The 139908-nt window shown below is 40.3% G+C and overlaps 11 protein-coding genes and 4 non-coding genes across 28 annotated transcripts in view; 10 read left to right on the plus strand and 5 right to left on the minus strand.

The window, feature by feature from the left end:
- Positions 1 to 493: 493 nt before the first annotated feature.
- Positions 494 to 70728, plus strand: garnl3 (GTPase activating Rap/RanGAP domain like 3). Of its 11 annotated transcripts, XM_058616980.1 has the most exons (32): positions 494 to 737; positions 852 to 1015; positions 25145 to 25214; positions 36899 to 36973; positions 38093 to 38195; positions 40981 to 41099; positions 42010 to 42074; positions 43290 to 43353; positions 43520 to 43546; positions 43792 to 43867; positions 44200 to 44298; positions 44419 to 44522; positions 48333 to 48441; positions 48584 to 48629; positions 49252 to 49358; positions 49456 to 49571; positions 50017 to 50139; positions 53112 to 53186; positions 53354 to 53468; positions 53610 to 53636; positions 53738 to 53842; positions 54559 to 54675; positions 55691 to 55857; positions 56748 to 56906; positions 57910 to 57976; positions 58176 to 58283; positions 59531 to 59649; positions 60336 to 60471; positions 61969 to 62028; positions 65061 to 65279; positions 66975 to 67095; positions 67183 to 70728. In XM_058616980.1, the coding sequence occupies exons 2-32, from the start codon at positions 918 to 920 to the stop codon at positions 67349 to 67351; spliced, it is 3165 nt and encodes a 1054-aa protein (XP_058472963.1). In that variant the 5' UTR covers positions 494 to 737; positions 852 to 917; the 3' UTR covers positions 67352 to 70728. The 11 variants fall into 11 exon arrangements, with proteins under 11 accessions (XP_058472963.1, XP_058472962.1, XP_058472965.1 ...); XM_058616979.1 differs by having other exon boundaries at positions 494 to 1015; XM_058616982.1 differs by having other exon boundaries at positions 494 to 1015; positions 67186 to 70728.
- Positions 70729 to 72198: 1470 nt separating this feature from the next.
- On the minus strand, positions 72199 to 76590 carry ptges (prostaglandin E synthase). The gene is made up of 3 exons (XM_058617363.1): positions 76410 to 76590; positions 76214 to 76296; positions 72199 to 74474 (listed from the first exon to the last, which is right to left on the minus strand). Exons 1-3 carry the CDS (start codon positions 76521 to 76523, stop codon positions 74225 to 74227), a joined length of 447 nt encoding a protein of 148 aa, XP_058473346.1. The 5' UTR covers positions 76524 to 76590; the 3' UTR covers positions 72199 to 74224.
- A 7443-nt stretch (positions 76591 to 84033) lies between these two features.
- Positions 84034 to 99957, minus strand: usp20 (ubiquitin specific peptidase 20). 2 transcript variants are annotated; one of them, XM_058617791.1, is made up of 25 exons: positions 99772 to 99957; positions 99278 to 99382; positions 97990 to 98043; positions 97582 to 97644; positions 97329 to 97469; positions 96767 to 96869; positions 96494 to 96563; positions 96260 to 96373; positions 96040 to 96118; positions 94543 to 95062; positions 94278 to 94427; positions 93160 to 93272; positions 92782 to 92954; positions 91134 to 91228; positions 90976 to 91009; positions 90855 to 90900; positions 90574 to 90754; positions 90376 to 90502; positions 90115 to 90284; positions 88680 to 88761; positions 88262 to 88370; positions 87792 to 87894; positions 87639 to 87707; positions 87363 to 87537; positions 84034 to 87008 (listed from the first exon to the last, which is right to left on the minus strand). In XM_058617791.1, exons 2-24 carry the CDS (start codon positions 99353 to 99355, stop codon positions 87380 to 87382), a joined length of 2832 nt encoding a protein of 943 aa, XP_058473774.1. In that variant the 5' UTR covers positions 99356 to 99382; positions 99772 to 99957; the 3' UTR covers positions 84034 to 87008; positions 87363 to 87379. The 2 variants fall into 2 exon arrangements, with proteins under 2 accessions (XP_058473774.1, XP_058473773.1); XM_058617790.1 differs by having other exon boundaries at positions 96019 to 96118.
- A 1366-nt stretch (positions 99958 to 101323) lies between these two features.
- Positions 101324 to 104364, plus strand: rpl7a (ribosomal protein L7a). 2 transcript variants are annotated; one of them, XM_058617566.1, is made up of 8 exons: positions 101324 to 101348; positions 102319 to 102439; positions 102635 to 102784; positions 103026 to 103166; positions 103376 to 103455; positions 103693 to 103823; positions 104062 to 104131; positions 104230 to 104364. In XM_058617566.1, exons 1-8 carry the CDS (start codon positions 101346 to 101348, stop codon positions 104332 to 104334), a joined length of 801 nt encoding a protein of 266 aa, XP_058473549.1. In that variant the 5' UTR covers positions 101324 to 101345; the 3' UTR covers positions 104335 to 104364. The 2 variants fall into 2 exon arrangements, with proteins under 2 accessions (XP_058473549.1, XP_058473548.1); XM_058617565.1 differs by lacking the exon at positions 101324 to 101348 and adding an exon at positions 101808 to 101834.
- On the plus strand, positions 102489 to 102562 carry LOC131446825 (small nucleolar RNA SNORD24). The gene has a single exon (XR_009233976.1). It is a non-coding gene; the product is annotated as a small nucleolar RNA SNORD24 (small nucleolar RNA).
- Positions 102873 to 102942, plus strand: LOC131446826 (small nucleolar RNA SNORD24). The gene has a single exon (XR_009233977.1). It is a non-coding gene; the product is annotated as a small nucleolar RNA SNORD24 (small nucleolar RNA).
- LOC131446823 (small nucleolar RNA SNORD36) lies at positions 103232 to 103301 on the plus strand. Its single transcript, XR_009233974.1, has one exon. It is a non-coding gene; the product is annotated as a small nucleolar RNA SNORD36 (small nucleolar RNA).
- On the plus strand, positions 103540 to 103609 carry LOC131446824 (small nucleolar RNA SNORD36). Its single transcript, XR_009233975.1, has one exon. It is a non-coding gene; the product is annotated as a small nucleolar RNA SNORD36 (small nucleolar RNA).
- A 491-nt stretch (positions 104365 to 104855) lies between the features above and the next one.
- Positions 104856 to 108170, minus strand: LOC131446379 (surfeit locus protein 1). Its single transcript, XM_058617564.1, has 9 exons — positions 107798 to 108170; positions 107618 to 107684; positions 106817 to 106941; positions 106632 to 106714; positions 106048 to 106239; positions 105836 to 105908; positions 105344 to 105506; positions 105150 to 105231; positions 104856 to 105066 (listed from the first exon to the last, which is right to left on the minus strand). Exons 1-9 carry the CDS (start codon positions 107858 to 107860, stop codon positions 105000 to 105002), a joined length of 915 nt encoding a protein of 304 aa, XP_058473547.1. The 5' UTR covers positions 107861 to 108170; the 3' UTR covers positions 104856 to 104999.
- A 62-nt stretch (positions 108171 to 108232) lies between these two features.
- Positions 108233 to 112384, plus strand: surf6 (surfeit 6). The gene is made up of 4 exons (XM_058617563.1): positions 108233 to 108465; positions 110362 to 110550; positions 110688 to 110770; positions 111498 to 112384. Exons 1-4 carry the CDS (start codon positions 108375 to 108377, stop codon positions 112188 to 112190), a joined length of 1056 nt encoding a protein of 351 aa, XP_058473546.1. The 5' UTR covers positions 108233 to 108374; the 3' UTR covers positions 112191 to 112384.
- A 982-nt stretch (positions 112385 to 113366) lies between these two features.
- kyat1 (kynurenine aminotransferase 1) lies at positions 113367 to 118986 on the plus strand. 2 transcript variants are annotated; one of them, XM_058617284.1, is made up of 14 exons: positions 113434 to 113451; positions 113572 to 113595; positions 113673 to 113731; positions 114706 to 114853; positions 115012 to 115161; positions 115256 to 115342; positions 115950 to 116075; positions 116656 to 116776; positions 116866 to 116942; positions 117025 to 117114; positions 117721 to 117907; positions 118128 to 118204; positions 118488 to 118574; positions 118671 to 118986. In XM_058617284.1, exons 3-14 carry the CDS (start codon positions 113679 to 113681, stop codon positions 118728 to 118730), a joined length of 1263 nt encoding a protein of 420 aa, XP_058473267.1. In that variant the 5' UTR covers positions 113434 to 113451; positions 113572 to 113595; positions 113673 to 113678; the 3' UTR covers positions 118731 to 118986. The 2 variants fall into 2 exon arrangements, with proteins under 2 accessions (XP_058473266.1, XP_058473267.1); XM_058617283.1 differs by having other exon boundaries at positions 113367 to 113595.
- A 606-nt stretch (positions 118987 to 119592) lies between these two features.
- Positions 119593 to 125183, plus strand: LOC131446193 (kynurenine--oxoglutarate transaminase 1-like). The gene is made up of 14 exons (XM_058617285.1): positions 119593 to 119926; positions 120380 to 120403; positions 120481 to 120539; positions 121199 to 121346; positions 121915 to 122064; positions 122159 to 122245; positions 122539 to 122664; positions 122973 to 123093; positions 123183 to 123259; positions 123342 to 123431; positions 124029 to 124215; positions 124471 to 124547; positions 124649 to 124735; positions 124835 to 125183. Exons 3-14 carry the CDS (start codon positions 120487 to 120489, stop codon positions 124889 to 124891), a joined length of 1260 nt encoding a protein of 419 aa, XP_058473268.1. The 5' UTR covers positions 119593 to 119926; positions 120380 to 120403; positions 120481 to 120486; the 3' UTR covers positions 124892 to 125183.
- Positions 125184 to 125770: 587 nt separating this feature from the next.
- On the plus strand, positions 125771 to 130371 carry spout1 (SPOUT domain containing methyltransferase 1). Its single transcript, XM_058617286.1, has 12 exons — positions 125771 to 125871; positions 125956 to 125995; positions 126893 to 127006; positions 127099 to 127258; positions 127346 to 127435; positions 127624 to 127673; positions 128195 to 128325; positions 128509 to 128581; positions 128670 to 128768; positions 129406 to 129508; positions 129837 to 129984; positions 130118 to 130371. The coding sequence occupies exons 1-12, from the start codon at positions 125830 to 125832 to the stop codon at positions 130193 to 130195; spliced, it is 1128 nt and encodes a 375-aa protein (XP_058473269.1). The 5' UTR covers positions 125771 to 125829; the 3' UTR covers positions 130196 to 130371.
- A 1322-nt stretch (positions 130372 to 131693) lies between these two features.
- st6galnac6 (ST6 (alpha-N-acetyl-neuraminyl-2,3-beta-galactosyl-1,3)-N-acetylgalactosaminide alpha-2,6-sialyltransferase 6) lies at positions 131694 to 137499 on the minus strand. The gene is made up of 6 exons (XM_058616517.1): positions 137294 to 137499; positions 136848 to 136913; positions 134871 to 135068; positions 133153 to 133550; positions 132959 to 133066; positions 131694 to 132536 (listed from the first exon to the last, which is right to left on the minus strand). Exons 2-6 carry the CDS (start codon positions 136869 to 136871, stop codon positions 132350 to 132352), a joined length of 915 nt encoding a protein of 304 aa, XP_058472500.1. The 5' UTR covers positions 136872 to 136913; positions 137294 to 137499; the 3' UTR covers positions 131694 to 132349.
- A 2380-nt stretch (positions 137500 to 139879) lies between these two features.
- st6galnac4 (ST6 (alpha-N-acetyl-neuraminyl-2,3-beta-galactosyl-1,3)-N-acetylgalactosaminide alpha-2,6-sialyltransferase 4) overlaps positions 139880 to 139908 on the minus strand; it is a 3580-nt gene continuing 3551 nt past the window's right edge. The window contains exon 5 of the mRNA XM_058616461.1: positions 139880 to 139908. This exon is cut by the window's right edge and continues 1333 nt beyond it. The gene's annotated coding sequence lies outside the window, so the exon portion shown is untranslated.

Raw genomic sequence — 139908 nt, forward strand, 5'->3', positions numbered from 1 at the left:
CAAGGATTCATTGATTGTTATTGGATAATACAGGACTATTTTGATAAGCGATTCATTGTTTGAGAGTTTGTTTGTTTTGGGAATATTTCCTGTTTTTTGGAAAAAACTGAGTATCTTTGGTTGGTTGGGATGCAAGACATCGTTTTCTGGGGATGTTGTCTGATCTGCTACCTCCTTGACTTCTATGCTAGCGCCCCCTACAGTGATTATGTTTTATGCCTATTTATTTTGCACAATAAAGATCATTTATATCCACATCTGCTGCCACATTAGTATGAAAAACGTTACTTAGATTTCACTACAGAAGCGACTAAATGACCTCTGTCCTTGGGCATAGAAAGATTAGATATATCGGCATATCGGCAAAAAGTCCAATATCGTGCATCCCTAATTGCTTGTAACAAGTCTCCTCTCTCTCTCTCCCTCTGTCTCTCTCTGTCTCTCTCTCCCTCTCTGTCTCTCTCTGTCTCTCTCTGTCTCAGTGTCGGGCTGAAGCACACTCGTAGAGCTGTGGGCTCCAGCACAGTTGAGGATCAGAGCAGGATCAGTGGGGCGGCAGAGACTCCTGAGCTCAGCTGCTGCAGTCCCGTTTCTTCCTCCTCCTGCTGCCGCTGCTGCTGCTGCCGCTGCTGCATGGAGAAACCACTAAATCCCGGCAGCATGCACCACTGAAAGCTTTTGTTTCGAACTGAATTGAGGAGACGAAGAAAGTCTGCGAGATCACTTTCCCCGCTGAGGTGAGCTGTGCGTAAAAGGATTTTTTTCTTCCTCTTCTTTTTCAGCTACACTGCCTCTTCTTTTCTTCCGCCTCTCACAGCCCTCTGCTCGCTGTTTTTTTTTTTTTTTGGTAGACTTTTTTGGAACATTGGAAAGGAAGCTCTGCTGTTCGCTTCAGTCTATCTGCTCGTCCAGCACCCATGAATTCAGATAAAAATGTGTACCTCGGCAGGGACAAAGGCATCATGCGGAAGAGAGCCTTGCTTCTTCGGAAAGGCTGCAGCTTTGAGATCACCAGGTATGTCCTTCTCTTTATGATCTTTGTCTGGGACAATAAGGGGGATGAAAAATGGCTGGACTATCCCATAAACGCTACACTCTCTTGCATTGAAGTGGCACTTCATATGGTGCCAAACACTGGCTTTAACGTGGGTATGTTTCACCTTGTGGTTTGGTCATTTATCTAGTGTGCACTAATTTGGAGAAAGGGGGGGGATACCTAAAAAATATATATATATATCGCGCATCCATAACCGTGTGTGATTCCCACATCAGTGGATTAACATTAATGCGTTCACATATCCTATGTCGGACTGTGTGTGTGTGTGTGTGTTTGTGTGATGCATTACGCACGGATACATGTCGTCTGCACCTGACTCTGCAACATTGACAGTGCTCCTCAGTGGCGGGACACCGTCAATCACCACTCTATAGCCAAGACTAGGTGTTGATTGGGCAGTCCTGCAACCTCAGCGCCTCAGTGTTGTCCAATCTTGGGCCACAGAGGGCTGAGAATATGCGCGTTGTAATCCCCCCTCGGCCTAAAAATAGCTCAGAGGCAACGGTTTGAAGGATCGGATCACCTACTGCTGTGTGAGGTACACGCACCTGTGAGTTCACATAAATACACCTGCACCCTGGGGCCCCAGACATATGACATATGAAGACACGGGGGTCTTTCTTGTTGGCAGGTTCGCATAAAATGTGCAGCTCAGATGACCTCTCCGCATGGTGCAATTGCTTTTTGGTGTGTAATACCCCGCTAAGGTTTCTGTGATAGACATCTTCCTGTGGCCACAGTGACTGTGTGTGTGGGTATGATGCAGTTCTCTGTGTGGTCCACTCCCACTCTCATCCATCAGAAGTGTGTGCACTGTGGTTTGTTCCTTTTAAATATTTGGTTAAACTCTGATGTCACACCAGTTCACTCAGTCACTCAGCGTCCTCAAGGCTTGACAAGGGCGTCGTTTATGAAGTCACTTGTGGTGAAAGGAATTCAGTCTGAGTGTTGTCTTGAAGGCATTCAATAAACTTAAAAGTTACCATAAAAAACATAATAAATTTAGGTCATGTGACCCTGGGTGTGACTGGAAAACACCTCATCATTGTGTCATAGTCAGTGGGACATATACAAATGTCATGTTTTATCTGTCCTATAGACCCAAATCCGCAGTTACTCAATGTACTTTATTCAAACCAGAGAAATGTAATCATGCTTTTCTCATTTGAGAGCACAAAACTATCAAATGTTTGGCATTTTCATGGAAAAACAATTAGAGTATGTAAAAGAGAGAGAGAGAGAGTTTGAGATCTCTCCATCTACACTGCCAGGTCTCCCTTTCCAAATAGGAGCATTTACTCTAATCAGGGTGTATGATGCATGTGGGGGTGAGATTTGGTCGTCCGTGTGCCAAGTTTAAATTACACATCTCTTCTAATTAGCTTGATTTTGCTTTCCCGTGTGGAGTGCAAGGGTTGCTGCCTCTCTGTTTGCTCTGGGCTCAGTCACACTGTAAGACTTCCTGGCGGACTGTCTCTGAGACACTAGCAGTGTAACAGACAATCAATCAGAGCCGAGCCTGGAGTGCTACTGCATGGGAAAATAGATTCTCCACTGTACTGAGGAGATATGAAACACATTCAAGTAAAGGGGCCGCTGCTACTTCAACTGCTGCTGGGGAGTGTCTGCGTGTAAGTCGTTTTGCTGCAGCTTTCCAGGTAAAAAGCGTGTGAAACGGCTTGTAATGTCCACAGTGTGCAGACACACATGCAGATGTTTTCCCACATGTTTGCCTCTGGACGTATGTCATGAGGGAGTTTCATGTAGGTATTGATTCGTCCTCTTTTTTCTCTTCTCCAGGCTAAAGACACGGACACAGTGTGAGAGACGTCTTACACGTCAATTTTTATTATCCGTTAACCTGACGATTACCATCTGGATCAAATGCTTTGTTTACAAAATGACAGAAAACAATGATAAATGCTCATTGTAGGTGACTTTTCTATCTTTAAAAGTCTTGTTTTGTCTGACCAACCACCTCAAATGTAGTGATTGATATTCAGTTGACTATCATGTAAGACTAAAGTAATAAATGTTAATTTAACACTGGAATAGACAACCGTTTGGCGTAAACTTTGACGTTAAAAGTGATTGCACAGTGTACTGGTCATGGAAAAATGACATCATCCACATTTGTTTTTCATCATTCATTTTTGTGACATCTATGAGCGATGAGGTTTCTGTAGACAATAGACAACACACGGAGCAATTTCATTTAAAAGTGTTCAGGTCTTTTTAATGCAGCACGTCCTACTATTACACAACACAATGCCTTCTCTGAGGAAAAGTACCTGTGTCCTTACTGGTGTATTGCTACTGCTGCGTCTCTGTGCCAGTGACCACAAATTAACCATTAGGGACTGGAAAGTTTTCTGTTGCCTCTAAATTTAATTATCTTTTTTTTCCAGCAATAACCTAATCTATTTATTGACACAATTCACTCCAGTCCCTCCGTGACCAACAAATGATAAGCAGTATAGATAATAGATGGTTATATTTGTTACACCTAGAACTGTGTATCAAATATTTAAATATTTCAAAAGAAAAAAAAAAAGGGAAGCTTGACAACCTGTCATTAAATCTGCTGTGGCCCCAGAATTAATCTGCTGCGACACACGTCATATCACATTATTATTTCTCCGAGTCTGTTTTGGACACGGTTTCACTAAGCCTTATCTCACAAAGTCAGCAGCAGGCCACCAGTTGGCAGATATGCTGAGTGACAACAGGAGCTATAGAGGAAAAATTGAAATGACCACTGGGACCAGTCGTTTAGTCATTTTCCTCTGCTGTGGTGGTTTCAGGTGACTAAATGTCGGTCCCTTTTTTCACATGCGGTAACTTATGTATATGTATGTAGCCTGCTCCCTGTCTTTGCCTGAGGCTTCTACAAGCACTGAAAACCTCAACCTCAACATTTGAGTTTAAATATGCCATGGCATAAGTAAGCACGGAACTTCTGGACAAGCTCTTTGGCCTGGAGTCTTGAGCTTGAGCGAGGGAAGTCTGTACGTCTTACAAGAACAACAAATCCCAATTTATTAAAGTGTAGTGGGTTTTTTTTTTTCCCCTCCAACGGTTTTCCATAACAATCAGGTCATGAGTCTTTGTCAACTTTTCCTGTCGCTGACTTTTTGGCTCGGGACTGTTTCAAAGCATTCCCAGTCAACACCGACTAGTTTTGTGCGAATGAGATTAGACAGATTAGATTAGTGCTGTGACACTTGAAGGAGCCTCGAAAGCACCGTCTCCACTCTGACCACGAGTCTGCAGCTGCAAGACGCAGAGCCATAGAGACAGACAGACAAACCAGCAAACACACAAACCCTGACCTCAGGAGGAGGAGGAGGAGGAGGAGGAGGATGTTTTCTGATGGAGCCGCTATCAAAGGCAGTTTGCTTTCTATGAACACAGCATCAGCAGATTCTGCTGCGGTGGAAACTAACCTCATTGTGTGGAATCTTCCAGGCTCGCTCATCAATCCATAACAGAACATTTGTAGTTCAAGGAAATTTAAGTAATTTAAGGAAAGGCATGCACTGGCAGAGAGCATCACCGTGAGGGAAGAAAAGCCCATTTATCACTGAGCTAAAGCAGGTCCATGTGTGATTAGAGCATGTTACTATGGTTCGACTTTGGAGCACGGGATGAACAAATATGTTAAGATAAGGAGTCTGTTTACAGTGTAGGATGGAACGAGAGGCTTTGACGGCGTCGGATTAATGGGTTTTGAAATGTGCGCTAATCAATCTACTCGGCTTGTCATCCAGCCGCTCCCTGCTGTCAGCTGTCCACGCATGCCTCCATTCAGCCACTTCACAAAAGAAGAGACAATGACGACTCCGTCGTGCAAACCTCAGGCACAGTCAGAGAGCAAAAAGACTGTCGATCGTTGATGTGCTCTTTCACTCGCTCGGGCCTCTGTTTCTGCCCACTCCCTGAACTTCTCACTTCAGGGGTTGTTTGAGTGCATTTGCTTTGAAACGCTATCAGTGTCTTCATTAACCTTGCCTTTTGCCAAACCGCCAGTGTTTTGTGACTACAGTTGCCAGGGCCTTTGCTGCAGCTTGCTGCTTTTGCTGGATTGGCACGAGACTGGTTCCAGATGTAGCCGAAGTGCACCACGCTCTGTTCACGCGTGCACTGTAAGCAGATGGGTTCGAGAGTTTTTGAGACTGTGTGTCTTTAAAAAGAAAAAAAAAGGAGAAGGAAATATGTATTAGGGTTTGTCCTTATGTGGTTTGCTGGTGGAGCTTTTACAGGGCACTTCAAAGCAGTGTGTGAATGCAGAACATATGTTTCCGGTGTCAGACATGTTTGGTTTGCGTGCTCTTAGATCAGACTGTGCATGGATGGGACCATGTTTATGTGCTCCTCAACAGACTGGGTGAAAGTAGTGGTGAAAGACTTGAGCTGCCTGGGTCTCCCTCTGTGTTACAGTCTGTCATAAAGCACCCAGCTGGGAGCTGAAATGACCGACATTTTTGCTGACTCGAGGCACTTGACTGCTTTGCTTACTGGGAATGTTGTTTAGCTCTCACTCTTTCTCTCTCTCCCTCTCATACAACACATGCACACACGTGCACACACACACACATTAAACATAGATGTGTTGTTACTCTTGCATCAATAGATCTGCAATTCTTAGTCAACTGACAGATAAATAGTTGGTAAAATCACTATTTTGATCGTTTTCTTTTAAAGAATAATATCTTGGGCAGTTGGAGAGACAAACAAGGCATTTTAAAGGGTCATCTAAAACTCCTCTGATAGACTCATTTGAAAAGAAAACAATGGTTAATTGCAAATATGACATTACATTACCCATAATGCAATATGATTTGCAACAGATACAGTTATCTGTGTGTGTTAATGCTTGTCTATGGGCTAATGTAGCTTTCAAGCAGAAGTGGGTCAAAGTCTGATGCTCAGCCCAAGTTTACATTACTTTTAACCCAGAGAGAGAGACTTGTAAACTCGACACTCCTTGAACAAACCATGAATTGACTCTTATTGATTTAATCAAATGGCTTCATCTCAAGAAAGTCGCCGCATCCAGGACGTTTGTTGTGCGTGCACAGTGTTGCTGCAACCCCGTCTCACTTGTCTGACTTCCATAGAAGGTTGTAGCTGGGGAAATTGAAATGGCTGTGCACAAGGCTGGTTCTGCTCTGCTCAGCCGTACAGTCGGTCCCTCAGTGAGGTCTGATAAACACTGGACTGTAATCGCTCCCATATGTGGCTGCATAGCTCAGCACAACGCGACACAGTTCAGCCATGTGCACAATGCAGTGCACCAGACTCATTTAGACAGAAAAATAGACTCAAATTACGAGAAGAAAAAAAATCCTTCACTTGATTACAGCCCTATGCAAACTCTTCCTCTTTGGCGGGAACATCTGCTTCCATTTACGGCTTTAGGACGCATACCTACATATTAAAATACACTGCGCTCTGCTTTGGGAAAACTTGGAGGCTGGAAAAATATTCCCCATTATAGTTGGCTGGATCAGAGCCAGTGTACTTAACTGGGTATTGGCCGAGATGTGGCCATCTTGAGCATGGCCACAAGCCACATGCAAGGAGACCCATATTGGCCAAGTGAAAGTGAATGTGTGTTGACATGCCAGAGGAACATAGAGCAGAATAAGAACGCTCAAAAGGAGTCTGTGTGTACTGTACACTGCGAGTTGCCTCACACCAGCCCGCTGGCCTCGTCGTAACCTTTAGAGAGAGATCCTTCAGAGAGGAAGTGAGTGTGGAGCCTGTGACTGTTGCACATTTTTACCCTGTGGTTTCAAGGGCGTTTGGCAAAAAGCCTTGCGTTGGTTTGAGAGCGAGCAAAACAGAAACCAATCATGAAAGAGTTCGAGAGATGGCAGTGCGGATTGAAAGTACCTGAAGAAACATCTACTGGAATCCTTTTAGTTGAGGTTGGTAAGATGTGGTTTCAGCAACTGTAGACGCACGGCTGTCGTAGTAGAGGAATTATACTGTTCAGAAAGAAGATTGTCTTCATTTACTTTTATATGCAAATAGTGCACATAATACAGATGTATAGTACACACACACAAAGGACCATTTCGCTTTCCTTTCTCTGTTATTTCTCTGAGACACAGAAAGTCTTACCTCAGTGTGGGATTGCTCTTTCAGAAAGCAGCGTCTCGTGCCATGAAAGTGTGAATAATGTGACAATCAGCCCTTTAGAATGAACTAACTTGATGAAGTTTACACCCTCTTACCCAAACTATGAAACTGTGGCACAGTGGTGCCTTTTATTCTTTTGAAAAGCCATTTAATTCCATAGTTCCTGAAACAGTTGAGGCTCTTGTCAGTGTTTTAATTTTTGACTTCACTCTACATTGTAACTTTATCACAGTGAATGTGGCTGACGTTCATTTATATTTAAAAGTAACTTAAAGTTACAGCTTCAAGTTGTCAGGACAGTGTGACAGTGAGGCAGCAAAATGAAACTTATAAGTTTGATTGTAACACCACAATCATTTATATGCACATACTTTTTTATTTTCTGAGACGATGAAACTGTAATCTTTGCTTCATGAAGACGTCTACCTGCTTCCCAGGGTTCTCTTTTTTATTTTATTTTATTTATTTATTTATTTATTTTTTATTTCTTATTCAATTGTGATAGAATATCTAACCACAAGAGGGCAGACTCTCACTGTGTAAACACTGATGTGACCATCTGGTGATGTGAACCGTGGGTGTACACATTGATTATTTGACATGAGAAAAGACATTGAAGACAAGACGTTGGACCTTTATCCATCTGTTTGTTTGAGCTTTTTATTGCATTTAATTGAAGCAGTTAAAATGTAGTGATGACATGGCTGCTGCATCGGTTATTCATACTTATTCATAGTCGGTGACATTCAGGTGGAGAGCAGCTGGACTGAGCTGAAGGTTTTCATTCAGACACAGACAATCAGCTCACTGTATTTGTGTCATTGTTGACGAAAACAAAACCTTCATCGACAAACACATTCAGCAGTATTCAGGACATATAAAGTGCATTCGCCCAGAAACACTGAGCAAAAGCACGTCCAGGTCGCCGCCAGGCAAAGGGCAGAGTGATGACCAGGTTCACTCTGATCGCTGCAGACAAGAGCTTAATGCACCTGATCACATTTAATGAAAGCGTCGTCATAAACTACTGCAACCTGTCACGGTGGCATTTCACAGAGGTCACATGGTGACCTGCTGGCATTTAGGGGCGTACAAGAGACAAGGGGGGGAACGAGGTCTGCATCCAAATGTTGTGTGTGTGTGTGTGTCTGGTATTCCTTATGTTGTGGGGACCTAAATCTGTCGGCATAATGTAAATTAATGCATTTTATGGTGAAGACATGTTAAGATGAAGTCAGCATTAGGTTAAGATTAAGGTAGGGTTAGGTTTAGGCCAGTAGTAATTATGGTTAAGGTTAGAGTAAGTCTCCAGGAAATTAATGTAAGCCAATACAATGCATACAGTGTGTGTGTGTGTGTGTGTGTGTGTAATCTGCGCTGTAATCCTTAACTCCTTAAGTAAAAGCACCCATGCAGGAATGTAAACGGCCGCAGCCAATACTTTTACTACTGGTCTTAAATTTGCAGATAATTGCCTTTGTCTAAATTAAAAATGAAATATTTTAGCATGCTTGTTTTAACACCTCACATTTGTTGAGAAGCTTTAACTTATTGTCATTTTAGACTTATCACTTAAATAATAACATATTTGTACATGTCAGGTTTAGTTTTATATTAACGTTTTGTAACTCCATTCAAAATCCTATAAGTTAGGCCATAGTGCAGTGTAGATAAAAAAAACCCAGAGGAGTCTTACTTTTAATTCAGACATTAACATCGGGTACAAACTTTGGGTTTGGAAGGTTAAACAGGAAATCAAGTCACCCAGACATCTCACATCTGAAGCTAGTATAAATATATAAGTTATAAGCCTGTTTTGTAAGTAGTAACTGCAAATGAAGTATAGTGGAGTGAAAGTACATTGCAACGTATTCTAGAGAGAAAATACAGTATATTGTCATGGAAAAATTGAAATGTGCTTCTACTGGTTAAATACGTTAGTGCGAGAGAATAAACAATGGTTGAACTATTCTGTAATCAAATGAACCCATGTATCTTTTCTGCTTCCTCCCACACGGCGTAGATTATCCACGGACAAAACCTAATCAAAAAGAAAGTGACGTCATGTGCAAATCTTTTCATTTGCATGCTGCACTTAGATGAGTGTGACGGATAAAAACCCAAACTCTGTTGACACGTGTAGGTGAATCTAGTGTATTTTTTAAATGACACTGTAAACGTGTTTTTGCACATTTTCATACATCTCTATTTATAGAATTGACTTGTAGTGTGATCCAGTGCCAGGAGCTGCACAGCTAATCACACTGTACGCTTAGACACACACACACACACACACAGTAACAGAGGCCTTGTTTATCCTGCGCGTGGGAAAGTTGCCATGGTCTGACATGGCTTACTCGGTGAGACTAAAGGGCCGGAGCAGCAGCTGACCAGAGAGAAAGCGGTGTAGCGCCGTGGGATTAGCACACTATTGACCTGAGAGCTCCTGATCCCCATCATGCAGCTTCACGGGCTTCACTTCTTGATGATAACCCTGCGCATGCTCATGCATATATATATATATATAATACTGGCATGGGCACATGGATTGTAATCCCACACACTATAATGCTTACACCCACATCTATACCCTGAACTTTGAAGTTGCATATGTCTGGGGAGCACAGGGCCTGGGATAGTCCACCTGTGTCAGGTCCCACGCACACAGGAATATAGTTTTTATTCCACTTCCCAGCTAATGATGAAGCAGGTCCAAAGAACAATAATAGTATAATAGTAAATCACCTTTGAGTGTGTTTAAACTAGGACTATCAATAGATTTAAAATTAATCTCACATTTTGAAATTCGTTCATCTAGATTAATTGCTTTTCTTCTTATCACTAAATTAATGAGTAATCAGACAGTGTGTATTGTGTAATTGTATCTTACTTTTCAAACACAGAACTACACATAGAACTGTGTGATTTCAAAGAGACAAAGAGAAGTCTCCAGGCAGCTGCCAGCATATTACGGGCACTATCAGTGCCTCAAGTGATTAGTTTGCCACTTACTTTCCACTCGTCTGCGATGTCGAGGAATTCCTCTGCGCAGGTCTGAGCAATTAGTCGTGCATCTGTTTTTTTGACAGTCAAGGCAAAGGATCGCAACATCCAGTCATTGTCAATAAAACATGCCGTGACACCCAGGTTCCGTCGCTCAGCTTCTTAAAATGAAACCTTCCGTCCAACAATCTCTCACCTCTCTCCATCTTCGGCTACTATCTCGGTCTCTCAGACAAGTGACTCTTTCGTGCGTATAATTCCTGGCTTTCATGACTTGCATTAACTGCGTTAATTCATTTTAATGCGTTAATCTCGGCTGTATTAATCACAACGATTAACGCGTTAACTTTGACAGCCCTAAACACTTCCAATACTGAATAGCCACTAGGGGGCGACTCCATCTGAATGCAAGTCTATGGGAAAATGAGTTTCTACTTCTTGATTTACAACGTGAGTAAATATTTTTCCCAAGGCGTTAACAGTGTCCGTTATACTTCAATATCACATGACATCAGTTTTGTCACTCATAGGAGTGGACGCCGGTGTGACTGACAGCTGGTATCATTCAACATGTGATTAATTATTGATCATTAATTCCATAATAACCTTATAGCATCATGTGAATCAAGTTATGTGAGGGAGAACTAGACTCGTGAGCCTCCTCTCGGCTCTGTTTACAGCTGGAGGAGAATCTGATGGGAGACTTTAATCAATCACTGCTGTTTTACCAGGCAGCTGAAGTCCCTTCAGTATAAAATTGCGACTCCGGCATAGTTAACAATGAGATACACTGCAAAGAACTATAAAAAAAGAGAAAAGAAAAGAGTCGGGCAGTAAATGCAATCAAATACGTGTCGATATCAGGGAAGCATTTTACAAGACGGAGAGATTCCCGTGGGTTATCTCTCTGGTATGAAGCACGTGCATCTGTTAAATTTGTTTTCAAATCCAGGGTCACATTAAAATATGTCTCCTCCCTCCCTCCCTCCTTCCTTCCTTCCCTCACTCACAATCCCAAACCTCCTGCAGCATTGTCTTGTTGTAGAGCAGTGCATATTTCACTGAAGACATCAGAAAACAGACTAAACTGTTCTTGTGTATTCATGGAAGCAGAGGCTGTTTTTCATCTCACAATCAGGGGATTATATTCATCACCTGGAGCAGACTGTTGTCACAATACACTTGGTCTTTCTCCAATAATAGTTTTGTTACGGTTGATACTAGCTCCGAGGCCTCATTAACAGATGGATCTTTGAGGAACATAATGTAGGATTTGCTCTCAGTTGCTCCTCCCCACAGGGGGGGAACGTGTATTTGTTGACAAGCCAACAATACTGTGGAGCAGGACTTTTACAGTAGGTAATGTTATAGCATTTCATACAAATACCATTGCATTGTTTTATTTTTCAAGATATTAGAAAACTAACCATGACAAAACGACAAAAGCTTTTTTAGTTTAATTGGAGACGTTCTCTCTCCAATTATTTTTATTATTTTTATTTTTTTATGTAGCACTTTGAGATTGTTTGTTCGATATAAAGTGCATTACAAATACAATTCATCATCATCATTATTATTATTATTATTATTATTATCATTATTAATAAAAGACAGTGCCTTAAGGCCCTAGTATACTTTCACGCACAGTGCACATGACGTGAATTGTGTCATCAACTGTTGATGTGTGTGCAGCCCCGATTTTGGAACTGCGTGCATAGAGTACGTTGGGTGCGCGTGGACGTGGTGGAGTATTAAGCCCTGCTCACCAAACAGAATAAACATTTCGACAACAGAAAAAGTAGTCGCCAACGATAGTAATCCGAGCGTCAACCTGGCGACCCTCGAACCGGCTGACACCCCGAGTCCCCTGCCCTTTCGGCTGTGAGCCGTTCGTACCAGAAGTGTCCGAGGGAGCTGTCGCATCATTCTATTCTTCTTTGGTAGGAACGTGTCCAGACTTGTACCGCCACCTGATGGTGAAGTGAGACACTATAGGACCCTGCCACGTGAGTATACCAGGGTCCGCGTTATGTGACGCACAAAACTTTGGTGTATACCAGGTCCTTTAGTTTAAATAACTTGCATTCTCAACCCGGCTTATATAACCTATTGCTCATTGTATGCACATTGTTTGAATCACTTGATTTGACGAGATGACTTCAATAACATGACCCGACGCACAGCAACCTCAAACGCTCATTTTTAGTGGCACTGACCCAAAACCAAAAGTCGCATAGAATAGAATAGAATAGCCTTTATTGTCGTTATTTTGTGGACAACGAAATTTGGGTGCCACTCCCTTGGTGCAAAATACAATATATAAATAACAATTTTAAAAAGAGAAAATAAAAAAAATAAAAAATAGTGTCAATGCAGGTGATGCAGAGTCAGACCTGAACGGACAATGGTGACATTCACCCTGCTGTGCCATCAAAATAATCTCAGAGACATTATTTGACGGTTGAAATTCTACAGTGTGTCACTTTAAGTTCCCTTGTTACAGACTGACTATGCAAGACACTGTATGAAAATGAAAAAAATAGAAGCCCTTATGCAAAGGGCAACTTGATGCATATCACAATGTGGCAACAGGAAGGTGTTTATATTACAAGTGAGTGTGGGTGTGTGTGTGAGATCACCCTCGGGGCTCTAATTTGTGGTGGGGGTGTTCAGGTGTCTCAGGCTGGATGTTTGTAACTTGATCCTGACGTGAGAAAAGCCAGGCTTTATTTTCAGTGGTCTCTTAAAAAAAAGAGAGGAAAAAAAAAAAGAAAATGAACTGTTTCTCCCTTCAGGCGGTTACAGATTATTGCTGCATTTCAACATCAGCTACTTTTAAAGGAAACCACATTAGGAGAGTAGAAGAGGGAGAATGTCATGTGTGTCAAGAGCTCTAGGTGTTTTCCTGTGGTGTGGCGTGCCACAGAGGGGGGTTTCTACTGATTAAAAATTGATGAACAGCTGAGTGTCATGTAGCCTGAGCCGAGCATTCCTGCACTCTTTTGTGTGTGTGTGTGTGTGTCTGTGGGCTAAGCTACAGACATCGGCCGTGGCTGGACTATTGTGCAGGTATCAGATTTACCTAAGCTCATATTTCACCCACTATTCTTTGGGTCTGAGCAGACGATTAAGAAAAAGAATCCCTCCTCACATGGTTTTAGCACATTCCTTTGTTTCCTACACACATGTTCAATATTACTATTTACACATGCACATGACAAGTAGGCAATTTATTTTTTGGGGGTGTGTTTCATTGCTCTTCTCATCCTGTAGCATTACTGCGTATTTAAGACCTTCAAAGGTCCACTATGTAAGGCCAGGCCCTCACTGGATACAGAGACAGCTGTGTCACTGATCTGCCCAAGAGAGCACACCACGGTTATTTGTACAATGAACAAAGCTGCTGCAAGAGTTTGCCATTGTAAATAAATTCTCATCTATACTCAGGACTCTCTATACTCAGGAAGCTGCACATTCCACAATAAAGCTTGAATGAGTAGTAGAATAAGTGCTTTAACTTTGAAATAGGAACAGTTGTGTTTGTGACACATGTGACAGTTATAGATGTGGAATCTTTGGCGAATTACGTGGGAGCCAATGGGAGTTGAATTCCCATAAAAAGGTGTTGGGCTCCCGTGAAGGTAGTAAAATTGTACATCTGTGGGGGTGGGCCGTTGAAATATAACCACAAACAATCACTTTAATCACAAACGATGCAATTTTCAATGTAAAGACTATTGTTTGTGACAGAATAAGGACAGAAACATGTTTTACAACAAAACTACAATATCGCCCGTGAGTTACAGTGACATTGACTGCACTTTCATGGCAATCTACGCGTTATAATGTGTGCTGCTCTTTGTTTAATGTCAGTTATTACAGACCACCCTCAAAGATCAGGTTATAATTTGAACCCTGTTTGCACAGTCTCTTTTACCATGAAATGTAAATTGCCAATGGAAAAAAATAGGCAAGACTTGTCCTATTCTTAAAAAGAGACGTGCGTCAGTGCGGCTGCTCTCATCATGTGTGCACACAGACACATCGCACACGTATCCAGGATGGACCCGGGATGGTTGTTTTGGTACCATTCTTAATGCAAATGCAAAGAAATACATACTGTACTGCAATGAACCAAGCAATTCCGCTCTCTGGAAACACGGCTTTTGTCTCTACAGTGGCTCCAAAAGACTCCTTTGAAGTAGGAGTATATAATACAGGCCTTTCTGCATGGAGTTTGCATGTTCTCCCTGTGTGTGCATGGGTTTTCTCCGGGTTCTCCAGTTTCCTCCCACAGTTCAAAAACATGCAGATTTGTGGATTAGGTAAATTGGACACTGTAAATTGACCGTAGGTGTGAGTGTGAGACTGAATGGTTGTTCGTAGTCCGCTTTTCACCCTATGTCAGCTGAGCTTGGCGCCAGCGACCCCCATATAGAGGGTATAGTGGTAGAAGATGAGTGAGTGAGTGTACAATACAAACACAGCCAATGCATAAACCAACAAAGACGAAAGAGGACATGGCAGGGAGATTGAATAGAGATTTTGAAAGAGAGTTGACATACTTTGTGGTGTGTGAAGGCCACTGTAGTTCTCTGACCCGCAACAGGCAGGCAACAGTGACTCGCAGAGCAGTTACTGCACTCTGCATTCTCTTATTTAGATATCACAAATTCTTTCTCCCTGGACCATGAAGGACAGATTTAGATCTTCGATCAATCTTACATCAATATTCACATGCCAATCCTTTTGAAACGGTCAAAATGTTCTCCCTTATAAACTTTTTTATTTGTTTTTTAAGCTAAACATTCTCTTTCTGAACCTAAGCAGTCCAAGTTAGACAAGTGAGTAGTTTTTCTTCGGACCAAATTGTTCTTTTCCAAGCTATTCCTGGAGCACTCACTCCTCAGCAAGGAAACACTTTCCAACTAATAAAAAGATGGAAAGTTATTTTGGAAAACTCCCACTGTGAGACTGAAACAGACTGTGATGCATATGACGGTAGTTTTTATCCACTAATCACTTACACTTTCTTTTCTTTGGGAAGGGATTTTTTTTCCCAGCCATGGGAAAGAACATCATTTACTACATGTAAGATTGAGAGTGACTTTATTTTTTAACTTCCAAAAATCTGATCTGATCCTTCTGTACTGTTTTTGGATCCTACGAACTTCAAAAAAAACAAAAAACGTAAAAACAACACATGTATCATTGTTTTCTCCCCTTGATTCTTTTTGATGGTTTATGGGAGATTTTTAACTGAGTCACCACAAATAAAGAAGCATTACATGTGTTTATAATTAGGGATGTAAAACATCAGTTGTCTGATCTTGTTAATAATTGTTGATGATGATGATGACATTTGTTCTATTTTTCCTTTTGTGACTACACTTTAGTCCTACCTTTTTCAAAATGAATTAGTATTTGTGGGTCGTTGTTTTGATCTGTGGGATCTGAAACAATGTGGCGTGTATTAAATACCAGTGTCAGTTCTCTGTGATGTCCAGTGTTTGATGCGATGTAATCATTAGAAGGTACAGAAAAGTGCATTTTAAGGACATAATATATAGACCAGGAAGACGGAGGTTGCATGAATCAATGACCTCATCACTGCCTGCACCTGCTGTTGAGTGGAATTATGGGTAGACCCCAGAGAGCACATAAGAGTGATTGATCTGTGAGGGCCTAAGAGGCCAAAGAAGAGCAAATGTACCTTTTTCCTTGAACAGAAATGTTAGAACATTGGCAACACAAGATGAAATTCTTTGACTTACCAAAAGTATTTTGCAATTATTAATATTTATACTTGCAGGTGCAATTCCACATTTATTTATTGTTTTGATTTATTCAAGCATTTTGCCAGTGTATGGATGAAGGTGGTATCTTAATTCATGAAAATGATTGACTATTTTGCAACTCTACTTTTCTTATTTACTAAAGTCTAGAGGATAATTGGCCACAAATCGTGGGTATCTTCTGATTTTAGGCTGATTTGAACAGATTATCAGATTAACAGACGGACGCATCAGAGTCTTCCTCGTGTCAAATCATGGAATCAAACATGTTTGATATTTGACCAGGAAACCCAGGTTTGAGACCTGGTTGGAACAAGGGCTTCACTGCATGGAGTTTGCATGTTCTCCCCATGTGTGTGTGGGTTTTCTCCGGGATCTCCCACAGTTTCTCCCACAGTCCAAAATGCAGATTTGGGTAATTAGGCAAAGTGAGCAGGTGTACCATGCCCACATCTCCCTATGTCAGCACCAGCACCCCATTCAACCCCCATGTGGGGGATAAAGTGGTTGATGGTCATAGTAGGCTCCCCATTGTGGCACATTAAAAGATAAATCACAGGGACTGTATGTTAGGGAGGTAGAAAGGATTTTCCAAATACACAGTGTGTTTATCTCCATTCAGTGCTTTTTATCACATATTATTGTGCCTTCACTAACTACATTTTCTGTATTTTCTGTTCACATTAAGAATCACATTTTACGCGCAAAAAAATGGAAAACGCATGTTTGGGCTTCCGTTGTATTTAATTACATTTTTTTGTATGTTTTGAGCTCACTCGATGAGATGTGAACCTGCTGCTGCTGCTGCATCCTGACATCACTTTGCGCTCCAGGACACTGTTAAACTGACGGTGATGTAAGAGCAACTTAAAGTGGAAATAAACACAAACATCAGGGATGAGCCGCTCTGAATGCTTTGCCTTTTGCTCTGCAGAGCCTGGAGCAAAAAAATGTGACGTGACGTGTGGTGTGTGTGTGTGTGTGAGGTTGGGGGGGAGGTGGAGAGAGAGAGAGAGAGAGACAGAGAGAGACAGAGAGAGAGAGAGGGACCACACAGTAAATACACACAGCTCATCTGGCAGAGAGACGTTGCGCTTCACCACCATGCAGTGACCAGTTGCGCACAGAGTCCTCGCGTCAGCGGCAGAGAACAGAACACGCAGCGGTGTGGGGTCCTTGTTTTGTTTTTGTTTAGTTTTTTTGCGATCAGCTGTTTGTCAGAGTTTGCGCTGCAGTGATGAGTCTGCGCTGTTAGCGGGAGGAGGAGGATCACACAGCGGGAGGAGAGACAGGACTCCGGTGTGTTGTCGCCTTGTCCGCTGGACTGACATCGCATGGGGACATGAACAGTGTGGATCCAGCGTCAAACAAACTGTTGACTTTCAATCAGCGGTAATAACAAGAAAAACACAACCTGTGTACATGCATGTCACCTCTCTCATCTGTTGAATCTAACGGGTAGCTCTCTCTCTCTCTCTCTCTTTCTCTGTAGTCGCTCTGTCGTACTCGCGTCATATTCTCAGCCAACACACCAACACTGTTTTTGTTGGTGCGTAAAGTGCGTTATACCACCCGCTTGCATCGGCTAATAATGTTTCCAAAGATTGTCTCTGGTGTGTGTGTGTGTGTGTGTGTGTGAGTGAGTGTCATATTTGCCCAGATATGCATCAAGTGCATGATTTATTGATTGCTTTTCCATTTACTGTGAGGTGGTTGGCAAACTGAGCACCACTGAATCCACAAGTCTTCAGTCTGAAAGTACTGAGCACACTTTTTTTATCCACAACAGCTTTTTAATCAAACCGCAGCTCTGGTTTATCAACAGCTTTGTCTGTAATTTAAACAGAAATAGTGAATGTGGACTCATCCCTCGCCTGTTTGTCAATAAGCTGCCTCTTCTTTTTTTTTCCTGGGAAAGCAGACATTACAGTAGCCTATGGAAAATGATGAATTATTCATGACATGCGTTTCAGTTCAAGGTAGGACTGCGAGAGTGAGTGCAGCTCTGGCTGGGCTATGACACAATGTGGCCAGCATCGTGGCTTTAACTGTGCAGCTGAGTTTAGTTGTACTCCAAGGTTACTCTGCTGTAGCTCATTTCCAGCCTCTTACTGTTGATGGATCCGAAAATGCCACCACTGCAGCAGCACCAGCAGCAGCAGCGGCAGCAGCACCAGCAGCAGCAGCGGCAGCAGCAGTGGCAGCAGCAGCAGCTCTTTCCCAGTTTTATAGACACCAGTACAGAGAGCACAGGGGCTGCAGTGACACTGGTACACAGCGAGAGCCTTGATGCACTCATGCCACAGTGATAGCAAAGGTGTTTACTTTCATACTGGAAAGAGATGAGCTAAAGAGAATGATGGAGCTTTTTGTTCTTTTTATGCATGAATGTCTTTATTTGTCACCACAGCAGAATATATCTGTGACTTATTATTGGGTGTAACAGAAAAGTGGATAATGGGTTAGTGTCTCTTTTAAAATAAAGATGTAAAAACAATCATCCAAATGATTGTTTTTTGTTTTACAAAAAAGAATTGAAACCGTTTGAATCTCACGTGGCTGCAGTTGGAACTGCAGCAGAGACACTGACATTTACATTATTTAGACTGTCAGATGCAGTTGCCAGTTGTGTGTGTGTTGCATTTACGAGGTAGACAATGTGGGAGCAGATGGAGGGCTTTTTATGTTTTTCATAGTCACCCTTGATAGGCTTGTGTTTGTTTGTTGGTCGGTTTGGCTTTTCTTTATAACACAATCTTACAAAGAGCCACTTTAACGACCCAAGAGTTCAAACCAATAAAAAAATGGCTTTTTCTTGAGCAGCACAAAGAGGTTTAGTGTGATGGTTGGCAGTGTGATTTACTCCGTACTTCACTTTTCACTATATGGAGCCTTTCAGTGGCCACTGTCCATTGCCTTGTCACAGAAACCACAATTTGTAACCTTTCCCGTACTCCATTACTGAATATGCCTTTTACCTCTTTCTGGTTCAGCACTATTTATCTTTAGTCCAAAGCTTTTAAAGTCAATTCTGCTGGTAACAGCCATTATTATGCTGCTGGAGAGTAGGTATCTGAATTTGTCTGGTGCAAAGTTCAAGTTATGATTTCCAGAAGTTAGGGCAGCTTCGAGTGCAACATCAAATATCTCAAATAAAATGTCACGCTGCGTGTCGAGAGGAAACCAGACGAGCCTTTTATACGTATTATCAGAAGATGAAGAGCTAACAGCAATAATGTATGTGGCTTTATTATTGTAAAACTATAAAAATAAGAAATACAGAATCATCTGTGATGATATCTGGCGTTTGTCTGCAGTTAGAATGAACACATTCGACATTCACTTCTGGGTCACACCAGTCGTGTCGGCTCTAGCTCCGATTGGTAGTTATGTAAGCGTGACACCCGGGTGAATGTGCTAATTTCATCCTCCGCTCCTTTACTTTGGCAGTCTAGTAAACTCTGCACCTTTTACTGTGCACTGTTACAGCGTGTCATCTGAATTATTCAGTCCTTGGCTCGCTCGTTGAGTTTGAAAGAGGAACTTAAGTGAGAGATATAATGTGTGACCACCATCACGTCACCACTGGTCTCCATGGTACTTTGCTCTTGTTGTGTTTTGTGCTCTCTGATTCCTCCCCGCCATGGTGGTTGTTGTTTATGGTGCATTCCAAAGAACAGAAATGTAAACTCAAAGTACCTTTACAAGCTTACCTGTGTTAAAAAAAAAAACAGCATATTTATTCTGTTGTGTTGTAAAAGAGGTATAATTGAATATATAGTTGGTGCAAAAACATGACTGGGAATATAACATGAAATCCTAACACAGATAACTCTGATGAGGTTAGGAAATCCGGAAACTGAATAATATGTCGTCTTAGCTGCGCTGCAGTGCTGGAGTTCTGTTGACAGGTACATTTTCCTCATCACACTCACGGCTGTGTACTCCTCCGCCTCATCCCACCTCTTAAATGGGTGTCTTTTGGTTCACCGCAGACTGCGCACCTTCTGCATGTGTTAAAATACCTCTCATCTTAAACAGTGAGAAGCTAAAATGGAACATTTCCCCAACTAAACAAAGCAATATTCTCATTCAGGCAAAAACACTTCTCCTGGGAGCTTGACACAGCCAAGTGTTGAAGAGAAAAATAATTGTTGACTGAATCAGTCTTTGGGGTAATGGGCATATTAATCATGTGCGCCTTTAAAATTCACCAAAAGTCCAAGAATCATTAGACCTTTTCCTGAATTACATGAACCTTACTGGGAGATTAAGTGGTTTTTGTTGCAAAGAGGGGTGAGGTGGTGCCATTTAATTATCCCCCTCGAATGTAGAATTCCTTCTATGACCCACCTCTCTAGGGAAAGGCAGGAAGGGAAGGAAAGATAGCGACATACTGAGAAGACAGAGTGGGATCACGTAGAGGTAGAAGCTAGTGATGGAGTGCATGTTGTTATGGAGCTCCAGCAGACCCTACCCTTTTTTTTTTAAAGGCAAGCGAGAGGATGCAGTGATGATGCAGCCTGTAGTACAGGCGCACTTTTAGATGGAGCGTACATTATGTATTAACAGCCACACTCTGCCTTCATCCCCCTCTTCCCACAGAGATAGATATAGAGAAAGAGAGATGGAGAGAAACCTGACCACAGAGGGAAGAGTCAGGGGGAAATAGAGGAGGAGTTGGAGATGTAGAGACACTGAAGCAAAAAGCATCTAGGTCATATCACCACTCAGACAACAATACAAAGCCTATTCTATATAGATTCAATACCTAATATGCATAAAAACGAAAATAACCCTCAAAACACACAGTCTGCATTTTGAATTCCATTCATCTATTAGTCTGTTCGGCAGCAAAAATAGATGCATTAAGCAACACTCCGTACCTTTACTTGATGTTAGAAGAAGACAGTTATTGTGTTAGTCTAACTACATTTTCTCAAAGTCACACCCAGATAATGCAATTGGCAGAGGAGTTACTGTTGCATGTATACGTTAAAGCTCCCAACCCCCGGCTTTGACCTGGAAATAATAGAAGAAAACAAAATCTAGACCGGTGCATTTCTGGACTGACAATGAGACCACACGCCAGGTTAAAGAAAAATATTTTGTCCAAGTTTATGGTAGAAAGACATGGATTGGTACTCCTCATGCTACCAATGAAACCAACCTGAAAACACCCAATTCCAACAGGCTGAAAGGGTGAAAATCACCGCCTAGTGTCACAGGAGCAGACACACTTCATTTAATAAATTGATTTCCTGCTTGTGCTTGTATTCTGGGACAAGGACAGTAGTCCAATATTAAACAGCCTAGCAGAGCTGCAACTGTTGCTCAAATGAACTGTGCAAGGAAATGTACTGACTGTTTCCTCCCCTGTGGTCTGTTACATTGTCGGGTATCAGAACACGACATGCAATATTTATTTTGTAAGACAAACTCTACCTGTAGTCTATCGTGTTGTCCATAGAGTTGTGGACATGCCACAATAAAAAGCTTTTAACAGTTTTAACGCTGCGGCAGATCGATGTTTGTCCAATGGTGTGTGTGTGTGTGAGGAGCCAGTGTCTCTGTTTGCCATGATGAGAATCAATGCTGAGGATACAGCTGTTTGTTTGTGTGGGTGTTTCTGTCTTTCTTTCTTTGTCTGATGCTTAGCAAAGAACCGTGGGCTGGAGCCATTACTTGTGGGTGGAGCTGTGAGGTAGTCACACTAGTTTTCTGAAGTGTGTGTGTGTGTGTGTGTGTGTAATTTGGCACAGGTGTGGTGCACAGCGAGGGGAATGGTTGTTGATGGTAAGGTCCAGCAAATTTTGATTTAGTTTTAGTGATAGTCTTATGACAAAAAGTCATATTTTAGTCATCAGAGATGTTTTAGTTTTAGTCGACTAAATCTACAGTAGATTACAGTAGACACCCAGTGTGTGTGTGTGTGGGATTAAGTAAATTGGACACTCTAAATTAACTAAAATGTAGGTGAGAGTGAGTGGTTGTTTGTCTATGTCCCTGTGATGGTATAGCAATCTGTCCAGGGTGTGACCCCGCCTATCACCCTAAGTCAGCTAAGATTGCCACAGCTCCCCCTCATGTGGAGGATAAAGTGGTAGAAAATGGATGGATGGATGGATCCATAATTATCAGTGTTTGGTGGTTTGTTTCAGTTTGAACAGCTGCGCTGATAAAATAGTGTTTGCGTGGATTTCTGGACGACTCGCCTCAAAATGTGTCTCCAGGCTTTGTTTCCTTTGAGTTTGTCTCCACATGGTTTACAAAGAGTTTTTTTCTTCTGGACAATCATGCGTGAAATTCCACCATATGTTGTCACTCCTCTTTCTTCCTAACGCCGTCACTCCTCGCGTGTCCTCCTCTGTGTTGACATCTAGACTGATCCACCTAACCCCCGTAGTCTGATCGGATCACTTCTTCTGATTGGTTCTCTCCCCAGTTTGCCTAACATTTTGGCCTTGTTTTTTATTGGTTGACGAAAGTGTCAGTAGATTTCATCATAGCTTTTTTCACATCGACTTTATTTTCATTTACATAAAGTCTCGTTTTCGTCGATGAAAAATAACCTTTTTCATCATACAGTAGTTTTCGCTAACGAAATTAACACTGGTAAGGTCATGGTGTGAATTGTTTTTTCACAGTATGTTTGTTTTTGTTTATTCTATTGTTGTATTTGCTCTCTCATCATCATCATCCTCTTCCTGACATATTGTTATATCATTTTCTATGCACTATGGTCAAAATTCCACTCCGGTCACATACTGTGGTATATACAGTAGAACTGTCGTTCGGATTTTCATTGTGACATATTCATTTCAGTGGAAAACAATTAGCAAAAAAAAAATAGTTTCTGACATTTTAAGAAATGCACATTCCACTTGATGCTTTAAAGTGCTCAGCAATGAGGAGTGCGATGCTCTGCCAAAAGCCCATCAAATCTGCATATCTTACTTATAATGTCAGAATGGGGGAAACAAAAGTTGTTGTTTATTGTTTTTTTTTTACAGAGCTAAGTGGTTGCTAGTTGTAGCTTCAGAAAGAGGTGTAGCCCTTTGATTTTCTCATTTAACTCAGGGAGAGAACGTAAATAAATCAATAAAAACATACACACATTAAACTTACATGACTGGATTGCATGCAGCACAGCATGGGCTGCCACACTGATCGAGATATTTCTGCTGCGTCCTTTGCAAAGTGAGCTCTGGTGCTTGTGAAGAAAAAGATATTTGCATTTTAACACATATGTGAAGTGTTACATACAGTAGACTAGTAGCATACTACACTTTCTTTTCGAGTGGCATTCTCACCGTGTGAGATCATTTTAATGATCAATTATCATTTAACCAGATTCATATAATATTTATTGCAAATTAAACAATGGATGCTTTATTGGTGTTATCCCAGACTATGTAGACACTGATTATTTAATATCCAAGTGTGTGCTCACTCTTAAGATTTTCTGCTTTTTGAAGTGCTATCAAATGATAAACCTACGAGGGCGACGCTTTTCTGACGCCCAATCGGCCGACTGTCATGGGTCTATCTCCACCCGTACAGTGCCATACCATTACTCTGGTACCCTGGGAGAAAGGTACGAAATGATTGGGGATGGTTATTTTGGCACTATTCATAATTGAAATGCTAACAAATGCGTACAGAATCATTCCACTCACTGGACACACGTCTAAAGAGTAATACTCCTACTGAGTGTTGGGCAAACATCTAGTCGGGTCCTGTTGTCTTGATCACATCATGGAGGATATGTTCAAAGAAAAGGAATAACTGCTGTTCCCTTTGTACTGCTTTGTACTGAATTCCTGCTGTACCCTAGTCAAACATCATGTTTATAACCTCACTTTCACGGGGGTTTAAAGAAACATGATCTAAACTCACTTCATAGTTTCCAGACGAGTAGGTTAGTGCCACGCTAATGTCTGCGCTGTAAACATTGTGATAGAAAAATGTGCATTCATTAGTCTAGCCTAGCAAAAGGAATGGTGTGATTAACCAGGAACAGAAACAGAAATTTAAAGCAACAAGTTGTTTTACAGAAGGATGGCACAGTGGTGTAGTGTGTGGGTTTTTGCTGACATGCTGGTTTTCATTTTGGGTTAAATGGAGACTTTCTGTGAATGGTGCAAAACCTCCTTTTTGCTCAATGTCCAGCTCCCACTGCGACCCTCAGAAAGATTCAGAGGGCAGTATAGGTGATGGATGGATGGATGGATGAATGAATGGATTGCAGCGAGTTGCTTTTACTATTTTTAGCAGCAATGGTGCACATTTGCGCATATTTGAGCAGCATGTGAGCTTTGTGGTCTGCTGTAGACGGATTTGAAAGTGTGCACTGAGTTAGTGTTGTGGTTTCTCCATGTTTTCAGCCCCGAGTCCTGTGTCCTGATCTTAAAAATTCAAATTACAGACAAAAAACAAAACAAAAACAAAGAAAATACCAAACTGTTCCTTTTATTATGAAAAGCAGATTTTATTTGATCCTATATTATCTTCTGTTATTGGTTTAATGCCAGAGAAAAGCAGTCTTGATTTTATGAGATTGTGTGTCTAATTTATGACCGTACAATTTGAACCCTAAATATTGAAATACTGCTGATATTCATTGTAAAAGAAAAGCCTAAAACATCTTTAACTGCCTTCCTTGTGTTATTGTTCTGCATTTCTGTCTGATGTGTGTGTGTGTCACTTTTATATTTAATAGCAATCGTATTAACTCTGTGTGTGTGTGCATTTTACTATTTGACCAGCAGTCAGCTCTCCCAGCCAGTCGCCATCTATCACTTGGGTTTAATTTAATCAGGAACCGCATCTCAATCAGAACTGGGTTGGCCGCCACTCCCATCCAGTCACCATGCCTCTGCTGTCCCTGCCAAACAGAGACGCAGACAGTCGCAGAGGAAAGAAAGACAGAAAGAAAAGGAGTGAGAAAGAAAGAAAGAAAGTGCATAGTATGAAGTAGTATGTGTCCATGAACAAGAAGACAACGTCAGATAAAGGGACTTGAGAAAAGCAGATGCTGCAGCTGCCCCTTATGTATGAGTAATGTTACAGTTGATGTATGTTTATGTGGTATGTTGCAGGATGAGTAGACCATGTGTCTGACCATGTGTGTGTTTAACAGCTCTGCCTCGGAGGACCTGGGCTGCAGACGTGGAGACTTCAGCAGGAAACACTATGGTTCGGTCGAGCTGGTGAGTCCCACCCACAATGCTCTCATCTGTTTGTTGCTCCTTTTGTGTCTCAGCGTCTTTGTCTCCTCATCCCTTCGCTCTCTTTCCTCATCCTCCTCCTTCTGTCCGTGTGCTGCCTTGCTACTCTGGCTACTCTCACTGTCTTCCCATCTTTTTTTTCTGTTGGCACGGGTGGTCAGCAGCGGGGGGCTGATGAGTTGTGACGTACTGGGTGTGGTCCAATGATGTGGATCACAGTGAGCGGTCCACTCACAGTGACGCCTGTTCATCCTCCAGAATTAGTTTTGTTTTGATACTGCTGATGAAACAACTGCTGCACACTGTGTGTCTTTGGTTGGTGGCCAAGCTGTTGAGTCATTGTTGCTTTGGGGGGGAGCGTGTATGAGTGAATGTCCCTCCACTGTGAGCTGTGTCTGTACATCCTGATAGCCCAGAGGGACAGGAAGTCCCAAGAGATTCGCACTGAGATCGTACTTCCTTCCAGAGACATATTATGGTTTTGTCCACGAGGGCTGCACACGACATGTCTGACAGATTAGGTTGGAGGAGAAACCGCATGCCACGTATCAGCACGAGCAGACTGACAGGCACAGAACTGCTGTGTGTGTGCCTGTGTGTGTGTGTGTGTGTGTGAGGGACATTTTTTAGATAGAAAGAGAGAAACAGCAGCAGCACCCAAACATTGAGGGTGTGAGCGGGTTGTTCCTTTAAAGCTTGATGTTATGACTTGTTGTGAAGAAAACATGTGTGGATTCATATTGTACATGAAAAGAGAGTAAAGTGTGATGAGACACTGATCCGGTTGTTGAACTAATGTGCAACATAACTTTGGCAAATGAATCGGAGCACAGTGTCACTGGTGGGCACGTAACAAAGAAAAGAATGAAGATATTTGGGAAGCAACATTTTTCAAAGATACTACACCCATTCTAGTAATACAAAGCTAAATGCAAATTGGTCTTTATACTGTCTTTATAAGAAAAGTGGCACTAGTCAAATGCCTTAAATGAACAATGGTAAGTTAACATAACATTTATCTGACAATGAGAGGATGATGAAATGAACTAATGAAACTTGAGTGAGTATAATTTATGTACAGTTTGAATAAATATGAATAAGGAGAATAGGGTTTGCTGATTCTGTCTAGCTGACCTTTATTTCACCAAATATTTGATCCTTTTTAATTGTTTGCCTCCTGTTATAATCATTAATTGATTAAAGGATTTGTAGGGTGGCATGAAGGACTGAATTTCTCAATCTCATGTCAGTAGCTGGTGTCACACTGACATATCATTAATTGAAAATCCTTAAAACATGTACTTTATGACATAATTGCTTTTAGAATTTTAGCTACAAAAGCTTTTTATGTCTGATTTTGTTCAATATTTCTGACATTTAGCAGCTCTCTGCTCACTCTGCTAGTATCCCATGTGTTATTGTGTGGATGGTGATGGGTGGCGCTGCGGCCTTGGTGATCTTTTATCAGTCTTTTGGTGCCAGCGTACTGTTCTGTGCCGCTGTTTGTTGAGGCAGCAGCATCGGAGCCAGCGACACAAACCTACTCTAGAAGCTGATTAAGAAGCCTGGCTCTGGTTCTGTGATGGGCTACAAGCCGGAAACATTTGAGTCTGTGGTGGAGAGGGAGGACACTGCACAAACTGTTATCCATCATGGATAATCCTGACCACCCTCTTCACCACACATGTAGACACACTCATGGATCTACATTGTAATATTCCTAACCCTAACCATTTTATCAGCATTCAGTTTATAATTGTAATTCATAATTCAATTAATTCAATAATTAATTGAATATATCTATCTATCTATCTATCTATCTATCTATCTATCTAGCACCATTAAATGTGAACTCCTCACCAACTCAGGATGCTGTGGAATATTAATGTACTCATTAGCTCACAACACGTTGTATCACAAGGTTAGTTCTCCTGAATGAAAGTGTGGAGTGGAGAATCAGTGATAATGTGTTTGCTCACGTGTGTGACTTTGCCCTACTGTAGCCAGAGAAGGATACTTAATTTACTAAATACACCAAGGCCTAAGAAAAATTAAAAATCAATACCTCGCCGCTGCTGCTGATGCACACACACATACACAGTGCTCCTCTGCATTCATAGAGATAAACAAATCTATCCCCCCACTCGGTCTTGTCTTCTTGACTCAGTGACAACTCCACAGTTCACTTTCGGCGACTCAAGTGTGCGTCGTGCAGTCGGAGCTGAAGCTGACGACAATTAAACTCATTTAATCCTGACACAGCCGCTGAGAGTCTGGTGCTGTGGTTTCATTCCCCCACGTGAATTGAATTGTCTTCTCTTGATGAAGGCGGTGACAGGTATTAAAGTGATGTGTGCTCACTGTTTCTGAGGCTGTGTTGTTGTGCCACACAGGAAAATAAGAAAAAAACACTATTATGCTGCTGCTGTGTGTGTGTGTGTGTGTGTTCACTGCGCTTCGGTCTCAGCTTTGTGTTGTTTGGTGTGCAATAGTTCACAGCAATGACTGCGACTGTCACACTGTGTGTGTGTGTGTGTGTGTGTGTGCATGCGTGTGGGTGTTAATGGGTTAGCTGTCAGTTTGCACAGGGGCTGGTGAGCAGACGGCTCCACTCCCACCTGCTCACCAGTGTTACTGTCACTGCCTCAGAGGCTTTTGACTGCACCATCACACTGAGTTTATTCCCACTCTCAGCGTGGGTGCATCTCATTGTGTGTGTGTGTGTCACTGTGTGTTCCCTTTTCTTTTTTTTTGGACGTTAAAGCCAGACTATGTATCTTTTGGTCAAGCGTGGTCAATATGGCAACAAGTGCACATTATAAGACAATGACAACCCTTCAACCCAGCGTCATTTTTCGGACAGCGCGGCAACCACAAGAGCCATGCTCGATCTAACTTCACGATTAACTTCATCTCATCGTCCAGCTCGTCCTCCGCTGTTTGATTTTCTTTGTCGAAAGGCCAACAGGAAACTGATTCAATATGCACTAGCTTATAGAAAGATTGGCGCCACCTACAGAGAGGCAGAGTCAACGTACACGGCCAATAAATTGATCTTCTCCTTAGTCAGACTACGGCCATAGCTCGATTTAACTGTGCATTAAACTGAATCACTAGCTTCAGGTCTTCAGTAAACAAGTGATCACCAGTGTGATTGACAGCTGGTGTCACACAGTGGGTGCCGTTTGTGAATTTCTTGAGCGTTACTACTTGTGAATTCATCTTTTTTTCATTTCGAATGATTGCACCATTTCTTTTTTTCACAAATGATATAGCTGCCCTTTAATTCATTAAACCAATCATGACTCTTGCTCACTTTGATTGCGCTTGGAATGCTTTATCATGCATTATCTCTCGGTATGATCTCTTGGTATGCAGGATCATGTCTGGGCGGGAGACGTTAATGCCCTATAAATTCTTTGTCATATACCGCCTAGATTAGAAGAATCGCTGCATTTGTAATTGTAACGCATGTCACGTACACCCTAATAATACCAGTGTGGAGCACCAATCTCTGTTAAAGTAATCAAAACAGCTCAAAGTGGGTGCTTATCCAAACATCCTGATAGATTAAACTCTGTCCCTCTGTCGTCTCTCAGTCTGTCCCCCCTGCGCGTCTCTCTGATACACGGCTAATCACCTAATGAGACAGCAGATGCTTTTTGCCCTGCTGCTGTGTTCTGGTATCCCAGGCTTCACTGCAGCATTTGCCCCTGTCTTGGGGGCCTTCCTGTAGCTGCTGCACCAGACCAGCACGTCTCTGTGGCCCCGTGCCTTCAGTCCCACTCATTAGATTAGTCATAGGCAGCATTGCTGTTGTACAAATGGGCAGATATTGATGTGGAGCCATTGTCTCTGTGGCTGGATTTGTCTTAGTAACAGGCAGCGTTAATGCTAATCAGGTGCAGTCAATGACTGAATGGCAAAACAGGCGTGTTACAGATGTCGGTCGCTGATTTACATATTTACCTCTGATGTTCCCCTTGACAAGTAGTTGGTTGTTTCTTGTCAACGACGATATATCATGCATTAAACATTGCTATTAGTGTTGCAGCAATTTTCCCACGACATGAAAGAGCTTTTCCCAGAGATGTTGTGCAGTTATTCGTGTGTTTAATCACAGTTTCACACACATACTGTATATATTTATCTTATCATATTTCGATTAGTCATCCAAATGTTTACACTATATCTGACTGATTCATCAGACTCATTAATGTGTATTAAGAAGATAAGGCTGTTGAATAAAATCCCCCAGGAATAAAATGATCCCACAAACAAGAACAGTCTTTCATCCAAACCCTGATATAGCCCGTGCCAAAGAACCAAATTTATTATGATTAAAAACATGAGGGGGTGGCTTGGTATTAGGCGTTTCAATTGTGCACATTTTTAGGTTTCTATGCAGTGTGGAATGTTTTTGAAGGTACTACAGCAACAGGGAGGACCTGAATGAAGAATAGGTGTAGTGACACAGCCAATAGGAACACCCCATCTCTCTCTGCACTGCTGATTGGTCCGAGCCTCCTTCTCCAGTTACAGATTGAGTTGTGAAACCGAGCCCAGAGAAGCTGTACAAATGTCACTACTAAAACATGAACTTGTTATGACACTATTGATCAGTAATTCCCAAACATTCCCACCTACATGTGCTGTACCCCACTCCTGCCCCTTCCTTTTTTTTTTATTCCTCTGCATTTCCTGTCTCCTTTTTCCCCCTCTCTTCATCTCCTTAATTCTTCCATGTCTCACTTCTCATCCTTCTTTCATATCTTCTCTCTCGCTGTGCACCTGCCTCTCTTCACCCCCTCTGCTCCTCATGATTTCCCCCCCTCCTCATCCTCTGCCACTTCCTCTCCTGCTTTGCCGCCCACGCCTCCGTGTGCTCTGCCCTCCTGCAGGATCGTGAGTGTGCATTAACAGGCCCACTGATGAGATCAATTATCTATCAGCATTCACTAAAGTATTGATTTAATACCTCAAAACACACACACACACACACACACACACACACACACATTTTCTCTGCACTGCAGTGCTCCTTTGTCTTGTGGGCCTTGGGGAAATGGGACGCTCTCTGGGTACGCAGTGAGCTTGATTGTGTTTGTAGAATGTTCAAGTCATGCCCTTAAACTGGAGCTGTTTAAGTGTTGCATTGGGAGAGACAGAGTGTGTGTGTGTGTGTGTGTGTGTGTGTGTGTGTGTGTGTGTGTGTGTTCCATCTATAAAGCTTACCTCTCTTCCCAGGGGCTTACGCAACGTGGAGATGGCTATTATTCTTTTATCATTTGGCTTTTTGTTGACATTACATTGCTCTTTGCCTCTTCTCCCCGTCAGCCTCATCCGTCATTCTTTCCCTCTCTCTCTTTACATCGTGCATGCCCTTTTCTTTCTTTTTTTTTCTATGCCCCGTCCCTCCGCTGCTCTTCACTGGCAGTGCCGAGACGCTTTATGGGTTGTTTGTTAAAGAGTCGAAGCGTAACAGGCTCCCCCTTCTCCCCTGTTTCCTCTCATCTGCCTCGCCACAGCCCGCAGGGAATGGTCGGAGTGCAGCGTTCACTTCTTTGCACCTCTTCTGTTATATGATTTATAAGCAGCTGCTGTGTAATGCATATGTGTGTGTGTGTATGCCCTCACACGCACACACACACACACACACACACACACACACTCAGTCTTTCCTGTCTCCTGACAGTTTTCTTAACAAAATACAGCAGAAAGCCTATTCTCAGACCGTCGCATAAACACTTACCTAAACGTGCATTTAGCACCAAATGTCATGCATCGTTTTCTCACATGCAGACAATGAAGAGGTGCTGCATCAGTCTGTCTGAACACTGCACTGGTTTCCCCTCAATTATCCAGCGATTGGACAGTTAATGTTGCAGGAGGCGAGAGAAACAGAGGGAGAAGGAGGCCTGTCGCACCCTGCATTGACTTTACATTTTCTGCACGTGCACACATGGATCTTGACGGGATCGCAGAGCTCATTCGCTCACACTTAAACACATGCAAACACAAGCACTTACCGCCACATCAGGAAGCATGCACAAGATATATGTTTGTTTTTTCGGCGTCGTTAATATGCATATGAAAGGAGGGGAGGCCGTATTTTCTGCAGCTTCTTCGAAGACGCCAATTACTGCACAGAAACCCTGTCGTTTATCAGAGCTTCACACCTGCAGTAAACACGCTTGGCTCTCAACCTCTGGATTGTATTGTCTCATTATATATAGATATACATCTCAGGGAGGGAAAACACAGCCCATGGATTATTTGTGTGCATGTAAGGAGTGGGTGAAATCAATATGACAATAATAGGAATGTTTTTACAATATTGTTTTGGTTTTTTTGGCAGTAGCATGACCTGTGTTAACATTGTTATGACAATTTTTAATGTATAAAGTATTCTGTTTTACATCGTACTGAACAGCACATTTAACATTAATCCTTTCCTTTATTTTCATAACATATTCTCTCTTATCACTTTGTCTCAAGAGTGTCCAGTAGAAGTCAACTTAGTGATCTTATGGAATTGATTGAGTTGATTAATAATCAGTTTTAATCAATTAATGGTTGTTTTTGAAGCCAACATTAGCCAAAATATCAGCTTTCTCTTTCTGAGCATTGGTCAGAAGAAGCTTGGAGAATTAGAAATAAAAATACATATACATGGCTGACTTTTTGACTTCACATTGGAAACTGTATCTTGTTATTAAATAGATAATGAGTGCTCTTCTCATAATGGTGATTAATATGCCGGTTAATAAACTGGTTATTACTTTATTAAAATGCCAGTTATGTTAGCCAATAAATTATGAAGCCTATGAACATCAGAACAAAATTGTGTCTCATGTCTTATTTTGTCCATGGACTGTACTGCACAGCACAGAGACACCAAGTTTAAAACAGCCACCTTTATTAAAAAAACACCCAGATAAGGTCAGGCCAAAGACAAGGTTGTGGGGGCGTGGTAGGCAGAACGTCAGGATAACCAGGCTTATTGTAAATCCAAGTTGGTCAAAAACAAGCACGGTGGAAAGCAAAGTAGACCTTCTGACAGAGACAGAGAAATACAGTATATACCTGATATTGAATGTGGAATTATAAAGAGTAGTGAGAAGGCTGAGGTGACTGAAAGAGTTGGAGCTCCTGCAGGAGGGGAAGGAGTGAAGGCAAGCAATAAATGAATGAATTAATGGATAATTTGTGGGGGAAAAACAGTGAATCTTTTCACGTGAGAAGTAAGAACTAGATAATGACTGAACCGTTGGATATTTAGTATGATATCATTTGAATATGGTATGAAGAATTGTGCTGTTTAATTCATCTAAGAAGCAAAGATATTTAGGTCTGTTTCAGATGTAGTATTTTGATCCATGCTCCTAATAAGTGCAGCAGTGAGTATTGCATATCACATTTAATTCCGCATCAGTAATAAAGTCAATGGGACAGTAATTAATCATTTTAGACAGAGAGTAAAGCTGTTGCCGTTTATCCTCACTTACACACAGGATTGTTTTAAATGGACTTTAACCCTCTCTCTCATCATCACTACCACTCTGCGATGTGATCTAATGAGGATCTGAAGCAGGGCACGCACCCACTTCACAAACTGATAAACACTGAGCTCTGTTCAGTCAGCCATTCCCAGTATGATTTTATTTACCTGTTGTGTATAGTCTGCACTAAGTCAATGTCACAAGTTTTGTCTGGGATGACGAGTGTGTGGCTCATGGCGAGCATATTTGTGATGCAGCATTTATCTGGCCGATATATCAGGAGTCCCTGGGCATTAACCGATATCGATATATATGCTTTTCTTGTCCCCAACTGCAGAGGTAATTTAGTCTCTTCTGTCGTGAAATGAACATAATATTTTTCATCCATCCGTCTTCTACCCACTTTATCTTCCACATGGTGGTCGCGGGGGTGCTGTGCCAATTTCAGCTGACATATGGGGCGATAGGCGGTTTACGGTCTGGAAAGATCGCCAGTCCACCATCACAGAGTCACATATAGAGACAAACAACCATTCACTCTCACACCTACAGTCAATTTAGAGTGTCCAATTAACCTAATCCTCATATTGCATGTTTTTGGACTGTGGGAAGAAACCGGAGACCCGAGAGAAAACCCACACACACACAGGGAGAACATGCAAACTAAAATAAATAAATAAATAAATAAACATACAAAAGTCATGGAGGTAGCTGCCACTTTTTGTAGTCAGTAGCCATATCGACAGATCTTGGTGTGTTTGCTGATATCTGAAAATACATTGTAAAGCCAATATCTGCCCGATACTGATATCAGGGCGATAAGATCGTGCATACCTAGTATCAATGTAGCCCATATTCACAAGTCACAATTTGCCTCATAGAGTTTAACATGATGAAATGATCTGTCCATAGCCCTCAAAACTCTGAATTACAGCAGAAATGCCAGCGTGTCTCAAGTCACAAGTGCACAATCTACATGTACTGTGCAACAATGTAGCTACAGTAAATGGATAAACATACTATATTTGTTTACAGCCGTGTCATTTTTGTACAATGAATACATAAAAATGAAACAGCAGGTTGATTAATAATGAATATAATCCTTTTTGTCTTGTTTGTTTGTTTTATTGTATCTGTGTACATCACAGAGGTCAGTAATGTAGGCTTTGTCTCCGTGAACCCTCCTGTCCTTATTTGGCTCCTTTAGAAGCATCTGAATATTTTAAGGGCGTGTGCAGGATTACGCAGCCGTGACAGCACTCTTGAACTTAACATGTCGACCCGACAGAGAGCGAGGAGCAACATAGAGCAACAGCAGTCAAGTAGGTCAGAGAGCAGAGGGCAAAGATACAGAGACAAGAGGCAAAAAGCAAAAGATCATCCTGGGAGGGCAGACTCTGTTTGGTTGCCTGGCAACAAAACATCACATCATGCTCCAGTGTTGACAGTGTTGAACAGGAAATGAGGATGTGAATAGTAATATAGTGGAGTGGGTGTTACAGGCATGTCAATGAGGCTAAGAAGAACAATAGCAGCAACATGGACTGACTGAACTCTTGAATCATCTTTGTGTTGAGAGACGAGAACTTCAAACTTCTGAGACATCAGCTTTTCTAAAAAAAAAAACAACCTTCTTGACTCAAGTTTTCTCTGACTCAACATCTGTGTGATTACATTTGCGGTGTGTATCTGCTGCATAAGAGAAGAAGGTTAAAGAAATAGGTAAGCATGTGGGTAAAGTAAGTGGGCTTCCATGACAGACATGAGAACATTTCTCATGTCTGTTACATAAACCAGATAATTGTTCTAGCCGTAGACCACAAAGACTGGAAACGGTTACTTGTCTCTGTTCAAAGGTTAAACATAATGAAGAGATCCTCGCGTCTTAATGAGGCCTCAGTTTGTGTTAAATGTTAAAGAGGCAACAGACAGCTGTTCCTGTTCGGTAACAGTCGTAAAGACGCAGCCATTAAGGGCGCAGGTACTTCTTTTGTCGGAGCAGGTGTTGTGTTGTGTTGTGTTGTGTTGTGTCAAAGAAACTACAAAAGTCAAACAAACACACAGTGAAAACAAGGCTCAATGCAGATGGGGTTTATTTATCACCATTACACTGTGCAATTAGTTTTAACATGATTTTAAGTAGAGATGCACGACATTGGACTTTTTATCCATATGCCGAAAAATCGGGAGTGCTTTTTTGTTGATAACCGACACCGATAAATACGTCTTTCCTTTTCCCTAACTGCAGAGGTCATTTAGTCACTTCTGTTGTGAAAATAACATATTATTTTTCATACTTGTGCCACAGCAGATGTGGATATAAAATGTGTTTAATTTGCAAAATCAATAAGCATCAAAGAAATAATAGCTGTAGGGGACGGTAGCATAGACGTCATGGTGGTAGCAGCTTATTCAGACCTACTGTTGAAGTCATTAGTCAAATCAGCAGACTTTGGCGTGTTTGCCGCTATCCGACAATACATTTTAAAGCCAATATCTGCTGATACCAATATTGTGCGTCCCCAATTTGAAGGTTGTCTAGCAACTTGTCTAGCTTTTTTTGGGCAGGGCTCCTGTCAAACCTGACTTGTGCCAACAGTGCCTCACACACTGCACCAACAGGCAGTCATCGAGAGGGTGTGTGTGTGTGTGTGTGTGTGTGTGTGTGTTCTGTGGCTTAAGGCAAGCACGGCACACAGCGTTCAGCTGAGGCTTGTTAGATGGGGAATTAAATTTAGTCCTCATGGTGATGGATGTTACAGATTTGTTGCTGCCCTTGCAGTATATTGAAAACAATCTTTCATTCGCCCAAAAAAGTTGTTAAATCAAATGAATTTAATAAAAATTCAATGTTGATTAGCTGGAAACAATGTAGGAGAATATTCTCTGGTCTGATGAGATCAGGTCCATGTTCATGGACAGAGAAATGAGGCCCTCAAAGAAAAACACACCTTACCTACGGTGAGACACACTTGGTTATGTTTTGAGGCTGCTCTGCTACATCTGGCATGTGGTTCCTTGGAGTCTGTGCAGGGCACAATCATAAGATTATCCTGGAGCAGAGAACACTGTGTGTGCAGTGTCAGAAAGCTCAGCCAGGAAACAGGAAAATGACCCAAAACATCCCAGCTAAAAGGCCACTCAAAAACTGGACTTTTCAGACAGGATCCTCTATTAGTTCTGATCTTAATCATGTTGAACTTCGACGAAAAGACCTGAAAATGACAGTGTGGAGACGTCACCATTCAAACATAAGACGACTAGAGCAGTTTGCACGGGAAGAGTGGGCCTAACTACCTGTTGGCAGAAGCAGAAGTGTCATTTTGGAGTTACAGAGGTCGTTTGTTTGGCAGTGATTGTGCAATAAAATGTGTTAAATCATTTTTGTACATTCCGTTTTATTTTATTTAAAATATGTAGTTGTGTGTTGATGGGAGGCCAATAGCTTTTGACAGTTTCTAGATATTTTAAGTAATCCTGAGGGAGACTTTAATGGTTTGACTAAATCAGTCTAATAGTTTTGAAGATATCTCCGTCTCAGTGCCTCAAGGCAAAATGATAGTTTTGACTTTGTTTCTGTTACATGGGGAATGATTTGTAAAGCGACGGAGAAACATGTGACACCTGTTCTGATCACACTCTTTGTGAGGCAGCCAGAGAGAATACAGCCAAAAATGTGGGCCGTTTAAGTTGTTGTACCGATTCATCTTAGTTGTATATAATCGCACAGACTACATTCTGTTTTCCCTGCTCTCTGGCTCTCACACTATCATTAACTGTCCCATTTTGCCCTCATAATGTCTCCTCTCCAATGCTGTACCAGGGAGACGTGAGTCAGCAAGAGACAGGTAATTGGAGTGATAAGTAGAGGGTGGCAGACGTGAGGGAATAAGGAACATTAAAAGAAAAAACATCTTTCAAGCAAAGGGGAATTGGACAAATCATTTCACAGACTGAGTAATTATTGTTCATCAAAGAGTGGAGACTCTGATAATCCAAAGTAAAAATGACAAAAAAAAAAGGACTCAGGCCACTGTTGTCACATGCAGGTGCTGTGTCTGCCACATTTCTTTCTCCCTGCTTATTATTGTCTGACACAAGTCATGATTTGTCATCATTTCAAACATGTCTGTGTCTTTCTCTGTCTCTCTCTCTCTCTCTCAGCTGATTTCCAGTGACGCAGATGGGGCTATTCAGAGGGCAGGACGCTTCAGGGTGGAGAATGGCTCATCAGATGAGGTACACAATATAGAATAATACACTTTTGTGCACACGTGCTCATGCCCATTCACGCTGCCCTATCACGTCCTTGCCAACCTCAGTGAATTATAATTAGCCCAATTTGGGTAGTATAGGACGCATGGGTTTTTAAAAGCTTTTTTTTTTTTACTTGAAATATCTTCATTTTAATTGATAAATCAAACAAAATTTATGAAAAGATTTATAAAACTTTTATCATGTTGTTTTACTTGCATCTTTTTACCGATTCAACGTTAGGGGGGTTTGTTCTATTTTTGTTCAGAATATACACTTAAATGTGATTTTTACAAGAAGTATTGTAAATTATTGTCAAAACACAGTGTAGACCATTGTTTCTCAATCCTGCTCCTCGGGGCCCCACTGCCCTGCATGTTTTAGATGTCTCCCTGCTCCAGCACACCTGATTCTAATCTTCAGCTCGTCAACAAGCGCTGCAGAAACCTGGTAATGAGCCATTCATTTGAATCAGGTGTGTTGGAGCAGGGAAACATCTAAAACATGCAGGGCAGTGGGTTCCAAGGACCAGGATTAAGAAGTCTCCCACTAAACAAAACAAGAAAAATGAGGAAAGAAAAGAAACTTTAGTTTGAAAAAATAAAACAGATTTTAAAACGTAAAGCGCTCTGTGCCTACAGAAAGGGTAAGTCCATGTGATATAGTGCTGTTATTTTACTCAAAGAAAGTGATGTGTATGCACTGCATAGTTATTGCATATTGTATTATACTGCTGAACTGAACAAAGGATTAACTGATGATGTAGTATGGCTTAAAGGATGAAGACTCAATAGTTTCTCACATCATCATGTTGCATGTCTATTGCAATCCTCTTTCTGAATGTGATTAAGTTCCTACTTTTTGTCTTGGAATTTACTATAGCTGAGGTCTCACATTATAAAAGATTGAGTGTTCTGTCACAAAATCTTCCCGGATTATTTATATCATGACACAACACTGGGGGAAAAAAAAAAATGCTGCCTCGCTGTGTATTGTAATCAGTGCTGCTGCATTGTGGCATTCCAAAGAGAGGACTGCTGCGACTCGAGCTGTGACCGCGACGATGACAATGTGGGGTTTTTGTGTTTGTGTGTGCGTGACAAGCAGACTTCAGACTACACTCCAGGAACCTGGAGGAGAACTGATGTCCATCTGGAGAATCCCGAGTACCACACCAGATGGTTCTTTAAATACTTCCTGGGAAAAGGTCAGTGCTGCTGCTGTGTTGTGCAAAGTTAGTGTGAGATAGAAAAACACATTCAGGTGGTGAGGGACCGTTAGAGCATATACGCTGACAGTCAGATGTTGCAGGAAAGAGAAAGAACACCCTCTGAATGTACTCCCAGGTTTGAGGGATGCGACTTATCTTGTGATGTCAGCCTCGTCCTCCTGCAGCACTGCTCTTCATTCAAGGCCAAAACTAGTTAGCATCCATCCATATTCCCACCGAGAGTCTCGACTACACTATAATCCCATACAGTACCGAAGGGAGGAAGCCTGTGGAGGATGCAGCCTCAACAGACTGAGCTGAGGCAGATAACAAATTTAGGCTCAATCACATTTCAACCCCTGTCCCGGCACTTTTACGTGAAGGTGTAAGGTGTCTCGATGCTTGATGAGGTAGAGGAGTAGGGTGAAGTGTATGAGATTAGTAGCACTCCAAACTGAGTTTCTTTGAGATAACACTTCAAATGGAGGGGTATGAGATTAGTCCCAGATTAACCATTTTCCACAGAAACTAATGGTACATTCCAGTCAGTATTTCCAAAATGCTTTCATTGACATTGCTTCAACTGGACTCCTCATGTCAGATTTCCGCTCCTACTTTTACTGTTACATTTTTATCCATGGACATGATGCCAGTTCTGACTTCAACTTCTGACTAAATGAAATGCATCATAATTACCGTCATAAAGCTCACATTGGTAAGCATTTTGTGACGCCACGCAAACCACAACAATCCTTGTTTGTATTCATGTACATACAGTACCATAAAACTGGTCTCCCAGTTTTAGGGTAAAAGGAGAAACAGGATTGGGCCTCTTAAGACCACAGAAGCCATTGTTTAAGACCTTGTTTGAAGATGTCGGGAAGTAGTGTGGCATCATGATGTTTGTTGCTGTTGTGTTGTCTCCTTTGGTCGCTTTGTGAGTTAGTGTGTTTTCCGGGGGGGGGGAGAGATTAGGCAGCAGCACGCACAGCAAATGGCGTCATGCCGTTGTGATCCATTGGTGCACGTAATAAATGCACACAATGAAATGAGCAAACAAAAGACAACACTTTGGATAACTTTAGTATTTACAAATATTTCCTTCCTCCCTCCAAGGCAGCGACAGTAAAGCATATGATGTCATTAAAAGGTGACCAAAGGTTACTTTGAGTAGAAGTACAGATGCCAATGGATTTATGTTGGAATCCTTTAGCACAGTTCTAAAACTGTGGTACATGTACCACAAGTGGTACTTGGAGGAAAATCAGAAATACTATATCAGGGTATGTGATCGGAGTAGAGCTGAGGAATTGTGCATAGAAAATAGAATTTAAAAAATATATAATAAATAAAATAATAATAATCTTATCTCTTGTCCCATCTAATTTCACTATACCAGTGTGAGGAAGAGGAGGAGGAGCAAATTATCCCATTGGTACTAAATCTGCATCTGTATTGTATCGTAGGTGATAATAATGTTATTTCAAGAGCTCAATATTTTCTCAGCTGGCGCTTGATGTAAAAAGTTCTAGCTAATATAAATTAATATATAAACATTTGTCTCTTCTCTTTTTCCATATTTTAATGTAGAAATGATCTAACAGATGCCAGAGATTGCTTAGAAAGATATTGGTCACCTGTTCCTGTACCTTTCTCACCTTCATTATTGCATCGCAGCCAGTTCTCTGAGTAGGTGGCAGAGCAAGTCGTGCGTTCGAAGCTCATTGTTCGTGTTTCCTTACTGTGACATAAATCAAGGAAGAATGCCTTCACCTGAAAGCCTGAGATAAAGTTTGTCAGCAACAAGTCGGCGAGGGTAAGAAAAGGAATGCTTCTTAGGCCAGGGGTCACTTTCTAATCACACTATACAGCACGGGCAGTTTAAAGTGAACTGTGCCTCCAGAAATTTGGCTCAACCTGTTTTGGACTGCAGCTGAGCCATCTGTGTCTCACAGCCGGAGCAGAGCTGACTGCATCACGCAACACAATACATAGTGAAATAGAGGCCAATTACTCCAACATGAAAATGTGCTGACTAACGAACACAAAGACTTTCAATCGGAATTTCGTCATGGAACAAAACTTGTGTCCCTGTTGTCTTGCATTAGCAGCATAAAGAATTGTTTTCGTTGTGGACACTTGACTTGAGCTCAAGCTGGCTAAACTAATATATACGTAAATGCATCCCAGCCTTGCAAAGTCATTGGCTTCCTGAGGCGTAAACAATAGCTAATGGAGAATAAACAGAGCTGCAAAGCACATGGAGGAGAAAGAAGGTGAGAATGTGGAATCACGAAGGAGGAATAAATAAAGAGGACAAGGAAAAAGAATCTGACAAAGGAAGAAACAGCAATACCAGAAGAGATCCTGCACGTAATTGGGTTGGCGGATTTCTGCATTGTTTCCCAAACATGTTACCCTGTCAACCAGAGAGGCAGAGGCATGAATGTGTGACTCTGCTGTGGTTCTGTCTGAAGATCTTTGTCTGTACCAGTGTCACACAGGAAAAAGAAGAATGGTGATGGGGATGAATAAAAGAGAGGCAGAAAATAGTGAATGGAAGAGTAGGAAGGAGGACATAATGGCAGAGGACGACAGGAAAAGCCAGTGAGGGGATCAAAGACAGTGTTCAAGGGAAAGGAAATCAACAAAAACAGCTGTTATCTAAAATAAGCAACAATTATTATTGTCATCCTTCATTTATTCATCAAAACGTTCAGCTCATTCGGGACATTCTCACGACTGTTAATGAATAATTCTTTGTTTTCTCTCTCTCTCTCAGTTCATCAGAACTATGTTGGTACAGATGCAGAGAAGAATCCCTTCTACCTGTCAGTCGTCCTCTCAGACCAGAATAACCAGCGGGTTCCTCAGTACAGAGCCATCCTCTGGAGAAAGACGGTGAGTTTACCATCTGTTTACCATCTGTCTTTTTAAATGGAAATAGTGCTCCAGCCTCTTTGTTCCTCAGTCTTTGAAATCACACCACCTTTGGTGGAGTCGCTGACAACCTGCATCAATTTGGGATTGTTTTATTTCTGCACAATCTGTAAAACAATCAAAGCAGTAGTCGAGAAGTTCAATATCGGAATTGTGGAGTAGAATTTACAAAAAAAAAAGGAAGCCACAAATATTCTTCCCTCAATCAAAGTGGGAACGCAATGAAACTTTTTGTACACTGTGGAACAGATTCTTCTTGAGTATGAACACCGTTCAGTCGTAGGTGGCAGTATTTCTAAATATAAGAAAGAACAAACTGGCATCTTGAGGGACCTTAATACTAGTTTTGAGTCACAGCGTGTGTAGGTGTGTGTCTGTGCATGTGTTAGAGGAACGCATGTTCACGATTGTGTGTTTGTCGTGTGGTGACTCAGCTTCATAGCTTGGATCTAATTTTGGCCACCAGACTCATCTGGAACCTGATTAGGGTGGTGCACCTCCACAGCCTGATCACATTGATTTGTCTTGTCTCTGTCAGACTCTAACTGGTACAGGATGTTGTCGTCGTGGAACAGAACAACTTTATTTGGCTCCACTGTCTCTGGTTAATTTGGCTCCCTCTAATCATTGTATGACTAATTGGAAAATATGTTAGTTGCCTGAATGTCCTTAAGGGTAGCACTGATTTTACATGGTATTCTTTGGACAAAGAACACTAGTGCAGCTGTTATGTGGCAGACGATTTCCTGTTTTTCCTTCAGTCGCTTCCCAAATATATTCTAAGACATTCCCAGAAATACATGTTGTTTTAGTGACTCATCACTGTGTTAAACAGTTTGTAAAACCCCGATGTGTGTCATTCTTGGCTCAGGGAACTCTGAAGATCAGCCTCCCGTACAGTCCGACCAAAACACTATCAGTCAAGTCCATCCTCAGGTGAGAAGTGCAGCCTGCGGCTCGACACCAATTCACTCCCCACAGTACATGTGTAATTATTTATGTTTGCTGTTAGCTTGTGATGTCTCTGACAAATTGCTTTGTGCATAACTTACTAAATTCTGTTTGTTCTTTGTCCACAGTCACACACAGATTTACTTGCTTTCCTTACCAATAATCACCATTGTTGTGTGCAAACCAACAATGGTTTATTTCATTTGAATCCATTCCCAAAATCCACTCCCACCATATCCAAGTCCTTTCAAATCCCTCGCCATTTATTCTTAGGTTTGTTTGTTGGGTGCAAAAATAAGACAATTAGCTCTTTTATAACAGAGAAATACACAGTATCATGCTGTGGTGACAACAAGCCGTAACTGTTTTGTTTAACTAATGTCATGCCATAATAATTAAAGGTCCATTGTGTGAGTTTTAGTAGGGTTTATTCACAGAAATTGAACATTACTACATAACATTACATTACATGTCATTTAGCGACTTACAATAAGTGCATTTCAACATTTGGGTACAAACAAGAGCTAGAAGTAAGTAAGTTCTTCAAGTAAGCCAAACCATAAAGTGCCTTTTTTTTTCATTACTACACATGAGTATGTTTGTAAGTGTATTATAACTGCTTTAAAATAACGAAAGTTTTCGTACGTTTAACAATTTGAAGCTGAAACTGACAACGCAACTGAAGAAGAACAACAATCCTTTCTGATATACGTGGGTTACTGTAGTTCCCTGAACTTGGAAAAGGGAGAGGCGAGTGAAGGAGTGAAGATACACTCTGCAGTCTTACCATTAGATGTCACAAATTCTTACACACTGGGCCTTTAATATTTGTAAGATTAACTCTATGGTAAAAAACTATGGTAATGATATAATGCATGAGCTCACATATGTTGCAGTGTGTTTACCGTCGAAAAGAAGATTACACCGTAACAACATATAATCGGATACATGAAAGAGGAAAGTGGAGATCATACATTGCTGCAGCAGAGCAGCATCACTGAAACTCTGAATGAGTACAAGTGGTACAAGCAGGATGAGAAATCCCCTTTATTAGGTGTCATCTTTGTGTGTGGCCCTTCAGGCTCTTTCGTCTTCCATTGATAAACACTCTGGTATCTTTTTCATCACTGATTTCCCCACTCCTCCTCCTCCTCCTCCTCCACTTTCTCCGTCTCCTCCTGCTTCTGTTCTTATTCCCAGTGCAATGAACATGGACAGGTTTGAGAAAGGCCCCAGGGAGATCCTCAACCCGGAGATTCAGAAGGTGAGAGTAACACCGAGGCACCAACCCCTTCCAAGTGAAATGTTCACACTGATCCATTTATGTCGTGCCCGTTCAGCACACCTTAAATGATCCGTATGGTATCCTCAGGCTGTGTCATCTCCACCGAGAGATGAGTGTAAATAATAATAACGTTCTCTTTCCTCAGGACCTGCTGGTGCTGGAGGAACAGGAGGTATGGGATGAAACTACTTTCATGGGTCAGGTTATTTATGCAGAGACGATTTCTTTTGTGCCCATTTTGTTAGGTTTTCTTCATGTAGGTTTCCAGTCACCGTCACAAACCTGTTTTGTATGCAATCGTTAATGTTGTTTCACTTTATAATATTATGACTTTGCATTATAATGACCTTATATAGTCACAAATGTCATTATGTTGTGAAATACGTCATTATCTCATCTCATCTCACTATCTTTCAGGGATCTGTCAACTTTAAATTTGGTGTCCTGTATGCCAAAGATGGACAGCTCACAGATGACGAGATGTTTAGCAATGGTAATTCTCTCGACACTCAAATTAATACCACTTTGATAGCTGTCAACAGGAGACAGTGTTTTCGAACTTCGTAAGCCTGTGGTATACTTCTGCGCACATGCTGACCCTGATATACTCTTAATAGTCCACCTACAGGTGGGGCAGATGCATGCAAGTCCACTGTCCACTCGCACCCAATGTGCTCTTTGCACACGGTTATAAAATCTGGGCTGCACTCGCGGAAGTATACCAGGACCTGTAGTCCTCTTCATGTTTTTGTACTCACAGAAATAAGCACATAAATGTATTTCCAAAATGTTGAACTACCCCTTTAACAAAAGTGTGTGTTTCAGAGACGGGGAGCGAGAGCTTTGATAAGTTTCTCAATCTGCTGGGTGACTCCATTACACTGCAGGGATGGGCAGGATACCGAGGAGGGCTAGACACCAAGAGTGAATGAATCATATTATATTTGCATGACATCATTTGGCAAACAAAAAAAAATAACACAGGCTTTTGGATTTGCAAATGTTAACTCGTCATCGTCTTTTGTTTATGTTTCTTTTCTGCAGATGACACTACAGGAATTAAGTCCATCTACACAGTGTATCAGGGCCATGAGCTCATGTTCCACGTGTCCACCATGTTACCCTACTCCAAAGAGAACAAACAGCAGGTGAGTGACTGTGTGGCTGTGCATCGTTCAATTCTGTCACTTTGTAGTAAGTTTTCAGTCTTTCTTTCTTTTTCTTTTTTATTGATTTATTTATTGGAGTTTATGTTCAGATTATATGTTGACGCACGCACGCATTGATCCGTTCCACCACTAATGAAATATCCAAACAATTACTGGAAGAAGGATTGATTAAGATTCAAAACCCAACTTTCAACTGTGATTTTAATTTCTTATGACCATCACTATATTCAGGCTGTCTGGATTTATATTGATTTTATGGCTGTAGAGTTGTGAAAAAATGTTCAATGAGTGAGTGCTTCTGCCCCTTCTTCCAAGATAACGTTCACTTTCGATAACCGTTTAGGAATTACAATACTGAGAAACTATCTTGTCTGTGATTGGACGGTCCTGAGGGCTACCGTAATGACAAGTATATTTGCGCAAAGCTCTATTTCTCTGCTTACCAGTATCCATCTTCTACTGCTTTATATATTTATCCTATTTCCAGATGAATTGTTTGGGAGATCACCTCTCATCAAGTATCAGCCTCCAGCCAAAATATTTATTTGTTAAATACTTGCTGGTTTAAAAATAAGTCCCTTCTGCCTCTGCTGTACTTTGTGTTTTGTGCAAATGAGCAAATATTAACATGTTAATACAATAACAAAGATGCTGAAGTTGATCAATATTACATGACTAATCTAGAAGAGACTGAACAGACTGAGCTTCGTTTACTTGAAGCTCTTACTTACTTCTAGCTCTTATTTGTACCCAAATGTTTAAATGCACTTATTGTAAGTCGCTTTGGATAAAAGCGTCTGCTAAATGACATGTAACATGTAACATGAACACATCTTTTGGCACTTTTCCGTGCGTGCAGGGACATAATTTTGCCTGCACTCTGTACATGCATGCATGCGTTGTCCTTTAATGCACAGAAAGAGCTATGAAATGATTATCAATTGCCAAAACAAACATCTTTAAAACACACTGGTAACATTAGTTGACACACTGCATCCTCACTCCGGCATTTATTAAACATGCGTACACCAAAAAAGTGGGTGTGCACCCAAGATCGGCATCTCATCGACATCTCACACCTGCTCAGACCAGGTGTACGCAGGTGTAACTGTGTGGATAAATTGTTATTAAGACCGTTAAATTATATACTGCATGCACAAATGCTGAATGTTGTTATTGTTAACAATCTACAGCAACACATTACTGGAGTCACACAACTATCTGACACTGAATTTCAACGTCCTCCTTACAAAGTGTGTTTATGGTAAAAAAAAATGCCTGAGATTCAATACATCAAGCCTTCAAAATAAAACACCGTGTCTCTGAGTGCACATTTGAAATTACATTTTTGAATGGGAAAAATAATGAAAATCCTCACAGCTGTGTTTCAGAGACCTAATAGCTGGATTTTGAGCAGCTGTATAAAGAGAGTTCTCCAAAGGTTCTGAATAAGAATGAAAAAGTTGTGTTCAGCACATTTTTTATCTAATGCACTGTACTGGATATAAGACATTTTTACAGTACAGTTTAAGGAGAAATTGAATTGAAAGTCCCATATTCACACTTTTTAATTGAAAAATGATCAATTTGAGATCCTTTTCCATAAGTTGTGGACTCACTAGGTTGTGTACAGACAATTCATGCTGCAGCACCCTCAACACCCTCTTTCCCGAGCCCCTGCACTGTTCCATTATACACTTCTAGCATGACTCAGCTCGACTCTACTTGACTCTGCTTTTTTTAGTACCTGCTCTGGCAAAGTTCCAAGCGAGCAGAGCCGATACTAAAAATGTGACGTCAACAGACAGCTGGCAACTGATTGGTCACAGAGTGTCGTCACTGGAAGAGTCATAAGTGCGACGTCCGACACACGGTACGGCATGTCGACCCTGCCCACACTGAGGCGTTAGTGCTAGACCTGTATAATAGAAAAGCGCCATTTGTGCTATTAAAACACTGGCGTTTAAGACATTTAAATTCTCATCAGTCACCGGCAGCAAGTTCAGTGCAATCGCAGTCACTCGCTTTAAGGAGAGGAAAGAAAGAAGGATCATCACTTTCCTCCAGGGTTTCATTTTGTTTTGTCAATATTATTGAGTACGATTTTAAAAGAGCTGACATTTACCAGATCTGGCACTTAAGTGGATTTTTACTTAAAATATCAAAAAATTCAAAGATGTATTTTAGCTGTCAATAATACAGAGCAGGTGCTCTGTTTCATGCTGTTTCTTTCTTGAGTGACAAGAGCTACAATCATATGGTGGAATCTGACTATAATATTTCACACCTGAAGACAGAAATGTCTGCTTTGACAGTTCAATTTAATCGATCGAGCTCTGTTACTTTTATTAAAAGAGTGGGGTGGAAGGGAAATAATGAATTCTATACTCTTACCAGTGGTGCGGCTAAATGAAACAATGTTCTGGTTTAAAATGAAACACCTTTGGGGTGTGATTTTGCTGAGGTTTTTGTGCACAAATTTGAAATTCAAGCCTGTGTTACGACTGTCGTCGTTATTTTGCAGTCGAACTGCTGTGTGTGTGCTTATCACGTTATGTCCTCGGCCCCCTAGACTGGGCCATAACACCTGATTGTAACCATAGAAGAGTAGTGGCGAGCACTGTTGCCTGTTGACGAGGGCCTTTCAACATGGAGTTTCCATCTTCTCACAGACCAAAAACTCTTTTTGACAATGTTAAAGAAATCTCAAAAATTGTTATGATTCATCTAGTGGTACCATTAATATCAGTTTTGCATCATGACAATCTGACCAGTAGTATTTTAAATTTTTTTTAAATGTCCATGTCTGGAAGAAAAAAAACACCACTGGATTCAAGTCAAGTCAAAATGTAACACTGAAAATATGAACTCATTGTAAAATAATAATAATAAATAGAAATGATTTAGAAATTGAATCGAACACTTTATTTCTAACTGTATATAGAATACAACAAGATACATTTGTGCAGCCCTGGTTAGTACATAGTAAAAAGAAAAACTATAAAAGCTGTAAAAAACATTTAAATTTTAAGTGTTAAGTGTAATTGACAGGGAGAGGATGAGTGACAGTATAATAAAAAGAGCTTGGTCAGTGTTTGCCGTTTGAAGGACTGTTAACACTTTGTCCTCTTCATTGTGGCCCCTACTCGACTTGCTGCCTCCAACTTTGCTGTTTTGGTTCATTCACGCTCACTGTCATCAATGTCACTCCCAGTGATGGAGCACAGTTAATGCTCCGTCACAGTTCAACCCAATTAACGCTATATTCTCTAAATAAACAAAGGTCGAGCAACAAACAAGCTGGAACACTGAGTAACTAAATAGGCAGATATTTAGTTTAAAGCATAAAAGATGTGAGGAAGAGATGATGTGAAAGCGACAGGTGAACCCATGTGTTGTGTAGCTTTTACCTCATTTGTTCCACAGTTAACAGTTCAGCAGATGCTCTAACGCTCACCTGATTGAGGACATTTTGGTGCTTAAAAGCTACATTGTAGCCCTGACTGCCGTCATTTGCATAAAACATTGTAATCCTTCTTGGAGTCATAATTCCGTTTCATTGTAACGTACAATATCTGGTGGTATTTATTTTGAAAATGCTCCAGGACTTAGATTTCTTGTAACTGCTTTTTGAGGTAGGATATTAGTATTGTGTTTTAAAGATTGCTCCTATGTCCCCTGCGTGACCGTAAAATCAGTTACAGTGTTGGGACAATTCCTGTCACACATAAGTTGTTGAGCGCTAACATTGCTGTGTGTCCCCCATTTTTTCTCTGTCCTCTCTGGCAGGTGGAAAGAAAGAGGCATATTGGGAATGACATTGTTACCATAGTTTTCCAGGAAGGGGATGACACATCGTCGTCCTTCAAACCATCAATGATCCGATCACACTTCACCCGTATCCTTCACGCGGACAGTGTCTGTCAGAGAAATGAAGTGGTTATCAAAGACGTGAGATATGCACGGATGATGACACCACAGCTGTGGGCTAACGTTGCTTCTCCTCCATTATCGGTGTTTTCCTTTACCTTCACTCACAGATATTTTTGCATTAGTTAGGTATAATAGCCAGAATGACAGTTACAGGTGAGTGTTTGTGTTCCATGCTGATGTATTTTGAATGTGCTTAACCATAAAAGTCACTTTTTATAGTATGTACATCAGTAGTATGATGACAGTATTATCACGATGTAACATCAGTGATTGTTCATTGTAGAAAAAGTTTATTAATACTATCATTAATGTGTATTCTTATAATATTATTAGGGATGGGATGATGGCACTTTTTTGTGCTGAGTCATTTCAAAGACACAATTCTCCAACTTTGTAACAAATATTGTTTTCCCCAAAAAAAAGAAGAAATAAACCCAAACATGACTCAGCTAAAATGCTTTGGCTGATTATTATTTACATTTTTACAGTCATATAGGATTTTTGTATTGTATTGTATTTTACATTTTTATCGGTCTGATACTGATTCCCTTCCTTAATTATTGTTTGAACATACTCATCAATATGACTATATTTGTATGTAATGTAATGTCATTATTGTTATTATAGGCCTATTATTTATGTATTCCCACACATTTCTTGTTTTTATTCTGTAGAGTGTTATTGTTACTCCTGATTTTCCCCCATGGGGATCAATGAATATCATTTTTATTATTATATATTTATCATCGTATCAAAACCACGCTGTCTCTCACAGGTTGAAGATTTTCTCAGAGGAGAGTGTTCCACTGTTTGGGCCCCCTCTCCCTCCTCCGCCTGTATTTACTGATCACCACGAATTCAGGGACTTTTTATTAGTCAAATGTGAGAAGAAACAACTGCATCATGACATAATATGATCTATAAGTTGTTGCAGTCTAGGCTTTTCCTAAATAAACTCTTCTGTCTGCATCTGTGGCAGTAATCAATGGAGAGAAAGCCACACTGGAGACACCAACGTTTGCCCAGAAGCGTCAGCGGACCCTTGATATGTTGATCCGCTCGCTCTACCAAGACCTCATGCCTGACCTGCACAAGGTACAACACTTAGTCCATTCCTGAGCGGATGTCATTGTTTTTTTCTTGTCTTCTACAAGTAAAGACACACTGCAGCTCTCCTCTGTCTCCACCTTGTCACTTCACAAACTGGCAGCGACTGTAGCCACCGCTGAGCTGTGTGCTGCTGTATTCCACTGCAGCCCCCTGCACACTGCACCACTCCGACCGGATACTACTGCAGTGCTGACTTTCTCGTCAGGGCTCTCTCTCTCCTCACATCACCGTTGTTCTTACTTCTCTTGTTTTCACTGTTGCCCCTAACACAATTTAACCCTCCCCATGTTTCACTCCTGCTGTATTGCTCCCTGCTAGGGTCAAGCTCTAAAGAGTCCTCTCTGTTTTCTTTTTCCTTCATGCGTGTGCGTGTGCATGTGTGTGTGCGTGTGTGTGTACAAAATGATGGCTGTTCATGTTCCACCTTTAGGTTCCTTTTTCTCCCCAGAACATGTTAAACCGGCGATCGTTCAGCGACGTGTTGCCAGAGTCTCCAAAATCGGCACGGAAGAAGGAGGAGGCGCGGCAAGCTGAATTTGTCAGAATAGGGCAGGTACAAAAGAACCCACACATACACACACACACACGCACACATACGCACAATCCCAACACCATACAACCAGTGTTTTATATTATTAAACAGTGTAAACACCTTTAAATGACCATGAGCAGGTTATATAGGAATATTAAAGTGTGTATTGATCCTGTGTTTTGAATTAAAACCAGCATATTGACCGTGATGGACAGCCCTGAGTTGTATTCACTTCAAAAACTTGTGGCAGAGTGACTCTAGTCTCTATCACATTTGCCAGGGCAAAAAAAAAAAAATACAAAATCATTCACTGCACCACTCACTGCTGCTCCTTAAGGTTTTTTTGCTTTGCACACTCAGCAATAACTGAAGGTGACCCAGAGGATTGTGTCAACACTTTTAGAAAACTCAGAGTCTCTCTCTCGTCTACATTAAGGTGCCTGGATTCAAAGATCTAATTCACAAAATGGGGACGGAAGTTTGACGTAAAAAAAATGTAGAGGCACATGTGCGAAATTTGATGAAAGAAGAGGAAAGAGAGCAGTGTCTGTGTAAACTCTCTATGATACAATATCCACTTAAAAGTACATATCCAGCAGTTACTTAGGACAAATGTCAGTAATGGCTGTTACTTAGTAAAGTTATGAAAATGATATCATTCCTAAGCATTGTTTTTATTCTGGAAAACATTTCCCTACTTTATAGCACAACACACAGACGACTGGGTTTAGTGTACAATGTAGAAATGACCTCACAGTCCGAGTGGGTCATATAATTCCATGTATTTTATGGGTGGTGATTTTATGTGTGTGGGGAAAAGTCTCAGTGGTTTTGATCAGCTACTGTTGTGAAGAGACGTTACAGAGATTTCCTGTCCATGCTGAAATACAATGCATTTTTTTTTTTGGTATATATACACTTATCTATTGGCATGTGCATACTTAAAGGGCCACTTCACCCCAAAAATATACAGGGTTTTTGTTTTTTTTTACTAATTTCCAGAGATAAATGTGTTATTTATTTAAACTTTGACTCAAACATTGTAAAAATACAGATCTGTGACTCTCCTGTGATGACTGAACGTTATGTTAAGAACAGACCTTTGACCCACCATCACACCTCTGCTGGGGCTGCTGCTATAACGCTTATGCAAGGAAGGACAAAGTCTGGAAAATATGTCTTTTCTAAACATCTGCCTTCCATCAATCTAGAAATATCCCAACAGTGCTCCAAACAAACAGGGAGGCAGATTGTGGCCTGTAATTTGGGCCTAAATTGATTGAACGAAGGCTGATGAACATGAAATAAAGAACAACTAGATAAGAATTTCTCTTTGCAAACCACTCACGTTCTGTCTGCACCTTTTTACAAAAAAGGCAGTCCTAGAGAAACCGTGTGTGTTTATGCCACTGAAGTAATTCTGTCTCTCTTGTTGTCTGCCACCTTCATTTTGTGTCTCTGTTTGTGTTTTTCTACCTTGTTTCTGTCGCTCTCTGCTCATTAACACAAAGCCGAGGCATCGACACATTGTGCTGAAAGCAAAGGAAGGTAGACATGTGGAGTCTTTGATTCTCCAGATCTGTAGATGGACGGCGTCCTCCTTCAACCTAACAAACCGCTCATTCATCGTCTGATGCACGTTATACATGATAAGTCGGTAGAATAATATTTTGATGGAGATTCATTTTTGAAGAATGTAAATGACACAGTGCTCGGGTGAAGCCACTGTACTGTTGGTTGGTTTTGATTTCATTATCCACAGATTGGCTGTTTATGCGGATATGTAAATTGAAATGTCTGTCTGTGTAACTTGGATTGGAAATGACCAGTCTGATCAGATGGTTGCTGATTGAACATTTGTGCAAACCGTATTTTTTGATTATTTTGGGGGGGGTTAACTGTTGCTAGTTTGCTTGTCCTGCTCTTTTCTACTTCAGTGACAATTCCCAGTACCTAAATTAACATGGAAAAGCTAATGTCTGGCAAGTTAAAGATTAGTAATAGAATGAAATGTGCATATAATTCACCAAGCTTAATACATAAGTGATTCATCCTGTGCAGAGGTAAAGATTTGAAAGGCCTGTCCAGATGTTATTACAGTATGTTACATGATTCATTAAGATGGGGCAAGAGATAATTGTTATTATTTAATTTCTTGTTATTTGTTTAATTTTCTACACACTTCAGGTCAATATTTCTCAGCTCCACCCTGATCACGGTACCACCAGAAGGTCATGTACCACAGTTTGAGAACCATGGTACTAGAGTGTCGATTAAAATATTATGCTTGTATTCCACAACAGGAAAACATCCGTAGTTAGACATTTTTACTTTATTTGCCTTGTGACACAGACAATCCATGTCTTGTCGGCACCTCATGTCATGTTGTTAGGCTCATTTCTGCGAAAACATAACATTTCACAGATCATCACATTTCCTGAAATAGCTGGTTAAACAAAATTCCCAGAAAGGGTTGGAGCCAGATTTATGAAATGCCTGTCAGATATTTTAGATTAAAAGATAGAGGTAGTAAAATGAAGAAAAGGGAAAAAATAGACTAAACAGTCTAGAGATTGACTGCTTATTTGTGTTGTGCAGAATTTACTTCTTCTTCTTTTCCTCACATGAATCATCTTATGACTCCTCAGATGTATCTTGTGACACCTATGAGGGAAACAACCTCTAAATTAGGAACCTTTCAACTAAAATATTTATAAATACACGATTTATAAAGGAGGTAAAAAAAAAACCCTCCACATTAACCAGCTACAACAGTAAAATACTACTTGCACGGGTTTATCAGTATTTACACTTTATAATACGACACATACTGATATTGATGTACACTAAACCATACAAGGGTCATTTTTGACACTTGTAACAGATTATTTCTCCAAGTTTGCTGTTGCTTAATTACGTCTTTGGACATTTAAACCATTAAAAAAAAACCTATAGAAGTGACAGATGACCACGTTGTGTCATTTCCTCCTCAGGCTCTGAAGCTGAAGACAATTGTGCGAGGAGATGCTCCGACCAGTCTTGTCACCACAGGCCTGTGCAGAAAAGAGGTAAAGTTTCTGTTCTGGGACATTTCTTTGACTTCACAACACAGTTAATCTTTTTATTTTTCTTGTTTATCTACCTCCACACTCTAAGAATAGAGATGAATGTACTCCCTGTGAAGTGAAGTCATGATAAATGTGTATGTGTGACTCCATGCTGTTGTTTGCCGCAGCCATGGGAGTCCCAGTCGTTCTGCAGCACTTTCCCCTATGACATTGTGTGCGCCGACTCCTGGGGTCAGTCTCTGCTGGCTGCCACTGACACAGCGGGGATCATGCTGCTGGATGGTGAGGTTATCCTAATCAATATCGCTCTGTGTTCTCTAAAATAAAGGCACCCGTCCATATCCATTCAATACTGTGCTCAGCAGAAAGCCATGGCCAACAACACTAACGATGACGATAATAATGGCGTTGTCTTTGTTTCAGGCCCTGATCCAGCTTCCTCCAACACTGGTGAGTGTGCAATCAATCAATATCCCCCCAGCTCTTTTTTTCTTAAACACAGGATTAAGATTAGGTTTTGGATGAACCCATCTTTATATTCTGTGTTTCAGAGACGCAGTCTCTGCCTCCAGTGCAGGTGTTTGACAAAACCATGGTGGTGAAGCAGATGCATGTTCTCGAGCCTCAGGACCTGCTGATCACCAGAGCTGACAAAGGTAGGGTTGGACCACGAGGTACGAGGTGAAGACTGCTCGGCTGTCTCCTCGCTGTATATGAGATTATTACCTCTCCTGGCTCAATCCGTCGTCATCTCCTCATTTTGCTGCAGAATATAGACACATCATTTTACAGCAGCCCTTTCTCTCTCTCATCTCTGTGTGTTGTTGAGTTGCTACTTACCCTTTCCACCTCCGTTGGTCCAGCGAACACATTGATTGCTTGCTGTGATCTAAGAAAGCTGACCTATAGAGAACCAATCCTTGTCGAGGTGGTACGTGTGAGTGTGTGTAATCACTGGGCTTTAAAGGACCGACAGAAACGCAGCCCAACAGATGGATGTAAGGAAACCTGCCGAGTCATAAAGCATGAAGAGGACACAAATAGCATATGTACAAATGTTCATGCTCCAACAAAAAGAGCATATAATCAATTACTCCACAGATGATTAGCCAGGTCTAATAGCGAGAAACAGGAGTGACTGGGTTTTGACAATGATTATGTGATAGTGGCTGGAACATTTGACACAAATGTGTGTGTGTGTGTGTGTGTCCTTTCCGAGCGAGAGCCTAAGAAGCTTTCTGTTCATTTGAATATTAAGCAGCACAGCCCTATTGTCTGGCCGTGGGAGGATGCTATTATAAAGTACGCAATAGCAAATCTTGAGTAACGTTAATGCAAAACAGAAGGGTCCTTTTGTTTTATTTTGTTCTAGGGAAGGATGCTCGGCTCTATGTGTTCAGACTCGGCGCTCTCAAGAGGAGCCTGGAGGAGCGGCAGCTCGTCAGGACCAAGTGTGACAGCCGGGAAAATAAGCTGGAGAAAACGAAAGGTATTTTTGACCGTTTCATCTCATCAATCAGTTGAAAATATCAATTTAATTTCAGATAAATAACATATTTAGACTTTAGCTTTTGTCCTTGATTGCTTTCATTAGAAACACACTGGAAGGAGATATTTCCTCAACCTGTATGAACAGGAGTTAAGACTGCAGCAAGCAAAAGCTGTTTCAAATTTAAATTGGGCATCTGATGATATTACCAGAAAAAAGACGCAGATGAGAATTACATCGTAGTATTACGAGAATAAAGTCTATATTATATTATTTTTATAGTAATTTAATTGTAAATGTATTATAATTATTATTATTATTATTATTATTATTATTATTATTATTAAATAGCAACAGAACGCAGATGTAAATAGTGGTAGCCTTGCAGTCGACCACTACCAGTCTGTGTGATTCTCTCTTCAAAACCAACTCGGTTTCTTCCACAATCTTTTCAAAGTCATTGATGCTGAAGTGCCAAAATGATTAAGTATTTCTTTATTTGGGAAGCCCATTCCAAAATATAACGTCACTCATCTTGACGCAGGTTGCAGCTGATCGTTTTGCTTGAATAGTTTTGCAGATTTTGCTTGAATAATAATTACGAAAACAATTTTCTTCAGTTTGGCCCTAATACTCGTAGCAAAGTCGTATTTCCCCATTGTTGCTGCAACCTATTTGATTTTGAAGAAACTGAGGACAAGTGTCAGTTATTAGACAATCAAAGTGCAATTTAAAAAATTTAAATAAAGCTTTTATCAAACAAACATTTATCAAAGTTCAGTTCAAAAAGTTAAATAATCCAACGCAAATGTTGCTTAAAAAACGGAGCCCTATGTTTAAAAAATGAGTGTGTAAGTAATTACTACTTTTGTTTCCTGCTTTTCCAAACACAAAACCTTCGACCTGCTGCTGGTGTGATGCCAGCTGTGTGTTAATGCATTGATCTGTGGGACGATGGAAACAACACGTGTCCAATATACTTCCTGTCTCTCGCCCTCTCTCCTCTTTGTCCCAGGCTGTCATTTGTACTCCATCAACACCCACCACGGCTCAGAGCTGAGGATAGTAGCAGCCATCAGGAACAAACTCCTCCTCATCACCCGGAAACAGCCACGGTGCGAGGGTTTCAGTGCCGTCTCCACAGGAGCAGACTCGCCAGTGGAGGAGTTTCAGTACATACGGGTACGACCGACTGGACATCAATAAAGAAAAGGATAAATAAATTGTTGTAGCTGCTTTGTCATAAAACTTCCTACAAAAAAAATCGCACATTTTCATATGTGCGATTTTCAAAGTGTGATGCCACCAATGTGATTATCTATTGAAGCTGCAGCAGAAGTCGTGTAGGAACACCTCAAGGAGGCAATTCAAGTTGTATTAATGTACTATAACTGACCTAATGTGTATTGAACATTGTATTACCTCTTTAGGATATAGAATGTGTATAACAATGGATGTAGTCTTCTGGTTTGAAAAGAAAAGTATGATAGCACTTAAAGAACTCACTTTAAATGGTAGTCTATGAGCCTAATTTTCACTGGATTCATATTCAGTAAATATTTTCTGAGGGGTTAATGGGCTCAGTTCCTAGTTTCAGGTCTTCTGCAAAAGAAAATGTTAGTTTTGTTAATTATGCTCCCATTTAGAGAAACAATAACGCATAGATACCAGTGTCACTGACAGCTGGCATTGTCTACTAAGAGCCTTGTTGCAGGAGACATCTGTGAAATTCTGCTTACAAAACTTGTCACAGCACCGGTCAAATTACGAGGATCAAAGCTTCAAAATAGGAGTTTGTTTTGCAACCAGAAGACTATGGACTATGTCCATTCAGGATACAGTATCAAAAAACACACCTAACAAATCCACGTAGAAATTAGACACTAAACAACTTCAGAATTGTCCTAATTCACAAAAGAGAATATGGCTAATGGCAAGTTTAGCATACTTTTAATGGTGCCACTGTGACGGAATGTAAACAAGAATTGAAAAAGAGAGCAGAATATTGTTTGTGTGTGTGTGTGTGTGTGTGTGTGCACTGACTGTTTCTTCTTGTGCCGTCCCCCCATCAGGAGATCTGTCTGTGTGACCCGCCGGTGGTGATGGCGCTGGTGGACGGGCCGACGGGGGAAAACGACAACATGATATGTGTGGCCTACAAACACCAGTTTGACCTGATCAATGAGAGCACTGGAGATGCCTATAGGCTACATCACGTAGACGCCAACAGGGTGAGGCACACGTTCACACACACACACTCATGCAAATTAGAATGGCTTTTCATCTTCCATTTATTTGTTGTTATGTGGTGTCTGCTGAAGTTGAGCAGAACTGAGACCGTGAGCTGACCCAGTTAGTCGCTTTATTTACCCGTCTGATCACCAGACTGCTCTGGTGAATCAACACGTCGTCATTTACAGCAACCAGCTGGAGAGGAGAGGGAAGAGAAGTGAGAAATGAGCCTGCTGGGAGAGGAACAGCTGTTCTAATAAACCATCTTATTCCGCTTTAACCATTTTTCTTAGAGGAAAGTAACTACAATAAATAAATTGCAGCAGACGCGTGGACGCCAATCAGCCACAACATTTTGATTTTTAAGGCCCTTGCACACCAACGGCAGCGCAAATAAACAGCGTGAGATTGGGAATTATTTGGATACACCCTCACTATTCACATCTAACACGACACAACTAGTAACGGGGTAGCATCATCAAATAGCCACAATGCTGATGCTCAGTCATTCTATTGACATTCAGTCCATGTTCATATTGGTTAAGGAGACTTTTTAAACTTTATAAAATTCAACCTGGGATGGAAAAATCAAAGTTGCATTCAGTTGTTCAGTGTAATGATGTCACTGGTTTATTTGTGACCACATTTTTGTCCTCTTTTTCCCTTTACATTCACCGTGGAGGATGTTACCAGCCAAACAGTAACGGATATAAAATATTAATAATAAAAGTACAGATATACGACATATCCATTTTTTTATCCCATTAAGCTGCATTGACTTGATAAAGGTTCAAAAATGATCATTAACACATTAACACATATCACATAAAAAATGCGTCTGTTGTGCAAAGGCCTTTAGTCGAGCTGTGGGACCTTAAGTACCTTAAAGGCTACCTTAAGGCTGTGTGACCTGACATTACCTGACATTACAGTTACTCATATCAGACCTTTGGAATCTTGTCGAAACGATTTCACTAAACCACCTCGTCTCTTTGCCTGCAGGTAAATTTTGTAGCAGCCATCGATGTGTATGAAGACGGGGAGGCTGGTCTGCTGTTGTGTTACAACTGTGAGTCGTCCTTTGACCTTTGACCCTCTACATTTACTTCTCTGTCAAAGCAGAACCTTTCTCTGCTGTATTATTATTATTTATTATTTCTTTGAGTTATAATAAGACACTCTTGGTCTTTGTTCAAAGTGCTGATGGATGAAGAAATAATAAACTGTAGAAGTGTTTTCTTTATTGGACTTGCTCTTTCTGTTCACAGATATTTGTTCCTATAAGAAAGTTTGTCCGTTTAACGGCTCCACGCCGATGATCCAGTCCAACACTTCGGATTTCCACTTCAGCTGGAACCAGATGCCCAATGCTATTGGTAGGATGGCCATGGCAACACATTTTGAACTCCACCCTGCCCATGCTGCTAGCCTGGCCAGAGCTTGCTGTTGCTGTGGAAACACCATGTGTAGCCCCAAGCATCCAATGCTTTTGATGACTTGCATGTGTTTGTGGGGTTGTGGCGTATCTCTCTGTGCATGTGCCGTATTAATGCAGAAAACGGTGAAAAGAAAACACAATTGGTGCTAAACATGAAAAACCTGAGCCTGTTTGTAACAATAAACTGCCGTGGGAGGTTGCTGTACATCCAATAATGTGCTCTCCTTTCACACTTCCACACACACACAAAACAAGCAATAACAATAAATGCTGAGCAATAAAAGAAATACATTTAGAAATATTTTTATATACACCACTTATTTTTTGAGGGTTCGCACGAGAGCAGGAGAGCAGGAGAAAATCCCAGCTAGAGGCAGGGAATCACAGGGCCAACATGTAGAAGCTGTTTTTAGGCAACAACTCTGTGTAATGTCTGGAGATTTGGATGCTGAATTCGGGGCATGCAGCACAGGAGAATCTGTGGAGGATGTTCGGTGGTACTTGTGATGACCTTTGAGTTCACACACATGCAGTCTCCCTGGATAATATCCAGTGAATCTCTGCACTCGTGGTAGAGCGAGTTGTTTTTCAACTGAAAGGTTGTGGGTTCGATTTCCGGCTCCGCTAGTCTAAATGCCATGTGTGGCCCTAGGCAAGACACTTTACCCCACATTGCTCCTGACGGCTGTGCGTGAGTGGTATTAAAAAACCAATGATAGATGAGCTGTGTGCCTTGCGGCCATACCACCCTGAGCGCACCCGATCTCGTCTGATCTCGGAAGCTAAGCAGGGTCAGGCCTGGTTTGGACTTGGATGGTCAAGTTCCTCCTAAGGGCTATGCTGGCAGCGTATGAGTGATAGGAGATGCGCTATATGAAAGTGTGAATGGCAAACTGTAGTGTAAAGCAGCTTTGAATGTCCCTCAAGACTAAGAAAGTGCTACATAAATACAAACCATTTACCATTAAAAGCAGCCTGAGACCTGCAGTCAATTCAGAGTCTCCTGTGGAAGCCACATAAATCCCATGCAGACCACAGTGAACATGAAAAGGTTCTAGAGTGATCCAGGATTCCAACCAAGAACTGTCTTACTGTGAAGGACGAGTGCTAAACTGCTCAAAAAATCCTCCATCCGTGTGTCAGTCACGCTTGCTGCCTGTCATATGCCTTGTGTTGTCTTTGCAGTTTGTGCGTTTCCCTACATCCTGGCGTTCACAACGGACTCCATCGAGATCCGACTGGTGGTCAATGGCAACCTTGTATACACAGCAGTGGTCCCAGAGCTGCAGTTGTCTGCTTCACGGGTCAGTATGATCGACAGCGAACACAATATCATGTCCGTGTGTGTACTACAAATATCAACTTCAGTTTATGTTTTTATTCTTATTCTTATTCTCTGATCATTTGGTGAATTATTACTATAAAATAGGACCAAATATATTATAGTAATATAAAAAAAATATAGAAATATTATTTTTTATTTTGTGGTATTCAAGTTATAGGAGAAGTTATAGTTTAAATGTTGGATGAACCACTGCAACAGTAATCTTTGGTATCTAAACCCATCAACCATATGTCCAACACTTTTTTAGAGGTTATGTAAATGTGCATGAGAAGTGTATAACCTGTGTTCTCATGACTCACTGGTGTTCACTACAGCAAAGAGCTTCTCCAGGTCGTGAGTGGTGTTTTTTTAGTGTTTTCAAGCCACACTGTGTCGTAGAAGAAGCTGTCTCAGCTCTCTCATTTCAATCAATCTTTATTATCCCAGTGGGAAATATGGCTGGCAATATGCACGGCTACAAAGCAATAAAACTCTCATAATTCATACAAACAGATCATTCCAAACAAGCCACACTGCACCTGACTTCAAATATACTCTCCTCTAGTTGTCATGTCTCTGCCACTATCATTTAATTTTAGCATTTCCTGGAAGAATCTCATTCTCTCCCCCTCTCTCTCCCTCTCTCTCTTTTTTTTACACTCACAGTCGGACATTTACTTTGTTTCATCGGCTCCCGTCAGCTCGGCCTCCAACTGCAGTTCAAAAGACACCAGCTCGCAGAGTTCCCCGCAGACGCCCACCGGGTACGAGATGCCCGTGTTCCCCTCACCGCTCGGTGATGGTAAGCCCTGCAATAGCCTCAGAGGACAAAGATGTCGACATTGGCCGTTGTTTTGAAAATGTCAGCGTTGCCTGCAGAACCCTTTGACTTTGGATGCTCTGTAGCCCCCGGAGCTTGATTCACTACAATGGCCATGTTCACTGTAATGTCAGCCAGTGTTTGTTTGTTTTTGAATTGAGTTTCATGGAAGAATAAGCTTACATCAGACTCTTGCTCGAGCAGTATATATTAGTAGAATCAATTTATTGCTGGGGTTCTCTTTATTAGATTTGTTAACCATACAAACAGTATATCTCCCCCTATAGGTCTCGTGTGTGAGAATTAGTGACGTCTAATTATGAGACTGCAGGGATTTACTTTATTGTAAATACACATAGTTATGGTTAGTAGTGGTTAGTAATAACATTGTGGACCTTTATCCAGTGAAGGCATCTTTTGACAGTCAGTGATGCTTGAGGCCTGTGACTGACTGGAAAATAAGAGTGAAAATCTGTGTGTTTTCGGATTGTTTGCTAGGATCCAGAGCTAACACCTATGGATTAGACCAGTTGTCTCATGTTTTATCAAGGCAGTTATTATGTGACTCTGTTTTGGACCTTGAATGAAGGAAAGTACAATGAAAAAGGGCAGTAAATGATAGAAAATGTAAAAACGTTTGGCGGTCATGCAACTGTGATTTGTAGTCTAAGGGCCAAAACATGCAAGAGGTATCATCTTTTAAATTCTAATTAACTAATTGTTACAAAAAGAGGAAGAGACTAATGAGCCACATGCTTCCAAGACACAATACATGTCCTCAGTGGAAGAAAATGCTTTCAGGGATGGTTAAGGATCAATACGACCCCCTCCCTCCAGCCCATTTTCACTCCCTCCTCCATCTTTTATTGTATATTTGACCGTTCAGATCCCCCACTTCCACGCCTCTCGATTGACCCTTTAGGTTGATAGAATTGTCCGACCTGGAGCCTATTTGTGATGCACAGCTGTTGTTGCCGTCATTGACTTGCAGGGTCGTCATTCAGAGAGAGTTTACAGAATGACGGCCGACGGCAGTTTCGACTCCTGCGTTCGCCGTTAAAAAGGGACGCAGATTTGTCCTCCACTGCATTTATGACGACTGCATTGAAGGACAGAGCTCGGGGACAACAATTATTAAAAATGTCCAGGTTGTTTAGCTGCTGCTGCAACATCATGGCAGTCTTTTCCTGAGGGGAGTGAGTATTTACAGGTCCCATTAAGACTAAGAGGGAGGAAGGTCTGGCTGTCGCTGCTGCAATTAGCTGAGGATGGGCTTTATGCTTTTAGGCTGGTTCTGGTAATCATTTCTCTCAGAGGGATTTTCATTTTCTTTCCTGTTTTAGCTAGTTATGCAAGATTCTGCATCACCTGGACTTGATCACCTACCTTGTGTGTATACCTAAATGTATGCAGTGTGCGTGTGTCTACGTGTGTGCGTGTGTTCAGTTTGTGTAACCCTCTTCTTCATCCTTGGTTCAGATTCTATACGGATCCCCTATGGTACCAAGCTTTCCCTGTACATGTCTAAGGAGGCCGAAGGTACTGCAGGATTCTCCCACAACCCGGCACATGAATACGCTCATAATGCTGCCCCACTCACATGCACGTGCACCCAGAGTATATCACCCTGTCTGCTCGAAGGCGGCATGTTGACTTAAACGTCGGTTGAATGTTAAGTGAACATTATGTCTTCCCCATCCCCCCCCCTTCTGTCTAAACTAATTAAAGCTTTAGTGCAGAGAGAGAATGTGAGCGGGTGAAAGGTGAGCGTGTGCAAAGTAAGAAAAAGTGAGGCGCAAGAGATAACGTTGATCAAGACAGAGAAAAGAGAGCAGAAAAGGTATGCATGAGTATGAGAGCACAAGGGAGGAGTTTTGTACAAGCAGGAGGTTGGGAGAGAAGGAGGGAGAAGAGGGAAGGAGGGAAGGAGAAGACACGTCTGCCGCAGCATGATTTACCGATTGCACTGTCGCCATGGAGACTTTTGTCAGCCCTCTCTTCGATCTAAAGTGGTTGTCCAAACAGCGGTTCCACAGTCTAAGGATGAGGGTAGGTGGGGGTGGGATGTGGTTGGGGTATTAAAGGCTGAAGCAAGGACAGGCTGAAGGAGAGGGAGAGAGTTGGAAGGGGTGCTGACAAAAATCCCATCCTCTAACTGCCTGCGCACCTGCTGTATCTGCTCCTCGGGGAGGGTTTCATCTGATGTTATTGTATCGGTAACATGAACAAGATGTTTTTACTGATGTGGCCGCTATCGCAGCCACCTACCTCCACTGGCTCAAAACACACGCCAAAGACCTACAGCAAAACAGATTGATGCTGAGGAGAATTCAACTTCACTCAGTGCTGAAATTATTCTTGACAATCATATTTGATCTATAGCTGGTACTTCCCCTGGTCCAGAAACACATGTGGAATATATTGATCTCCGTCATTATATATATTCCAAATAACTGCATGCTTTCCCGCATTTTGGTTGTGTTGCCATTTTTGCCGTGTGCCCGCACAGGTGCAGGAGACAGCATCTGTAACAACACTAACACAGTGTACCTGTCAAACATCATCTGCGACCTTCTATTTTTCTCCACGGCTCCGACTAACCTCTTACCTGTTGACATTTCAGATGAGACAGTTCTCTTTGTGCGGTTTGTTTTAGTCTCATCCATGTTGCTACCTGTCTGCCTCAGTGAAGCAGTGGTTCACTGCTGAACAGCAATACTGCTCCCAGATGGCACAACCAGGCACTGCAGGGTGACATGCTGCAGAGTGTGTTCCCTTTGTAAAAAAACCAAACACCCATTTAATTTGTTGCAAATAGATTGGAAACTCGAGCAGTCTCTTCTTAATATTATGCTCCAAATCGGTGTTTTCCAATTCTGGTCCTCTGGGACTCCAGTCCTGCATGTTTTGGACGTTTCCCTGCTCCAACACACCTGATTCAAATGACTGGGTTGTTGTCAGGCTTTTGCACAGCTTGATGACGAGCTGATTTGAATCAGGTGTGTTGGAGCGGGAAACGTCTAAAACATGCAGGACAGAATTGGGAAACACTGCTCTGAATAGAAGCTCCAGGCTACATGAGCATTTATATCACGATAGCTCTCTGTAGTCAGACTGATAACATTTAAGATCACATGCTGTTTCAGGAAATAGGATTGTTAACTAGTGCATTTATGTGATCTTATGTATCAGTTTGTCACCAAAAGAGTTTTTCACACCAATTGCCAATCACATAACTTTTTAAAATCTTACAACAATCGTATTACTATGTTGCTTATTGAAAGCTCTGTAAGCGTATGCCATTGCAAGTATGTGTCTATTTTGAAATCATCCTCAATTGGTGCATTCAAGGACCTATTTTGTAGCGCTATCACTGCTTTGTAGTGAGGGTGTGATTTTCTGATGATACACGTGTCAACAGGTCATTAAATGCACTACTTTTGAGGAATTGTTCTATATTCTGAGGAAATAGTTGATTTACTTTCTAGGCTTAGAGTTAGATAAAATAACCGATACACTGCTCTGATGTCTGTATGATACGTACAAAATGAAGAAAAAGGTAGTTTGAGTTAGTTTCACAGTCTTCACAAGACTGGAAGCAGTGAGAAAGAGTCTGAGAACAAGAGGACACACTATCCACCTATCATCAAACTCACTGATTATCTAGTTGTTGGATTCACACAGAGGTGAATCCAACAACTACCCATGGTTTGAGTGCTTAAAACTTACTGACGTCATTCTTTAAGCTTTGTTGACTGAGTGAGGCACAACCACGTCTACTGACTACTGATGTAGCTTGATTTAACTTACAAATACATTTGTATAATCCGTCACTACTGAAATAATCCAGACAGATTCTCACATCTCCAAGGTACTATGTTGGAAAAACTATGAACTATGAATGAGCAATTTGATACTTAAATATCGCCTAGACCTGCTTTATAATAATAATAAAAATCTTTATGAGATCTCAAACGTTTTTATTCAAATTTGGTAATCACATGAGATTAGATTTACAGTAATTATTGTGCCTTAAAAGTAATGGTTAGTGGATTTTCTCCCTTTCAGTCTGACCCATGCAGGCAAGCTTTTTCCTCTCTGCCAGGCAGAGCTAACCTGCTAGTGTCAGCTTTATTTTTATCATACAGACATGAGCCTGGTATCTGTCTTCTTTAACTCTCAGCAAGAAGGCAACGAAGCAAATTTTCCAAAATGTCAAGCCATTGCTCCAAACTGCATTACGATGCAACAGTCATTTTACCAGAAAAAAGAAAAATCAAATACAGTCTGACAAATCATTAAGTGGATTTAACCTGAAGTCTAAAAAAGTGATGTTGTGCTTTAAATAGACATTTGCATTTTTTGTAGCTGATGAGCTAATACTTTGCATCAGTGATGCTTCAGGTTTCACACGTTCATTCACTACGTGCCTTCCCCTTTTTGTCTCTTTGCCTGCACCCATTCCCACCTTTGTTCTCATTTCTAATTTGTCCCTTATTTAATTTCCTGACTTTCCTCCCCTGCTTTCTTCCTCTTCCATTCTTCTTTTCCTCTGGGTTTCTTATTTCCAGGTGAAGCTGCATGTAAGCACATCTTCAGGATCCCCCTGTGTAACTTGGTGGGCCGCAGCATCGAAAGACCCCTCAAGTCCCCTCTGGTCAACAAGGTGCTTACAGCGCCGGCCTCCGCCATGGTGCCCCCGACTCCCCTCATCTCTGCAACTCACTCACTTTCCCTGTCCCGCATGGAGATCAAAGAGATAGCCAGCCGCACACGGAAGGAGCTGCTTGGTAAACTTATACACCTAATAATGAATGTACTTACCGTTGTCTTAAAGCAATAGTTCTGTGTGTTAGTTCTGTTTTAGGACTAGGTCGTACAATCCCTTAGTGATTTGTTCTCCTGAGGTGTGAGGTGGGTTGGAACAGGCTTCCGAGGGGTTTCTGGGTGGGAGCCATGGTACTGTTTATGGGACAGAAGGGTTCAGGGCCTCATTGGGGTCATCACCTTCTCTGGTGTTTCGATGACAGGACACAACACCTCCAGGGGACTCATTGGCAACACCTGGTGGCCCAGATGTGCCTCTTAGCCCTTCTGTGCTGCAAATGCTATTTTGGGGCTCATGTGGCATCTGCCCTCTTCATTCAGAGCCATTGGCTTGCCTGTTCAGCTGTGTTTGAGAGGGCTTTGATGGCTTGGTGTTGGGCTTGGCCTCAAATTCTCAAGTCCTTAAGAAGCATGGTAGTTCCACAAAGCCCCTGCAGCCGACTTCCACTGGGCAAACCTTGGTTTTCCAGCCACGTTGCTCAGCATCGGCTGCCAGCTCGGCATACTTGAGGCTCTCCTCCACAGCATCCTTCCGGGGCACAGTCAGCTCTATGATCTACGCCTTATGAAGTAAGGAGGACCAGAGCAAAAGGTCTGGTCTGAGGTTCGATGGCGATCTCTGGTGGGAAGCACAGCCTCTGACCCAAATGCTGGTGTAGGATGGGATGATGGAGGTAGGGCATTGATGGTTGTTCGTCTGGTCACCAGCGTCGCTGCAAGACACTTCAGCACTTGGTTGGGCCGGCAGGTGTAACGGCTTTGAGTCAGGCCGGTCTTACAGCCAACCGGAATGTGTTTGAGGTTTGCTGGAGATGGACGGAGTGGACACGTTAGGTCTTGTCTGTACTATTGTTTAAGGTTACTTGGAGATGGCAGGACAGGATGTTGCCCGCTAGATGAAGCTGAAGTGAAATGCTTCCATACTCCACAGTTCCTTCCAAGAAAACTTCCTTCTCAACTCCCTTCCATCTCATGCCTTTGCGCACCTTGCCGCCTGTTCTTGCTGGCACACCTCCTCAATGACCAGGCCTCTTCTCTGGGATGGTGCTGCCTTGTATGGTTGGTTGGATGGTCTGCTCTCTCCAAGGCCAAAGCCTTCTCTCCTCTGTTGTACAAGGCCAACGATGGTGCAGTGCCATAGGTCTGCCTTTGCCTGCTGTGTAGCTGCGCTTGTGGTCCATTTTCTCCCAGTCGCTAGAGTAGGAGCTGTCTGGGCTACACATGGGTCACAGGATTCTGACAGTGTCATTTCCAGTCTTACTTTTGAACACTTGAATTCCTCCGTAAGACTGGACACAGGAAGCTCCAGAATGCCTGTTCCATGCAGCCCAATGTTGCTGAAACATAAATACTAGACTTAGCATAAAGAGTCCAAACTTGGGGAAATAAAGTATTATCATTTCAGGCCCTTGCAGCCTCTTGCACTCAGGAATATAACAGGTGAAATCATCGCAGTCCATGAGGGTTCTGGGATTAAGAGTTTAAGACGAAAACGGGGTTGCGCAAAGAACTTCCCTGAACCTTTTGTTCAGAAAAGCAAATGTGGTTCCTTCTGGTTCCAGGCTTTATGCCAAGCCAAGCTAAACACAAGTATTTCCCAAATGTTGGAATGTTCTGTTAAGTTATGTCCATTTACTATTTACTTCATACAAATGAAGGCTTGACAGAGGAACCAAGTGGGAAGTCAGACAGTGGAACAGTCAAACAAAGGAAGATGAGCAAGAAGAACACAGAGGACGAGCCCAAAGCACGAGCGCTTACATCAACAAACAGTGACAGGTGACAGTGTCCAGACTCAACAGCAACAATGCATTTAACATGAAGGATAATTGTTTTTGACGTGGAATTCTATCTTTCTGTCCACAGCAGGTTAGCATCAGAGTCTTTTGAAGTGGACGTAGATGTCCAACTGCATTGCCCAACGAGTTCGGAGGCTGAGCCAGAGAAGGTGGTGCTGCAGGCGGAGAGCCCTCCTCTCGCCAGCGTGTTTGCCATCCCTACATCCTTTGAAGAAGATGTCCTGGACCTAAAGTGAAGACAATCCCACCGTGCACTTCTCTGCCCACCCACTCCTGTACTGTCACCATTATTTTGTTAGTTTGATTGGTTGGTTTTTACGTTGTTGTTTGTTTCTTGGAACCTTTGTTCTGGGCAGTCTTATGTTTATATCCCTGTGTCTGGGGTCTCTCCATTCAGTCGGACAAAATGGGTGCAGTGGGAGTTAGAAGCTGTGTCTGTGTGCGTTTGTTTTTTTGTGAGCAGTCCCTGAGCCACTGTGTGTTGGGTGTTTGTGTTGCCCCTGCAGCAACTTACCCAAAGAGGCGGTTGAGTTTGTGCGAGACGCCGTGGTTTATTCAGAGTTCTGCAGCAGTTTTCGAGATACCGTCAGGGGTTTGATCCCAAACCACAGTCTGAATGTAAATCGATACACCAAGGCACGGGAAAAGTCTCTGCTGTTATATTGCGCTCGGACGTCGCTAGAGCTTAATATGTGTTGTATATTATGTGATTATTTCCAATCCACTTTCAAATGTTGTATGATATGCATATGTGTGTGTGCGTGTGTGTACATCTGTTTATACATGAAAATGCGTACACAGTGGCAGGTTTGTGTGCTTGTTATGCTTGTGTTGCATATTTATAGATATATTATAAAAATCCATTTTATTCCCATATTTAGTAAAACTTTTTATGCTCTCTGCACATATTAGTCCTTATTCTTGTCCTTATTCACAGCACACAGGTAGACAGGGCTGGAGGCAAAGTCTCCCACAAGTGCCATTTCCCCCCCATCCTTCACTGAACTGCACCTCAAAAAGCGACCATTGCATTGGTGTCTGACAGTAGCAGCCATGATTGTAGTCAACAGTAGACCCCACAACTCCTGTCACTTACTGGAGGCACGCTCACAATGCTACATGTGCTGAAACATTTTACCCCACAAGAATGAAGCGACCTTAAATCTGCATGGCACACCTTTGCTATGAGTCTTGTGTATTCTGCGCCGTCAGGTCTGTGACATCATACCAACAACAACCACATAAACGAGGCACAGCCTTAGACAACAGAAGTGTTGATGTTAAAGGGGGAAAAAAAATCCCTTTTTACTGGATTGTTATGTGTGATTACGTACAATGGCTCACCAAGAGACACAATTAGAAGGCTGAGGCAAAAATAAAATAACCATAAATGTTATAATGTAATAAAAATGGTAAAGGTTAATACTGTCATGACTACTCCCATAATGAAAATAAAATTAATGTATGTGGATCTTGCAAAAAGGTAGTCACCTTTTGTAGTAGTCCCATTGTTATTACACAGAGCCCAACGCATTGGAAAACACATTCGGAAAACCACCAGACTAAAAATCCTCTCCCAAGAGAAAATATTAATGAAATAGCATGAACATATTAAACTAAAATCCTGTAATCCTGTAAAATACTGACTTATACCTTTAAACAATGGGCCAATTCAGTAGACACTGGTGTCACTCCATTCTACTGTTACCATCATGTATCTAATCAATACTGATTAAAATCAGACATGTCGTTAATTCTATTTCCAGGTTCTTGGTCAGATCCCAGATCACAGAACCCGCAACTGTTCATCCTTTCTTTAATATTCCTAAAAATGGACATATAGCTGACTGCTATGTAAATCTGAGCTTGAGTTTCAGACTGGCAGATTTTTTTTTTATCTTCCAATGTCGACTTCTTCGGACCCAGTTTGAAACACAAGCTTTCTGAGGAGTAATAACATTCACATCAACACCAAAGTTGTAATTACAATTGAGGAAACTCAAATGCCTGAAATTGAATGACTCACTTCAATCAAATACCATTGTTCTGTGTCCTTAAATTCAAATGATTATGTATTATTGTGAGCCAACATCAGAATCTTAAAGCTGCATTTGCACATTGGTGTGTAAAATCAGAAAAAAAACATCCCATATTCTGATTTATGACGTGATCTCACTTGAGATTAATAAGATGATTTTCAACCATAACCCTGACCTACTTGCTTTTGTTGTTCCATGTATTTGTTTTTGTTTTTGCTGATTGCAACCAGATACAAACACCATACAAACCTAATAAAATTACTGTTAATTTTACTTTTATGTAGTGCATCAAAGTCAAATGTTTGCTGCCTTTTTCACAAAGTTAAATGCATTATATTTCATTAAAGTCTCTCTACTAGGTTGCCTGTAATACAACATGATATCAACCATGACATTAATCTGAAATAACCCTCATTCCTTCATTAATGTTTATTTTTTTTTTCTCTGAATTGTAAAGTTCTTGGTCAAAACCACAGAAAACATACACTTTTTTCTTTTTTTTAAACAGCACATTTTGAACTAATGTGTAAACACCAGTTGAGTTCCCATTAAAAGTGGTGAAGTGCGTTGCATCATTTTGGGCAATCAGCAGCAGCCAGGTGCAGCCCAGGTGCAAACAATTAACCGCAATTACGTGATTGGCAGTATAAAGTACCTGCAGTGACGCGGGGGCTGATGAAGTGGCAGAAGCTCAGAGGGTTCAGTCTTGAAAAGTTTGTTCTTAAACGTAGAAAAGGGGTTCTGTTTCTCAATGATACAACTGTTTTTGTTTTTCCTTACTCCGTTGACTGTTGAGTTCAAAAACGTGTGGGGCTGTTTAACTCACACCGTCAGGTTTCAGGGTTAGCAAAGCAAAAGTGGGAGCAGTGGTTGTGACTATGCTTATGTCGGTATAAGAGCGCCTCCATGTGGTGATTTGGCAAAACAACAGCCTTCAGATCTTGCATGAGCCTCCTCTTCCTTTCCCCCTCATGCATTTCCTCAGTTCTGCCTGTGTCAGTGTGAACCCCCATTCAACACTATAACATAACACAGAAAGCTAAAAAGAAAAAAATAAATAAATAAGGGAAGAAGAAATAGGGGATAAAAGGAAATATAAAGTCCTTATTGCTCTGAATGAGTGTGGGTGATGGGGGAGCGCTGCTTCTCTCACATCGGTTGTTCCTTTTTCTTCTGTATTCTTGTCAAGTACTCTTTGTTTCTACCTCCCCTTGGCATTTTTACTGTTTGTTTTTGTTTGTTTTGAGGTTTTTTTGTATTTAAACCTTACTGTTTAGACTGTTGCTGAACCTCTCTGTGATATCAAAACAAAGGAAAAATCAACAAAAAAAAAAACAACAAAAACACCAAGTGTCTTAAAAAATTGTATTGCCATCGTTTTTAATGCCAAGTACTACTTGTAAATGTTTGTGTATCAAATGTGGCCTCAAATGAAACTGAACTATATTATTATGATGATGATGATAACTATTATTATTATTTGAGCAGTTATTTTAAGCAAGTGCTGTAGACCACTGCTGTGAAAGTAGTTGATTCTGTTTATTGATATGTAATAAATATTTATGAAGTTTGAACTATTTGAATTTATTAATTAATTTATTTTCATCAGCAGTATTCGGTTTCCTGTGCAGCTCACACAGGTAGATGTTTTCAACAAATAGGATACAGTACCTAGTCCACAATAGGGAATTTTGCTATCATATTATAAAATCTTTGAAAAAGCAGATACATGGCAATAAGGGGAGATTTAAAAAAGACACACACAACCACAAAGTCAACAAATCCTGGTCATCTTGTGACTATCATTGTTAAATAGATGAATAAGAAAAAGGAAAAACCAATGCTATGGAGAGGTGAAAGCACTTTTCATGGTATATTCATAAAAGCTGCTGAGATGTTTTAAATCAAGACGGTGGATCAAAAGCATATATTTTTGCATTTTCTATCTCTTTTTATTTGTCTTACTGTTTGGTAAAGCATTTATTCCCTGCATTCAAACTGCATTGCACTAATATAGTGTACTGTTTATTTCCTACTATGCATGTGGCAGGAAAATACTCCTGCTACATGTGACCGACATATGACTAATCTTTGAGTTTCTAAACTTTTTTATCACATGGAACTCTTGAGGACACGTCACTACAAATTTGCAAGAAAAAAGCTGCGCTCGGACCACCTAAATTTTATTTTCTACAAAGTCAAAGTAACTGCAACACAGTGGCATTTAGTATAATGCAAAAAGGTCTCAGTAAAAACACACACCTGTGCTGCATTGCAGGCTAACGAGGAGTTGCAGGGCATGAGGAAATTGATGATTAGTCCTCACTGTGTGTGGCCACAGGGTGGAGATAAATAATAATGCAACTGCATTCTTATTGAAAGAGACAAAGCAGGAAAATAAATAGTTGCCACTTAATGTGGCATGCATAAAAGAAAGTTCTCTTTAATGTTTCTTTAATGTGTCTATTAAATCAAATTTTCCGTATGATCACTTATATTTGAGTAAAAGTACCTTAAAGGCATACTTGATTAAAAGTACAAGAATCTTACCAGAAAATGACTTTGGTAGAAGTTGAAGTCACTTTTTATAATATTACTTAAGTAAAACTAAGTAAGTATATGACATTTATTGTACTTAAGTATCAAAAGTAATTTTTTGATATAAAATGTATTGAAGTTTTAGAAGTAAAAGTATTAAAAAGTGAGGAGCTCAGTGGTAGGGTGAGTTGTCTTTCAACTGGAAGGCTGTGGGTTCAATTCCTGGCTCCGCTAGTCTATATGTGTCCTTGAGCAAGACACTTAACCCCGTGTTGAAGCGCCAGAATGGGTGAATGGCAAAACTATAGTGTAAAGCATCTCAAGACTAGAAAAGCTTTTATAAATACAGACCATTACCAACTCTTCTTCTGATTTTATTTGGCAGTAACGAGTAACAAAGATAGTTAGAGGAAATGTAGTGAAGTAAAAGTTGCTCGAAATATAAATAACAAAGTAAAGTACAGAAATACTTTGTTACTGTACTTAAAGAATTTGCACGCAGAAAATTATTTTGAGAACCAATTTTATTTGCCTCACTTTTGATTGTGAACAAAATACAACATTAGATACTCCACAGGTATTGTAAGAGTGAGGCCAATTCCTTTTATTTTTGCTGTTCTCTAAAAACATTTGGGTTTGACATTAAAAATAATATTATAAAAGACATCAGTATTTCAGCTTTTATTTCCTGGTATTTACATCGAGATATGTTAAACAATTTAGAGGACAGCCTGTTTGCAAATGGAACTCCACATTTTTGTAAATAAAAATATAGGAATAGATAGATTGAATTAGGTTTAAAATGAATAGTACTTAATATTTAGAGGCAGATCCTTTGCAAATCCAGTATAGCAGAGCATGGGTTGCAGTCTGCTCTAATTGTGTCATCATTCCTTATCTTAAAGTATTTCCAAACTGCTGACACATCTGCTTATTGCTGTAAAGTGATATAAGGTGCAGCGATATCAGAGGAGTTTTACAAATACAGGTACATGCGGGCAGCATTGGACCCAGATACTGCATCCCTCATGTTTCGTGAGTCAGTTCCTGTGAGTTCATCAGCTAAGAGGAGAGGTGAGGAGCAAAGGAAGTAGGATGCATGCCTTGTTTCCTTACACCCTGGAGGTAGAGGCAGGTTGAGACGACCACTCATGAGTGCAGAGGAGATAGACACACCCCTGGTTCTTACATGTTATTAGCTTTATGTTTCCCCTGGATCATATGTATTGTTAAGGTTCACTCACTCAAAGAAAATGGTCCTCCCACGTTCAGTTATTTACAAAGAAAAATGACAAATATAATGACACAACAAACATTGCTGCTCTGTAATTCCAACTTTAGTCATCACTGGTAGGAAAATCACTGGATACAGGATGACTGGAAAACAGTGTGTGGCAGCCAAAGCAAGACAGAAACTATTTAACTCATAATGTGTGGAGACATTTGAGCTGTTGGATTCACAAAGCAAACATGCTCTTACCCTCGGTCAGACTGCGGAGCCAGAGTGAGCCCCCTCAAGTCTCATGGCTTCCCATAACACACTGTCCACTGTCCAAAGATTTTTACATAATAGGTGAAGGAATGCCGGAGCCTCAGACTGTTGGATTGTCTCACACACACACAAACACGCACAAAGTGGGGCCCCTTTCCCTTTGCCAACAGAACATACTGTCTCTGCACGACCAGTCGGCAAAATTACTCACATGAAAGGACAACTAAAGCTACTCATTTGTAAAGCATGACTCGTTTTATCGCCCCAAAAATGGGTAATGGATAATAAATTATTATCATTATATTTGAACAGCAACAGTTTTGAAATGTTTTTCACAGATCAAATGAAAATATTACACGTCAGAAAACATTTTTTTACAGTTACAGTTTTCCGCTCTTGGCTGGTTGTTTGTTAAGTCTCATTTCTCAGTCCAAACTCCGTTAGTTTACCTTTCTTCCTCCCCCAGAAGGCACTTAAGACAGTTTTAACTCATCAGTTTGTATTGCGTGTGCTGCACGGCATTAAAACCTGTCAACACATCATCAGTCACCATGGCCCGGCTCCATGATACCTTTTGTTGCAGGTAGCAATGCAAACAAATGTTAATGCAACAGATGAAATATCCGCACAGGAAATGAATGGATGAAGCCTCAGTGAATGGAGCGCCGCATGAATGGCGGTGGTTTGTGAAAAGTGGGGGGAAGGAGACAACACACTGACACTGGTGCTGTGCTGAAAACATTCATAAGCAGCTTGATCCAAATGTCTACAACTGAATTCCATTTCAACAAATCCTGGTTTAAAAATAAGACAACATGACCTTCATATGCATTTTAAATACACGAGTACAGTACAAAATAACTTAGTGAACTCACTAAAAAATACTGACAAAACCTAACAAATCCATGTAGAGAGAGAAGCCTCTTCTAGGAATCTGCTCCGTATCCACCTACTGCTTTTTCTGTCAAAGGCCACAAACCAGAACCAACCACTCACGAGCCAGAGCACCACTTCTGTGTCAGTCACTCGTCTCTGGATATTCAGGCGTACGCCGCGACCGCCATGAGGACCTGCACCGCCATGGAGACGCAAGGTATCTGTGCGAAGGTGTAGGCCAGAGAGCGGGTCGGCGCTCGTAGGGCGAACAGATAGGCAAAGCTGTGTAGCACGCGGCAAAGGAAGAAGATGAGGAAGTGGATTCGAGCCACGGTCAGCGAAGGTCCAGTCAGGGAGTAAATGGCACCGATGAAGAGGAAGGGGAGGATGTTCTCCATGTCGTTAATGTGAGCCCTGTGAGGGGAAAACATCCAGTTATGCCCTTGAACACATGAGACACACATGTATTGTATAATTAAAATGCAAAGAAGGGTCGCACAGTGGAGCATGTTGAAGGTTGCTGGTTTGAGTCCCAATCTGGGTCTTTCTTTGTGGAGTCTGCACGTTTGGCCACTCTAAATTGCCCTTAGGTGTGAGTGTGTGAGGGACCCTGCGATGGACTAGTGACCTGTCCAGGGTGTTCCCACACCTTTCACTCTGTGTCAGCTGGGATTGGCACCAGCAACCCACATGTGGAGGATAAAGCGGTGGACAATACAAAGAAGTGATGACATACAATGACGTATGCATTTACAATTTAAGGATAATAAGGGATTTTCCTTTCAGCTCATTGGCATTGTGCAAGCAAAAAAGCCTGAAATGTTCACCTTTTGGCAGCACAATCAGCCACTCTGCGTTTTTTTCTTCAGCTTCCTCTCCTCTTACTGGGATAAACGTTGTGATAATATTTTTTCTAGGAAATGAGCTCTGTCAGCAGTTGTTGCAGAAAGATTGCATTACAATAGAGGTGATTATGTTAAAGCAGATAGTGTTAGAGCGTGAAGCTGAACCATCATAATAAAGTGCATTTGCTAATGCGTAGTTGTTTCCCATCACATGATCTTGGGTAGTCCAGGACAGACAAGGAAAACAAAAGGAAAAGCTTTAGCACGTAGAAAAAACATCTGGTTTTCCTCACTCACTCACAGCTCATAACAAGTTAAAACGAAGCCAAGCGACAGACTGCCAACTCTTGTGCAAAATCAGTAGAGGGAAAACATGAGTTGCACCAACATGGAATTTTTTTCATTAGATTTGCAGAGACACTGATATTTTTGGGGGATATATTAAAGTGAGATTTGTTTAATTTCTCTATTTTCTCTAGATTATTTACATAATTGTATCCTTGCATTCTGTAGCATGCCACTAACATCCTGTGGTGTTTAACCTTTTAACCCCTCCACATAAGCTTTAGAGCTGGGTAGTATATTAACATCATATCAAAACTGAGACATGAGACAAGATACTGTCTGTTGTCATGTGGAGCCTGTGATGTCTTTTCCAGGGTTAAAATGCTGTTGCAGCGCTGATGTTGAAGCATTTCACCAAATATTATGATACTGATGATATTAAGTGAAATGCTGATTAAGAATATATGGAGGCATCGCAACACTTTAAAGGGAAATTCTTAAATTTTAAGATGGATTTTTTTTGTGATGCAGCTGAAAGTGACCATATTGCTGCCATTGTTTCTTACACACACATATATAATAATATTAAAAAGCCAAGGAAGTACACCAGATATTACCTAAAATTAAAGGTATTTAAGTATGTAATAGAGATCATTCAGAATTACAGAATTATAGAATTACGGTACATTTTTTATTTGAGAGTATTTACAAAGTAATGTTCAAATCTCTTTGCATCACCTCACAGAAACAACCTATTTATCAAGATATTATTTATAAGTCATATCTTCCAGCCCTGATGTAAAGTATTCCTCATCACAAACTGAATAATCATCATTATTTATAGCATAGGATGTTAGGTATGATGCTGTCAATGGTTTAACATTATTAAGTATGCAAGTCCTGTACCTTTACTGCATTTATATTGAAACCTAGGCTACCTTTGAATTTATTGTATTTAACATATATGCAGCAACAGTTTTTTTTTTAATTAATTTCTTGTCTTATCAAAATAAAAGTCCTCACCTCCGGCATCTCTCCACATATGGATCCTCTCTGTGAAACTGCAAACCTCCGTGTCTGAGCGCGTCCTCGGGGTTGGCAAAAGCCTTCGAGGACAGATTTTAAAAAAAGAAAAAGAAAAAAGTATGAATATCATCATGGACTCTCGTGCCTGCATCATTAGAATTCAGCGCTGGTTCCTACAAAGTGTGACACTCACCTTTTTTCGCAGCCTCACTTGCCCCGTTATTATCGCTATGGTGTACATTTTCACCACCAGCAGCACGGCGTAGAACACAAAACAGGAGAAAACCTCGTTCCTTATGACCGCCATGGTGTGTTCAAAGAGAGGTGAGAGCAGAGGAGAGCAGCACGAGCTGTGGTGAGTGAGTGAGTGAGTGAAGCTGCTGAAAGTGAAAGTGAGCCAGAGGGAAGGCTTTTTTTTAACTTCTGTCAGTGGCGTTTTCTCCACCCACTGAGTCCGTGGAAAAGAAGAAGGTTCATCAAAGATAATCCACGTTTTTCAATTTAGAAAATCCCTTTCAAACTTCATATTCACAGCAGCATATGAAACCAATGTCAATGTATTTGTGTCCTACATGGCACACTTAAAGCTGCACTATGTGACTGCTGTTGCTAGTGTTGTTTTGGTCTTTTCAATACTATCAGACCTGACCGAGGGAGCGTTTGTGTGTATACAGCAGCAGCAAAGGGGAAGACAAGTGTTCATCCCATCAAACTGCTGCACAACCAGTCATTTGTAAACAACAGAATCCACTTCTGAAATGTTTCTTTGTGTTTTCAGTCAGACTCTAACCAGTTTGCAGTCATCTCGCTTTACTAGCTTTACTGGCTTTACAGTGTTGGGGTTGCTTTCATCTGTCTTGACGTATAACGGATCACTTTATGTATCCGGCGCAGGAATGTCACTATGTTGATCAGCATTGTTTGAACTGTTTTTGAGAGTCTGAATAAAATCTGTTATATCTGTTATATTGTATTTAAAAGTTATGCACACAGTTCTGAGACCTGAATAAACCTCAAAGCTGTGAAAAGTGGAACTTTAGTGGAATAGTCCATACTTGTTTTGTGAAATTCATAAAGGATTAATGTGAAAGTGAAGGAGTTGTGTTATTGTTGTAATCGGACTATAAGAGAGTTAAGTTTGGCAAATATGAATGCAGCTGAGTAAGAAATTCAATAATAAGTATAAACACGTACTTGAAGCTAAATGACATGATGCCAGTCTAGTGTAGCCTTAATTAGGAACAGCATAGCTAAAGCTAGAGTCCATAAGTTTGAAGGAGCGAAAAAGTGCAAAATATCAAACGCTTCCCCATCAAGGTCCCCCACCATTTTTTTTTTGAGACAGACAGACAACTTTATATAGTGATGACTTTTGGAACAAATGAGAAAAACAAAATTACAGACCCTAGTTTTAAGGATTATTATTACTTAAAAGATTAGGGTCATAAACTCACTAAAGTAAGAGTTTAAAAATGTCTTTAAGCCAGAGGTGTGGTCATCCCCTGTATGACACGCCCCGAGTCAGAGTGTGGTAGATAGTTGATGAATTAGTTGCATATTATGCATGAATTAGTGATCAAGCTTTTTCTGACACAGGCCCAAAAGTGCCATGAATCAGAGCACCGTGTATGAAGAGACTGGTAACATTAAAAAAAGAGACACAAAATGACCACAGAGAAACAAAACAATCAAAAAATATGTGGAAATAAAAGTGAGAACAACCTCAATAAGACACTAAATACTGCCAATGATTTACAAACAAACAGAAGCTACTGTATTCACCAGTATTATTTCATATTGGAAGATGTTTTTAGAACTCATTTACTGAACTTAAAGGCACAGTGTGTAAAACTTAGCAACATTTTTTGATGAAGTTGCATGCATAGCAGCTGGATATCCGTCACCTCACCCTTCCCTTCCTCGTGTCTCGGAGAACCTATGTAGCCTTCAGTTAGCATCAAAGCTCAGAAGAAGTTTGTCCACTAAAAGCTATTTTAAGAGCATGTTTGTACACAATGGCGGCCTCTGGAGAGCTGACCCAGCTCCTGATATAAATAAAAGGCACATTCTGGAGAAATGGAAAACAGTAATTCATTCTATTTGTTTTCTTTGTACTGTTTATTTTCAGAATATGCAAATAGTATAAGGCTTCCCGATTACTACTAAACAGTCTTTGCACAACATGATATAGAAATGCAGGAAGCCACGTTCAACCCCAGCCTTTCTGCCTGAATATAAAACATCCATCATAATACTCTGTGTGATGTGCTCCGCAAAAATATTATTTCCTTTGCCATGCCCGTCTGAGTCAGAGAGAGATTATGTGACGCCTGAAGCCAGAATCCTTTCATTTGCGTAGTAGTGGTCATTCTGGGAAAATGAATTCATGTGTTACACTGCTGGCAAAACATGGGCTGCGTGGTTTGTTGTAAAACACTGGACTTTACTGGCACTACTGGTGCCATAATCCACCTACGTATTGCTCAACACCATTTTACATAGAATGGAATAAAATGATATCATGAAAATATAATATGTGGTACATTTACTTTACTAGAATTGTATACTGCACCACATTTCAAAGGCCTTTGAACACAATGTGAAAACATAAAACCTACTCTACAATGTAAAAATGATACTGTATGAATAATAATAATACAATATGACCCACACACAACCAATTTTAAAGTCAACTAAGACCGTACTACAGAAAAATGGTACATCGACATTTCCGCATCAGTAATAATCCAATAAAATGATCGCTAATAATGTCAGGAATGTAGGTTGTTGTTGGCATCACAAGTACTTTACTATGAGTTCATTTTACTCATGCAAATGTATTATCAGAAAAATGGACCTCAAGTATTGACAGGTATTGATTCAAAATGTCCTAATGGTATTTTAATTTCTTTTTAAATTAATTGTCTATGATTTACCGATTCTTGGTTTGGCAAGATTTCCATGTATGTGACAGTAGAGCCTATGAGCATTAGTTTGAAGACTATATTTTCACTCATAAAACTAATATTACTTTTACTTTGTTGAATTGCTTCTTCTAAATATCTCTTCAACCTGAATTAAACACTGTGCTAAAACTAATCTGGAAAAATAGAAGAAAAACCTCCAGTAAAACATTTTTGAAGAGTACTGGACCAATTCAAAATTTTAGGATGGCAAAAAGAAGAAGAAGATTTAAACACCTTAGAGCTCCCATTTAAAGGATTTTTATTGCCGGTGGCCTTTCAAGCACAACAGGTTCCAACACCTTCTCTTCCTTTGACACCGATCAACACACTTTATTCAGCATGTCCTGTGCATGTCATGGTGTTTGCTTTCCATGTTTTGGATGCTAACACCTCTCGGTCAGGCGTCAGACATCGGTCCCTTGAGTTTGCCAGTCTAAGGTGAGAGAGCTGCCCGAGCTGGTGTCGTCACAGCAGTCCTCGGCGTCAGAGAAGGACGACATGTAGTGGAGACCCGTCACTCTGTGGTATCCTCCCTGCAGCGTGAACTCCATGGCCCTGCGCTCCGTCCTGCCCGCTCTCACAGTCCACATGTCCACCAGTTGAGAACACACGACACAGCCCATAATGTGTGTGTTTGTGTGTGTGTGTGTGTGTGTGCACACAGGTCAGGGGACAGATTATACAGAAACACAGTCCACAGTTACTCTACACACTACACATTTAAGTTATTTCTTACGATAGGTAGCATTTAGGTCACAACAACATGATGTCACTGAAAATCTTTATCTTTAAATATCTTTAATAATAAGCCTATATTATCTGTAGTATAGTGTAGAATACCACAGTACATAGCAGTTGTTTCTATTTAAACACTGTTAAAAACATGAGCACTACCAGTAGCTGCATCTATTTGCCATCTATATCGAAACAAAAAGGAAAAGTCGTTTTGGATAAAAGCGTCTGCTAAATGACATGTAATGTAATGTAATGTAATGAAAAAGCTGAGATATGATCATAACATTAACGTTACTGCTAGTCCACTGTTGGGTTATTGGAGGTTCCCCACAACAGTTAATTGGGGAGGCTGCCTTTGTTACTTATGCCCCTAAACTTAGATCTCTAGGGATATTAGATATTACTCTAGCCTCCGACTAGCTTCTTTTTATTCCACCCTGTGTTGTTTTATTTTCGTTTTTAGTTTAATTATTTTAAAGTTAAAACAAGGTTTCAACCTCTTGACTTTTCCTATTTTATTCCACCCTGTGTTGTATTTTACTGTTTAATTGACATTTTCTGTTTTATTTCAAAGTTAAAACAGGGTTTTTACTTTTTGACTTCAGACTTTTCCTCCTTATTCCACCCTGTGTTGTGTTTTATCGTTGTATTTGCTTACTTTACTATTATCATTACTATTATTACACTTTCATAAAGCACTTTCTTAACATGAAGTCCAATAAAACATGATGTCGATTATCATCATGAATAGAGGATATTTATCATACAGAACACAGAGTCCATGCTTATTCCTGTGACTGAGTGTTCAAACGCAGGATATGTTTATCATTTTCTTCTGCTATAATTATAATATTTTTCTTGCAGGGAAAAGGGAGGTGCAGTGCACGGTACTGTACAACAAAGAGTGTGTCTCTGGATCAAGTTCTGTCCTGTTGTAAAGTAACCAAAAGCACCACAACAGTCCTCAGCATCCAGTTCTGCCTGTAGGGCCCGATGAGGCAAACCATGAGTTAAAGGGTCATATAAGGAGTCATTAGGTGTTCTCCATTTCTCACAGCCACGAGACAAGGCATGTAAATATTTATGGAAGTTGCTGCAAAAAAAAAATGTCAGAGACGAGAGAGCTTTCAGGCAGAGGAAAATCTTCTTTCACTGCAGGAGACAACACATCTGGTGACTCGCTCCTCTGACAATATGCAGCTGCAGCACTCAGTTTAGGCTGAGTGTGAGATCGTCAAACAAGCCTTTAACTTCCCATGTTGTGTTATCGCTCTTCAGCTTGATGTCAGTTAATGTAACTAATGCCTGTGGAGAGAATAGATGTGGAGTTAGTCATTAAAAAAAGAAAAAAATACAGTATTACAAGTAAAAAATGTAAGTTCTAAAGGCCAAAGTCTGTTTGTTCATTATTATTTTGAAATATAAACTGTTTGGTTTTCATGCCTTGTAGAATAAGTGCTGTCTTGAAGAACAACTCTGCTTAAATAAACCAGAGCTGTGATTCATTTCATTCACCCACATGAAGTATGGGGATGGTAAAGGGAGTGGGAGTGCGTGGTAGAATGGAGAGGGTTGTGGAAAAAGTCTTGTCATCCTTTCTGGTATGAAAAGGTCACTGTCACAGGGGGTGAGATTTATAGTCTCACCATTACATGTCTTCTTCACCTTTACATCATGCATATGCGCATATTTTTTTTCAACTTGTTGCTGATTGTTGAGCTGAGACGTGAGTGCGTTCACGTGAAGGAAAAATAATCTCACAAACACGAAAAACTGACAGAACACACATGCATGGACTTTGAAAATGGGTGTTTTCCTCCTTGTCTGCAGAGGAGATTGATGTGTGGGGACAAACAGCTATTTTAACTGTAAACACACTTTCACACACACTCCTCGAACAGCTCCTCTGACGACCACCACCACCACTTCCACCATGTTGTGTCAGCACTGCAACATATACATGTGCATGACCTTCAGTCAGGGTAGTCAGGGTGAGGGCAAATACAGAGTCAACCCACAAATAGGGGTCGAGTGTGGCTCGCTTAAGAAAGCAGAAACAAGCTCTTTCCTGTTTTTAATGCTGCCATAAGAAGTAGAGATACAGTTTTTCTGTTTGTTTCTTTATATAATTCCATATATCTAATTATTTTCTTGTCAGTATTCATTTTTAAATGTTCAGTTTGACAAAATCAATTGTTGCATCATGCAGAATCAATAATGTCCTTCCAGCTATAGTAGTAAACAGAGATGCCATCTTTGGATGCTGTGTGTTCACTACATTTGTTCATGGTGGTCAAAAGAGTTACAAAGACTCGAGGGAGTCCATGCAATTCATTTATTTCCTTATTGACTAGCACAGACCTGCTAATGATTCCCACTAATCAATACAGCTCTCATCAACCTGCCCTGCTAAATCTATGATCTGACCTTCACCAGCAGAGAAAAGAATTGAAAAGATGATGGAGTGGCGTCTGCTGCTAAACCTGCCACACCCATCCCGTCCCAGTGGACAGAGCCAGCAGAGGTGACTATTCTGTCAGCAGCATGTTGTCCTGGATTCTCTTTGTATTTTCATCTCATGATTTATTACTCGCTGGTCCGCAAAAATCCTGCAGTGGGATATTTCATTAGTCTTTGATACAAGTGTCCTGTCAGAGCTGCGTGGGTCTGTGTCTGTGAAAAAATGTGCCACTGTTTTGGTAACGTGACGTGGACAGATGCTGCAGATGCACAAGGGTGTGTGAAAAGAGAATAGTCTAACCCGGCTTTTATTTAGGTTCTGGTTCTTACCTGATCTGTGCAGTGTCTCTCTGTTGCTCTCTTGTCTGCAAAGATGCTCAGTAAATGCACCATATTCCTCCATGCAGCCCGCTCTGTTTTCCTCTTGGTAGGTCTGTGTCTGGCTGGATTCAGCTCAGCATACATTTGGGACGTGAGATGACGTCACAGCTGCTCACTTAACTAGTTGCTCCCTCTTTCTCAAATGAAAACAGTGAAATGGTCCCTCTGCGTTGCTCATGTATTGTTTTAAATAGAGTATGTGATTTAAAACCTAGTCATGATATCAAGAAATGTGTTGACTCTAATAAGAATTAATTAATAAACGTGATCTATAAGGACATGTAATAATAAAATGATGTTTTAAGATGGTAATTATGCAGCATTTGAAACTCCAGCATGGCTTGATTTACCCATTTTATCATGTCTCTTATTCTATGGAGCACCATATCTATTTCCTTTAATGCAACATCTGTTAACATTTTTAAAAATTAATAGTTTCACAAAACTCTCAGTTTTGTGCTTTGTGGGAACGCTGTGAGGCTGGCTCAATCAATCAAAACATAAAAAAATATCAAAAGCTGTGTTAAAAGTGTTTGCTGAATTCCAAGAATTTAGATATTTTCATCTCCATGTGACGCATGTGAGTACTAGGGCCAAACTAAAGAGAAAAAAATATGTAATACTTCAAAAATAAAGTTGAAATATATTAAAAGTCGTAATATTCTCATCTTGACACAGGTTGCAGCTGATCATCTGCGATAATGCATCAATCATAATTATGACTTTATTCGGATAATATGACTTTATTCCCGAAAGATTACGATTTTATTCTCATAATATTACAACTTTATTCCCAAAAGATTACAACTTTATTCTCATAATATAACGACTTTATTCCCAAAAGTTTACAACTTTATTCTCATAATATAAGACTTGTTAAGATTAAAAAAAAAAAAGAAGAAAGTTTTCAGTTTGGCCCTAATACTCCACTGTAGTGATTGACACGATTCTTGATATTTGTGCTATTTGAGGCTGTATGTGAATGGCCCCTATCGGTCCCTTGTGTCGATAGAGACATGAGATGAAATAATGCTTGTGTATGAGAGCTCTAATAATGACAGGTGGAATTTGTTAGTATTAGGCAGAAACTAGCTTTTCATGTCTCACTGTCTTGCGGCTCCAGCTTCAGTTAAAGAGCGAATAAAAACCAAAAATATTTGTCGCATTCATCATCATTGTTTTGTTTTCCTGCATTTTTCACTGTTGCTGGTTCCATTTATTTATTAACCTTTTTACTTTAAAGAAAAAAATGAAAGTGACACGAAAACATGGAAATCAAAGATCAGGCATTTTTTTTTAATAATTTAACCAGTCATGATTATTTACATCAGTTGCACAGACATTAAGACATACTGAATTGAGGTCAACCACGTAATCACCATGTCTCAAAGTGTCCCCAGTATCATACAGAGCACGTACTGAAAGATGTATGTGCCAGTGAACATGAGCCAGTCTGGAGAGGCCGATGCCACTGATGAACTTTGTCCTACCACAACAATCCGTGTATTTCCCACTGAAATGGAAATCTTGCACGCGTGCACACGCACACACACACAGTTATGAGCTGTAACACAAGAAAAGAAACTCACAGGAGGACAATATTTTCTTAACACTGCAATATAATAAGCTGCGATGCACTGCACCAGGTTTCCCTGCCAGCTGTGCTGAGAGTTGTCCAGTATTTCTGATGATAGAGCTAAGATTGCACAAGTATAGCACAAGGCCTTTGTTTTTTCATTGCACATATTCTCCCAAACTAAGTTTTTAACATAGCACACGTACAGATTACCCACGTTTTCATTGTTCTTTGAACACATCAACAAACTAAATAGATGACAAGAGCCCAAACTGATGTTTTGACAAGTCATAGCTGGAAAGTTTCAGGTGAAAATATATAATGCTAGTTTTAGTTTAGTTTTTTAAATAGTCTCTTAGGGACATAGGTGAATTGAGTACAGTTCTGTGACAGTTCTTGAAAATACTCTCATTGGAAAATGTACTGAAACTACTGGATCTGCCAAATGAATATTTGCAAGGATGCAGCACAAACAGGCATAATCAATATTTTTTTTTATAATATTTGAAAACCATTAGTTACTTGAATCTGCAGCTCTACTTGGCTTTGAGAATATTTATAGTAACTTTTGTTCCAATATGGACTGCTGGTTTCCCCTGTGGCTTGTGTTGGCTGGAGACTTCATGGCTGCACACCTGCAACTTATTATCTCCTTATCAACAGCTTATAGAACCTGGCCTTTCCTCCACACAGAATGTTCCACTTTCTCTCACTGGTAACACAAATTCTACTGTGCTTCTCTGTTTCAGACCACGTGCCAGTGCCACGAAGCCTTTACCGAATAAATCCTGACTTCACCTTTCCCCAGTCCCCATGACTGCTTAATTTTCACACCAATATTTACAGCAAAGGCTGGTGGCCGTTTTTACAAAACACAAACTGTGCCTACTCATTTCCCACTAGCAGAGTGACACGGCGAGCCAGACAGTTTGCTGGTGAACATGGTTGAACATTTAGCCAAAGATAGTCTGATAAGACGATAAGATTGACTCAAATTCATCACCTGGCCAAAAACACAGCTTCAAGCAAAAGTGCTGAATGTGTAAGCAGTGGTTTGACGGTGTTGTCGGGATAGTATTTACAGCTTCTTCTACTGATCAAACAAACAAAACTTGTCAACAATTCACCACAAAACCACCAACCAATTTGGAAACGAAAAGGCTGCCTTCCACTTTATCCCCACTTTAACCTCCAGATGAGGGTCACAGGGGCTGGAGCCAATCCCAGCAGACATAGGGCGAGTTCACCCTGAACAGGTCGCCAGTCCATTGCAGGGCCAACATACAGAGACAAACATCCATTCACACTCACATTCACACCTACTGTCAATTTTCCAGTTAAACTCTGCATGTTTTTGAACTCTGTGAAGAAACCCACACACACATATGGGAAGAACATGCAAACTCCGCACAGAAAAGGCCCTCGGTCGGATCCAAACTGGCGACCTTCTTGATGTGAGGCAACAATGGTAGCCGCTGCATCACCGTGTGGCCCACCCTGCTAATTGTTTGCAATGAAAATGACAGCTATGACAGGTCAAAACATGTGTGTTTAAAAAGTCCTGGATGTTTTTGATGTACTCTCTCTATATGCCTTGTGAAATATATTGCCATAAGGAAGTTGAAGCTGCTCGTCTGATAATTACCCTTGTATCGTCTACTGTACATGAGCTTGTTGTTGACCTTTAGCTTGCACTGATTATTATGTAGAATAAATAAAAAAATGTATAGGAGAATTTTGTTGGCTGTGAGGCAGTGGAACATGTTTGAACCTACAATAATAATAATAATAATAATAATAATAAGGAATACAGCTTTGTGAACATGATATGACGCCTCAAGTGGATAAGATTGGTGTAACGATTTCCAGAAACTTAAATAAGCACATGCCACCTAGTGTTGCCTCAGGCTAGAGCTTTATTTTTAAGATTATCTGATAACAAATAGCATCATAAATAACCATAACTGTTGTAATTTGTGTGCATGTTGTGCTTGATTTTATATATATATACATATACATATATATATATACACACGTATGTGTATATATATATATGTATGTATATATATATATATATATATCTCGTTGGTGAAAACAGTTCTTTTAAAGTTAAAAGTTTAAAGATAACTTGATTGGCGTAAACAAAACTAAAGTTCCATTCCTGAGGGCTGGGTGTATGCATATTTAAAGTTGGAGGTGCACGAGAATGACTTATGCAAGATTGCTGACTTGATGTCTGAACTTGTTTCTGTGTAACTAGGAAACAACAGAAAAATCTTGTTCAAAGTCTTGTTGTTGTCTTTCCAGTGAACAGGAAATGTCAAAACCAAACCTCACACTGCAGTGCTCTTCTCACCAGCGTGATGGTTCAGGACACAGCAGCTGCCAACAGAGCTGAACGTGACACCTACACAGCAGTCACTGAAACACCATAGCTACCAAATACAACCAGGGATGCTGACGAGACACTTTATTATCACACTTTAACACCGAGGATCAGAGTTATCCATTAAATAAACTATGTGATAGTCAAGTGTCTGTTCAGCTGTCCTGTTGGGATTCGGCAATAAGATGTTGCTACATTTACAAAGTGCTCACAACAAGGTTTTCTTCACCAGGGTGCAAATTCCTCAGCTTCTTGTGAGGGCAGAAGTGGAAAATGGAATCAGAGGACCTGGGTATAATAAAAGTTGAGAAGAAAGTTCAGAACAAAATGAACCCTTCTGTGTTCTCAAATTCAAACAGTCTACACTGAATTTACAGATGTTTTTACAGCTGGATATTCCTCCTCTTGCGCTTTTCCTGGCTATAGTGATTTTATGAGTCAACGTGTTTGACTTACGCAAAGTGGGTGGAAATGATGCAAGTTCCAAGACGAGCTACAAGCTCCATGACCAGGGCTTTCCAGAAAATTGTGACACATGACTCTAAAGTATGTGTGGAGGGCATTTGGCTTCTCGTGGGGGGATTACTACGCCTAATGCATGAAACACTGACTGCAATGTTGCCCGTAAGAAAAGTTTCCAACCTCTCTTTCTTTCCCTCTCAAAGTGCTCTGGTCTCAGCCTCAATTTTCCTCTCTCCGTGAAGGTTGTCGGTGTCGACCGGAGCCACCGTCTGTCTCACTGCGATCTCGGGGCCACCGCCATAAATACCCAACAAGTACTGCCATGTCTCCTCTGAGATCTGACCATAATCTGCACCTGAGGGCAAAACACACGTAAAAACATTCAAGGTACTGCCTGTTTTTGTGTTTTACTTTCTTTTTTTTTTTTTTTTATTCAAACCCAGTGCTGAAGCTTACCTTGCTTGAGCTGTACGTGTCCTCCTTTCATGACACCGATTTTACTGTTGTCGATGGGACCCGGCGTCTCTGAGAGAGGAATTAAAACAACCACGTATGTAACGAGGAACACGTTGAACGCGCTGCTGTGTTTGTGTACATGCAGGATCGTACCATTGTCTTTGCCCTTCACAAAACTCTCCCACTCTCTGAACCATTGCATGCTGATACACAGGATCACTGTCGGAGCCTCTTCAGCCTGAAACTCTTTGTTCAGCTGCAGACAAGAGAAAACTGCTCATTAAATACCCAACAACACAAAGAATGACAGCTGTAGGCGTGTCGGGTGTCAACGCTGGTCACGGTCATGTTGGCCAACACACGTGTACACTGTCGTTAACTCTGGACAAACAAGGAAGAGTTGTTTCTTCCTCATCTGGCATTGATCTTGAGCTGCTGTGGTTACTGTGGTAGGGAATATCATCTGGCTTTGTGCATCTGTGCAAAGCAGATTGCACATAGTGTCCATCTCATTTTCAAAAGGGAAAAACATTTAAAAACATTTATAAAATTTCATAATTAATAGCAGAGACAACTTGAATATAATCTACACATTTTTAGGGATTACGGAATTCTTCTCTTACCTTGATGAAGGTGTCGATTTCAATTTTCCTACGTTTAGCCAGAGCTTCTATCTCCACCTGACAGATGGCACACATATAAAGGTGGTTGACTGCAGGTCCGCCTCCAAAACTGAGGGTAAAGAGACATAGATATTTAACACAGACAATCTAAAACATAAAGCCAAATGGAAGTGAGTGACACCAGTAAACTGAAGTGAAGCCTTGTTTTACACCTTTTTTATGTCTTCATGCCAATCGCTTTGAATCATTTTTTTTATTATGTACCCTTTGCAATGAGTGCTATGTGCTATTATGAATAAATAGTGGATCAGAAACGACAACCAAAACTTGCAGTAAAGATTTGATTAAAATGTATCAATCATTCATGCCTTCATGCATTGAGTCATTTTCTAAAATGGGGACATGCAGCATTATTTACCTGTTGTAAAGGTATTCCCACACATTCTGGGGGACTATCACAACCAGGTCATCTATGTAGTGGTATTTAGTAGGAGGGATCCCTGGAAAGAGATAACATATGTTGCATGTTAACTTTCCCAGGCTGTAATGGAGCCCAGAAAGAACATTAACCTCATTCCTACTCCTACACAAAATCCCTAATCTGTGTCGTAAATACTGTATCTGTGGGCGTTTGCCTTGTCTTGTGTTGAATGTTTGTAATTCACCGACTGGCAAAGTAATTGTTGCCCCGCTAAGACTAATACCAGTCTCTATTGTCAGAAATCAGGAGACGGACTGCTGCAGGGTGTGTTAGCTTGAGGAAAGGGTGGCAAGTGAATGCAGGCTGAAAGTAAATACAACACTTCCTCATCACAGAGTGGTGGATTGTTAAAACATCAAAACAGAGTCTCATTTTCTACTGTGTTAAGGCTTTGGCATTGTGCACCCACTGAGGAAGCTGTGTAGTCTGTCTGCTGTGCTAGATTATTCTGTACATCCCTCAGTTGTTTTAAAAGTGCCCCATGAATGAAATTTGAGATGAGTTGCATGTACAGTACAAGGAAAAATGTAACACCTTTCTTTTGCAACTGCATTATTTGTTAACCCTTTAACACAGAGCGTATGAGCAGATGATACTTTGCATTCCCGGAATTGCGCGACGGTTTGTGCTATTGGAAAAATTCCAACGGTTTCTGAAAGCTGAGAAGTTGCACTTCAAAGTCAATGTGTGGTTATTACGGTAATTTCACTAGCACTGTTGCAGGAAGCCGGCAAACCCGCGTCTTTGTCATCAGAGAGGAGACAATTGCAAAAAAAATGCCTATACATAGTTTTTTTTATTTTGTGGCCTGTTTTTAGACATTGAGACATAAACTCGTTACTTTGAAATGTGTTTTATACTGTTCAAATTTACAATTTAACACCCAACATCTGGTGTTCATGTACAACTACAGTGTATTTTGTTTTTCTTCATTTTAAATTGTTAATACACTATTGGCACATGCAGTAAATTGTAAATAACTGCCAGATATTGAAAGTTATTCTGGAAAAAAAGCACTTACTCACAGGACATTTTCTGGCACTTACGGTTAAAATAAGCAAAAATATTTTGAAGCTTAGGTGTTAAAGGATTAATTGCCAATGACTGATTTAAATGTTCAAATTAAAGCTCTCTGTTATCAATTTGTGCTCCAGTCAAAATAACATGCTTGTCTGAGTTAATCTCTCAGCTCAGAGTCATAAATATAAACAAAAGCCAAAAATGCACAGTTTTGTTACTCCCCTTGACTAACAATCTTTAAACCCAGTTTAATGAGGCGCGTCTGTGCTTTTTCAACGCGATGAGGCTGAATGTTGATGGGAAAAGTGCCTGATAAACATCTTTAAAGAAACAGACATGGTATGCAGCTCACCGCCATGCTGACAAAGAAATGTATGGTTGCTGATGGGGCCCGGTTCGGCGAAGGTGTTGAACTTGTTGAGCCATTCTCTGGAGATGTAAAACTGCAGCAGACTGGGCTCTTTCATATTGGCTAAAGCAACCACCTTCTGCCTCTCCCTCACCGACTCCTCGCTGCTTTTCCTGCACAAGTCGCAGAGCAAGGCATCATCATCAGTGGGAGTGGATTCAGTAGAGATGCTTGAGACTGCTGGGTCCTGCTCACCATCCTCACCTGTAGAACAACACGTAAGCCTCGGCATTCTGCACCACTGTCTCGTGGACTTCTGTGACATACTGGTCGTCAAACTCATACCACTGGCCATTAATCACGTTCTGACAGTAAGCGATGTAATGTCCACCTGCAACGAGACAATGTTGTAATAAGGGCAAAACTATCTGGAAGAAAATGCCTTAATCAAGCAACTCATACTTCCTGCTGTTCCATGGTGACAAATGACCGATAGCAGATCATAAGTGGTGACTTGGGACGGACTCTCCTTAGCCAGGAAAGGTCGCATGTCGAGGCCCTCCAACGGGAAGGATACATGACTGTTAACCTTGAATGAATACATGACCTCATGCCGGAAACGTTTTAAGTGAATGCACAGAATCTACAACAAAAAAAGAAAAGAAAAAAAAAAGAGAGTTGTTGTTGTTGGTCCGACCACAATCAAAACTAAACATGAGATTTTTATGGAATAAAAGCCATACCTCAGGGAGTCGCAGCACTTTGCAATATTTGACACCATTTCTCAGCCTGAAGAGAACAACATGGCGTGTAAATGAATGCAAAAGATCAACCAGTCCACGAGTATTTGCTACACATACTCACTTTTTACATCTCTCACAGCTGTACATGTTGTCCCCTGAGGAAAAGAATTCATGTGAGTGTAAATTCTGACATAATTCTATTCTCTTCATTGAGAGGAAGAGTAAATAATTGAAATACGATGCATTATGGAAGAATGGCATGTGCATCATATTGTTTACCTTTGAGTTCGTCGGCGGCAAAGAAGGCAGCGAGGCAGTCCTCTAGTGTTACCATGGGCCCCCAAAACCAAGTAGGGATACATGAGACTACAAACCTGTTCAAATACATGACACAAACCTATTGTCATCAAAAACCAACAACAAACAGGAAGCACAAGTAAAGATATCTTACTTTATAAAACAATGTTTTCAGTTAAAAACAATCTTTTTTTTAAAAATATGAAACATTCTAAATGTTAATTTTAAAACAGAAGATTTGGAATATTTAGCAATTTAGAATATTTATAAAGCCTTCCCTTATTTCTAAAGGTCATACTGCAACAAGAAATAATAAACTTAAAGTTGGAAAGATGGATGGGGAAGGTTTATTGAACAGGAAGTTGGATTGAACTATTCATTTCGCTAAAAAATATGATTTGTATTCTTTTTTTTTTATTGATTTGATGTTATAGAAATAGAAATATACAACAGATATAAATCCAAGGAATCCATTGTTATAAAATAAGTGATTAGAGTCTAGGAAGGACTTTAAACACCATCTGTATAAACAGCCCGCACAGTGCTGAGGAACTCCTTTACCTATATCAACATGTAAAGGACGAACAAGCCTGAGGCCTAAAATATTACCCTACTCGTAACCTGCCTCAAAACACCCGCCCCCCCAGTCACTGAGTGACGGCATGAGCACTGTCATGACGAAGATGAGGCTTTGATTATTTTGATATCTTCGAGCTGCTGGAATTTCAGCAAAATGCATTCCAACACATTCCTCTTCATTAGTCTCCTGTGATCCGACGTGATAAGAGCAGCCGAACTTTCTCAGGCAGAAGATGAATTATGAGATTCTTGATAAATTCTTGAGACCAGACCAGACTGGAGGCCTGTTTATGTGCCACAAACAAATCGAGGGCAGGTGCAGATCTGCAAGCCCTCGCATGCATCACTGACAGCAGCTTCCTTGGCTTCAAATGTGATCTCCACAGCCACATATAACCTTATTAGGAGAATGTCATGATCAAACTTGCCTATTTTCTCTGTAAGAGTCCTACTTTAAAAATGAAGTCTGAGTCAAAATGAGACCTGCTCACAAAGAATCATTTCCACTGGATTCATGTTTCTCAAAATCACACTGACTGCCAAAACCAAAGCATACGTGCGTGTAGAGCGATAGCCGGGAGAAACGGCCGCGCCCATTGTTGCAGCGTATATGTGTCGTATGTTTGTATAAAACAAAAGAGCAATAGGATTTGATGCAGCTCCATGTTTTGCTCTTATGTGGCGGAAACAGAAGTTGCCCTGCATTAACCAACAGAAGGGCAAGTTTTCTTGTCTTGTCTTGTCTTCTCCTTCAGTAATTATTGATGCAGTGCCACCTCAGGCGAGGAGGGGAATACGTTATTGAAAAGGCTCGGTTTGTTTCACTGAAGTGCGAAAGTGTGAAAGCAAACTCAGACCGGCTGAATGTTGCAACCCAAAGTTTTACAAAGGCCGCCATCTTCCATCTTGCAGTGCCACGTTTGTTATGGTATATAATGTTTGAATAAGAAGACTTATGTGTTACGTTTACTGTTTATGAAAAAGGGCTGTGCGGATTAAGTTTGACTGATGAATGGATGGATGTTTTAACAAATTAACATGGTCCACTGACCGGCGTATGGAATCCATGAAGTAGGAGATCCAGCCTTGCGAGCCGTAAGTGTCAGGACAAACGCCCGTCTTGACTGGAAGGTTTTGATGGATGGAGGAGTGCAGCTTGGCCAAGTCCTCTTTACCAGGTATGGGGAGGGACAAGTCTTGGAAGGTTTCTACTGTGTTGGACACCTGTTACATTCAGAGAATTGACACCACGTGTCCCGGTCAGTACAAAGATGTAAAATACTCCTCATGCTGAAATAAAACAATTACACATGCCATACTTTCTCCTGTCCAAAAAAAACCATGTTATTTATAGAGTAATATGCTGTGGTTTCTGAACAAAAATGAAAGTAGCCTCCTCTGGTGTCTAAATATGTGAAGTGCAGCTCACTCTGTCGCAGGTTAGACACTGGACCAGACTGAGAATGGAGCCGTCAAAGATGTCAGAGATCACACTGCGATAGTGGGACTGCTTCTTCTTCCTGGCACTGAGCAGCAGTTGAGCTGGAAGAGACATCACATGTAATGCTGTTGATGTTATCTGACTTGCAAGCACGTTGAGGAGAGACATTAAATTCAGAGGGGAACCTCAAATTTGGTGCTTTGACTTCTCTACTCGTGTGACTCTGAGATTCTGTTTCACACCTTAATTGGAAATCAGATGAATGAGTGATGAACTTGTCTTTTACATTTATTTGATTATTTCACATCTAAAGAAGTGCATTAAGCTTGAGGTAACACGCTGTCTGTTTCAGAAAAGTTAATGCATATTTATCAGCATTTGCACTTTGAAAGAGTTTCCTTCTAAGGGATTAACCTGTCGTCTTTTTCTCAATTGTTTTGTTGTAAAACTGTAACGCGTTCCCTTCAGCTCCAACACACTCCTAACCCTGAAAGCCCTAGTCATGAGTGATCAGAGTGATCTCATTGGCTCATACACCAAGTATACATCTGAACACCCACAATCCATCTTCCATCCTGCATGTGTCCTCAGATCTGATGACAGAAATGACATTCAGAGGTGGTCTGAGGACACGTGTCTACTTTCCCGATCTGCACGACTGAAATCAAACCTCAGGACAGATTAGAGACCACGTCCTCGGCTAATGTCTGATCCGCAGCAGTTTTCTTTTTCTTTTTCTTCTTTTTACACTGATCAGTGCTCATATGTCAATTTCTATGCAGCCAGAATTTGAACACGTTAAAATGTATGTAATGTTACGGCAGCACAAGCAGAGCTTTGATTCACTCAAACTCTGTAGACACAAAGATGTTGACATCAGACACATCATTCTGTTCTAACAAACCGTCACAATGTAAGTGTGTATTTAAATAAAGGCCAGGGACCCTAGATCTGATCATATGTGGTCTTGCATGTGATTGGAACACTGAGGACAGACGTTTCTTACCAGGTCTGAGCGGAGTCTAAACATCCACCACAGGAAATCATATGTCATTGTGTTAGAAATAAAATGATTCAAGAATAAAGGCTTGTCTTTGTTTCCTCACCTTTTTTGAAAGAATACACAGGTCCTGCAGAGCGAAGCGGGCTGGAGCGAGGCGGACTGGAGGACAGTTTGGTGTGCAGCTCCTGAAGTGTTCGCACAGGACTGCAGGGAGTGGACTGTGGCTGGGTCATTGATGCTTCATTGTCGGGCTCTACAGAAGTGGCATATGAATATAATACATATAAAATAAGAGTGGCTTTGTGGATTTTAATTTGTAAATATTGTGAGAAAGTTTGTAAAAATGCATCATCTCACTGGGACTTTACCTGACGAGTTGATGCTTTGGCCTGGTCCGGTATTAGACGTCTGGTTGTTGTCTTGGTTTTGAACCTCAGTGTTTGGAGTTGGTGTCGACTCCTCTTCCTCTCCCCGCTCGGGAACCTCCTCCTCCTCCTCCGCAGCAGCCGCTGTATCCACATCAGCGTCCTCATCCATCTCTTGCAAGCCTCCATGAAGCGACGAGCCAGACACCCTTTGCTCCTTCTGCCTCTCCTTCTCTGAGATGACCCCGCCGGGACTGACATCCACCACCCCAACAGGCGGCGACCTCACTCCGTCACACTCGTCCTGCACAAGCAGCTCACTGTCACCAACACTTCCTCCCTCACCCCGGTCACTGCTGGAGCCGGAGTCGCACGACAGGAATTCATCCTCGGACGGCGAGCGGTCGCCATCTCTTCTGTCCTCGCCGTCACTACCGTCGCCGTTCATGCTGCACTCAGTCAGGGGCTCCTTCAGCTCCTCGTGTAACTGGTCCATCAGACAGCGGAGGAACTCCTGAGTGTCCTGTCGCACGAAAAGCACATTACGTGAAGCCAAATGGAGGATGAATCACATGGCTACAGAAACAACTGTAAATGGGTTACAGACAGATGTCTTTAAGCTTGACTAAAACAAGAAGATTGTAGGAGAGATATTCAAACGTAGTGATGTCAGTTTCACAACTGTTCTTACATTCCCACTCTATAAAAACTACATTGCTGCCTGCACTCATATGAGTATTTAGTGATAATGGCCCATCAGTGTTGAGGCACCTTTATGTCACTCATAGATACTGCAACAGTCAGGATTACGATGGTCAACACGTTTATCCTGTGGTATTTTTTTGATAGATGTCTCATATGTGAAGATATTTTTGATATACTTATGATAATTAAACAAACATTAACAGTGATACAAAGTCATTTACAGTATGCCATAGAAGCAAATTGTAGCAATTTATATGTGATGTTTGTATGATTTATGGACAACTTTGCAAGCATGGACTTGTATAACACACATGCAAAGTGAATGGACAAGTAGCAGTATGTGCTAACTGCATTGCCTTTAATGGCTGCTCCAATTTCTGCATATCCCTAGATGTGACCCTGCTGTGCTTCGACTATTGTTTTTTTTATTTCATATCTATCAATCTCTAGTGAGAATGATAAATATGTCACTCATTAGTATGTTTATTACCAGAAAAAAACATGACTAAATCAGTCCTTTCCTTCCCTTCCTCTATTGACTTAAAACATCTCTAGGCTTGTCTGATTCTAATGATAAAAATGAAAAACAAACACAAATATTCACCCAAAACTGACACAATCATGCCTCAAATGTGCAAAGCAAAGAACCCAAATGTAGTCGTTCACAGCAAAGTTAAACCAATTGTATGGGACGCATGAGAACGCAGGGTTTTACATTTTAAAACAAAAACACAAAACAGTGTTAAGATGTCGAGTGATACCAGATGTAGTTACCTGCTGGCTGCTTGCCCCTACCTGCTGAGCGTAACCGCGAAACATGGGGTTTACTAGTTTGATGCCGTGAGACAGACTGGTAGGGACAACATAGCTGGGCCTGAGAAAGTAACAGCCATGGGAGACAGTTTACTATAGCTAATTTCATATGGATGGAATTAATGTGTTTTAATTTAGTACAAAGAGGATAGCTTTTCATCTGTTATTCCAAAAGCTGCCTGGAATTCCATTGTTTTCTTACCGTTTTTTATGCCAGAGTTCTGAGATGAGTTTCTGGTAGCTCTTAGAGAGAGCAGGCTTCTTATCAGTGCGGACCAATCCACTGCAGTCCAGGAAGTACTGAGTGAGAGGAGGACTGGTTCAGGAAAGAGAGTGGGGGGAACAAACATTTAAGTGTTTAAATATTAAAAACAAAGAAAATAGAGACCCACATCCACAGTTAATGACCAAAAGTAATCAGACGAGGTGACCTCACCAGTTGGACAGAGCTTGAAGAGCAGCATTCATGTAGCAAGAGTTTCCGATGTTTTTCATCCCAGTCAAGCCTAAAAACAACGGTAGAAACCAGAAGTAAGGTCTTTTATTGAGTGAGTAAGTCAAACCACCAAGGATTATTGCAATACATGCATTAAATACAGCAACTGTGACCTAATTATGTGAGCCCTGAAGATGAATGTATGAAATTAGTCTGTTTTAAAAGGCTTTAAATAAACTGTTGTTTTAGAAGAAGGAAACTGATTAGTTGTACCTCTGGGTTTTAGCTCATCCTCCTCCGACTCTGAACCTTCTTCCTCTGCCACAGCGATCGGTACTGCCTTCAGTGGATGACTCACAGGCTGAGGAGCTCCTTCCTGTGAAAATGATTCAAATATACTAACAATATGAAGGAGGGTGATAAACATTTTGTGGGAATTTGAAATCACATCCTCAGTCCTTTATAGTTTTAACTCTTTCGTGTGCAAACTCAAACAAGCAGGATATTCCAATATTCCACAATATTGAAGTGGGATTGACAATACACGATCTATGATCTATAAAATATTCCAACTCCAGATCTTCAAAACAATGATGGTCATATATTCACTAAAGGTCCAACACAAACAAAAAACAAAAAACACAGACACAGACAGTCTTTTGGATCAGCATTGTAGAAACTCATTTAACAGTGGTTTGTAAAAGTTACACACTACCACTTTACATATATTCTTATGATTTAAAACATCATTTATAAATTAACATTTGTGTATATTTCTGCAGTTGCTGGGCTCCAACACAAATGACATGTGAACTTGTGGGGGAAAAGCTGGTACCTGCTCTGAAGCTTTACAGTGATGGGGAGCAGCAGGTACAGGCACCAGGGCAGGCCGGTGCTCCAGAAACACCTCCCTTTCACACACATAACACCAGATTCTGAACGTTGTCAGGTTCACAGTCAGGTTGTGCCTTTTTGACTAAAGGGAACACACACACACACACAAATATAAGAAAATCCAATGGAAACTTGTACACGTTTGCAAAATTGACAAGCAGAAAATCAGGCAGGCAGGAGTGGTCGTGTTTTACCTGTGCATGCAGGGTACTGTGGTCAGAGAAAGACTCCCCACAGCCAACATATGGGCAATCATTCTGCAGAAGAGAAATGCCGTGTTAGACCGATAACAGCTGACTGCATCACCATCTGACTTGACAGCTAAGAGTAAATCCTTCACTGTGAGGTGTCATTCAAAACATAAAAACCATAGCTGTAATTGCACACTGCATATTGTGTATGTGCTTGCTTGAGTGTGAGAAGAGTTGCTCTTATAATTACATCGTGTCCCCACATCATCACTACTTATAAAGCATTTACCCACAGGCCTTCGTGTCTCAAATAATTTATGACTGGTGCTGTCGTCATCATTTACGCAAGAGCACGCACGAGCTAAACCCACAATTGCCTCTGACATTACAAAAATGCTAAACTCAGTTTACCTGCAGACAGGCCCACAGGTTAGGACCACCTGCTCCACATGACTGGCAGGTTCCCTGCAGCAAGTAGAGGTGAACATGAGGGGAAAAATAAGCGCACACATATACACACTCACGGGCACGTGCACATTTTGTGTTTTCACTCATGCGTCAGTGAGCTTCTCATTGTGAATGCTTAAACAACAACCAGCTCATATATTTAACATTACACTGATGGACAAAAGGCTGCCGCTACTGTACATCACACACACAAACCTGCACTGGACATCTGCACCTTCATGTCATTGCACAAACTGCACACTGTAATATTAATTGTTGCAGATCTAATATGATTTTCCTTATTTATTTTTTGTACAGCCGTGGTGTATGTCCTTAAATGTTACATTTCATGGGTTATGTTCAGGGGCCACACGGTTGGTGTAGTGGTTAGACCCAGGTTTGCAACCCAGTCGCAACAAGGTTTGGGGATTAGGTAAATTGGACACTCTAAATTTACCGTAGGTGTGAGAGTGGATGGTTGTTTGAATCTATATGTGTCCCTGTTATGGACTGGTGATCTGTCAAGGGTGTACCCCGTGACGAGATGAAGATATCTCATTTAATATATGATATTTTATTCCTATATACACATTCATTGGCCACTTTTATAGTAATACCTCGTTAACTACCCGTAAATGCAAATAATGCTGTAACTCAATGCATTTAGGCATGAAGACCATGGTCAAAACGACCTGCTGAAGTTCAAACCAAGCATCAGAATAGAGGGAAAAAGGGTGATTTGAGTGGCTCTGTTGTTGGTGCCAGACTGAGTATTTCAGAAAACTGATGATCTCATGGCATTTTCACACACACACACAATCATCTCCGGGGTTCACAGAGAATGACTGGAAAAAGAAAAATGATCCAGTGAGTGGCAGTTCTCTGGGTGAGAGATGCTGATGCCAGAGGTCAGAGGAGAATGACCAGACTGGTTTGAAACACACAAATCTTGAAGCAGGTACAATAGGCTGCAGCAGCAGAGGGCCTCACTGGACACTCTATTACAGTAAGTACACTTAGGGAAGGTGCTGGTGAGTGGGTATGTGTGGAAATATGATCTATAACATTTAGGGGCTCGCCTGGGATCTGAACATCCGTGAGAAGAAATGAAGATATTAGGTTTGGTGTACATTTGGTGACTGTTGTTTGACTGCGGTAGTCATCTGTTGTCAGTTTATCTATCTATCTATCTATCTATCTATCTATCTATCACACTGTGCAGAGGGTTTACTACAAATGAATGAAAACCCACCTTGGATTTGTGGAGGAGTTCCTCTTTGGTTACCTCTCCTATGGAGTCCAGGTGGGGACAAAGGTCTTGTTCAGCCATAGCTACTCACTGTCTTCAGAAAGATGTCTGATAATGTAATAGAGCAACAATAACAACACTGTTGTAAATGCATAGAATCCAAGCTGTTGTAGCTGAAGCTAAAAAATAATAATAATATATATTATGATCTCAGCACAAACACAGGAGCTGCAGTGCCCACACACACACACACACACACACACACACACATCACATGCTCTTCAACTCTGACGTCTGGAAACTGGACACTTAGTGTCAGAGACATGTTATTTTTGTATATAAAACCACAGAATTATGTGACAACTGTGAAGAATGAGAGGCCTAATGTTTACTAACACGACAGCTCAGAAAACATCCCCCTGCAGCAGCAGCAGCAGAAGCTGCAGCAGCTGAAGCAGCCGTGACAACAGTGACTGCTGTGAATGATTCGTACTAACCACAAGAAGCAGCTGCCGCAGCGATCACAGCTCTCCTTTTTCATTCCCCTCAGTGTCGCATACTGCCTGACGATCGACTGCTAGCAAGACACCCCGAAGCCGAGTCGAGCCGAGCCGAGATACGCGATACACCGGCCCACCATCCCCTAACAACTCCCCCTACCAACCAACCACAGCAGCAGCAGGGCCGAGCACAGGCGCGATGTCGCGCTCTAAACCGGTCACCCGGTCCAAACTGAGTCTCCGTTCGCGGGAGCGCGCTTAACTTTTTAAAGCTGTATTGCCTAATTTATTTGTGCCACTTGCACTGGTTATTTCAACGTTAATTAATCGATTACTAAATCAATCAGTCAACTATTTTGATTATTTGTATAAGCCCAAAACTACATTTTATTCTGCAGGGTAAATTAAAATAAATCAGAACAACACAAGACTGTATTAAGTACAGGTATTTTATAATACAGTACAGTCAATGCATTTATCAGAAAAGTACACCTTACGTAAATATTTGCACAACTGTTAAAATATTCTGACAAAGTATGGCAAAATGTCACAACACCAGCCCTGCTGTGTACAGTAGTGACTGACTTGAATAAGAACAGCTGAAGACGTCAATAAACGGGGCTGTAATACAGCTTTAAGAGACTCTGCGCGTTCCCGTGGAGGGCAATCAGTTTGTGGCAGACGAACACTTTTGGGTATGACACCAACACGACACGACGCAAGGCTGGAAGACGTAGAGGAGGAACGTCAGCCTCACAAATCCAACCCACTGCTAATGAATATTCATTATTTCATTAATTAATTCATTAATGACGTATTTGAGTAAATTATAACACATTTCTAATTTGGCTAAACAAGATTTATGTGTAACAGACAATAAGGTCTGTCTTAAGGTGTAAAGGGTATTTACTTTGAGTGAGTCATGTTGTCAATATAATAACTTTTGATAAATTGTTGTTGTTGATCTTATATTGCATGGCATAATGAAATTGTTTATATCCTACATATTTATTTATTTAAAAGGAGCAAGGAGTCTGATTATTCTTGTATTGTTATTATTGTTTGTTAAATATTGCCTCTTTAGGCCTTGAATAGTTCATGAAATCAAAATAAATATTTGAGGAATTCAGCTCAAAATGTTTATTATTACTGAATTGTTATTATTGGTAAAAATGTAAATGAATTTGGTGACTTTCCTAACATGCCAACATAATATGCTATGTAATGCTATATTTATAAGCTCTGTGTTATACTTTTAAATAATATTGTCAGTCAGTCAGTCATCATCTACCGCTTTATCCTCAACCAGATGTACTTTATGTAAATAATGATGGATTCTTTTTTTAAGCAAACGTCAACTTTCCACTTGAGAGTGACGTAGATCGTATATAGACGTTGTACAACCGATTCCGAATCAGCATTCTTCTTTTTAAAACTATAAACGTGAGGCAGACAACGGCCGTGGCAGCTGATTCCAAGTCGGTGATTGGGAGTTCACGTACTCACGCCGCAAGCCTCGCGGTATTTAGGCTACCCAGAATGCCTCGTTCCTCCTTTCTGCCTGAACCGACATGGTGGGTACATAGCTGTTCATTCCTCTGAACAATCCTTTCTGTTTTATCTGTCTACATCCTTGTTTTCATGCCTGTCGATTCATTGTAAAATGTTGTTATAGATTCTATGAAGTATGTCCTTGCATATTATGTCAGTATTTTACGTCGATGTTGTGGTGTTTTGGGTTTAAACTTGGTTGAAGTGACACAAGTGTAGCCGGTACGAGTCGCACTGTGGCTGCCCTGTGAAAAGCTAACGCTAACGTTGGCGAACACGCTGTGTTTGGACTGTATTTTTAACTTTACTCATTTCCCTGCCTTTGTACAAGCTCGTTTCCTAACAGTAACTTAAACTTCTGCTCTCATAGGAGGCAGAAAAAGACTACAGAGCGGTCTCTTAGTGGGTGTCCGGTTGGATTAGTTAGCCGGTGGTGTTGCGTGAATGGGCCTCTTCGTCACGTCTCCATAGTCGTATCTTGTATTTAATTCACATCAATGGCTTTAAGTGTAATTAATGTACAGGTTCGGTTTGTTTACTACAGTTTAATCAAGGATGTCTCGAGCCTAAGTTTGGGGGCTCGCTGTATATGGCTAATAGCAGCGTAGACTGATGTGCAGCAGGATGTTGCTTGTGTTTGCTAATGCTACGCCTTGGTCTTTGACTTAGCACCCACACACGGTAGATTTGACCATTTTTAATGACTTGTGTACTAAACAGTTTAAGGAAACGGTAATGAAAATGCAAATCGGCATAAAAGATTTCAGTTAAAGCCTGGATCCAAACAAACCTATGTACCATTTAAACCGCATGTAAAGGAACATTTAACTCAAAATGTTATGTTCTTGTCTTTTAATTTTTTGGCAAATTCAATGTGATGCCCTGAGATATTAATGAATATTACTCCAATTGGTATTTTAAATCAAATTTTATTTCACAGTACGTTATTTATAAATGACTAATGTTAACATGATCTCCATTTCTTTGTGACAGCCTAAGGGAAAGAAGGCTAAGGGGAAGAAGGTGGCACCTGCCCCTTCTGTGGCCAAAAAACATGAGGCCAAGAAAGTTGTAAACCCCCTTTTTGAGAAGAGGCCAAAGAACTTCGGCATTGGTGAGTAGCCCGTTGGTGGCATTTTTGTAGTACCAGTGACCTGTAATGGTGCAGATGATGTAATGGAATATTTGCTATCTTAACAACACTGAAGACATGTTTCCCACCAAGATCGCTGATGCACTTAATTTTTTTTTAACAATCTTTTCCTTATTTAAAGTTGGATGTTAACAAAATGTATTGTCATCACCACAGGCCAGGATATTCAGCCCAAGCGTGATTTGACACGTTTTGTGAAATGGCCTCGTTATATCCGCCTGCAGAGGCAGCGCTCCATCCTTTACAAGCGTCTGAAGGTTCCCCCTGCAATCAACCAGTTCACCCAGGCTCTGGACCGCCAGACTGGTACGTTTCCATAGGCTTTTGGACATGCGGTTCTACTGGAGGATCAATGTACAGTATTTCTAAGAGCATGAAAATACCATTGTTGCTTTGAAAATGATGTGAAATAATATTTGCTATCTTATCAACCATGCCGACATCCCACCAAGATCACTGATTCAGCGACCTGAAATATGGTTTCCTACTTTCTTTGAACTGAGTCAATTACTCGAAATAAAGTGTGATAACATTTGTTTCTTCACAGCCACACAGCTGTTCAAGCTGGCCCACAAGTACAGGCCAGAGACCAAACAGGAGAAGAAGCAGAGGCTGTTGGCCCGTGCTGAGCAGAAGGCTGCTGGGAAGGGAGATACCCCAACCAAGAGGCCCCCTGTCCTTCGTGCAGGTAAATTGAAAGCTAGTTTTTCCACTTGGAGCTGTTTTGCACACGCGTTATGTAATTTGGCTTGTATGCAGTGATGACTTGAATTTCTTCACCTGATGAACCCTGATGGTATTGAGCTTTTTAACCCTGAGCATTGGCCCGAAAATGAGAAATGCGATTCAAAGAAGTTTGGTTGAAAGTTTGAAGTTAAAATCTCCATTTGCTTTCAGGTGTTAACACCGTCACTTCCCTGGTGGAGAGCAAGAAGGCCCAGCTGGTCATCATTGCCCACGATGTGGATCCAATTGAGGTAAGTTTATGTATTTGACAGCAGTGGAACCTGATGAGTTCCACTGTCTTACATTAGGTACAGTTTATTGTGGAAAATGGTCATTGGCAATGATGTTTGAATTTCTTCACCTGATGAACTGTGATGGTATTTGAGCTTTTTAACCCTGAGCAATGACCCCACACTAACATGTTTTGCCATGATGATAATGGGTTGGTGTATTCCTTCAATACTAACATGTTCCTGGTCCCTCTGCAGCTTGTCGTTTTCCTGCCAGCTCTGTGCCGCAAGATGGGTGTCCCATACTGTATTGTCAAGGGCAAGGCAAGACTGGGCAGACTGGTGCACAGAAAGACATGCACATCAGTCGCCTTCACACAGACTAACCCGTGAGTATTGATTATTAACTGATTTGTATGTGTAACTAGAACTACATGTGGTCGAGATAAAGTTCCATTTCACTTAATATAGTTGTAGCTCATAGGGCAGTTTCTAATGAATGCTAGACTGACTAATTTTAATTTGCAATTACTCAAAGTTCCCCAAGAGTAAGGTGACAATTTAAGATGTGTCATTGCACTGCGTTAGATAATGGAATGAGAGTTAATGGTTTTGTTTTCTTTATAGTGAGGATAAAGGTGCACTTGCCAAGCTTGTGGAAGCCATCAAGACCAACTACAATGACAGATATGAGGAGGTATGGATTCTTTATTCACTATTAAATAACCATGTGAACCCAATATTTCTTACTGGAGACCAGTGGCACCATTCAAATTTTTTGCAAACTTGTTTCAGATCCGTCGTCACTGGGGAGGTGGCATCATGGGCCCCAAGTCCACAGCCCGCATTGCAAAACTCGAGAAGGCAAAGGCTAAGGAATTGGCTACCAAGCTTGGTTAAATTGTTTGGAATAAAAAATTTATGTCCTAATGGAATGTGTTCATTGTTGAACTCTGTCTGTGCTATTTCAGAAATAAGTCCAACTGTAGATTAAAATATCAACTGTGGGGAAAATAATCTGAACTGACCTGATGGTTAAAATGCAGCATATTATTGGCATGTTGATAAACACTCCCATTAATGTTGATACAAAATGACCAGGGAGGGTCTTCCATGGCCTCAAATGCAATTTTTAAATATGTATTTAGTTGCTTAATTTGTTTAAAGGTAGTGATTAACATGAACATGCTGTAGATTTAAATGTAATTTTAAAAAAGGGGCTAGCTATGAACTTGGTTTTATTCACTAATTTTGTGAATAGTGGTACAATTGTATGTGATGAGTGTACTGCTCAGACTAAAGCCACATCTGCAATTTAAAATAGTATTTTTAATTGATCCACTAAAAGTGGTATAAGATGGATGGAAATGCATAGCTTTGCAATGTTTAGTATTTTTGTACAAGGTGACATGAGAAAAAAATGCAACAGAAGATAATTTATTTCAGTAGGACACCACTACAATATACAAAATGGTCAGTGACTGTATGCAGCAAGCTGGAACTGATGGTCTAAATCAAAATTTGGTTCACTTTAAACAGTCATGATTTTGCACCACTTTTAATCATCACAACTTTATCTTCTTGATGAACTTTGCATACCACATGTAGGAGGTCGCTGCACACAAGCCATACCTAGAAGAGTTGTAAATTACATTAGAAAATCAACAATAGTAATTATGTAATGTAGTAAATCCTGAAGGGAAACGTCCACCTACCATGTTATGACATACTGCATGTGTTCGTTTCTCAGTGTGATTCTGGTTTGTCCACCGACTGGTCCACCAGGAATGGTGCTCCCTGTGTGAGACCCTTACATTAATGTCTGCTTTACACTTGACTATCTTAAATGAAACCTATTGTGAAGTAGTTCAATCAAAGTGCATTGTGGGTTTTGTCAATGAGATCTCACCGAAGTCTGCATCAATGAAGATGGGCTGAGCTTCAGCGACACGACTCATGGCCTCAAGGTCTCTAAAATGCCAGTGGTTTCTCTCCTCGTTATTTTTGGGAATGAAGGGTTTACGAGCTTCAGTCAGTCTGACGACCCCGACCACTTCCACCTCATCTTCCACCTGCACACATGACACACAATGTTACACTGAATGTGAACAGTCCAAAACTGAAAGGAGTATGTATGTATGAGAAGCTTGTGTTGAAACCGTTTACTCTCTCCTTTATTTAACCAAGTGAGAGTCTGTAAATAAGTTTAATTCGGAATTATCTGATGTTTCAAGATATTACCACAAAAGTTATCAGTCGGATAAACTGCACTTTTCCCCCCAAACTATATTTAAAATAACGGCTGACAAAGACAAACCACTTTGTCCCACTAGATTGAGTTAAATTACATTTTGAAGATTGACATTCTCTGGATCAAAGATTGATCCTCAGAAACACTGACCTGTCCTTTCATCCTGGTCTCTGGTCTTATTTTCAGCTTTGGCACATATCCTCTATTCACCAGGATTGTGATGCTGCAAGTGAAGGTAGCAAGGATCAGAAACAGTAGAAGATGGTGTAAAATCCGTTTGTAGTCCGTTATTATAATAATAATAATAATAATAATAACAACTGCAGGGCGAACCCAGTGATATTCTTTATTTTGCCTCTTACCCGAGGTCAGTGCAGTGGAATGGGGTGATGACATTCGCGCCACTTTCTCCACTTGAAGACAGCCTTCCTGCCTCTCTAGCCTCTTTGTCTGGGTCCACTGGTGAGCGGGGCAGGATATACAGCTCCTTCGAGTGGTCGAACCGTCCACGCACCGTCACCCTTCTGTACTCCAGCTTATTCAGCTCATCAAGACTAGGATGTAGGGAGAAAATGGCCAATATTTATTCACTCTGACATAGACAATTACATGTGCCACCTCGATGGTAAGAGGAGGATTTAGATGTCATGTGTGTTTGTTTCACTGTTGCAGTGTTCGCATGACATGGTGTGTACAAACACTGCAAATAATGGATCTTATAACATAATCGATCTGCAGATTAGTGATGCAATTAAATATCTCAGCTGTTCTGCCCTAAACACATTCAATGTTCTGTCATGCATGATCAAGGAAATCGGATGTGCAAAACCCAGATAATATTCGATATTTTTCATGACAAAAACAGATAAATGACCTGTGAAAATTTTTGTTTCCCTTTTAATTGACAGATAAATATTTAAGGCTCTTGTGTCTGCTTTGTACATACTTAAGAGGGAGAGGGATAGGTTCTGCAGTCGTGAGTCTTGTCATATCATTAATCAGCCGCAGTTTCCACTGACGCCGTTTCACCTTCACATCAACAAAAAAGTCCATTAAACAAAAAAAAAACAATCCAAGCACTTGTCTGCATTATTATAAACAAAGGGATGACGCAAAGTACACAGAGCTTGCCTGCCATGTGCCGAGGCCAAACGTGGTGGCAGGGATGAGCAGCAGGAACCATTTAAGAAAAGAGTCTTCTCCTTGCTCTGTGACTGTAGTAGAGCTGGATTGTCGCCACAAGTTGGTGAACCTGCCTGGAAATTCACAATACACAGGACAGTGTATTTTTATTAATGTAAATAGTTACCTCCACCAAGGAGATTACGTTTCCAGCCAGTTTGTTTGTGAGCAGCATAACTTAAAAGGTCAACAATTGATTTTAATAAAATCTTCTGAGGGTGGAGGATAAGTGGTGATCCGTGCAGATTCTGCTTCTTTTTTTAAAGCAATTTTTTAAACTCTTGTTTTGTAAAACTCAGTATTATACATTTACTATCAGCAGACTATAAAATCCTAGCAAATTGTCACTCAGTTGATTATTATTAATATTAATAGCTGCACATAACTCAATAAAGCAGCTTCACCTTTACACGGCTGTTTACTTGAAATCATCAATTATTAATCAGTTAGGGTGATATTTTCGTAGTTACACTGAGGGGGTTTAAGTATTTACCATGTTTTGCCCACCCTATTAAAAATGGGAAGCAGGATAATGGAATCAACTCAATATAAATTGTTCCAGGATAAAAACAACTAAAGACTGAACACTATAGGTGTACCGTATCAGACGACAGTGATTAGAAAGTGCTCAGACAATTTGTACACACGTGAAGACAAAAAATAACACATTGTAAAAGATAACAAATGCTAAGACAGTGTCCAGTGATGTTACTGACAGAAAGATACGTCTAGTATCAACATAACATTTACCGTCTGCACGTTTGAAGAGAGGCAGTCTGGACAGCAACAACGTCCTCTTGATGTAAATGACATTAGCCTGAAATTATGTGAAAACGAAAAAAGAACTCAAACTTACGAGTCGAGTGTAAAGAGAATCACACATCTCTGTCTATGTAAAGACAAGGTTCAGGGTTACTATCAATAACTCACCTGCTGTTTAAGTGTCGTTATCACCTTGGTAGAGTGAGCCAGCACTGACCTCAGAGAAGCCATGCTGAATCACAACATTCACGAAAAACGGTCAAATAACAGAGAAACTAAAACTATACTTCAGCTTGTGTCAACGTATGCCTTGACTAACTTGTCAAGCTAGCCGCCGGATTTTCTTGCGTGTCTCATTAAGCAATTACGGTACGGGTGCTGACAGCAGCCAAAAATAATTTACGCCGTGCATTTGGAGTGGTTTTACTTTTACAAAGAATGCAACTATGACTAAAATGTATATACATATGCATTTTCTTTTTAGAAATGTGTACCCATTTGATATAAATGGGTATATATGTGTACCGTAAGTACGTAATGAGACACGCAAGAAAATCCAAACAGCGACAGTTACGAAACTGACTTGTGTCAAGGGGGAACGTTTACGGTGTTACTACATCCGGTTCGTCTAAGCCCCGCCCCGCTGTTTTGGACCCACGTGTGTAGCGGAAGATATATGTTGATATTTTACATTTCTGTTCATTTTTAGCTGGATAAACTGTCACAGCGCGGCTCAACCGTCGACATGGACCTCGCCTCTAGAGACACGTACATTCAGAAATTGGCGAGTAAAGTATTTTCCCAACGAGACCAAGAGCCAAAGAAGAGACCGTTTGGTAACGTTACTTTACACGTTTTCCTATTATAAAGAGCGCCCACGTATGTGCTATGTGGACAAACTGATGCAAAAGCACGCACTACGTGTGCTTGTGACAGTAAAAGCTTCTAAAATAGTCATTAATGTCTTGCTATTGCTACTGTAAACTAAAGGGGGCGCTACAATTTTAAAAATTAGTTGAAGGGCGAATGCTAGCAAAATAATAATATGCATGTTGTTTTCCATTTAAAGGGGTTTTAAATTTATGAATTGATTAGGAATTTATGAATTTGAGAGTGACCTATTCAGTATGTTTATTATTCTGCCCCATAATAATCTAAATGCATGGTTCTAAAACTGTGATGGTGGTACGTGAGCCTCCCCTGGTGGTAAAATCAGAACTACTGTACTACTGTACCAGTGTATGTGATCTGAGAGGAGCTGAGGAGAAAATGAAACGAATAACAAAACAACAATAATAATAATTAGAATCACCTTATCACTCGCTCCATCTTAATCTAATGTCACTATACCAATTTGTGTATAAGTATATGTGAGGAAGAGGAGGATGATGAGAGAACAAATTATCTTATTGGGAATAAATCGGCCTCCTGTGAAAAGTCAGAAGCTGACTTTGCTCGACCTATTTACACCGCTGTATTTCAATGTAAGGTGGTATTTTGTATAAAAAGTTTCAGAACCACTAATCTAAAAAGATAATAGAGTAATTCACTGGTTTAAAATTCATAAGATCAAATGAAATATACATTGTCAACACAGGGAAGTTTTTCTGTCTTTTTCAAAATGTGCTGTAGCAGCTGCAGAACAAACACACAGAGAGAACAAACACTTAACAAATAAATTAACTTAAATGCACTCAATTTAAATAACAGAACGAGAAAGATTAGTTTTGCACCTGCCCTAAAATTAAGTGTTAAAAATACACAATCCTGTGAAAACAAACACAGTAACCATAGTGAAAAATGTTAAGTGACAGCCATTATCAACAAACATGGCAGAATTAACCTGTTTCCATGTTGAATAGTGTGAAAGACATTGGAATAAATTAGATATTGAAATGTTGTTGCTCTATGACATCTGGCAGATCGTACACAGAAAACAGAATGAGTGAAGGGTTGTTAAGAATATTTTTTTTGCAAGTTTAGTTATGGAATCAGTTTCATCCGAACCAAGATTTTTTAGTCAACACTGAATTGTATTTCTATTGATTTATAGATGAATACATTGCACACATAAATTAAGTTTATTAATTAAATACAATGAAACAAATGTCAATGCAGCCATGAAATTTTTACCTGTAAAAAATATTAATACTTACCCGAATAATTAAGATGTAAAAGATATTAATAATTTTTCCATCAGTTAATGGATATTATGCCTTAGTTTGTCACGGCTTTGTCTGGAACAGTGCCTTGTGCGGCTGATAAATTTAGATATTACTCTGCTCACATTACATCCACATCCAGCCATTAATTAGTGGTGAGCAAGTGACTTGGCTTCATATTAATCGGGCACAGAAAGAGGGGTATATTATGAATTTGACAATTGTTTCATTTTTTTAAAACACCTGAACACCTTCCAATTATAGTGATCAGACTGTTCACCCTTCTGTAATAATTTCCTTTTTTGAAATACATCTGAAATTATTTTTCAGTATTTTGTTTACAGGGTGTGGACGTGAAGAGATAACCTTGTTGTCTCTGGCACTGAATCACAGGACTACTCAGTTTAAGTCCTGATGACGCTTACTGAGGGAGGATTAGGCTTGAAAGGAACTGGTTTGCATGATGCGTCTTCCATCCATAGTTGGAGGCAAAACCGTTCATGCTTGTAGCAACAAAACTGTCATTAAAATGTTTTGTATGTAATTTGCGTTTTTTGTATGTGTGTTCAGTTCATTTCAAGGGTAAGAATGACAGTGGTCCCCCAAAGAAGAAGAAAAAGTGTAAAAAGAAGCACTTTAAGGAAAGGGACATGAATGAGAAGACACCTAAACCCAAACAGAAGCCCCCAGTCTCTCCAGCAGCACACAAAACCCAGACCACAGCAAAACCCAATGGATCTGCAAAACAGACACCTAAAGGTACACAAATTCATCAATATGTATTAAAGTTCAGCAACGCTTTAATGTATATATTTAAAATGATATATTTAGCTGTCTTTCTCTTGTTAAATGGTCTCTTATAGTCATTGTTTATTCATTGTTTTTATTTCTTAAAGGAGTGAAAGCACAGTCCACCTTCTCAACAGTAGATGTTCTACGTAAGAGGCTACATGAAAAGATCGAGGAGTCCAGAGGGCAGGTATGAGAATTTTGAAGGCAGTTACAAAAATTCACATGACAGTTTAATTATCCTATGCATTATTTAATATCTGTCCTTGTCATGCAGTAAATTCAATCGGCTTAAAGCATGTTTTTAGACCTTAGACCTGCAATTATTAGGTCAGCAAATTAATTTGTGCATTTCTGCCTCTGGATTTGAAATATTGTTCATCAGTTTTAATTTAAGCTGTTTAACAAAAACAATTATTGTTTCGATGCACATTTTGAGTGTCTGAAAATGGAGGAACTATGAAATAAAATGGTTGTTAAAGAAATAAAACTGAACGTCTGCACATCCACTGTCCACATGAAGGTTTCGCAATGCGTCACTGTCCAAATACTTACTCATAATATCAGGTCAATGTGAATAAAAGTCATTCCGTTGATAGATACAGAAGTACTATTTTTCTTTTGGTGTCTGAACAGCATCGTTACGACCAATTCCTAGTTTCTACATGGGCCACATATGTGCAGGATGGTACACATGGACCCTATGTGGACGTTCACATGTAGCCCACATGAAACGCAGGCCTGACCGAGGGTTTTACCGTTCCAAATTGTACCATTACCGTGATGGAAACACACCGCTCATAGTAACCAACCATACCTCATCTTCTAGCCAGCTCTTTCCAAATCAGTGCCTCTTTTCATTAGTTTTGATAAAGGCTTGTACAAAGTCTAAACATGTGATTTATTGCTTTCATCAGGGAGCCCCTCAGGATGCATTATCAGAGGCCGTCCAGGCCAAGCGAGCGAAGCGAAAGCTTGAAAGGGAGCGCAAGAAAAGGAAGAGGAAAGAATTTCGGATGAAGAAACTGGCTGAACAGAGTGGCCAAGAGCAGCAGCCAGAGATAAAACCGAAAGTGGAGCCAACCCCGGCTGCAAGCAAAAGAAATGAAACTAGTATCGTCTTCAACAAGATGGAGACAGTGGAAGAAGTTTATATAGACAAAATGCAAAAAAAGAAGAACAAGAAACAGAGCGTCAAGGGCCAGATAACACCACTGACGGGGAAAAACTATAAGCAGCTGCTGGATCGCATGGAATCTCGCAAGGAAAAGCTGGAGAAGCTGAGGGAGAAAGACGAGGGGAAGGCTCGTCAGATGGAGGAGAAGATTAAGTGGACCAACCTGCTTTATAAAGCAGAGGGCATCAAGATCAAAGATGACGAGAACATGCTGCGTGTCGCTCTGAAGAGAAAGGAGAAGAACCGCAGCCAGAGGAAGAAGACATGGGGCACACGCAGCGAGAACGTGACGGACAAGATGCAACACCGTCAGGATAAGAGACGAAAGAACATCCAGAAACACAAGCAGTTGAAAACGGAGAAGAAGAAGGACAAGGCGCGAAAGAAAGGCAGAATTTTGCCTGAGGACTTGAAAAAAGCTTCAATAAAATAAAGTGGAAAGAGATTATGATCAGAAAACACACTCAAAGAAAATCTGTTGGTTTTTTTTGACAGTGTGATTAATTAAATGATATTAAAGTGCTACTGTTGATACACATATTGTACCTTTCCTGTGTAGGAGTAAAATGACATGTTGTTGTCAATAAAATGCTGTTCATCACTGTGATAAACACAAATGGCAAGTTGTAGAGAGGGATTCCTTTTTCTTTCTTTAAAAATAAAAAAAAGTACAGTTTTTTGGGAAATGTGGTAATTTGTCTAGTCTGGTAATGGCACTATCATTTCTCTGCTCTGAATATGAAATTAACATAAAGCAACCAGAGACACAAAATAAATTATTAGAATGAAGAGACAAAATTACCTTGGAGATGCAAAAAAAAGTGAAGACATAAAAGTACAGATGTACTCAAAATGACCATAAAGAGACAAAACTACATAGACTCAGAATGACCATAACTGCTTAACTACAACAATAATCAATGACCCAAAATAACTACACATATACTACTAAGAATAATAATAATAACATGTTTTATTTCTAAGTGCCTTTCAAACACATCCGGACATCAGAAATCCACGGCCGACTAAAAACATCTCGTTCGACTAAGATGACAACGACCACAACAACAAAAAAATGCACTTACTTGCACATCGCACTTATGAGTAGCACTTTATCGTTTGGCTTACTTGAAGCACTTACTTCTAGCTCTTGTTTGTACCCAAATGTTGAAATGCACTCTGCTAAATGACATGTAATGTAATGTCAAACACTCAAGGTCACTTTATATCTTAAATAAGAAGATAAACACACAAAACAGACAAATTATAAGGTTACGGAAAAAAGGACAAAATCAAACTAAAAGACTCAAAATGACCACAATAACACAACAGTAGCTACAAGGTACAGGAGTAGTACATGTATTTCAGCAGGTGATAAATAATACTATTTCTCTCTTGTGTAAATATTTGAATTATACGGTAGTTTCAAATCAGGTATTGAAGCAAGGATTTCAGACATAAAAGAACCCCCAAAGATGTGCCTTTGCTTTTACCACATAAATAAATCCCGCAATACAGCTTTAACAGCTGCGCGAGCTCCAGCTGACCAGTTTCTGACCGAGCCACTTTTGGGCAGGACACCGACAGTGTCGCTGTTGCTACTTTAAATATCTCGCCCCGCCCACCAGGAAGAACTCCGCAGATATGAAATCACGGATTATGTCTCTTTGTTTTTCCTCTGGCTCGTTAAAAAAGTAGAAAAGATCATGTTACAGTATCAGCATGTGGAGACACTGTCGCACTGAGACTGCCTTCATCCTTTGATGGGAATAATAATCCGATATCTGCCCGCTTGTTTGTTTTTATTCCGTCAGAGCACCGTTAGAAGACGGCACCAGGTGAGTGCAGCTCACTTGTGCCCCCAGCACATCAGCTACACAGTGATTAGACATTTAAAAAGCTGCTGTGGTTTCAGAACATCATGTCAAGACGACTTAATGCGCGCAGAACAGATGGCGTCGAGAAGAATGTATGGTGAGTATTTGTAATATTCACTTAAGCACTTCATCATTTTCATTAAGTCTATTGTTAGCGTTGATTGTTTGTTCTCTCAGAGTTTATTGCTGTCAAAGTCTGTCACACGAGGACTCAGTGTGTAATCTTAACATAACCCAGTGATTGGTGGGGCAATGGGGGTGGAGAGGGTCACAAAATGTGGCAATTCCTCCTTTAATAAGGCACAAATATGTGGAAAATAAAATAGTAAGTAAAAATTCACAATAATGAACAAACCACCTGCTTATACAGGATTATATAAGTCACTGTTCTGCATAGATACCGACTGATGTGGGTTTTTCTGTTATATGGCAGATTTTATGTTGTTTATGATAATTGTTTATGATAATGTTATGATAATACACACATTTACTAAGATAACACTTTTTTGCAATTTGCATTTCCTGTCTGCACTGTAGTACACTTATAAAGTACTAAAATATAGTAACTAAATATTAAACAAATATGTCATTAAAAACTATACTGTGTTTTAGGACACTTGGCAGTATTTATCTAGTCTCTGAAAACAAACTGTAAACTCAATAAGCACTAATCAGCAGATTACCTATAAACTGATACAGTTTAGTAAAATGTCACTCTGGGCTATTTCTGGTTCTGCGTCTCACTGATGATTTCAATACTGCAAATACTTCTTTAAATGACACATGGATAATTCAAGGCAAAAACCATACTGAATAATAAAATGACAACTGTTTCCCCCATATTTATGGATTTTAGTTTTTTCTTTAGTTTTGCATCACCTGTTAATCGTCTTACATGCAATGCTATCAAAACTAAATGGAAGCAATATTTTCCACAGTGCATACAGTTATTATTGTCGAGTGTTTATTTTACTTGCATTAAAATAAATAAAATTGTTCCTGCAGAGGCACAAATAGCTGTGAAGACGGGAGACAGTTTTCGTCATCATGTACTTGTTTTTGCACCCCCAGGGTGGAATTTTCTAAACTGGCTGCAGACTACGAAGCTGTGAACCTCGGACAAGGATTTCCAGACTTCTCACCACCTCCATTTATTCAGGAGGCGTTTTGTAAAGCAGTGAGTGGAGGACCATCCATGCACCAATACACTAGAGCCTTTGTAAGTGTGATTTACCCTGTTATTATTGTACTCTTTTGAACTGTCTTTGCATGCTGAATGTCACTGTTGTACACATTTTACATATATATCGCAATTTCTTACATAAAGCCCCTGAAACAGTGAGTTGCCTCACATTTTGCTATGATTGATGTTCTCAGGGCCACCCTCCTCTTGTAAAAAGTCTGGCTAAATTCTTCAGCAGGATTGTGGGACATGAGATTGATCCTTTTGAGGACATCCTGGTCACAGTAGGGGCGTATCAGGCACTCTTCTCTGCGTGTCAGGCTCTGGTTGATGAAGGAGATGAGGTATGAAGATCAGCAACCAGACAACAGACAACAATCACATACATGAGTGTTTAACATCTCAGAGAACAGAACTGAACAGAAATGTGTCTCTCAGGTGATCATCATCGAGCCGTTCTTTGACTGCTACCAGCCAATGGTGGTAATGGCTGGAGGCAAGGCAGTATATGTACCCCTGAGGCCGGTAAGTTGTTCATACACATTGAAAAAAAAAAAGAATACTTTTAAGGTAAATGCGTGAATTAAAGGTAACACTTTGTTTGAAAGAGGAATCACTGGTCGTCCAAAAGTCATTCAATCGGTAGCAAGTGGATCTGCAGTCTTCTCAAGGTCATTCACTTCTGAAAGTTTGATGTGAAACTCGGCTATGTACCCTCTGTTAAATGTGGACAGTGTGCACTGTCATAATTCCAGATGTTGGGCTGCCCCTGTGTCAAAAGAGGACATAGATGTACACATTTTGGACAGAGGACAGATGTTTTGAAGCTATCTCTCCATTTCTCAACAGAGGACGAGGTCTGCGACACTATCTATCTCCCATATACAATGAGGGGACCTTTACACTCTAATGACTATTGTTAACAACCTGGAGGTCTCCATAGTATTGCCATTACACAACTGCTATTGCACAACCAAATTTTCGAGGTCAGGTGGAGGGTTGATCAGAGCCACAAGGGACCAACCTGACCAAATGTGTCTAACATTTTATCATTTGGTTGAGAGGTGAAACACAAGAAATCTGCAAGTGCAGTTGCTACGGATTCACTGACTTGTGTCTTTCTCTTTTAAAGAAAAAGGAGAGCGGCACTGTCCTGTCAAGTGGAGACTGGGTTCTTTCCGCTGAGGAGCTGGCCAGCAAAATCACTCCACGCACAAAAGCCATTATTATCAACACTCCCAACAACCCGTTAGGAAAGGTAACACTGGTCTGTTTATGCCCTCTGCCTGTTTTTGTGCAAACTGTGTTTGCACAAAAACACACATCACCTGTGTAAAAAGGAGTGTTGTGGTACTTAAGAGAAGTGTGAAGAGCACTTTTTGTCAAGACTCTTTAGTCAAGACCACCACTGATGTGTATCATGATCGTGTGGATTGCTGGAAAACCTCTATCTTCAAATGCAGCCATAAGTGGTTAAGATGTTGGTTTTGTCTCGCTCTTGGTCCCTAAAAGTCTGGGTCGCTGATCAATCTGGTCTCATTTCTGACTTAACTAATCGTAAGTAGAGCTGAACGATACGGTCAAAAAATACTATTGCAATTAGTTTGACAGTTATTGCAATAAGAGTCAAAATTGGCACGATTGATGAATGAAAATGAAAGTTGTTGCACATCTGTCAACAAGTCATATTTTCCTGTCTGAATAGCAGGATTTTTGGGCCACTGAGTTCATGCAGCACAACAAAAATGCATCATAATGCTGTTTTAACACACATCTTAATCAAATACTTGATATTTACATGGTCTTGTGGTGATTGCATCCACACGTGTCATTTACAGGTTTACAAGACTCAAGAGCTCCAAGTGATCGCAGATCTGTGCATCAAACACGACTTGCTGTGCATTAGCGACGAGGTATACGAGTGGCTGACTTATGACGGAGCCAAGCACGTAAAGATAGGTGAGGCCATGTAAAGCTGGAGTTGAGCAACATGCTTCCACAGTGTCACAGTGTCATGAACATAATTATCTCTGGTGTGATACTGACAGCCAGCCTCCCTGGCATGTGGGATCGAACCATAACGATCGGCAGTGCTGGAAAGACTTTCAGTGCCACTGGATGGAAGGTAACACACAGTTACATTCTGGTTGATACTGTTGTGTGTCCTGCTTTACGACTTGTTGTTATGTTGGTGAATACCTTTTCAGGTGGGCTGGGCTATTGGCTCTGCACATGTCATGAAACACATAAAAAACATCCACCAGAACTCGGTTTACCACACTGCAACAGCTGCTCAGGTAAACACTTTATCCCTGTTGGAACATAATGTGGCCCCTGCATAAAAGCGCATCTCTTATCTTGAAGTTTTTTTGCTGTGCATTGCATTCTTGGCCATGGTTTCTATTTTATATTCTACCTTCAAAACCAGAGCATCCAAAAATACCAAATGTCTCTCACCTGTGGGGAAGAAGTGATGCACATAATATATCTTGCAAGAGTTTGAAGACACAGTGAGGAAACAGTACCTGAATATTATAGTTGTTGTTTTTTGTTAAACCGTTCACAAATAAATAGAAACACATATGATGAAAGCACAATCAACAGTAACAAATAATATAAACTTAAATGAGGTGAAACTGGAAAAGTACATTTTAAGTTTTGATTTAAAGGAAGCTTCTGACTCTATCACATTTCCTCTGGCAGGGAGAAATGAATGAATTAATGATTTTTACCTACACTCAAAACAGACGTATGGGGACCATGAGGTGTTATTAGTGTATTTTCACATTTTGGTTTATAAAAATAACTTCTTAATCTTAATTGTCATTCCATCTTCATTTACATGTGTGATTTACTCTTCTATGTCCCATATTAACCTGTTCCTCCATCCCCATCTGTAACAGGAGGCAGTAGCTCATGGATTTGACAGAGAGTATCAGCTGTTTGGGACTCCAGAGAGCTACTTCCAGCAGCTGCCTGACATTCTGCAACACAAGAGGAAGAAGCTGGCCTCGTTTCTGGAGAGTGTAGGTTTGCAGCCCATCATGCCAGAGGGAGGCTATTTTATGATCACAGACATCTCCTCTGTCAGTGAGTGTCAAAACAACTTCACTTTTTATCATTAGAACAATCAGTCGCCCCCGACCCAGTTTCAGGTTATTAGTTTCACCAAAGTCAAGGTGTGAACGTTGATCCTTGTTGGAAGAGAGTTCAGTACAGCCGAGTGTTACATTCTAGATTGCTTTTTCCGTATATTCAAACGTTTTGAACTGTAATCATATTTTCCTGCTTTTTCCTGTTTTATTAACAGAGGTGGACATCAACGACGAAAGCACTAAGGATGAAGCCTATGATTTCAGATTTGTGAAGTGGCTCATTAAAGAAAAGGTAAAGACACGTAGTAAAAGAACAGTGAATAAAATCAATGTGACTATAAAAACTTAGATCATCTTCCTTGAGAAACAAAGCTGACGTGAGCCGGTGAACATCGAGTGGTGGATGTTTACATTCGAGGGTGATCCCGTCACCTGCTAATAGTTTGCAACCTTCTAGAGTCATGTATGATCTTTTCATATGTTTCAAAACTGACGTTTGTTTTTCACGTTTGGTGAAGAATTTCGAATGTCCTGCCCCTGAATTTTCCTTCACAGTTTGTCCTTTTCTTCTGCAGGGTTTAGCAACAATCCCCGTCTCTGCTTTCTACAGTCCAGAGCACAGCAAGGAGTTTGACAAGTACATCAGATTCTGCTTTGTCAAGGTAGATTCACGCTAGTTCACTGAAATGAAAAGGACCCAAACCCCGTTTACTCTTTGTTAGACTCTCTCAAACACACTCACTGTCTTTGCCTAACAGGAAGACTCCACCCTGGAAGCAGCAGCGGACATCTTGAAGAAATGGAGTAAAGGACAATAAAATCCATTCAGATCTCATCGAGCTACTTAAAATGACTTGGTCTGAATGATGATTTAAGTCAACATCCTAATTTCCAAGATTATGTCCACACATTAGCTGTGAATAACACTCAGATTTTCATGTGCAGGGATTTTGTGCTGAGAAATGTGAATGAAATATTTCCCTTTTTGTTTTTGTTAGATTTTGTCTATTTAAACTGTGCGTTGCATTGTAACTGCAGTGATACGGTTAAATAATAAAAAACATTATGAAGGTGCTCACTTGTGTTCATTCACTGTGTTGTTTTTACATCAGGGAGATGTGTATATTTTGAGGGGCTTTAACGTCAGTAAAACAACAAGAGTAAACTCACTGACAATATAAACATTGCGTCAGTAGGTGTTTTATTTCTTGATAGATTTAGGGTATAAAGGAATGAATCGTCACATGGACTAGCAGGTTCAGTAGGAGAACTTTTAAAGGTGTTATATAGGTGGAATAATTATCACTTATTTTTTTCTGTATTACAAAAACAATTTTCCACCTACTTGCTGTTTAATGTTGGCGATATTTCGTATTTTAGAAAGTAAACAATATTTATATGTACATATATGAATTAAGCTACTTCTTAGTGGCCCAGCCTGCGGTTCCTGAAGAAATAACAAGAGAAACAGTTTTCACTGTCCCTCAGGGATTCCTACATCAATTCCCACAGTAGTCTGATAGGTTTGATAGCGGTGTTAGTTCTTTTGTTTTCTCTTTAAGGCACTTCGAGATGCTTGTGGGTTTGTTAAATATTGTTGTATGATGACGCCTTTACTCTAGGGCTTTTATTGTGAAACTCACTTGTTGTGATTTGTCACTTCCCCCGGAAATGTGTTGTTCTCCTATGTTGAAGCGATTGCAAGATCTGGCTAGTGGATGTTCACTCCACCTGAATGTTACACTTACAAAGATAAATAAATATGCGAGTTGGTTAAAGATAATTCTTGTCTATTCCTACACGCAAGATGAAGATTGCGCACCCTGCTTAACAGGGTTGTATATGACGTTATGTTCATCTTTTTTCACAGATAAACAAATGCTAATATCGTGCACCTTTTTGAGTTCAAGCACTTTGAGTTGCACCTGAGATGACAAACACGTTTATTTGTAATAAATGTTACAGCTAATACTGGGCACTTATTTTGACGCACGTTGTGGCGTGTGAAGCACAGGTATGAAACAAAATATTGAGTTTGTAATTGAATAGTCCTGCCTTGGTGTGTCGCTGTTAGCTTATAGTTGCAGTCTGAAACGTGTGGCACGCGGTTCAGTGTCTTATAGCATATTTATTTTTGTTTTATTTCTCCTCACACGATAATATAACGTCTGTTTTACATGCTTTTATTTGTCCTTCACAGCAGTATGAGAGGAGAGCTGACAATTAAAAAAAAGAAAAGACACAGTCGTGGTTAAAACAACCTCCCCCATTGTTTGTAGAGGAGATTATGTCGTATGTATTTGACGTTCCAGTGTCAACATGTAGAGTATGAGACACTGTTGGTGTTTTAAATATAAGTAGCGTGTGTGGAAATACTGTCAGTCGTGGAGAGTCGCACTGAGACTGAGTTCATCCTTTTCATGGGAATAACAATCTGAACTCTGGCCGCTTGTTTTTATTTCGTCAGAGCGCCGTGAGAAGCCACCGCCAGGTGAGTGCAGCTCACTTGTGACCACAGCACATCAGCTGCACAGTAATTGTACATTTAAAAGGCTTCTTTGGTTTCAGAACATCATGTCAAGACAACTTAATGCGCGCAGAACAGATGGCGTCGAGAAGAATGTATGGTGAGTATTTGTAATATTCACTTCAGCACTTCATCACGTTCCCGTTCATTGAGTCTAACACTCTGTGCTTTGTTCGTTCTCTTGGAGTTTATTGCTGTCAAAGTCTGTCACACGAGGATTCAGTGTGTCATCCTAACCTCATAATAAAAACTCAAAATAATTAACAAGTTATCTGGTACAGGATTATATACAGTATTATATAACTCACTGTTCTGCATAGAGATCGATTGATGTGCGTTTTTTTTCCTGTAATGTGAATGTAACAGTTTAATAATTACAAGTGATACAGAAAGGTGCTAAAATGGCCATTTATTGAACACTTATGCGCACTGTCGTCCACTTTTCAAGTGTTTCAAAACTATAGTAACTATATTTTTTCAATGCTGCAGATATTTCTTTACAGTGAATATGAACAATTCATAAAAGCACTTGCACAAACCAAACAATTGACCAAGGTTTATTCATCAAAACACGAAAAACACTATTTTTTAACTTAGTTTTCCACCAAAACTATGGAAACAATATTACAATTCAATTAAATGAAATGAATTGTACCTGCTGAGGCATAAATACTGTAGCTGTGAAGACAGGAGACTGATGATCACTGATGATTCTAAACAGCACCACAGTGTTTGAGCAGCTGTATTTTGCGCCACCAGGGTGGAATTTTCTAAACTGGCTGCAGACTACAAAGCTGTGAACCTCGGACAAGGATTCCCGGACTTCTCACCACCTCCATTTATTCAGGAGGCGTTTTGTAAAGCAGTGAGTGGAGGACCATCCATGCACCAATACACTCGAGCCTTTGTAAGTGTTTAACACGAGGACATGTGGATGTACGTGTGACAATGAAAAATGGTTACTTAAATCCCAGATGCACATTAATGCAGAGCTGCACTTATACCTGGCGTTACTCTGTGTTCATGCACATACTGTATATAACTGAACTGGCCCACTGTCTCTTTTATTTTTCTTCAAATCAAAACTTTATGGTTAATCTTTCATGTGCCAGTAACAGGTGGGGATTGAAAGCGTGTCAACTGTGCACAGCAGTAGAGAATTATCAAGTGACTGTTAAAACATTTATCTATAAATGCAAAGAACGTCTGTCTATTTATAAAAATAAAGAATGTGTAGAATGTGTGTGTTTGTGCATGAACATAATGTAACACCGGGTATAAGCAGCTTATTAATTATGTATTTTTGGCAACCTGCTCTCACCAAGCCCCTGTATTGTTTTGAACTGTCTTTGCATGCTAAATGTCACTGTTGTACACATTTTACATATATCACAATTTCTCGCATAAAGCCCCTGAAGGTAATTTTATCAAACTGTGAGAGTCGCCTCACATTTTGCTATGATTGATGTCCTCAGGGCCACCCTCCTCTTGTAAAAAGTCTGGCTAAATTCTTCAGCAGGATTGTGGGACATGAGATTGATCCTTTTGAGGACATCCTGGTCACAGTAGGGGCGTATCAGGCACTCTTCTCTGCGTGTCAGGCTCTGGTTGATGAAGGGGATGAGGTATGAAGATCAGCAACCAGACAACAGACAACAATCACATACATGTGTGTTTAACATCTCAGAGAACAGAACTGAACAGAAATGTGTCTCTCAGGTGATCATCATCGAGCCGTTCTTTGACTGCTACCAGCCAATGGTGGTAATGGCTGGAGGCAAGGCAGTATATGTACCCCTGAGGCCGGTAAGATGTTCATACACGTTGAAAGAAATATGAATACTTTGAAAGTAAATGCATGAATTAAAGGTTACACTTGAAAGTTTAAAAGAGGATTCACTAGTCATCCAAAAGCCAGTCAATCGGTAGCAAGTGGATCTGTGGTCTTGAGATTTGCTCACACAGATTCCTGCGAACGTTCCATACTGAAGAAACCTCTTGCAAGCCCAGTTGCTACCGATTCACTGACTTGTGGATAACTGTGATCTAGATGAATGAGAATCAACACAGGCTTCTCTTTTGTGTCTTTCCTTTTAAAGAAAAAGGAGAGCGGTGCTGTCCTGTCAAGTGGAGACTGGGTTCTTTCTGCTAAGGAGCTGGCCAGCAAAATCACTCCACGCACAAAAGCCATCATTATCAACACTCCCAACAACCCGTTAGGAAAGGTAACATATTGGTAAAACACAATGTTTTTTCACTGACAACAGCTGCAACCACTCTCTGCCTCCTTTTACACAGAGTGAACTAATGTTCATGGAGATGAGGTGAAGCTGTGTTTCACATGAAGTCTGCTGCCAAACCTCAAAATGAACTTGCCTATTCACATCGGAGTACACAGCCTATGGCTCTAGCCTTGGTCTCCATACTTTGCTGAATGTTGTATTCAGTCTTGTAAATGTGACATAAATATTCACAGCATCAATTGAGGTTGTGCATAGTCCCAGACATAAGCACTCACACGTGTCATTTACAGGTTTACAAGACTGAAGAGCTCCAAATGATCGCAGATCTGTGCATCAAACACGACTTGCTGTGCATTAGCGACGAGGTATACGAGTGGCTGACTTATGACGGAGCCAAGCACGTAAAGATAGGTGAGGCCATGTAAAGCTGGAGTTGAGCAACATGCTTCCACAGTGTCACAGTGTCATGAACATAATTATCTCTGGTGTGATACTGACAGCCAGCCTCCCTGGCATGTGGGATCGAACCATAACGATCGGCAGTGCTGGAAAGACTTTCAGTGCCACTGGATGGAAGGTAACACACAGTTACATTCTGGTTGATACTGTTGTGTGTCCTGCTTTACGACTTGTTGTTATGTTGGTGAATACCTTTTCAGGTGGGCTGGGCTATTGGCTCTGCACATGTCATGAAACACATGAAAACCATCCACCAGAACACGGTTTTTGACTGTGCAACAGCTGCTCAGGTAAACACTTTAACCTCGACAATGAAGAAAGTGAGTCTTGTGAGAATTTGAAGACACAGTGAGGAAAAAGCAACCGAGGACCCGTTTTGACAGAAACGGCACGAAGCGTAAACAATCTTTTTCACAAGTTCCCTGTGAAGACGCCATCGTTTCAGGAAGTATCTCCTTCCACACGGAACCCCCTGAGATGATTCAAAACACTGTAGTACAAACACAGTAAATAATTGAACACACAAATAATATAAACTTAAATTAGGTGAAATCTGGAAAAGTACATATCAAGATTAGATTTAAAGGCAGGGAGAAATTAATGAATTAGTTAGAATTTTTGCACACACACACAACAACCAGTGAGAGTGAATTTGTCCTCTGCACACAACCCATCCCATCCAGTGACCTTCCAGTTATGGGCCCAATTCCTTTCCTCTTGGCCTTGGAATTAATGATCAGAACAGACATATAGGGGACCATGAGTGGGATTAAGTGGATTTTCACATTTTTTCTCTTACAAAAATTGTCATTTCATCTTCATTTACACGTGTGATTTACTCTTCTATGTCCCATATTAACCTGTTCCTCCATCCCCATCTGTAACAGGAGGCAGTAGCTCATGGATTTGACAGAGAGTATGAGCTGTTTGGGACTCCAGAGAGCTACTTCCAGCAGCTGCCTGACATTCTGCAACACAAGAGGAAGAAGCTGGCCTTGTGTCTGGAGAGTGTAGGTTTGCAGCCCATCATGCCAGAGGGAGGCTATTTTATGATCGTAGACATCTCCTCTGTCAGTGAGTATCATACAACTTGACTTAAAACAATAGATTTTAATAGATAGATAGAATTTCTCAGCCACTCAGGTCATATTCATCTTCAGGAGTTAGCTGTGGGCAACTGGACTTGCTTGAGTTAAGATGAAGATGTTTCAGCTCCCATCTAAGAGTCCTCTTCAGTTCTGACTAACAGTTGGAACAATCCAGGTAAATAGCCTCTGTGATAATGAACTATAATAATATTTACCTTCTTTTCTCCTTTTTTATTAACAGAGATGGACATCAATGACGAAAGCACCAAGGATGAAGCCTATGATTTCAGATTTGTGAAATGGCTCACTAAAGAAAAGGTAAAGACACATATAAAAGGAATAGTGAATAAAATCAACGGACTTTCAAATCTCATCCTGTCCCTGAATTTTCCTTCACAGTTTGTCCTTTTCTTCTGCAGGGTTTAGCAACAATCCCTGTCTCTGCTTTCTACAGTCCAGAGCACAGCAAGGAGTTTGACAAGTACATCAGATTCTGCTTTGTCAAGGTAAATTCATGCTAGTTTACTGAAATGAAAAAGACCCAAACCTCTGTTTGTCTTTGTCAGACTCTCTTTAAAACACTCACTGTCCTGTTTGTCCAACAGGAAGACTCCACCCTGGACGCAGCAGCGGACATTTTGAGAAAATCGTCCATGATGTGAAACATCACCCATCCATTCAGATCTTAACAAGCTACTTAAAAGTACTTGACTTGGTCTGACTAATGAGTTCAGTCATCATCCTAATTTCCAAGAGTATGTCCCCACATTAGCTGTATTACAGTCCTTATATTGTGAATAACACTCACAAAAAAAAAAAATATATAAAAATATTTCTGTGATTTTTCCCTTTTCGTTTGTTGATTTTGTCTATTTAAACTGTGTATAATAAATGTGTTGTTTTTGGGGTTTCATGTGAGTGAAACAATAAGAGTAAACTCTATGACAATATAAACATTGAGTCATGTGTTTTATTGATAGATTTAGGGTAAAAAGAAATAAATCATCATATGGACTAGCAGGTTCAGTAGAACTTTTAAAGGTGTTTGATTCTTGGAATATTCATCACTATTTGTGTATTACAAATGCACAATCTTCAGTCTGCATGCTCTTTAATACTCATGATATTTTGTATTTAAAAGATTAAACAATATTTATATATACATATATTAATTAAGCTAGTTTAAAGCTGAAAGTTCCTATGTTTCATTAGATATTCCTTTTTAAATGCTTGTGCATTACATTAACTCAGTGGTCTCAACCTCACGGCCCCCTACACTTATTTTAAAATGAAAATAAATAGGTTATTTTGTTGTGAACTCCATCAAAACAAACACTTTTATTTTGAAATGGTGTGCAATAGCGTCCTAAATATTTTTAATTGCAACACCATGATGATGTTGCAAGACATAATTTTAATTTCAAACTTTTAGACAGTTAATTTTTTCCTGTAAATTGTTGAACTTTTTACTTTCCCTGACCACACTAGAGGTTCGCTGACCCTCGTGACATTTTCTCGAACGAAGCAGATTTTTATTTTGAAAAATAGTTAGTAGTGACCCGGAAGTTAAAACGAAACGTCACATGTTGGTGCGTGCAAAATGTCTACCGACACTGCGTCAAAGCGACTCTTATCCTCTCAGGTAACGTAAGACCAGTGTTTATCATCAAACTAACATTGTCCTATTTTCTCTAGTAGTGAGTGTGTTTTTGTTTTTCTCCGACAGCCTGATGACAGAGTGGACTGGAAGAAAAGAAAAGCAGAAAGTGAGTGAAACATAGCTAAAACTCAGGCTGATAGCTTTCAGCTCCATGCTTTTCTTGCAAGCTCACAGATTTCGCTCTTTTATTCTTCAAAATTCATAACTGTTCGAGTATAAATATGTGTGATTTTCAGTATAAATGTATTCGGATTTTAGGAGTTCATTTCCCTATATCCCCACCGCTTGTACTGTGTAAATAAATATGTGTTATAGATAATTTCATGTAATTTTAATCAATGTAAATGCACTATTAGTCTTCATTCCCGTGTCAAAGGTGTCCACTTGGCAAGTGTACAGGGTGGGAAATGGGCAAGTTGATTTATGTAGCTAATTTCATAATATGGGGCCCACTTTATAACAAACTATTCCCAAATCAATGTATATTGTGACAAGAGCAAATCTGTGTGTAATATACGTTATAAGTTATTACTGTCTTTATTGCCATTTTATGTAACACCTACTACGCACAATGTTTATGCAGTTTTATTGACTTAAACTCAAATTAAAGGCATGAAAAGAGGCAAACTGTGAAAAACCCAACATGGTGCCTCTCTTTTTTTGTCTGATCTACAGTTTAATAACCCCAAAAATATTTCCTTTCAGACTAAACATAGAGAAGCAGCAACTTATCTACATACATCTTCGAACTATGTTCTTGTATTTATCGATACATGTTTCTTCCATCAACTATTTGATGAATCAAAATTTAAAAAAATAGATGTAAACCTTGATTAAAATTAGATAGATTTCAGAAGTAAAAGTCATGAAACCTGCTCATTTAGCAAAGGGACGTCGTCATATCTGCTTGTCTTACTCCATCTCTTTGGATATCATCGTCCCGATACATTTCGAGATGCATCTGATTTACTTACTGGTTTTACCGATTCTTCCTCAATAACAGTAAATGAAACTAAGAAGCAAAGGAAAGAATCTAAACTGATTAAACAGTTGGATAAGCAGAAACAGCAAGAGGCGGCAGAAAGAGAACAACTTGAAAGAGGCCAGAACAAAAAAGGTAACTATGAACATTATTTCATTTCATTTCATGGGTTATTTTTGCTGTTTGTTCGTCCGACTGACAACATGTAAATAAACACCTCGTCTTAGGTCGGGGGTACACGGTGAGTGTGGCCGTGCCAGGTTCTGTGCTGGACAACGCGCAGTCCCCTGAACTCCGTACATACCTGGCTGGACAGATCGCTCGCGCCTGTGTCGTGTTCTGCATCGACGAGATTGTTGTGTTTGATGAATATGGGGAAGATGTCAAGTGAGTCCACACAGTGGTTAAAGTCATCAGTAAACACACCATCAAACTATCAGAGCGTTAGTTTGACTTTCTGGCTTCATCCCACAGGAGTGTTGAAGGTGAATTTAAAGGTGTTGGGAAGAAAGGACAAGCGTGTATTCAGCTTGCCAGAATACTTCAGTATCTCGAGTGTCCTCAGTAAGTAGGAATGTGTATTGTGTAAAATGCATCTGTGTCATTTCTTTTTGATTGTTGTTAGTCAATCAACTGGATGTCCTTTTTTTTATTAATGTATATCCATAAATAATTTCATATCCTATCAAAATCAGATCACCACTGTCCTTGATTTTAATCAGACTTGTGTTACATCTTTTGTTCTCCACCAGGTACCTGCGCAAATGGTTTTTCCCAAAGCACCAGGATTTACAGTATGCAGGTAATTTAAAATACATTTCTTTTGAACATCCTAATTAGGAATTAGCACTTCCTGGGTTTGTTTGTTTTTTACAGCCAGAGAAATACTTACAACTGCCACATTGAAGAAACTTTAAAAACATGATGATACTCTGGTGAACTGTATGAATTGAATTGGCTTTGTATGCTATTCATTGTCGCACTTCTGCCCATGAAAATGTTCCAAGTGAGGTTATTAAAGTTAATATGGTATAAGAAGTGGTAGAAGAATTATTTTTTTTAATAAGAAAAAAAACTAAGACCTGCAGAACTTAGACTAGACTTAAACTTAAATTTGATCAATGTATAAAAATACATTTTCTGACCCAAAGGTTAAATTTGTCATAGCAGTTGAAGGGTCATATTTCAGACGAGGACACATTCTGTTTTTATAGATTTTATGTGTGATCTGTTTGCTTCTATTGTGTTTTGATGATGATGATAATAATATTCCCTGTTTTCTATTTCTGAGTGATACTGTACCTGCTTTTCTGTTTTTGCCAGGTTTGCTGAACCCTTTAGACAGTCCACACCACATGAGGATAGACGAGGGGTCAGAATACCGGGAAGGAATTGTCCTCGACAGGCCAAGCAAACAAGGAAAAGGTTCATTAGTCAACTGTGGGATGAGAAAGGTGAGCAAAATGTTGCTGGGATGCTACAACTTTTATAATCATTGTCATGAAGTATTCACATATGAACCCAGTGAATTTCTGTTTTCTGTCTGCGTAACATGATTCAAACAATTGTCAGAAGTTTGGCAAGTCATTTTTCTAATTTGGCAAATAAAACGGAACGATGTCCACTTGCTCTCACAGGATGTTCGGATTGATAAACAGCTGCAGTCTGGACTTCGAGTCACAGTACAGCTCAACAACAAGCAAAAGCAAGGTAATGTTTTCTGTCTTGACTCTAGCCTGTTGATAATGTCTGAATTTTTTCTACACTACTAAGAGTGTTGTCTTCTCCTCATCTTTAGACAGCAAAATGTACCAAGGTGTGGTGGTGGCCCCTCATGTGCCCAGGACTGAAGGAGGACTCTACTGGGGTTACAGTGTCCGTCTGGCATCTTGTCTCAGTACGTTTCCAACTCTTGATTTATCACTGAAATGTACTGTATGCTGTCATTAATATTTCAAGCACATATGAAAACAGCATTTTCAGATAAAAATTGAGCTCTGTGTCCTTTCTTTGATCAGTTAGTCTGACTATTCATTATTATATTAAGATACAAATTAAAAAATTAAAGCTGCTTATCTAAGCTCAACATGCTGTGGACCCCGCAGACGTGATGACATTTACCAGGCACTTGGAATTCATGAGTGTGAATGGGTAGACACTGGGCAGACATCTGTCAGCGTAAACAGGAAGCTGATTCTCTCGTCTGTAGTTGTTGACATGGATTCGGAAATTATTACTCATGGGAAAAGAATGATGGTGACGCGTAAGAACAAGGACTTCCATTGTGTAACTGAAACTACAAGTTTAAAAGAGCTTTTTGTTCTGATGAGAATCAGTCATGAAGTCAGTGTGGGTAACGGAGTCAAAAAAAATGGAGACCCAGATTTTTCTAACATCTCTTTTTTTGGCAGGGCTCAGAAACAGACTATAATATATTCATGTCAAAACAAAAACAAATTAATTTGGAGTATTAGTGGTAGTATTAGCCCTGAGTTGACTGCTGTGTCCTCACTGCCGTTGGTTTGTTCCTGCAGGTGCAGTTTTCACAGAATGTCCGTACAAAGAAGGATACGATGTGACGATTGGGACGTCGGAGAGAGGCAGCAACATGGACCAAACCACGCTGTCGCCATTCAAGTAGGTCCAGAGCCCATAAGACAGGAAGTCATTACTAGTGTTTTCATTGTTGACGAGGGATGATTTGTCAGTTTTTGTCGGTTTACCACTGTGGTCCATAATGAAATATCTCTTCCAATGTCATGAATATTTTATTATGACTTTGTTTAAATACACCATGAGGTTTAAGTCTTCATGACCATGAAAGCATTGTAATGAATGGCAATCACTCTCATGAATCCTTGATTTTTACATTTGTTCAATACTTTGGATTATCTATAGCAAAAAATGCCAAATTCAACCTCAGAGTTGCTATACTTCACATTTTTATACATTCTCTGCTTTTCAGGCATCTTCTGATCATTTTTGGGGGTCTACAAGGGCTGGAGGCCAGTGTGGATTCTGACCAAAACCTGGAAGTGACTGACCCTAGTGTTTTATTTGACTTATACCTGAACACATGTCCTGGTCAGGGCAGCAGGACCATTCGCACAGAAGTGAGTGTGGCATATTGAACCAACCTTAATGGATATCATTTATGTAAACACGTTATACTGTTATAATATGCCACATAATCTGTACTTATCCCTGCTCGTTGGTGTCTGACAGCGTATTCGTTTCGTTTAACAGGAGGCCATCTTAATTTCCATGTCGGGGCTGAGACAGAAGATCACAGCTGCCTTTTCAGACGTTTCCAATGGTTCATGAAATAACTAGTGTATATGTTTGGTCATCTAACAGGTTGGATTGCCGTAATTGACTAATCATACAAATCTAACTCCACCAAGAGCTGTCAGATTTCTCTATTTCTTGTTTAGTAATTGTGTTCTTTTTTGAAATCATCCAACAAATTGTACATATTTAAATACAAATACCATACCCAAGTTTGTACTGACCTTTTTTTTTTGAAGCATATACTGGAATGATACAGAACATTTCATTTAAAAAAACAAACAAACAACTACATCAACAAAAAAGCAGCACAACATTGGCAAACAAATTCTTGGTTGAACTGTCATAAATAAAGACCAGAGACAACTTCATGTTGCTGAGCAAACGGGTCAAACATTTCAATTCATCAAAAGACCTGCTCCATTTGCTCTGGGTAACATGGAGATTTTAAATGTTTCTACAAGAAAGCAGGACTTGACAGCGCCGATTGTCTTCTAGATATAATCACATTCTAGCTGCAGTGCATGCTGCATGCATCTACCACTTTTATTTCTGTTAAACTAAATGATGCTCTCATGAAGATCATTATGTGCAGCGTTGACATTGGATTGTAGAGCGTTGTTGTTTGACATTTTTGGTCAAATTGGGAGTGAAGTACCTGAGTTTGCTCTCTTAAATAAATAGAGGGCAGTCAATCTAAAGTTAGTAAGTTAGTTAGTTAGTTATCTAGTTCTCAGATACAGTTTCACGTTTCACGAGATGATGTCGATAAAGAGACATGAGTGCTCATGTTCTTTTCTGTTTATTGTTGACCAATACACTCAAAACTAAAGGAAATACTGCAGTCGGATACATCTGAGGGCTTAATTGATTGCTAGAGGAAACGCAGATTAAGAATTACCTTCAAGTTTCTACTTTAAAGCTGTAGTTTGACTGGGAGTTGAATCGCGCAAAGCTTTCATGCTCTGGAATTCCACTGACGTTTCAATTATGAGGCACCGTTTCAGTGTTCATCTTCTAACTTGCTTGTGAAAACCATCTAGCGCAGTAAAAAATGTTGGGATGAAGTTTTAATCTTCACACCAACGCAAAAAATATCTACACAATAAAAGTGATGACATATCACTTCTGGAATCGGAATCTTTCTGAGGAGCAATTTCAGATTGTTGGTGTGACTGGAATCTAAAGCGCTTTCCTTCTTTGTTGCTGAGAGGCAACAATTCGAAACCTGACCTAAAGTAAAATATACCTGTGTTTTTATAGTCATGGTTTTTGTCAACACCTATTATTTACATCTGTCTTTAAGCTGCATTCGTTTTTGGAGTTTGTGCCACAAAATAAATAAATAAATCTGTATATATGTGTATATATATATGTGTATATATATGTGTGTATATATATGTATATATATATATATATACACATATATGTGTGTATATATATGCATATATGTGTATATACATATGTATATATATGTGTATATATATGTATATATGTGTGTGTGTGTATATATATATATATATATATATATATATTTATTTTAAAAACCTAAAGCATCATAAAACCAGCATTGGCGCTTTGATCAAACTGTACAAGTACAGTATTTAATATATTATTTCAGTGTTTTGTTTTTGTTGTTTTATTTAAGGTTATGTTTGGTTTTCTGTTTTAATTAGAATATGTGTGGATGTTTTTTTGGTTGTAGGAATTGTTCTAACTCTTGGCCAAATTGCTTATAAGGCTCCTATGTAGACTGACTTAGAAATCTCCTGAATATCACTGCAGTGTAATCTACAGAATACATTGTCTGTATAATAGACAAGATATATATATATACATATACATATTATAAATACGGTATATTCGGTGAGCCACTTATTATTATTTTCAATACATAACAAAATAGAAATGCGTACAAACCAATTCTTAGCTTGATTTGTCTCCTTATTTACAGAAATACTGATACACTGAGGACTTCAGAGAGCTCCCATAGGTGAGTTTGTGCATGAGGAAAATGTTTCCTTATGTCTACTCAGTCATTAGATCAAATAATATTTGTTTTCTTAGCAAAAGCTGCCATTTATCTTCACCATTTGGCTATTTGAAGACCCAGTCGGGGGAAGATTGAAAATGAAATCCAGCCTATAATACTCATCCGGGCCACTGAGTGCAGGCTTTCAGTCTTTTTTTTCACCAGTCGGGGTGAGTGAAGGTGATGTTGTACTGCTTTGCCCAGCGTGCAAACACCTGTTTCTCTGTAATGAAGCGATGGTAGTTTCCTCTGCGGCCGCCCTCGCTCTGCAGGTATGTCAAACATTCATCCGACCCCCTGGGTTTGTAGTAGTGGTATGGCATCTTCTTGGATACATGTTTTTCTCTGGAAAAAAAACAAGGGGGGAGGGGGGGCCTCCATCCATTCAATTATCGGCAGTAATAATTGTTTAAAATGGGCCTAATTGTGGGGGAAAAAAATGTAATATTTGAGTTACATAAAACCATTTTATTTCATTTTTTCCTAATTGTCCTTATAGTAATGGCCAGTTGATAGGGAAAAAACCACTGAGGGACTGGATAATATAAAGCAGCTCAAAAAAGGCCTTATTTTGCTCTTCTCTTTTAAGAAGTAGAGGGGAAAAAAACCGAGTACACTTAATTCCACAGATGGGAGGAAAATGTCCTAAATTAAAAAAAAGAAACTTTATGAGAGGAGGAAGGAGCAGAGAGGAGGAGAGCATGGGAAGAAGGTGAGAAGAGGAGGGGGCAGAACACAGTGTCAGCCCTGTTTTTACTTGTACTCACCCACAGTAGCTGGGGGGAACCATCCCATACACCTTGATGTTATCACATGTCTCGATGGCTATGACCATGGTGAACCAGCCTGTGCTCAACCACGAGTGAGATTTTTGTCTGAGCCAAAAAAAAAACAATAAGTATGTGAAATTAACATTTCTTATAGTGTATAAATGTGATTGAGATGAATGCCCAGTACTCGCCTGTCTCGTCCCGTCTCGCGGTAAAAGAGACTGTCAAATTTGCGCATCTTGCTTTGATTGATGCTGAAAAAAGACATGTTCTTGTAGGTCAAGCTGACTCTCTGGATCAGTCTGTACATAGTTCCAATCTTGTTCGGGGGTCCCCAGAATATCATCATGGGGTTGTTGTCTGTGCGGTGTAAGAACTCGTTTGGCCTCCGCACCACCCTGAACACACTGGAGTGAGCTACGACCCTGAGGGAAGTCCGCGTGCCCACGTCGCTCTCATACCCCAAAGTGGGGGCATCATTCATGCGTATCACACACTCCGTTTGGTCGATCTCTTCTCCCGCTTGACTCCCCAGGACGTGGCTGGAACTCGTCACCAGCGCGCAGCTGTGACAGTGCAGGGTCATACTCTGAGGAGTAAAGACGGCACCAATCAAAAGTCTTCAAACCAGCATTAGACGTGAGGTAGAGCATGAATGAAAGGATTGTTGTGCTCAGGGTGTGTTCAGTCTCTTCATTTGACAGAGGAAACTCAAGTTATTTTGGAGTATTAGGGTGAATTCAAATAGTGTTGTTTTTTTTTATTGCTTTATTGAAAATATGGTGTCAACATTTTTTAAAGAGATGACTAATGAGTAATAAAAAAATGATAGTGAGTAGAGTAGCTTAATTTTGATGTCCTTAGGCTTTTGGACTGAACCAATACTATACTCAGGAGCAGTGGCGGTTGCTGGTCTTTGAAACGGGGTTATTTACACATAAATTCTGCAAACGAACAACTAGAGCAAGGAAACAAGGGGAAAATGATGCAAAAATGAAATGCTATAATAGTGTTTTTCTTTTCAGTGTTTATGTACAAATTAAAATGGGCTACATCACCGAGCAAAATAACACACAACTGCCAGTTATTTGCCGACAGACTTCCCTCTCAAAATCCACACAGGACTGAGGGCCTGTACATGTTCTCTGTCCCAGGACTGCGACAAAAGAATGGCGTCATTATTTTCTCGCAGCCCTCGTTTGGGAGTTCTTGCAGTCTGTTCTTGACATGTCATCTGCACAGAACTCTTTTCTTGTCTGGTGTCTGACAACTATTGTTTTATTGGCCAGAAATTTGAAGTGGGCGTGGTTAACACCTTTCTCTGTTCTTGCAGAGTACGAACAGGCCTTGAAGCAGAAAAGGCTCCACTGTCATGTATGTTTCTCCATCGCTGTCAATCAAAAACTGGTTCTGCTTTCAGACAGGTCCTCTAATCATCATGCAGAAGCCCAGTGTCTACACCTGCCTGCTAATTGGCTACTGAGTTTGGAGCGACAGCTCAATAGACATCACAGGTTTGGTTTATCTCTCGTGCTTACTAAAGAACGTAATAAAGTGTTAAATATTGTAAAACATATGAATGATGTTGCATCTAAATCAGCAGCGTGAGGTGCAGAGAAACAGCTTTCTGATCTAAAATCCCTTAATGTGACATGAATGCCTCGGTCACAGCTGAATTGTTTAAAAGTGATAAAAGACTATAATTGGTATCGGTAGCAATTCAAAGTTGTGGTATTGAGCCGTCACTCTTCACAGTACTTTGCAAATAGTCCTACTGATCCTGAAATCAAGGTCATAGATTATACTAAATTAGGATTTTGATGCCGAGTCAGACCTCATGTGGAAAACCTTGTGCACAGCACAGAAATCTATAGGTATAGGGGATTTTTGTGAGCCAACTGTTAAGTACCTTGTTTCCTTGAAATGGCGTGTATCCGTCTTTCCCAGCCCACTTTTTCAAGTCTGTTATTAGGAGAGGGTGATTTGCAGTAATGTGGATGGGGGTGTAGACGTCACTGCTGCCATTGTTGGAGCCATACAGGAAGAAGAGTGTCATCAGGATGAAGATGGCAGCAAAGATCACCATCCTGTGACTCTGTTGTCCACTCTGCAGTGTAAAAAAAATCCCCACAGTGGTCAAATGTAATGGAGGAAGCTCCATTTACACACACATTTGCGGTACTTTATACCTACCAACACACTACTGTACATTTATTTATCAGTAACACTATCATTTCACAGGTTTTTCTTTTTGAAGTTCCCAAAATGTAGCGACGGCATCGACGTAAGGCTGTAACGATATGCATATTGAAACCGAAGTCGCTACACTCTAGCCACGCACCTGTGTCATGCCTTCCAACTCCCAGAGTTTGCCCTTCCAATCCAGATACAGCCCTATGAACCTATTATTAACTTTTAAATTATTATTTAGTTAATAACAACTAAGCTTCAAAATGTCCGTCTGGACTTTCTTTTTGCTTATTTTAACCATAAAGGGGCCGGAAAATGTCCTGTGACATAAGTGCTTTTGCCCATTTTTCCGGAATAACAGGCAGTTACTTACAATTTACTGCATGTTAAAAAAGCTATAGCTTTTTGATTTATTCTGCTTACATTATTTGTTATATTTAATAAGCGTATTGTTTACAATAAAAATCGGGACTTTGGTATCGTTACAGGCCTACCAGACGTAACAAAAGGAAATGACGCATAACAACCAACAAGACACAACCACAAAGGCACATACATCATTACATATCCAAGGCACAACCCACATCCGCGAGTTAGATGATCAACATCGAAGATAAAGTCACATTTAATCACATTTCACAGGGGAAGACGTACAACAGCGAACACAAAACAGACGGCACTCAGGCCGTGGCACCTGCTGCCCCTGTAGATTGTATTTAACTGTGTCACTCAGATGTTTTTCACTACACTTTGCATTGTTCTCTAATTGCTTTTAAGTATTACTCAAGTTTAAGAATTGATAATACATGATATACAGGAATTGAGTAAATCTACTTATTTCATGATTAGTAATTATGGGGCATGGAAGCTTTTTTAGCCTCACTGTTTAAGCTTTAGGCATCTATAGAAAAGTATTGGGAGCAACACAATCTGTCTGTGCTGAAACGGAGCAGAGGAAATCAAGACAGCTGGATAGAACATGAATTAATCAGTTAGAAGGGTCATAAAATTTGGAGCTTGACATCCTGTTTCCATTTTCATTGCAGCTGTAGCAGTTCACAGACAGAAAGCTGTTTCTCTGCACCCCACTCTGCTGATTTTCATGTAAAATCAATAATGCATTTTACAATATTTAACCCTTTTTTGATTTACAAACTCTGTTGGGCCACAACGTACAACGTACATCAAAAAGTGCATTTCAATAATAAAAGCTTAACTAGTCATAAAAAATATTTTTCTGTCATATATAACGCACAAACATCTGTAAGAATGTATGTAGAAATAACTGGGCCTGAAATCCAGCTTCCCACTGGTTTCCACAGCATTCTGACTCTGAACCGACGACTAACCAGCCAGAATGTGCCTTTCCATGTTTTTGAAGAAAGAAAAACATAAACCTGATGCATAAACAACCTTCAAACATCTGTGCGTGAATGGGAAAGTGAAGGGTTGAGCTGAGACCTCCCTATGTTGCAACCTGCAGTCTCACCAGCGTGTCACTAGTCATAAATATCGACATTGATCGACAGCTAGTACTCCAGTTCGTCTATTGCTGAGGCTTTTAGTTTGATTTCATCCCCAGTCATTTTTAACCTGCAGGCGCCAGGCCTGATGATGAAGATGATGGAGATGATGAGGATGAAGGGTTAGAGGTGAACAGGAGCCACACCCTCCAGTTGTTTGTGTCCAGACTTACCTTGCCATTGAGCCTGAGCACCATGCTTTCTGATCAGGCTGCCTGTCACAGTGTGCCTCGTCATACCTGCACACACACGCACACATACATACATACAAGGAGAGAGACAAACAAACGTGCTGCTGCACAATCACATTGTGATGCTGATGCTGCTGCTGCTGCTGTTGCTGCTACTATGGCACTGCGTCTCATCCGTGTACACACACACACACACAGAGAGACACATGCCTACCGATCAAATGTCATATTTTCCATATCTGACTCCATATCTACAGGTAAAAATCACCTCAGTATTGATTATAAAATTGTCGCACAGATACATTTTTTTTTCATCTCATAAAACAGCAGCCGTTCATATAGAGAATGTAAATATAAATAAATAAATGAATGAAAGAAAGAAAGAAATGAGTAAACCGCGTCGTCTCCAATGTGCGTCCTTTACGTACCTTTACCGACAATTCATAAATACCAATATCCTGCTGATGGGATTACGGTATTAAGTATGACTCCATGTCATCTGGCACCACCGTTAATCCGGCGCTTTACCGTCGCTCGGCCTTTGCGGTCTCTCTCTCTCTCTCTCCCTCCCTCTCTCCCTCTCTCTCTCTCCCTCTCTCACGTTTCTTATCTTCCTGTTGCCACCGCCACGACGACGACAAGACCGCGTGCGTCACTGCGGCGCACGAGACAAGTTTGTGACCGTTTTACCGTTAAACAAACAAACAAATCATGACATGTAATAATAATAATAATAATAATAATAATAATAATATTTGAACATCTATGATTTTAGCCAGTGGCGCACATGGGGCGGGGATTGCTAGTGTTGCCCCACCCCAAAATCTGCATGTTTTTGGACTGGTTTATTGTGTATTTTATTCCTGCTAATTTATTATTTTTTTCTTTTTTCTTTTGGCACTTGAGTACCTTGCAGATGTTCAGTCCTTGTTTATATATACTGTAAATATCAAACCCATATTGTACATATTCTGGTAACTGTCTATAACAGGGGTGTCAATTTGATCTCAAGTGGGCTGGACCAGTCAAATAATAGCATAATAATCTATTTCCCTTTGTTTTACAATAAATGAAGTATTATGAACAACCTGAAATGTCTTGTGAAAAATAAGTGAAATGTCAAGACTATTATGCCTAAGGTAACCATTTAAAAATAACTGAAACTGAAAAATATAATATTTCACATTATGATTATAAGATTCTAATCATAATGTGACATTTTCACAAATTCATCCTGGGGGCCAAATTGGACCCATTACATTTTTTTACTTTTTATAGTCATATTGTTAATGTCCTTGAAACAATTTCCTTCGGGATAATAAAAGTATTCTGATTCTGATATCCTTCTATATTATACTTTCACATAATGTGGAAATGTATTATTATTTATTACCTTTATCTTAACTGTCTTTGCCACTGTGACAATGTAAATTTCCCCAGTGCGGGACTAATAAAGGATTATCTTATCTTAGATATTGGAAGGTGCTAAATAAATATTGATAGTAGTATCAGCATTAAAGGCAAACTTTTTTAGTCAATAGATTCATTTTGCATCATGAATACGCTTTTATTGTGAACTATATATTGTTGCGTATTAAGACAAACCACTTTTATTTTGAAATTCCGTGAACTTTTAACACAAATATGGTTATTGCAACATCATGATGGAATATTGTTGTGTAATGTTATTATCACCCACCCTTACTGAAAAGGGTGTGGGCTTATTTTCACTGGACCGGCCCTCATCTGACAAGACTAGACGCTCAGTCTGTGTGTGTAATCTCTTTAGAACCTTTCATGATATAAACACTCACCTAGTGAGGACAATTAGTCTGCATTAGGACCAGAACCTCAGACCTGAGTCTGTGGGTAAGGTTAGGGGTGAGATGTATACTGCGGTTAAGTTAAGTCTTATGACCATGATAGGTCATAAGACTTAGGCCACCTGGATGTATTTTGATTTTATGGCTGTAGAATTGTCAAAAAATGAGTGAGTGCTTCTACCCGTTTTTCCAAGATAACTTCAACTGTCAATATCTAGCAATTATTCAATATTATTGTGTGTTTTGACTGTGCAATGACAAAAAAAAAACATTTCACATTAACAAGTTGAACTTTAGGCTATTTTACACATGTTTTTTACATGTATAAAACCTATAAAACCTTTATTTTTCAAATGATCTGCCTGTATTTGGAGTAAATGTCCAGGCGTGTTTATTTTATATGGTACAGAAGCGGCTGAACACCAGGAGCTCTTTTGGGCACATGCTTTTAGCAGTGGTGTCTGGTTCAGACTCAGTTTTCCCTGTCATTGCTTGAGGACTACATGGTGACCGGCTTCAGTCAGCATCCCCTTTCCCTCGGTGTTTGCGCCCACGACTGCGGCCCTGTCCGTCACCATGGCTGTTTTGGAATTGTCACAGACACGGTTATTCATAAACAATTTGGAATTAATGAGAACTAACAGTGTGGCGTGGGAAGATGTTGCATATTCTCAAGGTTCAATATTCACATTGTTCCACAATTTTTTAGTTATACAATTATAAAAGCAGTCTGTATGCACCCACACTGTCTTAGAAGTTTTTATCAGTTACAGTAACAGACAGACGTGTGGGTGGACCAAGACAGTGTCGATAATTAAATAGAATCCACAAGCCGATACAAGCAAAGTGTCTAAGTGTCTCCCACAAAGTCAACACACACACAAACTGAGCCAGTCAGCACATTTATTCATGTCGACAACAAACTCACAACAGCAGTAGTCAGTGGTCAAGTTTACATTCAAGTATTTGATGCAGTTTATTACATTAAGTCATTAATAATAATACATTTGAACAATTCAACAAGTTTGAAATGTACACACAATAAAGTACTGTGACACAGTAGTTTGGGCAGTAGTGCAAATACTATTACAATCTTTGGTATTAGTCACAAAACACGCCTTAACAACAACAAAAAAGGCACCACTAGAGTTTTCATTTTAAACCAGCAACAAAATATAAAGGGTAAACACATTTAGTTTGTGGTTACATGCATTTATAAT

This window comes from Solea solea, chromosome 19 (assembly GCF_958295425.1).
Source record: "Solea solea chromosome 19, fSolSol10.1, whole genome shotgun sequence".
Taxonomy (NCBI): Eukaryota; Metazoa; Chordata; class Actinopteri; order Pleuronectiformes; family Soleidae; genus Solea; species Solea solea.

What these genes read in the sequence shown, in the direction of transcription:
- LOC131446379 (XM_058617564.1), bottom strand. Translation starts at nt 107,860, where the DNA reads ATGGCTTCTCTGAGGTCAGTGCTGGCTCACTCTACCAAGGTGATAACG. An exon ending in CCTATCCCTCTCCCTCTTAA is followed by an intron (nt 106,240 to 106,631) that starts GTATGTACAAAG and finishes CCTACATCCTAG; the next exon opens with TCTTGATGAGCTGAATAAGC. An exon ending in ATGCAGTATGTCATAACATG is followed by an intron (nt 105,067 to 105,149) that starts GTAGGTGGACGT and finishes CAACTCTTCTAG; the next exon opens with GTATGGCTTGTGTGCAGCGA.
- spout1 (XM_058617286.1), top strand. Translation starts at nt 125,830, where the DNA reads ATGTCTACCGACACTGCGTCAAAGCGACTCTTATCCTCTCAG. An exon ending in GAATATGGGGAAGATGTCAA is followed by an intron (nt 127,259 to 127,345) that starts GTGAGTCCACAC and finishes TTCATCCCACAG; the next exon opens with GAGTGTTGAAGGTGAATTTA. An exon ending in CAACAACAAGCAAAAGCAAG is followed by an intron (nt 128,582 to 128,669) that starts GTAATGTTTTCT and finishes CCTCATCTTTAG; the next exon opens with ACAGCAAAATGTACCAAGGT.
- st6galnac6 (XM_058616517.1), bottom strand. Translation starts at nt 136,871, where the DNA reads ATGGTGCTCAGGCTCAATGGCAAG. An exon ending in TGCTCAGGCTCAATGGCAAG is followed by an intron (nt 135,069 to 136,847) that starts GTAAGTCTGGAC and finishes TTTACACTGCAG; the next exon opens with AGTGGACAACAGAGTCACAG. An exon ending in GTTCCCCCCAGCTACTGTGG is followed by an intron (nt 132,537 to 132,958) that starts GTGAGTACAAGT and finishes TTTTTTTTCCAG; the next exon opens with AGAAAAACATGTATCCAAGA.
- usp20 (XM_058617790.1), bottom strand. Translation starts at nt 99,355, where the DNA reads ATGGCTGAACAAGACCTTTGTCCCCACCTGGACTCCATAGGAGAGGTA. An exon ending in TGTGTATTCTTTCAAAAAAG is followed by an intron (nt 93,273 to 94,277) that starts GTGAGGAAACAA and finishes TGTCTCTTCCAG; the next exon opens with CTCAACTGCTGCTCAGTGCC. An exon ending in TGCCGCCGACGAACTCAAAG is followed by an intron (nt 91,010 to 91,133) that starts GTAAACAATATG and finishes TCTTTTCCTCAG; the next exon opens with GGGACAACATGTACAGCTGT.
- LOC131446193 (XM_058617285.1), top strand. Translation starts at nt 120,487, where the DNA reads ATGTCAAGACAACTTAATGCGCGCAGAACAGATGGCGTCGAGAAGAAT. An exon ending in ACCAATACACTCGAGCCTTT is followed by an intron (nt 121,347 to 121,914) that starts GTAAGTGTTTAA and finishes TGATGTCCTCAG; the next exon opens with GGCCACCCTCCTCTTGTAAA. An exon ending in TGGTTGATGAAGGGGATGAG is followed by an intron (nt 122,065 to 122,158) that starts GTATGAAGATCA and finishes TGTGTCTCTCAG; the next exon opens with GTGATCATCATCGAGCCGTT.
- ptges (XM_058617363.1), bottom strand. Translation starts at nt 76,523, where the DNA reads ATGGCGGTCATAAGGAACGAGGTTTTCTCCTGTTTTGTGTTCTACGCC. An exon ending in AAGTGAGGCTGCGAAAAAAG is followed by an intron (nt 76,297 to 76,409) that starts GTGAGTGTCACA and finishes CTGTCCTCGAAG; the next exon opens with GCTTTTGCCAACCCCGAGGA. An exon ending in TATGTGGAGAGATGCCGGAG is followed by an intron (nt 74,475 to 76,213) that starts GTGAGGACTTTT and finishes TTCCCCTCACAG; the next exon opens with GGCTCACATTAACGACATGG.
- garnl3 (XM_058616979.1), top strand. Translation starts at nt 918, where the DNA reads ATGAATTCAGATAAAAATGTGTACCTCGGCAGGGACAAAGGCATCATG. An exon ending in TAAATACTTCCTGGGAAAAG is followed by an intron (nt 38,196 to 40,980) that starts GTCAGTGCTGCT and finishes TCTCTCTCTCAG; the next exon opens with TTCATCAGAACTATGTTGGT. An exon ending in AGGAGGGCTAGACACCAAGA is followed by an intron (nt 44,299 to 44,418) that starts GTGAATGAATCA and finishes TCTTTTCTGCAG; the next exon opens with ATGACACTACAGGAATTAAG.
- surf6 (XM_058617563.1), top strand. Translation starts at nt 108,375, where the DNA reads ATGGACCTCGCCTCTAGAGACACGTACATTCAGAAATTGGCGAGTAAA. An exon ending in GCCAAAGAAGAGACCGTTTG is followed by an intron (nt 108,466 to 110,361) that starts GTAACGTTACTT and finishes ATGTGTGTTCAG; the next exon opens with TTCATTTCAAGGGTAAGAAT. An exon ending in TCGAGGAGTCCAGAGGGCAG is followed by an intron (nt 110,771 to 111,497) that starts GTATGAGAATTT and finishes TGCTTTCATCAG; the next exon opens with GGAGCCCCTCAGGATGCATT.
- kyat1 (XM_058617283.1), top strand. Translation starts at nt 113,521, where the DNA reads ATGGGAATAATAATCCGATATCTGCCCGCTTGTTTGTTTTTATTCCGT. An exon ending in AGCCAAGCACGTAAAGATAG is followed by an intron (nt 116,777 to 116,865) that starts GTGAGGCCATGT and finishes TGATACTGACAG; the next exon opens with CCAGCCTCCCTGGCATGTGG. An exon ending in CACAGACATCTCCTCTGTCA is followed by an intron (nt 117,908 to 118,127) that starts GTGAGTGTCAAA and finishes TTTTATTAACAG; the next exon opens with AGGTGGACATCAACGACGAA.
- rpl7a (XM_058617565.1), top strand. An exon ending in ACGATGTGGATCCAATTGAG is followed by an intron (nt 103,456 to 103,692) that starts GTAAGTTTATGT and finishes GTCCCTCTGCAG; the next exon opens with CTTGTCGTTTTCCTGCCAGC. An exon ending in ACAATGACAGATATGAGGAG is followed by an intron (nt 104,132 to 104,229) that starts GTATGGATTCTT and finishes AACTTGTTTCAG; the next exon opens with ATCCGTCGTCACTGGGGAGG.